Source organism: Cupressus sempervirens, chromosome 2 (assembly GCF_028749045.1).
Source record: "Cupressus sempervirens isolate cs-2001-9-10 chromosome 2, ASM2874904v1, whole genome shotgun sequence".
Lineage (NCBI taxonomy): Eukaryota > Viridiplantae > Streptophyta > Pinopsida > Cupressales > Cupressaceae > Cupressus > Cupressus sempervirens.
Genome location: NC_143119.1, coordinates 187,297,984 through 187,429,763, shown reverse-complemented (window position 1 = coordinate 187,429,763; position 131,780 = coordinate 187,297,984). Strand labels below are relative to the sequence as shown.

The window sequence follows — 131,780 nt, the reverse complement described above, 5'->3', positions numbered from 1 at the left end:
TCTCTGGTACCTTAAAAGTGAATCTCAGTGCCTCAAGTAGTTCACCACTTTATGGAGTGCATGAAATAGCATTCATAGTTTTATCTTTCACTTTAGAAGGCAAAAACCTACTATTATTAGAGCTGTCAAATTCTAAAACATCAGGATTATCAAAATTAGATAGAATAGTAGAATAGTTGTGAGGTCAAACGTGGCATTTTTTGAAACTTCTTTGATAGGGTTAATTCCATGAATACCATTCTCTAAAAAATGCTCAGAAAACATCTATAATCTATTTTTTCCAAGATGACTGATTCAATCCAACTGTGTTTGATACTGAAATAGTTTGATGCACGATAGAAGTTACAAGATCATTGCTTGAATTCTCAAGCATTTTTGTGTTATGACACCCAACTGTGTTAGTCTATTGTACATTACAGGATTCCCTATCATCGGAAATGGTTATCCCCATGTTGGCTGAAGATAATAAAGGAGAGGTGTAATTGATTTTTTCTATATCTACCTTAACCATTGGCATTGCAATTGGCTCCTTTTTTGTCTTGTTGATATTGCTAATGAAGAGTATCTAGACTATCCAACATTATCTTGAAATGATGGAACTAAGGGTTACACATCTACTAGAGTTTCTTGTAACCTATCATTTTTTTGTGTTCCTTTAAAACTGTCTTGGCCAAACCTTTCAGCATTAATTGATTTAGCACCACATATGGAAACTGGTACAAGCATATGAATAGTGATTTTGATTGATTTTAGGACCTTCCTAATCATTGTAAGGTTTTTGTTCAATGCGAATTGTTTCTTGTGCTGCATGATTTGTGATAGAGCATATTTGATGTCATTAAATTACATCTCAAGTTGAAATCCTATTTGACAATAAAGAAACCGCACCCTTAGCAGGGCTAAGTACACTCATTTGTTTTTATCATTGTATTTTCCTATTTAAGCATGCTTGTAGATATCCTATTGTAGATCAATTAACATATCTTTCTTACCAGCTAATTCTATTGGAGGCTTTTGCATGACTTGGTCTCAATATATCTTTCCTTCACTATTTAAGATTCTCAAGATTATCTTTGGACAACATATTTTTTTTCGCAATTAGAAAAGTGTTCTTGCATTTTTGTGATTTTCTATGTATGACATTCAACTAAACGTATTATGTCTCACTACGATATTTATTATGGTTGTGGAGGAAGACAAAGACAATACACACAAATGATATCATATGTACAAATAGATAGAACAGTGTCGAGGAAGACAAAGACAATACACACAGATATCATACACGGATTTTAGAACACTATTTTTTATGTTATTCTATCAGGATTCAACTATGTAGCTTTCAAGTCAAACTTGTTGATCCATGTTTTTTGAGTTGTGTTTCAAATGAGCATGAATGGTCAACCTACCAACTATTGCATCTAGGTGATTCTCACAAGGGTGAAGCATCATTACATATCACAAGGTCTCTTATCCTTGTAAAACTCTAGTGAATATTAGTTAGAGTATTACCAATATAGGTATCCTCCTGGGAAGTCTTGATACTTAGCCCTCACAAAATTACCCAAATTTAAAGAGTGACAAGTGGACCATTCATGCCCACAAGATGGGTTTGCACAACCCACATTCTCAAAGAGAGAGTCGTAGATCAGGGTGTGGACATTAATCAACACATATTGGAAGGGGTATTTTTGTCAAATATTATAGTTGGGAATTCTAAGGTAGACATGCAAGAAAGTTGTTTCACCTCAAAGAAATGTGATATCCTTTAATGATATTAATTGCTAGCAAGAGTTGTAGGAAATAGATTCAATAAAAACACCTTGGAGACTTTTAAATGGATTCGTGAAACAAAATTTTATAATTGTTGAAAGCTTCTTCTACACCAATACCATAATGGGAGTTATCATAGGTTTGGACATATATTGGAGGAGAATGAAAAGAACAATTTTTGTCAGAAGATATTATTCATTACTAACAATAGCCATTTATGCAAAATGTGGAAACTAATGAGGCATACCAACTGGTTGACACATTTGTGCAAGATACAGAGCCTTGAAAAGTCTTTTGGAAATTTCATGTATTTGTGTGGGTTGTTTCTATTACTATTTTTCATTTTTTAATGTCATACATGTCTAGGGTACAAAAGTGAGTTTTTTGTGGAGGCACTAATTAAGAGCTTCAGCAGTTTTGGGATGAAATGTTCAAGGTACCCAAGTAAGGAAGAAAGGGGGCAATAGAAAGAAGAAATTCTTTGGTGGTAAGGTGGAGATCACAATTTTGAGTTTGGACAACATCTAATTTTTTAGTGAAAAATGAACTTCATCATCAGATTCAAATTGTATAAGAGATGCTAACCATCAACAATCAGCAAAAATCTAGAATCAAGATTCGAATGGAAACATATCAACTTTGCAATGATCCCTCACACCCCATTAAACATTGTCAAATCCTTAACATGTTAACTTAAATGTCAAGTGGGCATGGCAATCATCAATGCTAGTCCACAGCAACCATATATACTTAAACAAGAGAGGGCACAATATATCAAATGACTAGGCATATTATTGATCCCATTAGTGACAACAACAACATAGATTTTGCAGCCATACCTAAATTTATCTACATTTTCCAAGCTAGATTATACCCATCAATACTAATTCACTGTAACATTATATAATATTGAAAACTCTAAAAACTTAAATAGTAGAGGACTGAAAATATGAAAACCTACAGATACATAAATCTCACAGTGATGGAAGAAAGCTACATGAAAATAGTCATGCGTAAGTGTGATCCTCATTTGCCCTACCAAAATATACATAAATGTCATGTTTTAGTCAATAGTGAGCTAACTCTAACAAATTAGAGAGAACAAAGTAGCCAAGCCTCTGTTTAAAATCTTCCAAGATATTTTTGTTGAATTTATTTGATGTAACTACTACAAGTCATTAATGTCATTTCATGAGATACCATTTATTCAAGGTTTTTTGTTAAACAATATGCCTACCTGTTTACCAAAACTTTTCCAACTATATTTCTTCTAGTATGAGTTCACGAATATCCCTACCCTTCTGTATAGGTCCCACATTGACATAGGCATGGGAATTACCACCAAATCAGCCAAATTTAGATTCAAATCTGGGAGTATCATCTAATCCAAATATTTCTATACCCTTTCCATGGAATTTTTTTTGCATACATATGTTATGGATGTTTGATTTTGCACTGCAGTGTGCCCTTTGGACATAGCGGAGAAAATTTTCCCTTCAAAATTTAAGACCCAAGCTCGATTCATAGGGCTTGTGTCTACATAATATGTAATTGAACTTTCTTTTATTTTGAGATGTAGGGAGGGTTAAGCTTGGTGAGCACATAGATAATGAAGGTACGTCATGTTGCCCATGGTCATCAGCTGAGGCACTATCTTAGCGATCAAAAGCACAACTCTAATGAAGCAACATAGATTTTTCACTTAAACATTTGAAATTTATCATATTTTTCTTTAAGAAATATCACAATCATCATTCTAGAGTAGTCATTTAAAAATTGACGCAGTGCAAGGCAAGAGAATCCCCAAAGGAGATGTCCTAGCCCCTAGAAAACAACCACATAGTAGAAACACAACAACAAGCAAAAAAAATGCAAGATCTGATACCAAATCACAACTCTTTATTCATAGATATAATTGATTACATGCAATATGCTCAACTGTAAGGCCTTCTTGGTTAGGGCCAATACAAACAAAAATTACAAAACCAGTTCTACAAGATCCAACAAGATCCAACTTATAAAACCAATCTTATCTAGTCCAAATACACAACTAGATAAGAACAACAAGAAGAATCCACACTTATACCCTCAGGTCCACCAAGCAATCCTCTAGTTCTTAACCTATAGCCCTAGCTCTTAAAATTTGCATCCATTTCATCCCCTTCTCCAACCTAGAATGGATTCACTCTACCTCTCCCCCAAAAGACTCTGCAAGACCCCTTACTTATACCCAACTAGGCTACAAGTTGGCTCAGTTCATTACAAACAAAATTAAATCCCTTACATTTAATATAGGTCAAGCCACAAGTCAGCTAGAACACAAATTAAATATCCATACATAAATTAAATGCCACAAGTCAACTCACAAACAACTCAGCACCAATAGAAACCAAGACCATGTCGAGTGTTAACAAAACAAAGTTGAGCACCAATAAATCCCAAGCAATGCTGAGAAACCATAGACCACGCCAAGCTCTAAACCATGTCGAGCAACAAAGACCATGTTGAGCTCTAGACCATGCTGAGCTACAAGACCATGTCAATCTCATGTTGAGCTCCACAATACTTAACCAAAAACCCTCCAAGCATGCAAGATTGCAAGTAAACTAAAAATGCTCCTGCATCAGACACCCCAGGTTCAAAAAGATTTTCTAGTAACTAGAAGAACATCTTTTGGGATTCAACACATAAATCCAAAATTGGTTCTTCACATACATATCCTCCAAGTCTTCAACCTGTACACTCTTTCCCTTGTTCTTCTTCTACCTCTTCACATCCACCTTAGGTGTGTTATAGGTCTTCTTCCCACACTAATCTCCAAACTTCTCAAAATCTACCAACTCAACTCAGCTGCCAATACTCAGGTTCCTCCTGCCAAGCTCCTCATTTTGCAAAGGAATCAGAGAAAACTTCCTACCACCTTTCTCAACAGTAAACACATTCTTGACACAATCATGCACAACCCTGCAATCATACTGCCAAGGTCTATCAAGAAACACATGAAAACTATTCATGTCCATAATATCACACAACACTTCATCCTTACACTACCCAATCTAGAAATCAACAAGGCATTGCTCTGTCACTTCTAAAGCATGCTCACCTTGCAACTACCCAATCCTATAAGGATAAGGATGTCTCACTCTCTTCAAACCAAGTTTTTGAACCATCTCCTTAGCAACAAGGTTATTAGTACTACCACCATCTACAATCACTTTGTAAACTTTACCACCAAACTTACAACAAGTTCTAAACAAGCTAGTTCTCTAACAAGAATCCAATGTCCTTTCACCAACCAGTACTCATCGAGCTAGCAAACTCTCTCAATGTGTAGGCTAATTGTCCTAGACTACATCCTCATTCACAATAGTAGTTGTTCTTGCAATTGGAAATTCAAAAGATCTATTTTCTTCTTGACCACACTTGAAACAATTACCTTGAAACCAACCTCCACCTTTCCTTCTTTTCTGATTAGCAAGTTTTGGTTTACCTTCTACACTTGGCTTAGCTTGTGCCAAGCTATCTAGCTTCTCCTTCCCTCTAGCATTACCTTGACCTTTCGTCTTCAACTTATCCTCTACCTTTAGGGCATACTGATAAGCATCGTCAACTAAAGAAATATTCAGCATACCAACCTCATCCTAAATATTGAATCTCAAACCATTAATATACCGAGCTACCTTTTCCTTTGACAATTCTCTATGATCAAACCAAATAGTTAACTTTTAGAACTCCATAGTATAATCTTTCACTGACATATCCTTCTATTTCAAATTTTGCAAACTTTTAAACAACTAAAGTTCATAATCATTAGGAATGAACTTAGCCACCATCAACCTCCATCTAGTGATCTTCATTTCACCTTCCTCTTCTCTATCTCTTTGTAATTTTTTCCACCAAAAAGTAGCATGTCCTTTCAACTTAGTTTGTGCCAACCTCACTCTGAGTGGATCCACAAAATCCTCAAGCTCAAAGTAGTCTTCCAATTCACTAATCGAATCAATCAAGTCTTCAAGATTCAAAGCACCTAAGAAATTAGAAACCTCTTTCTTATGCTTCAACTTCAACTGAGATTCGGGCCTAGCAAACTAACCAGCCCTAGTTCCAATAGGTCTCTCCACATGATTAGTTCTATCCTCACCACTAGATCTAGCAACTTCCTCATAACTACCTTCAGTACCCACATGCCTAGGCACACCACCTAAAGCACTTAAAATTTCAGCAATCATGTCACTCTTCATCAATGCAATCTCATATCTAAACTCTGCTCTTATCTTCTCTAAGATCCTCTATTCCACAACATCACTAACATCATCAATTGTCCTAGGGTCCAATCTTCTTGGAGGCATCTTCCAAAATTTTAGCAAACCCTAGGCAATAGATCCACAAATCTAGAAGATCAATTAGTCACAAGATCAACCTTCTCTGCAAATCCTAGTGTAAACTACCTCAGCTTCGACGATTTGTCAACACATTTAGGAACAAACTTTCACTCTGATACCACTTGATGTAGTGCAAGGTAGGAGAATCCCCAAAGGAGATATCCTAGACCCCAACAAACAACCACATAGTGGAAACACAAAAACAAGCAACACAAATGCAAGATCTGATACCAAATCACAACTCTTTGTTCATAGATATAATTGATTGCATGCAATATGCCTAGTTGTAAGGCCTTCCAAGTTAGGGCCAATACAAATAGTAATTAAAAAACCAATTATGTAAGATCCAACTTACAAACCCAATCTCAGCTAGTCCAGATACACAACTGGATAAGAACACCAAGATGAATCCACTCTTGTACCCTTAGGTCCACCAAGCAATCCTTTGGTTCTTAAGCCATGGCCCTAGCTCTTCAAATTTGGATCCACTTCATCACCTTCTCCAAGTTGGAATGAATTCAATCTACCTCTCCCCCAAAAGACTCTAAAAGACCCCTTACTTATACCCAACTAAGCCACAAGTCAGCCTAGTTCATTACAAACAAAATTAAATCCCTTACATTTAATATAGGTTGAGCCACAAGTTAACCACAACACAAATTAAATACCCATACATAAATTAAATGCCACAAGTTGGCACCAATAGAAACCAAGACCATGTCAAATGTTAGCAAAACAAATTCGAGCACCAGTAAATCCCAAGCAATGTCGAGCAACCATAGACCATGCCGAGCTCTAAAACATGTCGAGCAACAAAGACCATGCCAAGCTCCAAACCATGTCGAGCTACAAGACCATGCTGAGCTCCATAATACTTAACCAAAAGCCCTCCAAACATGTAGGATTCTGAGTAAACCCAAGATGCTCATGCATAAAAAATAGAATAAATATTTTTCTCCATGATAGCTATGTACACCAATAGGTCTAAAGGTTAGTATGAACTAGCTCTAAAATAACATCAAAAATATAGGTCTTTCCCATAAAGCTAGACTTTGTCATTTTTCCCAACCGACATTGTTTACACATCACATTATCAAGTTTCTTCAATTTTGGTAACCCTCTTACTTTCTTCATCTTCTTAATTCTTACCAAATTATACAATTTCACATGGCATAGCCATATATCATCACATTGTACAAACAAACAAGTATCATCAGATAGGTCTAGATAGAAAAGTTACCTCCAGTTTGGTTTTCACTTCCAATCAATTCTCCTAAACCACTATAGATCTTAGCATTCTTGTTTTTAAATTCAACTTTTTATCCTGATCTATTAAACTATTTCACACTCAAAAAATTATAGTTAATTCCTTCAACTCAATAAGCATTATCACATTTGATCTTATCAGATAATTTTATTGATCCTTTACCTTTCACAAAACATGGTGCATCATTACCAAACTTAACACTACCTCCTTTATAATGTTCTAGGTTTTCAAACTTACTCTTATCACTAGTCATGTGATGTGAGAAATCACTATCAATTATCCATCTATCACCTTTACTCACATATGAAATAATTATAGTTTTCTCATCTTCATCAGAATCATCTTTCATAGAAACATAAACAACTTGTTCACCATTACTATCAAAATCACTAATATTCTCTTCTTCAACAATGTAACAAGACTTCTTATCTTTCCCTTTGTAGTATTTGTATCCTTTCTTTTCTTTTCCATATCTTCTTCCTTTGAACTTTATATCTTTCCTATCATCCCTATCAAGACATCTTGTAGCAATATGACCAACTTTATTGCATGTAAAACATATTATAGGAAGTTTACCTTTGTATTTTCCTCTATCTCTTGGAAGTCTCCTAGCCATTAATGCTTCAAGATCCTGAAGATCATCATTAGAAGATTCACTCTCTCTAGCCTCATACTTTCCTTTATTTTTCATAGACTTATGCAAAATCAATTGTGACTTGAAAGTAGATTCAATAGTAGGGGCATTGAAATTATCAAATTTTGACAATTCAAAAGTAGTGAATTTACAAACTAAACTATCCAAGGTTAGGTCCTTACCAGGAGTACATCTCAATTCTTGTATTGTAGGCAATCTAATAGCATAAATAAGAAGTAAGGTTCTCAATATCTTTCTGATCACAATCTCATCACTAATCTTTCCATAAGCTCCCCTGGTAGTGCATTCATAACTTCTTTGATTCTTCCAACATATTGAACAATGTTTTCACCTTCTACCATTCTCATGTCATCAAACTTTTCTCTTAATTTTTTTGATTAGGCTTTAAGTACATTCTTATCTCCTCTATGGATCTTTGCTAACTTATCCCACATCTTCTTTGTAGTATCACATTCCTTAATATCATCAAACTCTAAATAGCTTAGAGAAGATGCAATCTCCAACATTGTTTGATTGTGCTCTTGTTTCTTTTATCTACTAGGCTATCAAAGGTGCAAGTATAGTTACATAATTATTTTCCAAGTAGAATATTGTTGAATCTCCAATTCCTACAATGTGAAGATTCATCAGATTTTTCCATGTAGGGAAGTTCTCTTTGTTCAACTTGGGTATCTCCTTTCTCTACATCTTGATCTTTAGCATTAAGTCTGTCAAAAAATTTCTTCTACAAAGACCAATGCTTTGATACCAATTGTTAGAATGCTTTAGAATAAATGAGTAGGGGGGGGGGGGGGGGGGGGGTGCCAAATAAGTTATTCTTAGGTCCAAATGTAACATTTAAACACTTCAAATAACTTAATATAATCATTAATTAGCTCTATCCCTAAAGAAACTTATTAGTAACGTAAAACTTGTAGTCCACTATCCCAATAATTTAAAAAAAAATAGAATGTTAAACATTAATAGTAAAACATCTCAAATAATATCCATAGAAGTGTGACACCAGGATTTAAAGTGGATTGGGAAAAACTACCACCAACATGTCACCAATTTCTCACTCTTCTATAGTGTGCTCTATTAGGAGCCAACCCTATTAAAGTTTATAATACACACTGTTATGTGTGATCCAATTAAAGGATTTAATAACCCTATTAGGAGTGGCCTTGTTAGAGGACTTAAGAACATTCAATTAGAATGTCACATTGATTAAAGGATTTACAAATGACAGTTAGGTCAACCTTGATTACATGATTTCAAATTGATACAACGGTTACAAAGTAACAATAGGTTGATCTAAATAAATACAACTCACTTTACAAATATAGATCACAAATTTGATTCACAAGATGACTCATTGATTGGCCTCCATTATTATCTCTGTCACTACTTTTCTTGGCAACCCTTCAAGCAATTACTCTTCACATAAACACTTCACTATTTATCCTTTTGCTCAAATTTTCCAATGAACATAATGAACAACTACTCCATCCTCTTTAGGTTAGACCTTATGCGTCCTTAAATAGGGAGCTTGAACTTTTTCCTCTTAAAAATCACCATTGATCTTAGGGTTAGGTTAGATTAATCTAATCCTTCCATCTTTTTGTCCCTCCTTCCTCTTCTAGAAACTTCTCCAAACTTCTCATTTAATCCATGCATAGAAATTCTCAAACATGGTTTCCCTTGCATTAAATATTCTAGCTCATCGATCCTTAACTTCAACACACTTTCCATATTCTAAGAATTTAACTGTCTACCAAGAAATTTAATTCCTACACAAGCTATAAAATGTAATCACTTAGACAACATTGTGTTTTTTGGCCTCGGTCATCATTAGATAACTCATTCCTCACTACACTAACTTTCTTGGCTTACACTCTCTTCACTTAGTCCATAAATTGGCACTTGGTCCAAATTCTCTAATACACTGACTGTCATTATGTTGATAGTGAATTTTCTCAAATTAGTCAGTCAACACTAGCATAACTCAACTTCAACTAAAAATTCCTTAATCTTCTACTTTAAAGCTTGGTTAAGCCTAAGTATCTATTCTTTACTGATCATCTCTTCTAGTATTTAACTCAACTACTTTCCCCACTTAGTGTTATGATTAAAAAACACATTATTTTACCAAAATTTAACTGATCAAGTGCCTATTCTAATTCCACATTACTCAAAATTTTCACTAGGTTCTCTCTTTATCTCTTCTTCTCAAATTCTCTTCATCAATCATCTTGATATGGTACTCTACTCAGGTAGAAATTGTCTCACTATAAGGTTTGATATTAATGACAACACAACAATTGTTCCAATTATAGTTCCAATAAGGTAATATGACCTCTCATCTTATTTGGTGTGTCCTCTTGCTCACCCTGAACCTTGGTCTACTTGTCAACATAATTCATCATAACTCTTGGATTTTTCTTAGGTCTTAGATCAATAGCCATATTCTTGATTCTATTAGAATTTTCGAGTGTCTCTTTCTCCTTTTTCTCCTCCTTTTCTTTTTTAACAAGAGCTAAAGATATTTATTGAGAACTCCTTTTTGACATCCTAGTCATTGTAGGAGTGCTCTTCTTGGTAATTATTATAGTATCTTCTTCACTAGATTATTTTGATTCTGTTGGTGATGGTATGACACTAATAGGACTTGGTGCTACAAAGGTAGGTACTGTAGGGGTCAATGTTGCATGTAGAAAACTTGGTGAAGCCTCCATAGATAATGGTTGTACAAAAAAATCACTTTGACCACTAGCTTTCATTTCTATGACCGCTTTCTTAGCTTCAACATACTCTTCTTTTGTCATACAATTGCCTTTGACCATTTCCTTTACAACATTATCAACCTTTCTCTTGGATGCTTTAGAGATATGAAATTGTTGTTCATCTTCCAATGTTCTCCTATAGTCACCCATCTTTCATTCTCATCATTCATATCTTTGTTCAAGATTTCCTTAGAATATTCATCTATTTTTTTCTTTGTAACCTCATTTCCTAAGGGTTCCTTAAACAACACTCTTGGATCAATTGCTTCCATACAAGTCTTATTAGTTTCTACCATAAAACATATGTTTTCCTTATACTTTTCCACAATTGTCTTGGGTATTCATACTCTCTTCTTCATCTCAATCTGAAATGTCTTAATCATACTTGTTATGTTCTTGGTAATGTGATCTTCTGATGACTTTATATAATAATAACTAATTGATTCCATGGTGCATTTATCTAAACTCCAATCTAATATTTGTTTTTTAGGAAATATATTCTTTACATGAAAGAATAGGTAGGTTATCAAAGATCCAAATATAAAACTTTCATGATTATTCTTCTTTATCCTCTCAATATTGTCAAAGAGTTGTTATTTCTGTAGACACTTAAATCTCATTACATCACTAAGTAATATTATTTATTCATATTCTAGGACATTGTTGATTAAATATTAAATATTAAATTAATTTATCATCATCCCCTAGTTAATTTATTTATTTGATTAACTATAGTCTAATTGATAAAAACAAATGACAACCCAAAGTCAAATTATCAATTAAATCCCTATTTCTCCTATTAAATTAAATAAATGCATAAATCTATTTAATTTAATCCCACATCCCCATTGATTTAACAAATCATTTAATAAATCAAATCACAAACCCCTAGCATTTCCTAAACCCTATCATTACCCAAATCCAAACTATTCACCCATACTAACCTCACTTAGCCAGCTAATTAATTGACCTCACTAATTCTAAGCCACTTACATCCTAATCCCTTCCTTAGCTAACCCTAAATCCCCTCCTAAACATGTGCACAACTTTAATCAAGGGTTAAGACTTTCTAACCCAAGCCAAAGTCAAAGACTTATCTAATCCTTCTTACATTCCTATCCAAGGACTTTAAGGCTCTTATGTGCCTTAATGGCTCTTTAATGTCTCTTATATCTCTCTTTCACACTCCTCCCTCATAACTCCCTTTGACCTTTAATTTTGACCCTCTTCCCCTATCCAATCCCCTTGTGACACTTGTCACAAAGCTATGGATTTGAAGAAGCACAATCCATGTTCTCTTGTTATCTCTTCTTCTCAAATCCTCTTCATTAATCAATCATATGATAGTAGTTAGACCAAATTAGTAATTGCCTCACTAAAAAGTAGCAGGTTTGACATTAATGACAAAATAATGATTGCTTCATGATATATTTCATCAATCTCCTTCATTCTATACTTCAACAATCTTGTTTTCTCAACAATCTCCCTCTTTGGCATTAATGGAAAACCAATACCAACAACAATACCAAAAAGAATTTTCTCCCTCTATCAGTATGTGACCATCCTCTATTTCTAAAAATCTTCCTCGTTCTAATATCTCTCTATAATTTATGTCAATTTTTTTTCTCTTTTGAGACTTGGTATCATTCTCATATGGTATTTCTTGTATATTTCTCCCTCTTTGACAATAATGTCAAAGACTTTTCATATTATCATGCATGTATCCAAAATTTGGGTTCTCCCTCTGTCACCTTGCATGTGACTGTAGAATCTTTTCTTTCAACTCATTCTTTAATTTAGGCAGTTTCTAAAGTAAGATCTATTGGATCAAGTTGTAAAGTATGTCATTCATCTTAGTTGATGTAGGGCACTACTCTACTTCTTCAAGTAGCTTTGGATAGGGGTATCACCCCTAGTTTACTTCTTAGATATTCATGTGCATCCTTAGTTAAAGCCTTTGTGAATATATCAGCTATATGGTCCTCTGTATTTACATATTCCATTCTCACTTCTTTTTCTTGAACCAACTCTCTCAAGTAATGATACTTGATTGCAATGTGTTTTGTCTTTGTGTGCATCACAGGGTTCTTATATATGTTTATAGAACTTGTATTGTCATAGTAGATTACAATAGGTTTAGTAATTTCTTCCTTCATTCCTTTGAGTAACTGTTTAATCCATACCACATTTGTGAAATTCACTGCAGAAGCCACATATTCAACTTCAGCAGTAGATTGTGAAATACAATTTTGTTTCTTACTAGTACATGAGACTAATCTCTTTCCCAAGAAAAATGCTCCACCACTTGTGTTCTTACTATCATTAATGTTTCTAGCCCAATCAACATCTATATAGGCTCTTATATCAAATTTGTCAATATTCTTATATTGTAAATCATAATCTTTTGTTCCTTTCAAATATCTCATAAACCTTTTGACAGCCATCCAGTGATTTTCCTTAGGATTTGCAAAAAATCTTGCAAAAATATCAATAGCTAGTTTTATATCAGGTCTTCTATGTACTACATATTACAATTTACCAATTATAGACCTATACAATGTTTGGTTTACTTCAACATAATCATCATTCTTTGATAATTTGTGTCCTGTCACCATGGGAGTACTAACTAGTTTTGAATCTTCCATACCAAATGTCTTCAAGATTTCCTTCACATACTTAGATTGAATGATGTAAATACCATATTTCATCTAATATACTTGCAATCAAACAAAGAATTTAATTTTTCCAAAAATATATTGGAAATATAAGATAGGCTAGGTTACTAAGAGTGGAGGGGTGGATCAACAACTAATAAAACTTTAATCTTAATTCACCAATTAATGCTTCATATGTATTCTAATCTACTTGCATACATGAAAAATTAAAAGCATTAAAATATTCATAACACTTTGACAAATAATATGGTGACCCAAAAACCTTCCAAATAGAAAGTAAATTTGGGGTGGGAATGATACCCACAAGCTTTAGTACTACAGTATAAAGTTGGCCTGTTAAGGCTTACAATGATCAAATATGATGATCTGCCCTATTAGGAGCAATAAGGACTGCTAGGTCCACCTTACAAAAGGATTTACAAACATACAATGAAGTGTGCACTTGATAAAGAGATTCACAAAAGACTATTAAGTCTATCTTGTGAAAGGATTTAACTGTTCCACATGTTAGGATAAACTAGTGGCCAATCTTTGATCTGCAACCTCGATTTGTTGAATGAGATTCCTTTGAGTCTAATGATCACCTTACTATGATGGATAAATATTTGATCTCCTTTTACTACTTGTAGTATTCTTACTTCGCACTTTCTACTCTTAGTGTGTCTTCTTAATATTCCATGTCATGTTTATTATCTTCTTTGGATGTGATACAATTCATTACATATATACAAATCCAATTTCCAATTCATCAAAGTCAGCTACAATACAAGTTTCACCAAAATACAAAGTTGGCCCAACTGCAGGTACTAGGGTTTTGAAGACAAACTTAGTGAGGTTCTGACACTTGACAACCATTGTCAATACTCGACATCATCATGCACTCAGTAGACATAAAATCTCAACTCATACTAATCACTTTCAAGTAGTTTGAACTCAATCTACATTGGTGACTCAATGAATATTTGTGAAACTCTACATATAAATTGGATCACTTGATCAACACTGCATAGCTTGGTCAACACTATCACTACAAGCTCAGTACAAACTAAATCACTTGGTTGACACTATATAGCTCGGTCAACACTAGATTCACATTGTTGAAGCTATGAACTCAATAAGCACTAGAAAACTTGGTTTACACTGAGAGACTTAATAAACACTATGAAACTTAGTTTACACTGATAATCACCAACCTAGTAGATACTACTCTATATGAACTGAATATTATTCTTGAAACTTGGTAGCAATTATAGAGCTCAGTATTGTAGACACCTAAATCTGATTACACAAATAGGTAATTATATTTAGTCATCTCCTAGGACATTATTGATTAAATATTTATTTTTTAATTAATTAATCATCATCCCCTAGTTAATTAATTAATTTAATTAACTATAGTCCAATTGATAAAATTAAATAATAACCTGAAATCAAATTATCAATTAAATCCCTATTCCTCTATTAAATTTAGTAAATCCTCAAATCTATTTAATTTAATCCCACATCCCCATTTTATTAAATAAATCATTTATTAAATTATCCAAACCCCTAAAAATATTGCTAAACCCTACCCTTACCCCTAATCCAAGCCATCCACCCATACTAACCTCACTTAGCCACCTAACTAACCCATCCCATCAAAGCTAAGCCACTTGCCCCCTAATCCCCTTTCTAAGCTAAGCCTTATCCCCCTCCTAAACTTGTGCACAACTTTAAGTAAGGGTTAAGACTTGCTAACTCAAGCCAATGTCAACAAGTCTTCCTTGTCCTCTTCCATCCCTATCCAAGAGCATTAATGGCTCTTACATGCCATTAATGTGTCTTACATTCCTCTTACACAATCCTCCTCCTTCATTACTCTGTTTGACCAACCATATTTCTCATCCTCTCACACTTATCCTCCTTGTGACAAGTAGCACTCCATAGTTGGCTACAAACAAGCACAATCCATGTCCTCCCCTTTCGAACCATCCTAGCCCTTCCTCATCACTCTTCCATCGTTGCATCCTGACCCTCCATCTCACTACCCCTTCACCTATAAATAAAGCCCTTCCCTCTCACAATCCATATCATTCACTTTCATGCTAAGGTTATTTGTTAGCTTAAAGAATAAATTTGACAACTGAGTGTCAATACACTTAACCAAGATCAAGAGTAAGTTTCGAGTAAGATAAGGTGTCGAGTGATAACAAGTGCCGAGTGCAACAGGTGTCGAGTGATAACAAGTGCTCAGCGCAACAAGTGTCGAGTGATAACAAGTGTCGAGTGCAACAAGTGCCAAGTGTTAACAAGTGTCGAGTACAACATGTACCGAGTAATACAGTTTTGTTTAGGTGCTGAGCTATCCAAAAAATAGCATGTGCCGAGTATCAAAAATACTTCAAGAGCCAAGTAACTCAGTAGATCAGCATAAAAGTTTGAAATTGCACAAACTATGATGCAAACAGTTTTTGCAGTCGACAGAAGGTAAACTTCGAGGGATTTAATGATAAAATTGAATATTTTATTTTTCCCATGCAATTCACATGCAGCCAATAAGAAAAATGATAATGGCATGTAACCAATCAGTAAAAGACAAGTATTGAGTGGAAAATTGAGAATCAATATGGATCGTAGATCCAAATCAAACCCTAAGTCTTTGAAGTCTTTATAAGGAAGAAAAAATTTCATTGTAAACATATATATTAAATGGTATACAAGGGTGCATAAGCAAATCTATTTTTAGAAGCAAGAGTTATCAGATCACAAAGGATCAAGATCAGGAGAAGGCAAAAAAGGAGCCTACATTCAGCAATCAAGGATTGTAATCTATCAGGTTTATTGTATCTAATACTCTCTGGCAATTGTATTAGAATGAAAATCCTATGGTGATAGGTTAGCTTTACAGCTATTTTGTAAGATCCTTTTGATTAGGTGATTAAAATCCTTTAACAGGGTGAGACTTCATGTTAAGTGTTTGTAAATCCTCTAACCAGGTCACTATTAATACAGTGTAAAGCCTTTAACAGGGAAAACCATCAGAAGTGGTTGAACAATATTGTTGCAGTAAATTTTTGTGGGTATCATCCCCACCCCAGTTTTGCCTTCTTATTTCTGGACGGTTTCTGGGTTACCAAATTCTAGTGTTATGAGTATTTGATGCATGAGTTTTGTTATATGTTTATTTGATGTATTTACATGCATGCAATTTACTTTAAAATAGAAGGTTCTCACAAGGAAAAGCCTAACAGCTTGGAGGAAAAAATCTAAAGATGGAAGCTTTCAAACTTGGAAAGGTCATTGAAAATCAGGTGATCGATGTGCAACTTGCTCTGCATAGCTTGGAGGAATTCAGAAACAAATTGAGAAACTCATTAAAAAAGATAAAGGATCTAGCCATAGCTGAAAATGATATACACTAAAAGGAGATTGATACCACCATAATATTTTCCAGTGGAGACACTAAAGAGTTTGATACAGCAATAGCAGAACTGATTGAGAAAAATAAAATTCAAGCAGATGAAATAAGATCTCTCAAGATGGAACATGAATCATAGGCTATAATGATATGTGAAATTGCTGAACAAAAGAAAAGAGCAGTTGATGATAAGGTCATGATGGAAAATGACAAGAGGAATCTTGCAAACAGACTTGAAGAAAAATGTACTGAATTGACAAGGATCTCAAACATGCAGATGGATACACTTGCTCAAATGATGAATCTTCATCATGAACTCAATATGAAAGATATTGAGATCTCTACTTTGAAGATGCAGAAGGAACAAATGCAAAATGAATTGAACAGAGAAAGAGAGGTGGCAGAAAATCTCAACAAATCAAGTGAAGCCATAAAATATTTTGAGCAAATACTGAAATCTCCAAGATCAACCCATGATACAACAGGGCTTGGATATAACAACACTGAAGTTGGAGAATCATCAAAGAGTGTAGAACAAAGAAGTGAAAAAGGTAAAGATGTTAAACCTACATGTCATTTCTGTGGAAAGAAAGGACATACATCTAATGTCTGTAGAAGCAAGAATGCCCATCAGCATGACAAACCCAAAAGCATAAATCATTGTAATAAATGCAAGAAGCAAGGTCATCAAGCATATGAATGCAGAACCCAAACTATCAAGACATCAACATTTGATGGACATTGTTATAATTGCAAAAAGGATGGACATAGAGCTTTTGAATGTAGATCAAAGTCTATGTGGACAGTAAATCAACCAGCAAAGACATCAAACCATGAATTTTGGGATTACAACACCGGGTACAGCTGTCACTATTGTCAAGAATATGGACATATCCCACAGAACTGCATAAGAACACATTTTAGAGGGAACTACAAAAGATGTTTGAGTCAAACCACATGTTTCAGTTGCTTAAAAACTGGTCATGTCAACAGGAATTGCCCAACAAGGTCAAAGGCATCAAGTTCTGAGTTCAGCAATGGAAAGGCAAAGATAGATGTTGGACATATCAGAAGTGAAATGAATAAGACATGGAGGAAGAAAGATGAGTCTAGCACATCAAGTACAGAGATCACTTCACCTAATAGGTCAAGTGATCACACTTCATCAAATTAAGCAAAGAATGAGTGTGTGGGATTGATAAACCTAGTCACATCATAAATCAGTCCCAAGACATATAAGAACTGCAAAAATGAAATCAGCATAAACAGAGATGCTAAGTCAAAATTGAGAACTTTTTGTGAAAATCTGTCAAAGTTTCCTTTAGGAGCCAAGTTGCTAACAACGATCGATTTGATAGTTGATGTCGAGCTATGAAATATCAATAGGAGCCGAGTAAATTAAAACACAATGGGGGCCGAGTCATGATGAAACTTTTCAAGTGCCGAGTAGACAGTTGGCAATGTACTAAGCATTTATTACTCTATTTTGAAGGGTACATAAATCCTATTTTCGATCATTTTCCCACCATTCAAACGAGAAGCAAAGCCAAAAAAAAGTGGAGAAGATCAAGATCAGCTCAGAAGCCATTCATGAAGATTTCAACAGTGATTCAAGACAAGTTTCATCGATTTAAGGTATTTTACTTAAGTGTCGAGCTACGTAGGACTTATAAACTTGTTTAAATTATAAACCCTAGTTTGGCAAACAATGGCATCTGGGTCAAGAACCACTAAGGGTATAGAGAGTCATGAAGTTCAGTTGGTTAGCAACGAAGTTAAACAACCTGAATTTAAGCCCATTCCAGAAGTAGCATATAAGAATGATCCTGCAGGTGCATTATCAATTATTCTAGATAAAGTTGTTATGGTCCAAGATGTTCACAGATGTTATAATTGCAAAATTGGTGCCATAGGAGACTTAGAAATTCATAATGCATATGATAAACTATGTGAAAACAAAGTACTGAAAAATGAGTTTTCAATAATTGAGAGAAAAGGATTGACCAAAACCCTAGCATTTCTGACTTTTTTCAAAACTGAATGGGTACGGATAGTTTTGAGTTGAATACATGATGGAGCTTTTTGGTTAGAGTCAGGACCAGTAAAATTCACCAAGAAAACTGTTCATAGAGTTACTAGTATTCCAACCCTAGATCAGCCAAAGATCCTGCGAAGTGACAAAAGGGAAGTAATAGAGAAAAATACAGGTGCCAAATGGAACAATAGAGGAATGACTATTGACACAGTCACAGATCCCCTACTAGATTTTTCTATGAGAATCATTTCACATAAATTCTATCAATCAAGCAGGTTAAACAGTGTACCTTGTATAGCAGTTGATGTTGCATACAAGATAATCAAAAGGGATCATACTTATGATTTGGTAGAGCTCATGTTTCAACAGATTAATGAAAATCTAGGAGCTATAAGGAAGAGCAAGGGAGCTTAATGAAAATTTGGATCAGTTTTGATGTATATGTTTTTCTATCTAATGAAAGAATTTCCTTCTATGGGTAAGGTAAGATGGAATCCAAATAAAATAATTGTTGAACAAATTAATGGATACATTGAACAGATGGGTGAAAATTTTGATGCCCAAATGACTGGTTATTTTGAGGACTTCAAAAAGTCCATGAAACAAAGAATGAGAATTCCAGTCTCATTGACTGAGAAATATGAAAAAGATATTTGTTTTCTTGTAGATATAGATTATACCTACATACAAGCAGTTATACCTAGAGTAAGATGGCTTAGGCCACTAGGTTATGAACTTGATGTTGATCAAGCCTCTGCAGCAATAACAGCTCTACTTGCAAAAGAAGCTAATAAAAATGCAAAAAAAATTGGAACTTATGATGTTGTCAAATCAAAGGTGATAACAGATTTGAAGACTGCTTCAGCAGTAAAGAAGAAAGAGAAAATGGTGAGACAAATCAAGAGAAAATTTGGCATGGAAGAAGAAGGAATAGCAGAAGAAGAGGGAGAAGACATTGAAGAAGAAGGAGATAAACTTCAAGGTCAGACTCAAGGGTTAAGAGAAGACAAAGAGGAAAGTGCTGAGGTAGAAGAAGCCAAGGAAGCACCAGTTAAGAAAAAGACCACAACTCCTTCTGCTCCTCAATCCAAGGGAGGAAAGTAGTTGCCCCTACACCAAAGAGACCTACCACAAGGGCTGCAGCACAAAAAGCCCAAGAGGAGGCAAAAGGAAAGAAGAAAGACTCAAAGAAGACTGTTGCTGAGTCAAAGAAAAGGAAATTTATTCCCCAGCCTGAAACAGATGAGGAGAAAACAGAGTCAGAGGACAATAGTCAATTTCAAGTGGTAAGACACAAACCTTAGACTGTTGTTGATAAATTATGTTCAAAAATTAGAAATACTAATTTAAAAGGTCTAAAGAACCTAAATTTTTCTAAGCTCACCAAAGAAGAGAAAAATAAATTAGAGGAATCGGTGTATGCTATGATGGCTGAGTATAAGCACACACCTCTAGAATTAGATGAATCTATGCCAAGAGAATTGTATAAAATTGTAGAGGATAAATGGCATTTTTTTTTACAAATGGAAAAAGAAATAAGGGAGTCAACATTAGCCAGATTTTTGCCTGATTTGACTAAAGATCAAATAATAAATGCAGTAAAAAGGCATAATAACGTATTCACTCCCAAGTATAGAGCATTCAGCATATTGCAGAATAAAATTGAAGAAGTAGTGACTAAATCCACAAGATTGTGGAAAATAGTTTACAAGAAAATAGAAGATGTATATAATGAAGAATATAAGGCAGAGGCAAGTGCCGAGACAAAGGAAAAGAAGGTGTCAGAAACTAAAGAAAAAGAGAAGAAACTAGTGGAGAAGAGTAAAGAAGAAAAGGAAGAAGAGGCACATAATGAGGAGAAAGAGGAAGAGAAAGATATAGTTGAGCCACAAGATCAAAGTATGCAAGACATACAGGTATCTCCTCCTAGTCCTCCTCATGCCACCATCACACCTGTAGATATCATAAAAATAAAGGATGTTATAGACACTTCAAATCTAAACATCAATCCATTAACTACAGAGGATTTGGAAATCCTTGACCAATCATCACTAGTAGCAAAATTAAGTTCAAATCTGGTATTGGTCAATGTTGATGAATTATAGAATCCAAAAGTTAAAACAGAGATAGTCAAGGTAAAAGCACTAGTGCCATCCTCGACCATACAAACTACTGGTATTCTATTCCTTCCACCACCACCTCCACCAAGTATAGTCACTTATACACTCCAAATGTTGAGTACAGCAGCAGGGGAAATAAAAGAAACATCTGAACAACCAACAAGTTCAACTCCACCTAGCAATCAAAAAAGGGATATTCAAGTTGAAGAAAAAGATGAGACAAAGAAAAAGGAGGAGACTACAATACAAACATTGGTTGCATTACCAAAATCTGGTACTCCAACACAGACTCTTCAGCAGCCGAGCACAAATGGATTACAACTAAAAATTAGAACACCAGGCTCAAGCTCATCAAAGGCAGTCAGGAGACTTCACTATGGAGTTCCTGAGCTGGATGAAGAAATAAAGATCCCATATTATGAATCTAGCACTCTTATTGAAGAAAAGATTAATGAAATTCAGAGTGCATTAGACAAAAGGAGACAAGAAGCACTAAGAAAAGAATACAAGCATAAGCTTACCTTGAATGAAATTAAAGACATATTCATGAAAGCCTTTTGCTTACAATCTCCAGATGATTCAAGACCAATTATAGAGCAACTATCTGATATAGTTGACCAGGTGACTAATGAAGACCAGGAAATAAATGCCAGATTGCTTGAATGGTTAGAAAAGAAGTTCCAAGGTAAGGTAAATAGTAAAATATCTGGTGATATAGCACTGTCTAAAGAAGAACTGGAAAAGAAAATTAAAATAGTTAAAATTGTACTAGGAAACATCTTTTCCCTGTACAACAAGTTGTGTGATTTTTCCACATTCACATAGGACACTAGCCAGAAAATACTAAGCTTGGAAAACGATCTGAAAATTTCTAGCATACAACTCCCCACAGATCCAGCTCAGAGTGAGAAGCATTTTGTCCAATCGCTTCACACACAAAGAGAGTTAGTTGTCTTAGCAACAGAGGAGGCAGCCACAAAAGCCAAATTGATACAAATTCAATCGTCAATAACTCCTCATTTGGAACTACTTCACAAGGAGCAGATAAATGCAGAGACAGTCCTCAGGAAACACCCCAATCTTTCTTGATCTGATGGACTTGTACACCTAGCAGCAGAGATTGCCATCCAGCATAAGACATTGGATGCCGCATTAGCAAATTGGGATGCAGCTCTGAAGGTACTCCTTGAAGTAAATAGCACATTTTTGGCTAAGTATGGCATTTCATTGTAAAGACCCTTGACATAAGTGTCAAAAAGGGGGAGAATAAGCAATAAGAGTTAAGTACAGGAATGAAATGATAAGTATGATAAAAGGGGGAGATAGAAAATTTTGAGATAGTAAATTTTGGGAGCAAATTTTGAGATAGCAAATTTTGAATGTAGGATAAATTACTAAGTCACATGGATCTTAATTAAGTGTTTTTGCCACTCATGTCAAAGGGGGAGATTGTTAGCTTAAAGAATAAATTTGACAACTGAGTGTCAATACACTTAACCAAGATCAAGAGTAAGTGCCGAGTAAGATAAGGTGCTGAGTGATAACAAGTGCCAAGTGCAACAAGTGTCGAGTGATAACAAGTGTCGAGTGCAATAGGTGCCAAGTGATAACAACTATCGAGTGCAACAGGTGTCGAGTGTTAACAAGTGCCAAGTACAACATGTACCAAGTAATACAGTTTTGTTTAGGTGCCGAGCTATCCAGAAAATAGCATGTGTCGAGTATCAAAAATACTTCAGGAGCCGAGTAACTCAGTAGATCAGCATAAAAGTTTGAAATTGCACAAAATATGATGCATACAGTTTTTGCAGCCAACAGAAGGTAAACTTCGAGGGATTTAATGATAAAATTGAATCTTTTATTTTTCCCATGCAATTCACATGCAGTCAATAAGAAAAATGATAATGGCATGCAACCAATCAGTAAAAGACAAGTATTGAGCGAGAAATTGAGAATCAATATGGATCGTAGATCCAAACCAAACCCTAAGTCTTTGAAGTCTTTATAAGGAAGACGAAATTTCATTGTAAACATATATGAAAGGATATACAAGGGTGCATAAGCAAATCTATTTTTAGAAGCAAGAGTTATCAGATCACAAAGGATCAAGATTAGGAGAAGGTGGAAAAGGAGCCTGCATTCAGCAATCAAGGATTGTAATCTATCAGGTTTATTGTATCTAATACTCTTTAGCAATTGTATTAGAATGAAAATCCTATGGTGATAGGTTAGCTTTACAGCTATTTTGTAAGATCCTTTTGATTAGGTGATTAAAATCCTTTAACAGGGTGACACTTCATGTTAAGTGTTTGTAAATCCTCTAACCAGGTCACTATTAATACAGTGTAAAGCCTTTAACAGCGCAGGCCTTTAACAGGGAAAACCATCAGAAGTGGTTGAACAATATTGCTGAAGTAAATTTTTGTGGGTATCATCCCCACCCCAGTTTTGCCTTCTTATTTCTGGAGGGTTTTTGGGTTACCAAATTCCAGTGTTATGAGTATTTGATGCATGAGTTTTGTTATATGTTTATTTGATGTATTCACATGCATGCAATTTACTTTAAGATAGAATTTTTATTGACTAAAGTGAGATACTTATGATACACACCCTCCCCCCCCCCCCCCCCTCATAAGTACACTTTCCATATTTGAATATTCCAACATTATCATGCTATTTTGAGAACCTAAAAACTATCAAAATACCATCATAATGGAAAAATTCATCCACAAAGCCACTTTGATCCATATCAAATCCATTAAAGTTTTAAAATACATTTGAGCACACATCTCCATCAAAGGACACATCTACACGATCAAAAGGGAAGATTGCTTTAGTTTAAAGTGGTTTGCATGTTCTTAGGTCATTTGGTATTCTTTCTCTTTTGTCTAATCTCATATGTGAGCATGTCTTTAATTTGTGATTGTTTGCATTTATGCTAATGTTCTTTGCACGCTAACTTCTTGTTCTATAGGTATAGCCTGAATTACTTTGGTTAACTCCAAGATAAGCTCAGTAGCTGCTAACCATATGATTAAGTGTGTGTGTGTGTCACTAATAAATAAACTTGACTGTACTGTCAACAAAATAGACATCTCAAACTCTTTCATCATTTAATTTCCAAATGTCTTACACAATGCATTTTGTCCTCCAAATGTGATATCATAACAAATATTTCAGCTAGTAAGATTCCTTTACCTCCTTCAATCTTCAAATATAAATTGTTATTGTCATCAGTCTTCTCAAAGCCAATATTCACAAGATAATTTTGTAGTCTTTCATACCATGCTCTAGGGGCTTGCTTTAAACCATATAAATCCTTATGTAATCTTCATACCATATTCTTCTTATTTGGATCAACAAATCCTTCAAGTTGTTCAATGTAAACCTCCTCTTCTAGTATATCATTCAAAAATTTAGACTTCACATCCATTTGATAAACCTTGAATTCTTTGTATGCAAAAGATGCAAGCAGAGTTCTTACTCCTTCCAATCTAGCAACTGGGGCAAATGTCTCTTTATAGTTAATTCCCTCTTCTTGTGCATATCATTTGCAGGCTAATATTTCCTCATTCCTTGTTACTTCACCATTTTCATCAAGTTTGTTTCTGTATACCCACTTGGTTCCAATAACATTATTGTTCTGTAGTCTGGGTACCAACATCCAAGTTTTGTTCTTCTCAATCTGATCAATTTCTTCATTCATGGTTTAAATCCAATCTTCATTCTATAAGGCGTCCTTCACTAATCTAGGTTCATGCATGCTTAGAAAACATGTTTCATTTCTCAACATATTCCTTGTAATTGTTCCATCTTCTTTATCCCCAATGATTTTTTCAGTAGGGTGATGTCTTCTAGCATACTTTGATAACCTTGGCTTTGTTCTTCTTTCCATAATAGGTCTCTCGTGAAGTTCAATTGCAGATTCATTATGCACTTCTTTATCAGGTAATTCAACATGTCTTTCTTGCAAATTGATCTCTATATCATAATGTGTCTAGGCTCCTGAATGTAACTTGGTTCCTAATTGCAATTTGACATCCATTGTATGTGACTCGATAGTCATTAATTCTTGTTGATTTACAAATTGTTTCATAGTTTTATCAAAATTCATGTCTTCATAGAAGTATACAAAAGTTTTGTAATCTTCATGTTCCTTCTTTGGTTCTTATTCATGTGTCTTTGTATATCCATAAATCTTTACATTTGCACTTTCCACAACTTTGTTAGTGTTAGTATTTAAACATTTATAAGCTTTACTTCTTGTGGAATATATTAGGAATATACCTTCATCACTTTTTTCATCAAACTTACCTTCTCTGTAAACCTTTAGAATATAACACTTGCTTCAAAATATATTAAAGTATTTAACATTAGGAGAGTATACATACCATAGCTCAAAAGGTGTGAAATTTGTACCTTTCTTAACATGTACTCTGTTCAAGGTATAGACAGTTGTACTAACAACTTCTCTCCAATATTTCAAAGAAACATTCTTCTCCATCATCAGTGTTCTAGCACAATCCATTACTGATCTATTTCTCCTTTTAGCAATCCCATTTTGTGGAGGGGTTCTAGGTGCAGAAGCTTGTCTCTTGAATCCTTTTTCATTGCAAAAGATTTCAAACTCATTTGATGTAAACTCTCCACCTCTATCAGATCTCATACATTTCAAACTTTTCTTTGTTTCCTTTTCAACTCTTTCTAGATACCACTTAAACATTTGGAAAGCATCATATTTTTCTCTTAGAAACATCAATGTCATCATTCTAGAGTAGTCATCAACAAATAAAATAAAATATTTTTCACGTTTGTAGCTTTGCACATTAATTGGTCCACATAGATAGTATGAACTAATTCCAAAATTTCTTTAGAAGCATGAGTCATACTCTTAAAAGTAGAATTTGTCATTTTACCTAACTAACATTGTTTGCAAATCATGTTATCAAGTTTCTTCAACTTTTTCAAACCTCATACTCTTTCTATCTTACTGACACTAACTAGATTTTCAAAATTTACATGACACAACCTTTTGTACCATAGCCACACATCATCAAATTGAACAAAAAGATGGGTAGCCTCATTTATATCAAGGTAGAATAGATTACCTCTAGTCTAATCTCCACTTTAAATAAGTTATCCATCTATGTCATAAATCTTGGCCTTACTATTTCCAAATTCAACCTTACATCCAAAACTATTCAACTGTGACACACTCAACAAATTATAATTAAGTCCTTCCACATAATAAGCATTTCCACACATGATCTTATTTGTTAATCTTATTGATCCTTTTCCTTTTATCAAACAAGGTGCATCATTAACAAATCTAACATGATTTCCTTTATAATGCTCAAGGGTAATGAACTTACTTTTGTCTCCAGACATGTGATATAAACATCCACTGTTAATTATCCATCTATTACTTTTGGTTACATAGGACACCAATGCAATTTCCTCATCTTCATCAGAATCATCCTTCATAGCAACATAGACAACTTCACCATCACAACCATCTGATCCACTAGCAGATTCTTCCTCAGTAATGTAGTAGGCTTCTATACTTGTCTTCATTCCTATTGTTCTTCTTCTCAAGGCATCTTGTTGCACTATGACCAACTTCATTAAAGTTAAAACATGTGATAGGTAACTTACCTCTATATTTTCCTTTTCCTCTATGAAATTTCCTTATCAGTAGTGCTTCAAGTTCCTCAAAGTCTTCATCGTCTATATCACTATCACTTGTAGCAGTTTTAACCTTTTTCTTTTTCTTATCCTTATATTCTTTCAGTGTCAATTCAGCCTTGAAAGCTGAATCAATATTCTCATATTTGAAATTATCAAAATTTGAAAGTTCAAAAGCAGTGAATCTACCAACCAAACCTTCAAGGGTTAGATTACTACCAAGAGCACACCTCGGTTCTTGTATGCAAATACTCTAATAGCATAGATAGGCAATAGGGTTCTCAACAATTTTCTGATCATAGTCTCATCATTAATAATTCCATTTTCTCCTTTGATTGCATTTACAACTTCATTGATTCTTGTGCAATATTTGACTATAATCTCACCTTCTTGCATTCTCATTTCATCAAAATTTCATCTTAATCTTTCTATTTTAGCTCTTAGAACATTTGTATCTCCTCCATAGATCATCTGTATGGCATTGCACATCTTCTTTGTAGTATCACATCCCTTGATGACATCAAACTCTAAATGGCTTAGGGAAGATGCAATCTCCAACATTATTTGATTATGTTCTTTCTTCTATTTCAGTTGTTCAACAACAACTCCAACATCTACATGTTCAATGGTGATAGTTGACTGTGCATAATCTCCAAGTCCTCCTAGATGTAGCTTCATCAAACTTTTCCATGCAGGAAAATTGTCTCTGTTAAGTTTAGGAACCTTATTTATATACATCTTGGTCTTTAGCTTCTAGTACCTTCAAATTGTTCACTCATGAGCACTTAGCTCTTATACCAATTGTTGGAATATTTAGAATAACTGAGGCGGGGGGGGGAATCAGTTATCCAAGGTCCAAATGTACAAATAACACTTTTCATTCCTTCAACAAGTGTATGTATTCATTAGGTCATTCAATATCTTAAACTTATGCATATTGTTGTCATACGTCAAAATAACTTTCCAAAATTGTAAGCAATAAGTTAACACAAAATCATTCAAACATTTTGACACAAGGATTTAACATGTAAACCCAATTTGAGAAAACCACTAGTAACACGGTACCAATTTTCACTCTTTTGAAGTGAGCCCTATTAAAGACCAACCCTGTTAAAGGTTATAATGCACATTGTTAAATGTGATCTGGTTAAAGGATTTCAATCACCCTATTAGGAGTGAACCTTGTTAGAGGAATTTAGAACATTCCATTAGAATGTCACCCGCCTAAGGATTTACAAATGATTGTTAATTCAACCTTAACCCAAAGGATTTATCTAGATTGATACAATTGTTAGAAAGTAACAATAGGACTTGATCTAATAATAATAAAACTCACTTGCAGGTTACAAATTTCATATTCAGTCCTCCATTTTTTTTGATATTCATCCTCTTCATCTCAATAGCTTTTTCACCCTTCAATATTTCATCTCCTTAAGCCTCCTTTCTTAGTTTTCCAAATGCATGTCCATTCCTCCAACCACCATATAAAGAAATATCCTAGACTTCTTATCTTTCTCGGGTTTGCATCCTTCTCCTTCCTTTCTTCTAGCCTGTTATCTCTTTAAATAGAGAATTTTGAATTTTTTGCTTCATCACAATCGTCCATCTTAGGGTTAGGTCAAATTCATTGAATCTACCCATCCTTCCATTTTTTCCCTACTAGAAACTACTCTTTCAATCCTCTTTGAATTTTCCTCAAAATAGTTTATCTTGAATTCTATCCCACCAACTCATCAAGCTTATCTTCCACACGCTTCACACAATTCAATAAATCATCTATGTTGGCTTAGATTCATTAGATCTTTGATCAAACACATTTTATTGTCACTCGGCAAGTGCATGTTGTTGCTCGACAATCATTGTCTTTTGTTACTCAATCACTAATATATTGCTTGGCACATACTAAAGTTTATTGGTGGTCGGCACTCACTAAAATTTACTCAACATATACTAACTTTCACTTGGTCATCACTAGTTTTCTTCTTTTCTCGACTTACACTATTTTTATGCTCGGCCTCCACTATGTGTTTGGTTAAGCTTGGCAGACACATTTCTTCACTTATTCTTCTTCTTGACTTTTTTTGAGTATTCATTCATTATAGCCTTAAGTAGATAAAAAATACACTCTATCATCAATGTCTTACTTGGTCTTAGTGCTCCTTTTATACACCATATAACTCAACCTTTCTCTAGGTACTCTTGTTATCCTTTCTTTTCAAATCCTCTTCGTCAATCAATCAGATGATAGCAGTTAGACCAAATTAGCAATTGCCTCACCACCAAGTAATAGGTTTGACATCAATGAAAAAATAATGATTGTTCCATGATAGGTTTCATCAATCTCCTTCATTCTATACTTCAACAATATTCTTTTCTCAACACCTAGCCCTTCCTCATCAAACTTCCATCTTTGCATCTCGGCCCTCCATCTCACTACCCCTTGGCCTATAAATTGGACCCTTCCCCTCTCACAAATCATCCACTTTTCATGCAAACTTATAATGCTCTATTAAACACCAAAGTTATCCATTACATCCTTACCATGTCAAAATCCATTTAAACCTCCATTGTTGAATCCTTCATTCATTTTTATGCTTGATCAAAAAATCCATCATTTGAAGCTTAAAGCACACTCGAGCACACATCCACCATCATTTAGACACATAGAAATATCAAGGTCACACTTGGGGAGCTCACCATACTTGGTTTGCACTCCTCTACAATGTTTCCTTTGTCTTATCATACATATTGTTGTTTTATTTAGATGTGTGAATATTAGATTAATCTTGATGTTCTTTGTACACTAATTTTATAGCATATACATTTTGGCACGCTCAGTGGAAGCCCACATTCGGGTCACTTTTAGTCATTTTTGCACTTAAATTTTCTAATTAACCAAACTGATATATTGTGGTTACTATTGCTATGTGTTAGGTTTTTAACTTTATTTGCAGGTTTTTTAATCCCAATACAGGCAATGCACTCCCAACCATATCATCCATTTCCTACTAGCTAAACCTAAAAAAAATTCATTTTCATGAACCTGCGGTTCCGATTTTGCATGAAGAACTTCGCAGGAATGGGAACCCTTGAACATGGGATCAAGTCTATCAAAACACTTACCTGCCATGTGGTTATTAAATTCCCTTTCTCCATTCCTGCCCTCTAATAGCTTTGCAAGAATGCTTGTTACTGCTAGCGGGTTGACTTGCAATACCTATGGGATCATTTTGCCATAGCATTCAATCCTAGGAATCATATTTAAATTTATGCCTTCAAACTTGAGGATAAACCTGTTAGCAAGAATGCCTATTGAATTGGCAGGATCGATCTATTATGGGTTCTCTCTATGAGTATATCTTTCACAGCCCATAATTTTCTCTATTTTTCACTAGTTTTTGTACCATGATCCCACTCAGTTTGACTGCATTCCTATGTTGTGGAATCACAAGTTGACTCTTGCGGGTTCGCTAAGATTTTTAATCTGTTATCTTGAATTATTGCAAAAAGAATGACGTGAGGACATTGTTTTCTATTTGGTCCCTTAATTGTTTTCTTGCAGGTTTACTTTAGGTTTTTGTGATCATTAAATTCATTCTTGAATGCCCTAAAGACAAATTAAAATACTTTCAAATAGAATGACTAAGTAGTGAACAAATCTTGAATGCCAAGTGTTAAAAAGAATGGATCTGATAAACCTTTGGTTTGGGTGTTAAAGAACATTATGGATTGAACACTTCAAAATTTAGTACTTAAAAAAAAATCATACTATCTTGAATGCCCTAAAGGAAAAAAATTGTTCTTATTCCCATCCTCTTCCCAAGCTTTCACGCAAATGATTTATTATCTTGACTCGATTTACTATGTTGACTATCACTATTAAGTTGGAATAAATCTTTTATGTTAATCACAAGTGTTTTTGAATAGTCAATAGGAAGGACACATTAAAACCTTTAGAAATAGAATGAATCAAGTGTCTTGCGTATATTGAGATTGTGTCTTTTCACACATCTCTAACTTCTCTATTTTTTGCAAACTAGAGCCATTTAAATACATGACGTATGTACCAAAAAATTTTAGCAAGATCATCCACAACAATCTAGGAGTGCTTCTAGCGAGTTCATCATCCTCTCGAAAGTGTGTCCCCTTTGGATAGAAGCTCAAACCGGTAAAATCCTCTAGCCAGTATATGGGTAAACTTTTTTCTCCATCAGGCAAGTTCAACCAATGTGTTTTTGGGGGTAGCCTAAGGTGGGAAAACTTTTCCATGATTTTAGCATGTCTAGAATAGATTCTTAAGTGGATCACATACATAACAACCGAGTGGTTGACTCCACAGATCTAATTATGAACCAACTTAGTAGCTACCCTTTTATCCTTGGTATGTTATTTGTGGTGCAAGGTAAACAACATCCCTCAAGATTAGTCACCATCGTGCTCCCCTAGTAGAGGTATAAGGCTACTTGGGTTTCATCTCCAAGAGTCATTTTCCTCACAGAAGGGGGACTTCTATTCGTCATGCCTTGGAGATTCTTTGATGTGTATCATTTGTCAATCGACTCTTGTATTGACTCACCTCTTCAATTAGAGGGAAATATTGCACTAGAATAAAGAGACATCAAGTTGTGGGTCGTGGAATAACATATTGAAGCCAAATTTACCTTTGGGATAAAAATGTGCTTGAATTGTCTTATTTGTGAAAAGACCTCGTGAGAAACATTTTGTAAAACATACACATTGCTTACTATCAAATTCTTTTGCTAAAGAGATCATTTTTTTGTCTCTCTCAAAGTTGCTTTGTCCTTTGAGAGATTTTTTTCTCACAAAGCAACATATCAATTATCGAAAGAGTCCTATCCTTGTTTCAAAATGGTTGTTAGCAAGTCTATTTGCAACAACCCTCAATCTAGTTGTTCTTACTTCATCTCTTCTAAACGAAAGTCACTACACCATCCTTTTGATAAAAACCATTTCATATCTACTTAAAACCATCTATTATCAGAAGAAACTTACATTTGTTGTTTCACAATGGTTGTTACCAAGTCTATTTGCAACAACCCTAAGTCTAGTTGGTTTTACTTCACTTGTTTCAAACCAAAAACAGTTATATCATTCCTTGGATAAAAAGTCATTTTATTACCTACTTTGACCTATTTATTATCCTAAAGCTTCATGTTTTCCAACCTAAAGAAAAAGTCATACTTAGTGTATTCACTACCTTCACTTACAATTGAGATAAACCTAGCAAAAATCTTATGTCAGACCAACCAAAACTGAGTTCAAAAAGGTCAAGCTTCTACAAATAGCGGTTTATAGAGAGACAGAAGCAAAACACAAAAAGCACACACCTAATCCAAGACTTTCTAAACTAGATCAAATTGAGAAGGAAGGTTTTGAATTTTCCCTACAAATTAAGTGGGACCATAAAGTTAAAAACTTAACCTTAAGACATGGAGTCAATCATAGCTTTATTGACTACACTAGCTATACCCACTTTGATTAGGTTCTCCTTCTTTCGCACACACTTTGCACTTATCATATCATATATTTAGGTCTTCATATAGGTCCTTATCCTACTTAGGCATTTTATAGATCCATCCTCTTAGATCATGCTTTAGAAATCCAACCCCATCCAAATCAAAATCATAGATCAAAATCCTCCATCATACTCAAGCATTTAGTGTCACTTCATTGAGAATTGTCTATCCTGCATCCGTCACACTATCCTAGTTATCCCTTAAACTAAGCGTTGTTTAGGGTAAACTATCTTTTCCATGTGTGTCCCTCATCACCTTGAGAAAAAGGTTGGGCTCCACACATGATCATCATTTGTCTTCCAAAAGGTCACAAGTCTACCTTAAAGTTGACATCACCATCATAGCTCGAGCTTAACCATCGAGAAAATATCATCTCTATTACTTTGACATCACATCACTCATCCTTAGGGTTCCTAGATATCATATCATTAGAAGTAAGATCCTTCCTGCATATATATCATACATCTTTGTGCATTCTAGAATATCCCTACATCATAGTTATTATATCCTTAGAGCATTTTGCAAAAAATATCCATCCACCTATTCTTGCTCTCATTGTCCTACCACCTTGCACTTCGTCCTTAGGAACATGATCATTGCATGCCACCTACCACTCATCTTGGTAAGAACAAATGGAAGAAGAAACACATGGATCCTAGTCTTAGTAGTAGTTCAGCTAGTGCATAGCCATATCCAATGGTATCTTCAACAACACATGATCCACCACCACAAAATCCAAAAGTTTTGGGTCCTGCACTTGACGTAGAGGCCTTTATGAATCAACCAAGACATGCAACCATCATCAACACCATCATAGATCAAAATAGGGAAACTATCATGGAAAACTTCCTAAGAGATAACATTAGTGTCTTTGATTTTGGGAGACCACCACCTGTTGACATATCAGATCCTACACATCCTTTTTTTGGATGACTAACCCCACCTATAGGCCCATCTGATCCTAATGACCCCCTCTTTATATCAAATAGAGGATATCAATCAACACAAATAGAACTCGCAAATCTAAATATACCATCAACCCAACTCGGTGCTCCTATCCCACAAAGTAATCAACCCACCATAACGCAGTCATTAATCCACACATCCCATCCTACCACTACTATACCATCTGCATCTACAAACATTTCCACCACCATTATTCCAATTTTGCAATACATCTCTTTCCCACCTAGTGGTACTACATCTTCCCTTCCAATTCCAATTCTGCCTAGCAAAACATCCAATCTACACCTTAGTACACTATAGGGATGCCTTCATTAGGGTCTAACATTCCACCTTTTATCGCACCCAACATCAATATCAACCCATTTACTATTAGTCAAAACACTACCACTTTATTTTCACATGGTCCTTGGAGTTTTGGGAAATCACAAGGACCAACCACAAGCTCCCCCCTTAGTACTTCATTTATGCCCATTTTCCAAGCACATCAATTCCTCCCACCACCAATCAATCTGTTACCACCCATCACCAACTACTTTTCTATGCCACCCTTAGGAAGTGGCAAAACAATCCCACAAGCGCAACAACCAGCAATAGGTACCATTCCCTACACCAAATATTTAGCACCCATTAGCACCCAGTTGCCTTCTCAAGCAAGAGCACAACCAACATATGTTGGGCAGAATGTGCAACCTCAAAACATAACCCCAATCTTCCCCCCACCACCACCTCTCCAACAACAACCATCACAAAAATGGTATGTCTAAGCACCCATACAAATTTATTCATCTGGACATCAATCACATACATATCCACCACAGTAGCAATTATAGTATCAACAGTCTACCTAGCAAATGCAGCGATATGTCCAACTACCATTCTAACAACCCATAAATCCCATCCTAATAGTTGCACAATCCATATCCCAACCATCACATTATGCAAGCCAATGTCATCCATATCTACCTGCAATATCCAATCCATACCCCACACCGAGGGCACTGGGATTGGGGGCACCGATCATAACACCTATCAACTCTAAATGGGAAGAGATGAAAAATGTCCTAAAAGCACTCAAAGACAAAACTGAAACCAAAACTTTTAAATTTGAAATTGTCTGTCCATATCTATTTGATAGAGCAATGACAATGACACCTTTTGCCAAACATTTTGACACACCTAAATTTGATAAATTTAGGGGAAAAGGAGATCCAGTCACACATGTCAAATAATTTTACATGCACTGCCAAGAAGTGGCTTATAGTGTTGTGTTTCTCATGTGCCTCTTTCCTAAAAGCTTAGGAGGCCCCACCCTTGAATGGTTCTATTGGATACCCTATGCCACAATTAAAACCTTTGTCGAACTTTCAGAAGCCTTTGTGGCCCAATATACTCACCTGGTTGAGACTAAGTTATCCGTTGTTGATCTAGTTCATACCAAACAAAAATGAGGAGAAAGCCTTGTCAATTACTTGCAAAGATGGAAGACCCTCACCACCCATATCTCTTACACTATCCCAGAGTGTCACCTTGTCAAAATGTTTTTCAATAATGCTCATCCCAATCTAGCTCATCCAATGATAATGAATTGCCTCCAAACATACAAAGATATCAAAGAAAAGGGCATGGGCCTTGAGCAAGGACTTATCAAAGATGGAATTATTAAGATTTACAAGGAGAACACTCAATAATGGGGGCAATATCATGATAAACCATGGCATTGGAACAAGAAAAAACAAATCGTCAATGATGGTTCCACAAACACTTGACATGTTTATGTGGTCAAAGCAACACCTAGCACACCAAATGTTACTTATCAGCAAAGCCCCCAACAACAACAATTGGCCTATCAACAAAATGCATACCAACAATCCTATCAACAACCTTCACCATAGAACAATCAACACAATACACAAGCACCCAACCCTCAAAATCAATACAATGCCATTACTATTGATGTTGGGCCAAGGTTGCACGTCCAAAGATAGTCTCTAGTATACACCCCTTTGGGGGAGCCACTTGATGTCATTTTTGAAAAATTGGCCAAGGAAAATCTTATCCGACATCCACAAATGCAACTATTAGAGCACAAAAAATCAAGGGCATCCTAGTATAAAGAAAATAAATGTTGTGAATTCCTCCATGTTTAAGGACATCCCACCAAGATCTCATTGACCAAAATGAGATCACAGTGGGGGACACAAGCATCTCTGAATGCAGGGTTATTGATATACCAAAATGCGTTTCCCCTACACACCAAAAATACAAGCAAAGCCCCTATAAATAACATCGCTACCAATGCCATCAACAAACCAAATAATGTTTAGAATAAACAAGGTGATAATCATGATAAATCACAAAACTACACATCGACATACTTAGACTATGGTAATTTCATCGGTTGCATATCTCAAATAAAGCCTTCTATAAATATCATAAACATCAAAGGCCCAGACAACCAATGCATAGTCACCACAAGAAGGAATCGACTCAACATAGCCAAACCATCCACACCTACCCCATCAGGACCATAGTATAATTTCTTGGAACACCTTGGAAATACGCTAGCCCAAATTTCTATTTTAGATATTCTACGCACTAGTCCATTTTACAAGGAAATCCTTGACAGGGCCCTTCACGAATCTCATGTTCCCACTAATATCAATGCCGCCGAGTTCCAAAACTTGGTAGGACACCTCTCCGTATCATGTGCCTTTTCCTTCAAAAATCCTACCATCCCACTTGTTGAGCCAGATCATATCCTTCCACTCCACATAGTTGTCATGGTTTTTGACTTTGTTGTCAAAAGGGTCATGATAGATAATGGATTGACATTAAATCTATGTACACTAAAGTTCATCAAACAGGCAGGATACACTGAGGCAGATATCATAAATGAAGTCATTACAATCAAAGCTTATGACAACTTAGAGTGGACCATCGAAGGAACCATCTTGTTGCCAATCAGAGTTGGCCCCACTACACAAGAAACAATCTATTATGTAGTTGATCTTAATCTACCCTTCAACATCCTCCTTGGCCGACCATGGATTCATTCTATGAAGGTTGTCCCCCCCACCTATCATCAATGTGTCAAATTTTCACATCATGGCACTAAGATAACCATCCACAGTGATCCTGAACCCTTTTCTTATTGTAATGTGGTAATGGCCTCATATGATAATCATTTCCCTGGAATCAAGATTGGCAACACCATGACTAGCTCCTCTAACACCTATCATGATCCAAATACCATCTTAGCCTCCACTCTTACAACAGTTAAGATCAATTGCCAAGGTTGTGGCAAATACAGTAGATGCCTTTGTGTCAGTGCCCTACCTCTTGACCCACATACTCAAGGGCATCTGACTTATCAAGGGCCAAAGCCATATACAACACCTCAACTCAACCAACTTGAGCCCACAACATTTGTTGCCAACGAGATTTTCAATGGAGAGGAAACAACCCCAAATATCAATACATGATTGTACAAAGATCTACCTCCCAAAGGAAAAGAGCTCCTTGAATATTTTAAACAAAAATACCCCCGCTCACATCGCCTTGCTACTGAACAATGGGACTATCAAGGGGGTGGCCTAGGCCATGAAGAGTCAAGTATCCAACAACTTGTAGAAGCCTGCAAAGAAGAGAAGAAGAAAGATCTAGGCTACGAACTCCCCATAACTAGGACCACTACTAAGGACGGTCATGCCTTTTTAAACATCCAAAGCACTCTCGTGGAGGTCGAAGACATCCATGAGGAAGTTGAAAAGAAATCCTACGATGATATTTTCCTTGACGAACTTATCTTAGGAGTATATGTTCTCTGTGAATTATCCATTGACCAAATCGACCTACCTCTCACTCATCGACTAGGGCCAACCAAGTGTTATTCATGTGGACGAGTTCTCTACAAAGCATGTACTCCTTAGATTTCTCGGAGCTAAGATACCACATAGAAAGCCACCACCACAATCAGCTTATGTATATAAGTAGGACTCAAAGGGTTACTTTGGGGAAGGTGAAGTATCTAGTCACAAAAATGATCGCAAGAAAGAAAATTAAAATAAAATAAAAATAAAGGACATACCCAATGGTGAAAACCTCTCTGAGGTGCTTAAGGATGTAGATTTGACCCTTCCCCCACAAGATCACAATAAGACACTAGGCTAGTCAACATCAGTCTAACAAAGACACCAAGAATCACATATATTGTAGCATCCTTACCATTAGAACAAGTGGACCTTCTCATATAGGTACTTCAAGAAAACATTAGTTTCTTTGCATGGTCTTATCAAGACATGCTAAGACTAGATCCTAAGTTAGTGGTACATCACTTGGTTGTAGATCCAAAGATTATACCAATCAAGAAAAAACTCCAAAAAATGCATCCCAAAGTTGCTTTACTAGTCAAAACGAAGTTAGAAAAGATGCTCAATGCAAAGATTATTCGCCCAATTGACTATTCAGATTAGATCTCTAACATGGTACCTATCACCAAGCCCTCTGGTGACATCAAAATCTGCACTAATTTTAGGGATCTCAATAAAGCTTGTCCAAAGGATGATTTCTCTTTTCTGAATATTGACATGATTATGGATCTCATAGCAGGCCATGAGTTGTTATTTCTCATGGATGGTTTCTCTGGATACAATAAGATATAGATAGCAATAGAAGACTAACATAAAACAACATTCACCACCCCTTGGGGGACGTTTTGTTATAACATGATGTCATTTGCATTAAAAAATGTAGGGGCAACCTATCAACGAGCTATGACGGTCATCTTCCATGACCTCATCCATAAGACCTTAGAAGATTATGTAGATGATATCTTAGTTAAATTTATTAATGCCTTGGATCACCTCTCTCATCTTGAAGAAGTGTTTGATCAGTTGGCCAAGTATTGTCTCATGCAAAATCCCACGAAATGCATCTTCAATATCACATATGGCAAGCTCTTAGGCTTTATTGTATCACAACATGGCATTGAGATCGACCCCCAGAAGGTCAAAGGCATCATGGAGATGCCTCCTCCCAAGACATTTTGACAGCTCCACTCCCTCTAAGGAAAGTTGCAATTAGTAAGGCATTTTATGTTGCAATTAGTAAGGCATTTTATCTCACTAGCCGATAAATGTCAATGAATCACCCATTTGCTCAAAAAATATCATTTCATATGGGACCCTATATGTTAGTGTAGCTTCAAGAAAATCAAGCAATATTTGGCCAACCCACCCATCCTAGTTTTGCCAGTTGTTGAGAGACCATTGATATTATACATAACAACTACCCCAACAACATTAGGTGCACTTCTAGCCCAACTTGATGACAAAGGGAAAGAAAGGGCTATCTACTATATCGGTTGCACTCTAGTTGGTTATGAGCTTAATTACACGCCTATGGAAAAAGCTTGCTTAGTTGTGGTCTTTGCCACTCAGAAGCTCTGCCACTACACACTGAGTAATATTGTGCAACTTATCTCCAAGATCAATCCTTTGAAATACATGTGATCACGCACAACACTCACAAGTCATCTAGCAAAATGGGTTATGCTTCTTAGTAAGTTTGACATCCAATATGTCGACAGAAAGGCAATCAAAGGACAAGCTATAATAGATCACTTGACTAATGCACCCCTAGTAGAGAATCACCCTCTGGTTATGGAATTTCCAAATGAACATCTCTACATGATCAAAAAGAAACCACTGCGGAAACTATATTTTGATGGATCTTATATTTCCCATGGATACAGAGCAGGCATACTATTTCCCCTCAAGGTGACTACATTCCTAAGTCTTTCAAACTACAGTTCTAGTTTACAAACATCATAGCGGAGTATGAAGCTTTCATTGTAGGGCTCAAAATAACAATTTTGTAAAACACCACAGAGCTATAGGTCTTCGAAGACTCAACTAATCATTAAATGGGTCCTTGATGAATACCAGACAAAGGATGATAAACTCCAACCTTACAAAAAATTGGTTGATTAGTTAAAGCAACATTTCACTCAGATCCAAGTCAAACAGGTGCCTAGATTGCAAAACAAAGTTGCAGATGGCATGGCTACTATCAGTTCTCTCTTGGAAATTTCTCAAAAAGCTACACAATATGAATTCTTAGTTGAGCAGCTACACGAGCCTGCATATGAGAATAATGAATCAACACGGGTATGCATCTTGGTTGGTCCTTAATCCCTGTGGTACCACAAAATTCATGCTTATCTAAAAAAATGATATTATATCTCCCCATCTCACAAGAATCCAATGCTAAAACCTTAGTTGTAGAGCATCTTGCTACAATATGGTAGATAATACCCTATATCGTCAAGGTTATCATGATACTCTCTCTCGATGTTTAGACCAAAACGAGGCCACAATGGCTCTCAAAGAGGTACACGCTAGACTTTGTGGTCCTCACACAAACGGTATAGTCCTTGCTCAACAAATACTCAGAACTAGATACTACTGGCCTACTATAGAATATGATGCTTGTGACTTTGTCAAGAGATGCCTACTTTTTCAGTAGCATGTAAATTTGATATGAGCTCTAGCTCAAGATCTTCAACCTATTGCACGACCATGGTCGTTTGCATGTTGGGGGTTTGACCTTTTTGGTGTTACTGCACCACTCTCCTTAGAAGGCCACAAATGGATCATCACTGCTACGAATTATTTCACCAAGTGGGTAGAAGCAGTCCCATTTGTTACTGCCACAAGAGTTCAAGTATCAAAATTTATCCTCTATCACATTATATGTCGCTTCAATATCCCTACTACCATTTTCACAGACCATGGAGGTAACTTTGAAAACCTCAATATGGAAGAGTTGTGCACCTCCCTCCATATTCATCATTTTTCTAACGCATACTTCCCACAAGGTAACAGTCAAGCTAAAGCAACTAATAAAACCCTACTCAAAATCCTCAAGGAAGTTGTCAATGACTCCAATCATGATGGGCATATGCAAATCAACCCAGCTTTATGGGCTTACGGCACCTCATTCCATACATCCACAAGCACAACTCCATACCCCTTGGTCCATAGTGTCAAAGCAGTCCAACCTATTGAAGTTGAACTCTCATCCTTGCACATATCTTTGCAAGGACAAATATTAGATGAAGATACAGAGTAGCCAAACTCACGCAACTAGATCTACTTGATGAAAAAAGGCAACAAGCTTATGACAACCTCATGGTCTATCAAAATTGCCTTAAGCGCAACTTCAACAAAAAGGTTCACCTAGTGCAGTTTCAAGTAGGTGACATGGTCCTTAAAGAAAACATGAAAGTCCAAGACGATCGAGAAAAGAAGGGCAAGTTTGAGCCCATATGGTGTGGTCCATATATTGTCACCGCATCTTTTGGCTCAAGAGCATATCAGCTATCAACACTTGAAGGTGAAACATTGAACAATCCCACCAACATCATTCACCTCAAGAAGTTCTATGCCTAAGCTCCTCAACATATCTTGCTAAATTTTGCAAAAAGACCAAAAAAATAATTTTAAAAAATGTCTAAAAAAGAAAAAGAAAATAGTAAAAAGAAATAACCATCCAAAAGGTGAAAACTTGGCAATTCAAACACCTTGGATAGGTACCTCGGTGAAAACCTAGCAAATGGGCGCCATGTGTACTTGGCCTAGAAGTCATGAGGAGTTCTATTTGATCATATCTATCCTTATACTTCTTATTGCTTTGCTCCAAAATATCTTGAACTCTTTGTTGCAATTATTTGGTCTTTTCAATGATTTTCTTTATTTTATCTACTACCTCTTTTAGTGTTTCATGGATTACCAAATTGTAAAAAAGTTAGTGTTACATCCACAAGTTCAAATGGTTGATTCCCAAGATAGACCTCAAATTGAATGTATCGTGTAGTGCTATGTAGTTCACGATTGTAGTTGCATTGCACATAAGGAAAGATCGCATCCCATGTACGAGGATTCTTGGAGTGATACATTCACAGGATATGAATAATTATTTGATTTACCACCTCTATTTAAGGAAGGAATATTGTGGACTTTGTCAAAGTTTATGTCCATTCTAGCACATAGTGAAGACCAAAAATTATTGATGAGCCTACTACCCCTATCATCATTTGAAAGATAAGCAGTGTTGCGTACAAGATGAAATTGCCACCAACAAAGATACATCTGTTTTTTCATTTTTCTTGTTTGAAGTAACTAATAGGAAATAGCAATACCTACACAATCCCTATCATTAGAGCTTGATGAAGGAAAGGGGGTTAGATTAGAACCAAAATTCATTCTCTAAACATGTAGGAAGAAGTTGAGGTCTAGAACACCTAGAAAATATCTCATTCAATCAAAGATCTGTCGATTGAAGATGTTACATGGAAAGGTGAAGAGTTTATTTAGAAGAATCCTCAATTAGCATTGAGAACAACGCTTCTCTAAAGTAAAGGGAGAGTGCTTTGCCCTTAAACATAGAATATGCATATGGTTGTGAGTAGTCAATTCATGCTTACCTTAACTCTAAAGTGAATTGTAATATCATTATTGCATTGTTGAGCTAAAGTTATATATTCCTATTTAGTTTGGCCATAGTACTATCTTAGTCATGGAGGGCATATATATGTGTATTGTGGGTTATTTTAACATATTGAGCATTAAATTCTTATTAAAGATAACTGGAAGCATCCCTTTGAAGTGGATAAAGAGTTTGCCTCCTCAAATTGGTATATTATTAAGTAATTAAAGCATATTTCATATTATAGATCTTCTATTGTGCAATTTATTTCAACACAATTTTATTTCCTTGAAAATCATACTTTGACTATACACTAACCCTTTTGTCTCAAGACTCTAAAGCTTATATCCTCTTTTGTCTTAAGACTCTAAAGTTTATATCCTCTAACTCTATCATTGTTCTTGGTGAGAATACATCTCTTCAATTTCAAATATAAATTATCTTTCTTCTCTAATCCATGTACATTTCCTAACACATTGGTATGTTGTAATACAAGCTTCTTACTAATTAAAGGCTTGCTTCTTTCTAGTTAGACTCCTTAGCTTACATTCCCATATTATATCATTGTCGGAAATATGTTAATCAAGCATAAAGTTGTTCTTAGTTTCTTCCCATCTTTTATGAAAGCTAACTCCATTGAACGTGTTCCTACCTATCTCCATCAATTTAACTTCTTAATTCTATTATACTTAAAGGTATATGTAATTGTCTTATGCCTTGAAATTTCATGTTCTTTGGTAGAAGTTGATGAGAACTCTTATTAAACAAAATATCTAACGTACTCTTAAAACATTAATATTTTTTAATTCCTAATTCTCAAAAATAACTTTTCAGATATTTAAAATTTACAAAGGCCCCATATTTTCCTTAATATTTCCATCAATAAAACAAATCTATCATAGTTATTTACATAGTCAAGAAATAGGAAATATTAATGAGATTATATACATCCCAACAAATTAAATCCAAGACCTTAAACATGTAGAGCCCAAGAAAGAGTTAAAACAAATTTTCCTTCTTAATATCAAGGAAAAAATTAGTTAGATAGTCAATGAGTTTTTAGAATCAAAACCTCGGCATTTACCAATAATGTTTACTAATATAATCATGCAATAGAGCACTCTTTGCTAGAAAGCTTATAATTTGCTTAAGTTGGGAACTATTACTATCAAGATAAAATAGATAAAATGAAGTTCCAAATATAATTCCCTTAAAAAATACCACTGCTTTAAATGCACTATCCTTTCGCACTAAATAACATATCACCTGGGCCATGTTGACAGCTCACTAAGGGTCCATTTGGTTGCAGGCATAGGAATGAAGAATAGGAATGTATATTAAGAATAGGAATGGCTATTCCAATAACAAGTATTTTTTGGAATGGATATAAGTTTATTTTAAAGGCAAAATGAGAATATGTATTCCTATTCCCTATTCCAATTGACGAACCAAACAGAAAATAGAAAATGTATTCCAAAATTGCTATCCCACACTAGCCTTAAAGATATTTAGGGATAAATGTTTCAAGCATAGTTGCAGAATTCTGCCCAGGAAACGTGATTTATCAACCAATTCTCAGACTATGTACTGTCATTTTCATTAAAATTTTGCGATTTTTATGGAATAAAAATTTAGGAATCGGATGTACTTTTTCCTGACCTGATTTATGGGGTGATTCTTTCCAAGTTATTCCCAATTGTTTTTTTCCTTCTTTTTCGTCAGTTTAATACCAAGAGATTGCTATTATGATCTCAGATTCTCAAATTAATAGAGCAAACTTGGAACATCCAAAAGTGTTAGATTGCGTTCGTGTGTAGACTTACCTATTTGCAAAGTTATAAGGGACATCATTCCTTATTTTTCTGTAGAAACACAAATATAATATTCACTTCTTCAACGTTACCTGCAATATCAATTGAGATTTCAGGAGCACATCACACAAACAAAACCAATAGAATCAAATTGCAGGTCAAATGTTCTGCCATGTAGTTTGGGGTCTTGCTTAATAAGTCATCAATTATACTGTCAACTCAATCCTCTGCTCTTGAAAAGTAGTAAACTGTATTATTTACATTTTGTGGAAGACCAAATTCAATACCTTCAAAACATGTAATTAGCCTTTATTTAGAGTTTACTAGCTACATACGTCTGCTTTGCAGATTTGTCAAGAGGAATCACTCTGATAAATTGTAAATCTCCGTGCAAATAAAATATCGGAAATGAGTTTGGCTAACTGAATGAAATTTAAGAGCAAAATAATAATACAATTTTAAGATTTTTATGCACCATCTTAAACTGCCTTTACAAGAATCCTACCACACGCAAGTAACATCTTCAGAGCTGATCTGAGTATAAATGGATGTCTGTAAAACCTGTAGACAGCAGTAAACAGTTGTATTAAATATATTAAAAACTTAACAGAATCGGTAAAAAAATGTATATTGATATTTGACTAATTTCTGAGAGATAATTTGACAACTGACCCAATAGCTGTGACTCCCCATGTTGTTGCACTGTACATAAACTTGCCCGCATTCCACAATTTCTTGATTTTATTTCTTCTATTCATGCTTTCAAGGGCAGTTGAAATGACTGCAAAAAGTAAATAGATCAGTTGAGACTGAAAAGGAGATGTCTAATACTGCTGCTTTGCATAAAGATAACCAAGTTGGAGGATACGGTAGCAAAAAGGTGAAACCCAAAACAACTTTTAAACTTACATTTCTGTAGCTGCTCTGGTGTCATTTTCTGTGAATTTACACATAAATTGAGTTAAAAAGGCTGGAAAAAAATACTTAAATATGATATTCCAAATCATGTGTGCTTCCTTCGAGTTTGAAAATAACAATGTACTTTGATGATATACACAAGCTATTTTGGTAACAGATCCAAACCTTTCCATGTGGATCAGAAAGAATACAATTCGCAATGAAAACGGAAATTGCATCCATTATATCTTCCTCTGTAACAACAATGAACCCTTCATTGTCTAAACTGCACTTCTCCACCACATTGCTTGGGACCATATCATCTGTAACCCAGAGCCACCAACTTGGGTCTTCTAGGCTTACATTAACCATTGTATCCCCTGAGAGCATAAACATTATAAACATCCTATTTAGTCTCTCACTAACCATCATAAATATTTTATAGATAAGGTAAAATGCTTCAGAGCATCTATACAAACTCCAAACACATAAACAGCATTGTTTACATTTGGAAGACGAGCAGTTACATGAAGAAGCATATTACTAACCTTCAACCTCCTCAATTAATCCTGGGTCATCAACTGTGACTTCTCCACTTTCAGTTAACGTATTTAGTTTGGTCAAAAAACTTGAAGATTCCACAGTATTTCTTACTCGTTCATACAACTGCAACAACAAAACTTTGCTCTAATCACAAGTACAAGAATATTGCATTTATCCCTGAAACTACAATGAAGAAATACAATAGCTTTTAGTTTTTTGCAACCTATATAGTACGAGATATATAATTATGTTTATAATGGATTTTGTAGAAACATATACATTTGATTTCAATGTCTTGTAAATTAGGCCCACTTCCCTCAAGCTCGTATCCTATACTTAATAATGATAATATCATCTGGCAAATTAAGATAAAAAATGCAAGTGCCTGGTACGATTTCAAATGAATATCTGCTATATCTTACTCCTACCAGAATCACCACAAATGCCCATGAAAATAGCAATAAATTAAATCCCAATTGACATAGCATTCTCAACAAAAAATTGTGAGATAAATTGAAGATACAACATGAGAGAATATATCTGGTAGAGTGAAATGCATGTAAGTCACAAATATATTCAGGTGATGAGGTGTTATGCTGAACCCTGGCAAATGCAGGCTTACCCAATGCTGTAGGCATCCAAAAAATGGCCCCACACTAAAAGGAAAAAAAACAATATATAACTTACAAAGACCCTCCCCAACCCTGATTTCAACCTGCCTTCCTTATTGTGGTCATTTCACCTCATTTCTCCATAAAACACTTGCATATCACCATTTTTTTTCTCCCAACTGGTTTTGAAAGTTGCTACATTTTTCTTAAAGGTGAAGGCTACAGACGAGTAAGATGCGCACCAAAGGCTTATAGTTATAAATCATTGTAGAACGATGATTTAGCCATCACAGGCAAGTAAATTTTCATTCTTTCAAGGTTTCAATAATATTTTTAAGCTTTTATTTCTTTAATTTTTAAAGTAGTTTTGAGACAAATTCAAAACTTCTTTTGCATTATGAGGGGTATAATGCCAAACTTTTTTCAAAATTTTCCGCTAATATTTTCCATTGTAAGTTCATTATTCATACATATTGGCCATACATATAAGTTCTAGTTCACTACCAAAGAAGTTATAATAGCTCTTTTTAAATTGATCCAGCTTCACCACTTAAGGTTATAAACAATGATTAAGCAAATGCCTAGTGATGAGAGCTTTCTTTGGTAGTATAAATATTCCAGCATTAGAGTATACAAGCTCATACCATTGTGAAGGTGCAAGAGGCCTTGAGTGCTACAGTCATCAACACCTTGTGGAGTGTATTAAGGCGGTTAAACATAGAAAGAGCCCAAAAAGTAAGAGCATGGATCTTTGATGATGCATGGTGGGAATGCATGGATATGTTTTTTGTTAAAATTCTCAACCAGAAGAGATAGAAAAATGAACACTCAAATAACCACACAACACAATCCAACTATCCTGGGAAAAACCCTCCTCAGCAAGGAAACAACCCAGCCCACAAAAATTGATCCCTTTTATTGAAATTCTCAGAAACCAAATACAATTTCTCAGCTTCTCATAAACCAGAGAAACTTAATTATATATGAATCAATAAACTTCTAGCAAGATGAATAGCATTGCTATTATTATCCAGAATATAACTTAAATGATCAGTCTTGTAGCAAAGATAAATTATCAAAACTCATACGCTACCCAAAATGAGGAGGATTACAAAATGGTATCAAAGCATATACACTGCTGCAATAACCTGATTATACGCTATCCAAAATGAGAAACAAAGAATTCCTAATCAACACCCGTGTGTTCCAATCAAGAAAACTAGATGAAGCTGCATGTATGTCTCTCTGAATACCCGGACTAGACAATGTATGCAGAGAAAAGAATTCCCAAGATGATGCTTCAGCCACTCCACTACTCAGAGACAAGATGCTTTTATTATTTGATGTTTTGGCGTAAAACGCCTGACAATGAAATAACTTGCCGTCACCAAAGATGTGTGTGCCACGAAATGTTACCATGAGATTGATGCAACGTTTGCAGCCACAATAACATATTGGAGTTGAGTAGACCAAATAAGACAACATTATAACATGGCACTGTCCATCTGGAAATAATGCAATATGCATGGTATAGCCGACACCGACCAGGAGAATAAAATCAAAGGAATGCAACTCGAACGCTTATAAAACTGCTCATGAAGACTCCTGAAGAATAACACAGACTGAAATAGAATATATATGAACAGCAACAAGTCCAGAATATTATTACCATGTATCATCGTGGAGAAGAGAACTTATTAAATTTAATGGTAGAATAGATTAGGACCAATCGAACACAAAATTGCAGGACTGGAGAATAAAAGATCTGTCTCGCAGCTACCAATTCAACGGTTTTCAGATTCACTGAGCTCATCATGAGCATGATTAGGTATATTGATATTGATTGCCCATGTTTGGGTTAAATTTATAATGTCATGATTAAGTATGCTAATATTGATTGCCCATGTTTGGGTGAAATTTATGATAGCATTATTAGGAATGCTAATATTGATCTCCCATGTTTGGGTGAAATTTATGGTTACATTAACTCCATGGTGTAAAAGATAAGAACAATAACAGAGGCCAAGGAACATACTGAAACTGTGCAACAAATTATTGTTTAGTATTGGAACAAAATAAACATCCTACATCTTTCAAAATTTGCTGTGTCGTCAAGGTATTATAGCAAAGAGATACTTGCATTGCGAAGGAGGATAGAGATATATTGATATTGATTGCCCATGTTTGGGTTAAATTTATAATGTCATGATTAGGTATGCTAATATTGATTGCCCATGTTTGGGTGAAATTTATGACAGCATTATTAGGAATGCTAATATTGATCTCCCGTGTTAGGGCAAAATTTATGGTGACATTACCTCCATGGTGGAAAAGATAAGAACAATAACAGAGGCCAAGGAACATACTGAAACTGTGCAACAAATTATTGTCGAGTATTGGAACAAAATAAATATCCTACATCTTTTAAAATTTGCAGTGTCGTCAAGGTATTATAGCAAAGAGATACTTGCATTGCGAAGGAGGATGGCACCATATAGACATGCAGAGTTTGCTACTGGCTATAAGGCCCCATTTAGAAAGATATATTCAGATGACAACTCAAAATATCATCTGAGAAAAATTGGACAACTCATGTCTTCAAGAAATCATGCTACCACCACTCTTCATGCCAAATAAGATGAGAGCTCATGAGTGGTGGTATGTACCCAATCAAGGTTCCACTTTCTTGCAACCTCTTGAAATTAAAAGAAAAAATTGTGATTTAAAATGGCCACATACATGTCACTGTTGATTTTCTCTAAAGGAAAGCCCTAGAAAAATGTTGGTAAAAGCTTTCAATGGCGAGTTTCATAAGGGTCCGCTTCAGGGTTTCATATCTGATGTGGATCTACTTGTTCTCCATGTTCCTTCTCACAGTCCAGCTCTTTTACATCATTTTTTTTGCAATTGTGCTCACAGATAAAGCAGCAGGAATGGCCTCAGGAAAAGGCTGTAAAGAATTCTGACTGGAGGAATACTCCAATTGATTTTAGAAATGGCTGCAAAATACGAACAACCAGCAAAAGATTAACTATTTGCGAGTGCAATGCCAAGATCTGTAAGGCTCTAAACCTTCTAATGACAGAATATTAGCAACGAAATTTGCCTCCTGTTCAGTCAGTCGGTGCAGAAAAATGTTTACTTTTGATTTAGGTCTTAGGGTTTCTATCTGTTTTGTCGCAGTTTCGAATCCCATGGGAACCGAGCCTTTTTAATAGCTAACTTTTTAATTGCTGCTGGGCTTTCAGGAATGATTTAAGAATTCCCGGTATTATTCCAAGACTCGGGAAATCTGCTGTGAAGAATTGCTCCAATTGTTTTTTGTTTCTCTTTTACAATCTTATTAAAAAAATTGAAGTTTGGTTTTTTAGTACTTGCTTCCATCTTCCCTAATCACGGAGAAAGGAATCACAGTAAAAGCCATCAAAGTACCCAAGAATGTATCTTTTCATTTTTAATATTTATCATTTTCCAATTGATGTTATCATATTAATATACATTTATTTTTTAATTTAAGTTTTGATTCTTGAATTACAAACTTAAATACCAAGTGTTGTATGCAAACTCAACTAGTTACAAGTTCTTCGGATAATCAGAATTGAACAGCATACTCCTTCATCCACTCAATCAAGCACAATCATTTGAGTGCAATAAAGCAGAAGACTTGGTCTACATACACTCCAACCTTTGTCTAGTGTCACATAAAAAACTTGAATACAATGAGTGTGAGACAAGGAATTGGGTGTTGGCAATATGGCTAAGTAGGACAAGTTGATGTAATGATGGAGTTGTCATTTATGGTAACATATATCTCAGGAAAAGAAGGCACAATGTACAGACAAGTATTTCATAGTTATACTTAGAAAATTGTCTAAGTGTCAGATAATTATCCAGCGGAACAGGAACAGTTTTGTTATGTATGGGTGACAGAGTAATATTTGACACGTGCACGGTTAAGGACAGATATAACAGTGTGTCGTGATGACGCGTGCAAGTCTGCAAGTCTGTACGGACTGTACGGAAGAAGTTATGAAATAAACAACAGTAAGGGTAGTGAACAAAACATAATAGTAAGTGGCGAATTACAGGTTAAGGAATTATTTTGGATACAAAATAATTACTTAACTAATTAGGGACAACATCCTAGATGTTAACCCTAAGAGAGCAAAGGTTAATTTTGTATTTTGCTAAGTTTGTAAAGCAATGAAAGCCGACTGGACAGAATTTTGTAAAATGTTATGATATAAAGGAAAGATCGAATTATGCGAAGTAGTGTGGGTGTGAGATATGATATGTGAAGTGTTATGCAAATGATATGATGCGAATTTTGATGTATAATCAAAAGTATGCGAAGAGCTGCAAATAGCAGCGAAAGCAGGATCAGATACTGAAGATATCAGCAGTGAGAGATTTTTGTATCTATATGATTTTGCATAAAAGAACTGCATTGTATAATTGCATGTTTGGGCAATGGGCTCATCTTGCATACATATTGTAATTGTAATATCAACTCCTAACAGGGTTGAGGCTTTTAACAAGGCCTAGTCCTCTAACAAGGACTGAGACACTATATGTACTTAATAGACTCCAAACAAGGTCAACATCGTTAATAGGATACTTTTGTTTAGTGGATCATTTTGTGGGTACCATCTCCACCGAGGTTTTCCCTTGGCCAGGGTTTCCCTAGTTAACAAAATATGGTGTTATGAGTTCTCTTTGTGTATGGTTATCTTTATTGTTTAGCATTGTTGGTTTACTTTCATATGCATGTTATAAAGTAATTAGCAATATTTAGTTGTGGGCAAAAGTTTGTAAAATATTGATTCAGCACCACCACCCCCCCCCCCCCCCCCCCCCCCCCCGCCCTCTCAGTTTTACTTATTTCTAACAATTGGTATCAAAGCTCAATTACTCTGAAGAGGTTTAACAGCTTCAGTAAGATCCCTATGACTATGGAACAGCTGCAGAGGAATCTTGAAGAAGCCCTTGAGCAAATTGATCTTCTTACTAAAGAAAGAGACAACCTAAAAAGGTATGAAGATGCAAAAGATTACATTGGGAAATTGTAAGATAAGATTGATCATTTCAAATCTAGAAAAGAACCTAGAGAGCAAACAAAAGATAGTGATGAGGTAGCAACCTTGAAGAAATAAAATGAGATTTTGAAACATGAGTTGAAGATTGTTGAACTAAAGTTAAGTCTGAAGAAAGATGATAGCAAGATTGAATCACATCTGAAATCTGAAAATGTAGATCTAAGATCCCATCTTACAAAAGTGACATTTGAACTTGATTCTATCAAAATAAAGCATGAAGAACTCGAGAAGTACAATACTATTGTGAAAGGAGAATTAATCCAAGCTAAACAACAATTAGAGAAGCTATATTCCAATAATCAAAAAATTGATGAGCAACTATATTATCAGAGACCTTCCTATGATAAGACCATAGTAACATGGGGATGCATCCCCACTGTTTTTGGGTGCCGCATCCAAGATGGGGACGCATCCAGGATGAGGGGACGGCATTCCCACATCCCCAGCAGCACCACCAAGTCGCCGTCGGGAGGGGGACGTCCCTGCATCCCCGTTTGGGTACACGGGAACAGGGACGCGTCCCTCGACCAAGTAGGGGACGGCCGGACATCTCCCTTTACGGCATTTAAAAAGTGCAAAAAAAATTGTTTAAAAAGGTTTTTTTTTTTTTTTTTTTTTTTGTTGCTAACCCTAAGGTATGTGGGGCCCATTTAGAGGTTGAAAGCCCATTAAATCTCTATGTTTTCTCATTTCTATTCATCTCATGGTTTTCTAATTTTTGCAACAGCAACAAGAAGAAGAGTTAAGAGCTCATAGTAGGGTGATTTTTTGAGTAAAGAGAGTGTGTGGAAGGCAAAGAGGAGTAAGGAGCAAGAAGAAATGGAGAAGCAAGATATTTCACCTTGTTCAAGAGATTTGTGAAGCAAGAGGTAGGGTTTTTGTTGATTTTTTTTTTTTAAATATTGTGCAAGTCAAAATCATTTTTTTTTGTTTCTAGTTTGTAGCTTTTTGTTCTTAGTTGAATTTCATTTCTAGATTTTAGTTAGATGTTTCTTGTTTCATTTCCAAATTTTTGTTGCTTTAATTTTACTTCAAAAAATTATGATTTTGAAGAAAGGCATAGGCTGAAAGCATTTATTTATTTATTTTATATTTTTTTCATTTTGTGAAATGCAGAGTCAAAATGAGCTCCCACGGTCATGATTCAAGTGGGTCAAATCACAGTGATGATGAGATGGATTTAGAGGAGCCAAGAAAACTATAACCCTGAGGCTGGGCATGACGAAGTGAATGAAGAAACTAATTCAGATTCAACATATAATTGGCCACCTGGTCCCCCAGCTACAAACTGCCCCTCCAATCTTTTGGCAAAGTGGGCTATGGGTAGTTATAACCCTAAATCTCCTCCTAGACAGTTTGCAACAAGGATAACTACACGGATAGCTATAGGTGGTGGTACAAGGAAGTGGAAATGTAACATTTGTAAGACAGAATCGTTTGTAAGCATCACTAGAACAAATGCACATTTCCTCTTTTGGATAGCAAAAGGTGTGGGTCCATGCAAATTTTTGACGAAATCCACAAATTTGCATTACAAAATTGAGTTCACCAATCTTTGGGGTGTTCCAAATGACTTGGGAGTTGAGGTACCTACCACCTTGAGTGGTACAGGTTCATTGTCTTGAGCAGGGGCAACAACGTTATTCTACTCCTACTCCTAGGGGTAGACTACAGCAGAGAGCTACAACTACATCATTTGTAGGGGCAGCCTTAGGTGCTTCTCCATCTAGTGCTATGGCTGAAGCACAGTCCAGCAAGGGTAAAAGAAAAGTGTCATCTGAAAGTACCCCCATTGTTGATTTATTTAATTCTTGCTTGAGAGATGAGATAGAGGAGGGCATTGGTAGATTTCTTTTTTCCAATGGCATACCTCTTCATGTGAGGATCTTTAAGGAGATGGTGCAGCTGGTGGCAAGGGGAGGAGGACCATCATTTTTGCCACTAGGTGAGCACAAATTGCGGACTACAATCTTGGATAAAGAGTATGCCAAGATTGCTTTAGAGAAGGAGAACTTGAGGCATGTCTAGGAGGAGTATGGTTGCAGCATCATCATGGATGGGTGGACGGACATTAGGAACCGCCCACTCATCAATATAATCATTACATGCACACAAGGGTCATTTTTTCTCAGGGCTATTGATTATTTAGGGCATTGAGAGGATGTTGATTTTCAGTTTCATATACTTTGGGATGTTATTGAGGAGGTGGTCCAAGTAGTGACAAATGCAGCACCTGTGTGTAGAGCACTTGTTGAGACAGCTTACACACATATTTGGTGGACTCCATGTTGTGTGCATGCCATAAACAATGCACTAAAGGACATGGGGAAGATTCCCTAGATTAAGAGAGTAGTGAGCGATGCTAGAGATGTGCAGATGTTTGTCTGCAATCACCACACATCATATGTCCTTTTCAGGAGCTTCGCAAGGAAGGGGTTCTTGAAACCAGTTGAGACTTGATATGCATCCTATTTCATTCTTTTGGAGAGAATGATTTGAGTTGTAGGAGCCATTGCAACTCATGGTTATGACAAATGAGTGGAATAGGTGGGATGGATCCAAGACAGAACAGGGGTTGAGGGTGAAGGAGATAGTAAAGAGTGATGTATTTTGGAGTGATGCAAAATACATCGTCTCTTTCATCACTCCATTTTTTCCAGGTCATCAAATATGGGGATGTTGATGCAGCCACTCTTGGAGAGGTGTACAAGTGCATTGATGCTATGCTTGGCCAAATGAGGGCAATTGTGCAGGAGAGGGCCTTGAGTTTAGCATTTTACACTGAGCATATTCAGCCTTATATTATTCAACATAGATGAGACAACCTCAACACTCCCTTACATATGGTTGCTTATGCATTGAATCTGAAGTGGTACATGCCTAGGCCTGGGAGAGTTACATCACTGAATGATGATAAGGTAATCTAATATCATTTTCAAATTTAGTACACTTGCACTTGAAAGTTAGACAAATATTTAATTTGTTAATTTACTGATTTTAAAATTTGAATTTCAGGTGAAGGAAGGATTCTTCAAGTGCATTAATAAGATGTATGACATCGAGACAGCAGGGAAGGTTCGCATAGAGTGGATCAAATTTGCTACTCTTAGGGGCTATCCAAGTAGAGCTAAGGCCAACATAAAAAGAATGTCACAAGAGGATCCTATTTTGTGGTGGAATTGTCATGGACCCAAATCAACAACTACCACACCTAGCCATCCATCTCCTATCTCAAGTTTCATGTTCTCCTACTTTGAAACCTTTACTTTTCACTGAAATTTCAATTTCACTTTTAATTTAGTCTTTTAGTCATGTATTTCAATTTCAATTTTCTGATTCTCATACTAGACATTTGATTGTTATGATATTATCTTAGTTATCTAGTTCTTCAACTTTTGAGGGGAACTGGTCTAATTATAGCTTCATCCACTCTCTTAAGAGGAACAAACTTACCTTTGAAAAAGCAGAGAAGCTAGTGGTTTTACATTGTGCCTTGTGTATTAAAGATCGCAAGACACGTGTACAAGGAGAGACCTGCAGCACAATGGGATGTAGAGCCAGAGGAGCCCTCACAAGTTGATGAGGATGCAGAGACTTTTGATGCGGATTTGGTTGGTATTCCTCTCACGGCTCTCACCCTTGAAGAGGTTGAGAGTTCAAATGATGAGTTTGTTGAGCCTGACCCTCAAGTTGACATGGTTGATTAGAGGCCTCTAGGTAGCCTCTACTGCATTTTGGTGGCCCTTGGGTCTTTAGTACTTGACATTTTGTCTTCTAATTTTGTAGTTTGTACTTAAGACTTGGATATTATATTATTATGATTATCATATTTGTCATTTGAAGTTTGAAACATTGAACATTGTGATCATACCATGGTTGTTGTTACGTGACGTAATTAAGTTTATGATGTCGCTTAATGATTGATGAGATAATGATTCTCATACTTAGATGCCATTTGAATCTTCAATCTTTGATTATTTTAATTTAAGTTATTTCAATTTGATAGAAGTTAGAAGTTAGAACTTAGATCTCTTTCATTGTTCATTTTTTCAATACTAAATGCAATGCAAATAGTAAATACTAAAACTAAACTAGCAATAGCGGTCTTGATGAACATATACTTCATATTTATGTCTTATATTGTTACACATATTTTCATAATTAGCATTTTAAGTATCATATGTATAGTATATACAATATAAAACTCATTCCCCCCTGCCATACTATGTCATCATCCCTCTGTCATCCCCAAATTGAGGCCCATTTGTCCCCCCATGGTGGAAACTTGTCCCCCCGTCCCCCAAGCTGGTGTAACTATGGATAGACTGGTCTTGGATATTTCATTGGAGAAAAATCGGCAAAGAAATTTGAAGCTAGAAAGGAACCAAATTTAGTTGTTGAAACCCCTGAACCTAAGAAGAATGATCAGAATGAGATTGAACTAAGCCAATCTAAAGAAACACATAAAGAGATTAAGCAAGTAAGTCAGCCTGAGAAATGTGATGAACACAAGCAAACTGTGCAAGTTGAACCACCTAAAGAGGTGAGGTATGAATTCAACGGTAGATGGTTTATATGTAATGATGTCAATCATATGAAGAGAGATTGGACAAGTAAGTCATTCAAACCTATTACTAATTTCTATTGTTATAATTGTCATGGTTTTGATCATAAAGCAGCTGATTGTAGGAAACCTAAGTTTGATAGTAATGATAGCAATAGTAGAATGTTTAGGGATACTAACCTTGCAGGAAATGAAAGGAGATCCGCAAGCAAATCTAATGAAGGAGAGAGAGCTAATGGAACAAGAAGTAACATTGTATGTTACAAGTGTAACAACTTCGGACACATTTCTAGAAATTGTAGAGCACTAGTTAAACAGAACAGACCTGATTAGAGGAGTAGACCTGTATGTCAGTTATGCAACAATTTTGGACACATTGCAAGATTTTGCAGAATGGATATGAGGAACAACAACAGGAATTCAAATTTCAGAAGGAATAATAACAGAAACATCAAAAAGAATGATAGCAGTAACAACGGTCAAAGAACATTTGCTTCCAAAAACTTTGAAATACTTTACATTAGATGCACGTCCATACCATAACTCAAAAGGTGTAAGGTTTGTACCTTTCTTGACTTGTACTCTGTTCAAGGTATATAAACAGTTGTACTCAGAGCTTCTCTCTAGTACTTAGGTACAACATTCGTCTCCATCATCAATGTCCTAGAAAAGTCCATGATCAATCTATTCCTCCTTTTAGCTATACCATTATGTGGAGGAGTCCTGGATGCATACATCTATCTTTTGATTCCTCTATCATTGCAGAATGTGTTGAATTCCCTAGATATGAATTAACCTCCTCTATCATATATAAGATACTTCAAGATTTTACCTATTTCTTTTTCAACTCTAGCCAAATAGCACTTAAACATTTGAAATTCATCATATTTTTCTTTAAGAAATATCACAATCATCATTCTAGAGTAGTCATTTAAAAACAGAATAAATATTTGTCACCATGATAGCTTTGTACACCAATAGGTCCAAAGGTCAGTATGAACTAGCTCTAAAATAAAATCAGAAATATAGGTCTTTCTCTTGAAGCTAGACTGTCATTTTTCCCAACTGACATTGTTTACACATCACATTATCGAGTTTCTTCAATTTTGGTAACCCTCTTACTTTCTTCATCTTACTAATTCTTACCAAATTATACAATTTCAAATGACATAGCTATATATCATCACATTATGCAAACAAACATCATAAAATAGATCTAGATAGAAAAAGTTACCTTTGGTTTGGTCTCCACTTCCAATCGATTCTCCTAAACCATTGTAGATCTTAGCATTCTTGCTTTGAAATTCAACTTTTTAGCCTGAATTGTTCAACTATTCCACACTCAACAAAGTATAGTTAAGTCCTTCAACCCAATAAGCATTATCACATCTGATCTTGTCGTTCAATTTTATTGATCCTTTACCTTTCACAAGACATGGTACATCGTTACCAAACTTAACACTACCTCCTTTATAATGTTCTAGGTTTTCAAACTTACTCTTATCACCAATCATGTGATGTGAGCAACCACTATCAATTATCCATCTATCGCCTTTACTCACATATGAAATAATTATAGTTTTCTCATCTTCATCACAATCATCTTTTCTAGAAACATAAACAACTTGTTCACCATTACTATCAGAATCACTATCACTCTCTTCTTCAACAATGTAACAAGACTTCTTACCCTTCCCTTTGTAGTATTTGTATCCTTTCTTTTCTTTTCCATATCTTCTTCCTTTGAACTTTCTATCTTTCCTATCATCCCTACCATCCCTATCAGGACATCTTGCAGCAATATGACCAACTTTATAGCATGAAAAACATATTAAAGGAAGTTTACCTTTGTATTTTCCTCTACCTCTTGGAAGTCTCCTAGCCATTAATGCTTCAAGATCCTCAAGATCATCATCAAAAGATTCACTCTCACTAGCCTCATACTTTCCTTTATTTTTCTTAGACTTATGCAAAATCAATTGTGACTTGAAAGCAGATTCAATAGTAGGAGCATTGAAATTATCAAAATTTGACAATTCAAAAGCAGTGAGTCTACAAACTAGACTATCCAAGGTTAGGTCCTTACCAGGAGTACATCTCAATTCTTGTATTGCACACACTCTAATAGCATAAATAAGAAGTAAGGTTCTCAATACGGATTCAAGGTTGAAGGTAGGCTTGATGGTGCGTCGAATTTCACCTTTTGGAAATTCAGAATTCTTGCTACATTGGAAGAAAATGAGCTTCTAGACTACGTGGAGAATGATGAGCCCAAGCGATTAAATGAGGCTGAGAAAATTCAATGGAAAAAGAATGGCATTGTCTAGAAAGTTCTTGAAAGATTTTATGAATGTAAGACCCCTCCTCTTATGCACTTAATAAAACTTTAACTTTATAAAAGTGTCCCTTGTTAGAGGGCTAGAAAGGTTAAGTATACAAGATGATATGTTTCATAAGTGATGGCTTTCCTTGAAAATATTGTTATGAATCACATATTGTTCTCCATGTGGAAAATTAATGCATTGCACTTTATGAAGTTATTAAGAGGATCTAAGATTCTTGTATCTTGATCCCTTCATCAATCGAAAATTTTTGGGAACCTATTCAGGGGCAGATATAGCTTTTATTGATTACCATGATTAGATCTCCTATTTGGTTATATTAGACTGATATATTTAGATTTTAATGATCAAAGACTTGATATGTCCTTGTAGCAGTGCAGAACCCTTGTTGATAACTTTATGATATATCATGTTTCATCAGGGATGATAGATTCAGATAGATTATTCTGATAAAATTATTTGGTATTTACCTTCATAGAATCATTACGAACTATAGATGGAATTTGAATTAGAGTAAGAAGTCTTTGCATGGTAAGATTATTGTATAATGTTGAATTACGATGCTAGTGTTTATGATTTGGACTAAATTGGCAACATAGGATGTAGTGCTTTCATCTGATGATTGATTATCAAACTTATGTTGACATCATTATGTATGCATCCTGACTAGTTAATTATTTTTATTAATTATGCCCCTGGTTCTATTATGCTTTACCTCCCGACAGTAATTGAATATTTGAAGTAATTCCATGACGGTTAATTGATCTAAAAGGCTATTATGTGGTGTGAGGCCCCACCCCGAGCCTGTCATAGCATTTGATACATTTTCATATTAGACTCATTTTGCTGATATATCATGTTGATGTTTTATGGATTGGACTAAATTGACATGGATGGATAGCATTTAGCCTGATGCATTTCATGTTATGTTTGCTTACTGAAAATTATGTTGACATAATTATGTATGCATCTTGATTAGCTGACTTAATTGATTTTAAGGTCATGCTCCTTATTTTATTATGTTTCATCTCATAATGATAATTGAACATTTAGTGTTACATTATGGATTTGCATATATATTACAATGTGATGACTATGCTCTATATGAAAGAATTTTGTAAATGGTGGTTTCATTATGTGAATATGGTTTTAAATGTCAATTATTTATGTTGTATTTTGTAAGTTGAAAAGTATTGAATTATATTGAATTGGTTGAATGGTGAATGGAATTATGTGAATGTTGTGATTTTTGCACATTGTGTGTGTGTGTGTGTGTGTGCAATTTCTTAAACAATTGATATTTGAAGTGAGATAAGCAGGAAATTTCATGGAATTAATTCGGAAAACTAAGACCAAACTTATGTGAAACAATGAAGCCAAGGTTGGGTCTATTGAAGAAAAAATACCTCGTTGTATTGTGTTTTATTTGTAAATGTGATTGCTTGAATGTTTGTTTAATGCAAATTTGTAAATTTGTAATTTCCCTATGGGCATGTCAAGTGTAATTTGTGATTTATACTTTTGTGTAGTGTCACTTGACACGTGTGTTGTGAGTTGGCAAATGACATGTCCTAATGTGGGGAATTGTGAGTAATGCAAGAATCTTGTAGCATCTCCATGTGGGCCACCTGTTTAAAGAGTCTTAGGTTGGGTCAAATCACTTGGAACAAGTTTGTAAACTTTAGGTAGGTTTTTGAGGGGTCAAATAAGCATCTAGGGTTTAATTTATGCCACTTTTAGCAAGTCCACTTGGTATACCTATGGGTAAGGGTCATTTTAACCCTAGGACAACTCATAGTCGACTTGGGAGGCCTTCCAAAAGTTAGTTTTCCAATATGGACGAAAATCAACTTTTGGAAGCATGACATTGGGTAGGCAACCTTCCAACTAGATGTAGTAAACCTTTTTGCCTTTTCCAAAGCCACCATTTTAGTTCCAGTTCTAATAGTCTATAAGAGATTGGAAAGACCAACCAATGTGAACTCATCCTCTTCTCAAGTGAGTTGTGGGAAGTGTGTAGAGCCCTTTTAGGGGATTCCTCTATTGTTGGTGGATTGTTCACCCACTCTCCAACTTTAGAGATAACTAAGTGTTTGCATTTTTTGGGAGGAATTTGGGGAGAAGGAAGTTCTTCTACAACCCTCTTGACATAAGTTTGGATCTATATTGGTAATCCTTCCTTCTTCTTCTTCTTCTTGTTTTGTATCATGAATCTGAAGAAGAATGTAGATGTAATATTGTGTTTCTTAGATAGTGTATGTGTTATGTTATTGCATACATGTGGATCTCCTTTCCTTTGTGTTCTTGCTTTTGTATGTGTTATGGGTGTGCAAGGCTAAACTCACCCTTGGGAGGGAAGAGTAGCCTTAGTTTGACAGCCATGGGTGTAGTGTCTCTCTTTTTGGAGAAGAGAAGGAAGAAGACATGGATTATGGGGTCCATGTTGTTGGTTGGTATTTCTTACATTGAGGGTCATAAGGGGAGTTATGGGTAGCAAGCCATTTTGGGGGGTATAAGGGATATGTGGATAGCAAGGAAAAGCTTTGTTGCCTTGTGAAGGTATGTGTAAAACAAAAGGAATGGTGGAATAAGCCTGGAATAAGCCTTGAGAAGGCATGTAAATTTGTTGTCAAGGCATTTGCATTTTGTCCAAACCAGCTTCTCCCCATGGTACTTGGTACACCTTCGCCCCCTTGGAAGGCCTTTTTATGGCCTGTTGTGTAAGCCTTGGGATGAGTATGTTTGTGTGGTGAAATGTTGAATTTGTGGTTGTTATATGTGCTATGCGTGTAAAGAAAAATGTAAATTTGTAAATGTTATTTTGTGGCTTGGTTGTACCCATTAGGTCCCTAGTTCTCCTATTTCAGGGGTGGCCTTGCAAAAGGCCTATGTCTGGGAGGTGAGCTTCCATTGAAAAGGTTATTTTGTTGCAGGATACTTTTGGAGTTTTCTGAGCTGAAAGTGAAGATTTGCTGATGTTAATGTGTTTCCCTTGTACAAGCTAAACTTTCTTGGTGTAGCAATGTGTGGGAGAATCTCCCATTGAGTTATAACTTCTATTTATTGTTATGTAACTCAAAGGGCAATTCAGAATATAAAAGTAGTAGCAAGAGGATAGATAGTGTGTTGTTATGTTTAGTTTGTTGAAAGTCTTATGTACTAGTCATTGAGAACACCTCATTATGTCCTATTCTACTATAAGTTGTAAGTAATATAGAGAAAAAGAAAGATTTGATTCAGTTTTATTATTGCAGATTTTTTGGGAAACAGAGAATGTAATATGGTTTCCATTGATATTTGTTAAGAGCATAGTAGTTGCAGAACTTCTGTTTAATGTTCCAAACTGTAAACCTTAAAATATTTCTTTTAACAAATGGAAGAAAGAAGGAAGATTCTCCTTATAGTGTTAGTAATAGTTTTCTGTTAAACTATATTAAAAATATGTATGATAAATTTTAAGGTTCTCATTTGTGCATCTTATAAAAGTAGATAAACCTCTAACCAAATAAAAAGTTTTTTTGGGTATGTTTCTGGCACAAAAATCTGGGCATAACAGTGAAGAATCATCTTGTGCCACTTTTATCCAAGATGAAATCAGCCAAGGTCATGTCAAAGACTGTTCAAGATCTGTATGAGATCAACAACACCAGCAGAGCTGTTGCCTTAAGACTACTATGTTAAAAGATCAGATATATGCCATTGGAGATATAGTTGAAGATAGAGACCTAGCTATGTTGGCAATGAATAGTCTTCATCAAACTTGGGAGTCCTTTATGGAAGATTTGAAATTCTGAAGTTTGATCTTCTCAGAGCTGATTGCATTGAAAAGGAATCTAGGTTGGCAGCAAGCAGAAATGGACGAAGCTCTCATAATGAAGAAAATCATGTTCTTGCTGCTCAAACACCCACAAGGAAAGGAATAGAAGGAAGAAAAGGAAATTTCAAGGAATAAAGATAGAAATTCTGAATCAGCTTCTGAACCAAAGAAGAAGGATCTCTCTCACGTTCAAAGTTTCGGATATAACAAGTATGGTCACTATGCTTGAGATTGTGTAACAAGAACAAAACATCATGTTGCTGCTGTGAATGTTGACGAAGTAACATCTCAGAAGGAATCTAGTGACAACTAAAGGGGATTTCTTTTCATCTCACCTCTTTCAAGCAACATTCCAACTGACAGCAGCACTTGGTTGATTGATAGAGGTGCTTCATGTCACATTACAAGATATCAAGAGCATCATTCTTACTTGGTAGAAAGAGAAGCCAACTTACAAGTAAAAATCGGATATGATGTCTGTTATTCAGTGAAAGGTGTTGGGGCCATCTCTCTTTGTCTGCATTCCAGCATTCCTCTCCATTTGAGAGATGTATTGTTTGTTCCGAGAATCAAAAGAAATCTTGTCTTAATTTCAGCATTGGAGGACAAGGGGTACCAAGTTGTACTCTATAAAGGAAAAGTTCTTGTTTGGCCAAAGAACTCCAGCATCAAATCTACCCGTGTGATTGGTATTCATCAAGAGAGTTCGTACAAACTTTCAATTCATCCAATTAAAGCGTTAGTGCATGACTCCATCAATCCAAATCAGCTATGGCATGGGACATTTGCTCACTTACACTTTAGAGCTCTTTCATCAATGGAGAAGATGGTTACTACTTCACCAAAACTCAGTTAGAGAAAAATGGCATTTGCAAAAGATGTACAATGGGTAGGAATGTTAAAGATTATTTTCTCAATAGTGAAAGTAGATCAAAAGGAACTTTTAGATCTGATTTATGTGGACCAATATCTGTGGCATCTCTGAGTGGATTTTGGTATTATCTGATTTTCATTGATGTCTATTCTTGAAAGACTTGAATTTAATTCTTTAAATCTAAGGAGTCTCAAGAAGTACTTTATAGATTCAAAGAATTCAAACTCAAATTGAAAACATTCTAGGAAAAGGATCAAGGTTTTTAGATCTGATAATGGAAGAGAACTCACTTCTGGAGGCTTTGGAAATTTCTGCATTGAGGTAGGGACCAAGAAGGAGTTTTGTGTTCCCTCCAACCCTCAACAAAATGGAGTCGTAGAAAGGAAAAATAGATACATAGTTGAGGCATCCAAAGCTACGATTCATGATCAAAATCTACAAACTTTTCTTTGGGCAAAAGCTTCCAGAACTGTTGTGTATATTATAGAACAGAAGCCCTTATCAAATATTGGAAAATATGACTCCTAAAGAGGCCTTCAAAGGCGTCAAATCTGAGGTTAGTCATTTTAGATGTTTTGGATATCCTATCTATATTCATGAGTCTAAAGATAAAGATCTAAATTAGAACCATCGAGCAAGAAAGGAATATTTGCAGGTTACAACGAGTCTTAAAAGGCCTACAAGATCTACATTTCAGAGGAAAACAAATTAGATCAGCAGGGATGTATTTTTGATGAGGAAGTAGACTTCAAGAGATCAAAAGGGGTCTTCCATGGAGATAGGCAGTGAAGAATAAGAGACACCTAAGGATATGGGCATTTATCCTAATCACTCTCCTAAGATTCAAAGGGAGTCTACTGAACCGGAAGAGACTTTTGATCCCGCTGATTCCATAGAACCAACTAATGGGCCAATATTAGTATAGTTAGAACAAGACCTCTGTGGGCTAGACAAGCTGTGCAAGAGACAGAAAATTTGCAGCTCCTCCTAGCAATTTTGGAGAAAGCAAGACACCTCAGCAATTTTCAATACATGTGGCGGTAATGAGTCACATCATTGAGTCTGAGCCTTCTTGCTTTAAGAAACCATCCAAAGGCCTAAGGAAAAATTTCTTGTGTCTTCCAAATGACTTTTCAAGATCAAGGATGCAATTGATGGACGTATCAAGAAGTAAAAATCAAGATTTGTGTCAAAAAGGATTCTCTCAAAGAGAGGGGATAGATTATGAGGAGACATTTGCCCCTGTTGCTTGTTACACATCTATCAAGACCATAATTGCTATCGCATTAGCTAAGGGCTGGTAACTACATCAAATGGATGTAAAGACTACATTTCTTAATGGTGAAATTGAAGAAGTGTTCATTAGACAACCAAAAGTTTTTGTGATTCATGGGGAGGAGTCTCATGTATGCAGATTAAAAAAGGTTTGGACGGCCTTAAGCAAGCACCTCGTGCATGGTATGAAAGGATGGATCAATACTTGATGAAGTTGGAAACCTCCAAGAACGATGCAGATTCAACTTTTTACTTCAAGATAGTTAATGGTAAGGCCTAAATATTGGTTCTTTACGTTGATGATTTGTTTTTCACTGCAGAAGACCGTCTCATCGTAAAATGCAAGAAAGATTTAGCCTTTGAGTTTGAGATGAAGGATATTGTTCTTATGCATTCCTAAAGCCCCTATGAGATTATTCTAGACACTATGAGATTATTCTTAGTCAAGGGAAATACACCATAGTTATCTTGAAGAGCTTTGGGAGTCTACACCTGTCAAGACAAATTTGAAGAAGTTGAGTGATTCTACAGATAGCTCAGATTTGGTAAATGTATAGACAACTAATTTGATCTTTTTTGCATCGCGTGAATACTAGACCAGATATTTGTTATCTGGTGAGCACTATCAGTCAATTCATGTGGAGGCCAAGAAACATCTAGTCATAGCAAAGCATATCTTGAGATACGTGTGTAGCACAGTAGGATATAGCTGAAATATACTACTTGTGAAGCTCTAAAATTACAAGGTTGCTTTGAATCTAACTGGGCAGGGAGTGTAACGAACAGAAAGAGTATCACTAGATGTTGCTTCACTTTAAGGTTTGCCATGATTTCCCAGTGTAGCAAGAAGTAGACCTCTATGGCACAAAGCAGTGCTGAATTTGAATACATTGCAGCATGTGTAGTAGCTCGAGAAGCAGCGTGGCTTCGAACGCTTCTTGCAGGATTGTTTCGTCAAATAGTAGAACCAACTGTGATTCATTATGATAATCAAAGTTGTGCAAAGCTCTTTGTGTCTCATGATAGAACAAAACATGTAGAAATCAAATATCATTACATCAGAGATATAGTGCTGAGAAAAGCAATTCAACTCAACTGTATTTGCATTGATGAACAGACAGGTCACATTCTCACTACGTCTTCTCTTGAGTGAAATTGACATATTTTTGAGACAAGATTGGTGTTGTGAAGAATGTTGCCCTGGCTAAGAGGGAGTTTCAGCATCAGTGATCCTTGCCATGTGCTAAAACGCATATTTCATTGAAACGGAGAAATATGAGGTGCAAGCCCTCTGAGAGATGTTGCTTTGTCCACTCATGGGAGTAGCCATAGTGGACATCATGTTGAAAGACATCATGACGACATCATGTTGAGTGACTCCGTGATGAGCACTTGTGTATATATTTCTTTCCATGCATGGGAGTAGCCATAGTGAACATAATGTTAAGTAAATCCATGACATTATCACATTGAGAGATTTCGTGATTAAAATATTTTCCAAAAAAGGGTGTAGCCATGTAGGTGTCGTGTAGAGAGACTTCATAACATGAATATCTGGAAATATACCTCCATAGCTAAGAGGAAGTGTCAATGATAAAGCTGCAAGCGATATCATTCTCTCCAAAATTCAAATCAAATAAATGTTTGTTGAAGTTGACTCTGTAATCTGTCATTGTTTCATATGCTATTGAAGTCAAATCAAGACAGTTGTCACGGCAAGAATTCATATATTGTTGTTTCTCTATTATAATATCAACAGTTATCTTCGTATCAGAAAACACTTCAAGACAATGAAGAGTGGTTACCTTTGTAATGGCAGTTGCCTCAAAAATATGAAGATTCTGACTCTTCACCAGGAAGAAAAAGAGCATACATTTAACGGGGATTCGCAATTTTCATATCGCTGTTTTGTTTCTTTCCTTGGGCGATTGTGTGTGTGTAGTATTCCATATTTGTTGCAGACACATAGAAGCTGTGATCATTGCTTCATTTGGGCTAGTTTTTGTGTGAACCATAACTTAGACTTCTACTTAATAATGTAATATTTTCGTGGCCGGGTTTTTCTTCCCAAGTTGGAATGTTTCTCCAGGGTTTTTGCTGTGTCTTGTGTTCATTATTTTTTGTTTTTTGCTGCTTGTCTACATTTCTGGTATGAAAATTAGCAAATGCCACCACTGCAAATCTTCTGGCCCCACAGTGAAAGGATGCATCCAAAAGGTCCCCAGTTATCCACAAACCAAATAAAATGCTGAAATCACGCAAGCAATTAGATTCCTTATGCTCATATACAAAAATATTATAATTTGTTAAAGATAATATTATGATTGGACATCATTTCTGTATAATTTTGAATTTTTATGCGATATCTCTCAATGAATAGTGGCGAATCCTTTACATTGTTTCGTATTGATATACACTCTAGAGTATGCCAACAGCAGTTTATATGGAAAAATAGAGAGAGACACAAAGGCATGCAAACTTGCTAAGTAAAAATAATGATTAACTGTCAAGTGTTTCCTGAAGTTTAATTCATCAAGCTATGTTGTTTTCAAGTACAAGACTGCAATTTCCATACAAACACACAAATAAGCAATATCTGAATCAATTTTCTTTAATTCTTGCATACTCTAAAGCAAAACACTTAAAGAATTTTTCAAATAATATGAGTGAGTGTGTTCTATATACTTAGTACTATGTTAGTATGTACTGATCTGACATAACACAGAAATATCAGTCACTAGGCCAAATTCCTCTGGTATTAATTTTTCTGATAAGTAGGAGATATTTTCCACAACAAGTCAAATTGTGATATTGCTATCAGGATTCAGCCGTGTCAGAAACTACACAGTTGAATCTTGATAGCAATATCACAATTGAATTTTCTGGTTTAGATTAAGCCATGCATATTTAGATCATTGAGACAGCCATACAAGAGTAAGCTTTGTCAGAAAACACTTTCTCCAAAATGTATAAAGCATATCTTAAATACCTAACATGTTAATGTTTTGACCAGAAATGAAGATAAGCAGTAAAAATAAAATAATGAACACTAAGACAACAATTTATCCTGAAAAAACCCTCCTTTTCAAGGGAAAACCCCAGCCACACCATGAAATATTACTTTACATTAATGAGGTATCAAAAAATCCAATTTACAATTTTGTCAAATTCTGGACTATACTGAAGCGACAATCCTCACTCTTGTGAATCCATCAAGATGTATTTATGCTCGTCTTCAGTCTTCATCATCTTGATTATGAAGGGTCAGGCAGTTGCAACAAAGAATGACCTTTCAGATTACAAATGAAATAAAGAGACACCGACAAAAAGATAACTCTTGACACTAAGACATCAACACCAACACTTGCTCTTAGCTAGGAAGGTGCACTTTCAAATAATTGTGTCATGGAATCTCTCAAAATGATGCCCACAATGGCTACACCAGTTTGTGAGGAAAACAAAATTTATCATGAAGTCTCTCAACGTGATAACATCATGGAGTCAATTGACATGATGTTCACCATGGCTACTCCCATGTGTGAAATAAATGTAAACACGAGCTTTTATCATGGAATCACTCAACATGATGTTATGAAGTCTCTCAACATGATATCCACTATGACTACTCCCATGAGTAGAAAGAATGATGTGTCTCAAGGGTTTTCACCTCGTGTTTCTCCCTCTCATAGAAATATGCATTATAAAGGCTTTTGCCTCGAATTTCTCTTGCAAAGAAAAATGCATTACAAGGGCTTTCACGTCAAATTTCAGCCTCTCAAAGAAAACTGCATTATAAGGGCTTTCACCACAAATTTATCCCTCTTAGAGAAAAATGCATTGCAAGGGATTTCAACTCAAATTTCTCCATCTTAGAGAAAAATGCATTGCAAGGGCTTTCACCAAAAATTTCTCTATCTTAGAGAAAAATGCATTATAGGGGCTTTCACCTCAAATTTCTCCCTCAGAGAAAAATGCATTGCAAGAAATCTTCGGGAGGAAGTGACTTCCTGTGAAGTTCTAAGCACCTATATCAACACAAATCTTCATATCTTTCCCTGCTACCAGCACCATCAGCTGCAAGCAATCTTCCAAAAGCATCACAAGTCATGTCTCCCAATGACTACAATTTACAAATGCCTTGAGCTCATTTAGAACTCTATTAGCTCTCATTCCAGTGCTCAGTCTGCAAAAATGAAGATTACTTTCTAGCAGATAAAATAAGAATTACTGAAAAATTCCTTATACAGAAAATGTTCAAACTTATGCCAATTAACAACAATCAAACATGTCTTCCCCAAATATTTGCAGGCTCCTTTATATTTCATGGCAAATATATTTCATCTATAATTCACGATAATGCCCAGATTTTCTCAAGGAATTATAAAAGTCCTTTTCAGATATTCACATTCACAAACTCCTCAAACCCATACTCCTCAAACCCAAACCCGTATGGCTATGTAGAGTCTACCCATGTAACCTGTAAAAAGATCTTTGTAATTTATGTTTCGACTGGGAAATGCCTGTGGAGTCTATGTATTGACTTGCATAAGGTGGTAACTCTCAGAACAATCATGGCTTATCCCAGTAGTGTTGTTTGGTCTCCAACAGACATGCACAACATACACTAATAGCTCATCTTCTCCAAACACCTTCAGCATATAATTAGAGATGCACACAGCTCCAATAGCATCCGTCTTCAGACTAAATGACTTACTCCAAATAATACCAAAGACTCGACACAAAGAGACTTCTCATTGTCGGTTTTCCAGGATTTCTGCAAATGTATTAAGCACTACCAAGTATTTGGTATGTGCTTTCCAAATGGCAGTGACCTCTTATTTAAATTGAGAATAAGCCATAAACAGATGTCTATTCGTTAATTAGATAATTAATATAATAAACATTTAATCATTGTGTTATATATATATATAACAATAAACTTATATATAAATTATATCTCATATATAATTATATATAGGTTTATCCGACAGAAGCTACCAAACAACACCACTCCCTCATAACTAGGGAGGATAAACACGTGTTACCTCAAAGTAATATCAATTTAGCAAGATTAAGGATACCTTTGATCAAAAGACATCCATCCTTTAGATATCACATTTGATATCAAGAGTATTGGTCTCCCAGAATATCAACATATGACATTAACCAAATACTCAATAAGGAAGGTCTGATATCACATCTGATATCATGAGTATTGGCCTCCAAGAATATCAATGATATTCACCAAATACTCTTTGAGTAATGCCCTTCCAGAATGATGAGATGCAAGCTATTCACCAAATACTGTGAGTAATGGCCTTCCAAAACATCAAGTCACGTGATATTCACCGAGTACTCTGTGAGTAACAGCCTTCCAGAACATCAAGATGCATGATATTCACCAAGTCCTCTGCGAAATGGCCTTCCAAAATATCAATATGCATAACATTCACCATGTACTCAAAATGTTTATAAGGTATGTGCACACGCATTCTCATAATGCTTACCATATAAACATCCACCATGCAAAGTATAATCTATTATGATCAGCATAGACATCATAAGATATCCATTATATTAGAAAATTAAGTTATTGTAAGATTGTCACCTTTCAATAATTTCTACAAATACAAGTGACATCATTTGGAAGTGGTCACTTCCTCATGCTGTACACATGGGGTAGGTCCATTAAAATCACATAGTCACAAAGTATATTCATGGATCACAGTCCTCTTGACTGCTACAATATATTGATCACTAGAGAATCCTTCTCAACATGGTTTACTCCCTCTAAAATCAATATGACCAAGATCTCCAAAGGTTGACTGAATCATATCCTCTACTCCTTCAAACGAATGTGTCAAACTCCCTCTGAACATCTATCTTCTAAGCTCCTTTACCTTTGAAGAAGTGTCACTCCCTCTAAATACAAATCATCTAAGCTCTTCATCCAAAATTGTCGGGCTCCTTCTCAATCTCCCTTTTTCTTAATACTTGGTGCCTAAGGCTTCTACCTCTTATATCCATATGTCTCATCCACATTTGATATATATCAACGATCCATATAAGAAATGGTCTTAATATTAACTTTTCATGTTTATGTGCTTATTTGTCAATAATAATTCACCTCCGTTTTCTTGTCTTAGTAAGAATAATTCACCAAAAATATTTTATATTACTTTGGCTCACCAATGTTCCCAACACTCCTTACCATGCAAGGGCTTACACTTCTTTGACCCCCGATTTCCCATCGACAAGAATACATTCACATCTTCCCACATTGTTCTCTGCCATGTGGATGAGTGACTAGGCTGAGCCTTGTTTATTCATCCCTTAATATACTTAGCTCCTTACACAATGATCGTGAGGATAGTGGTTACCGAGGAAGTTTTATTTGTGCGCTGCCTTATCCTTCATATTGTGAAGAACCTCCTTATACAAATATCGTGAGAATGCTCGAAATAACAGAATACAAAGTGATAGCAGAACTCAGAATGAATCTACTGATCGCAGGCCACTTCGAGGGGGTAACCTCCTTTGAGCAAGCTCAATACAATAAATTCGTCCGTGCCCATCAAGGGCCTCAACCTATTCTTATATACTAAGTACGATCTAGAAAAGTAATACTACCTATGCATGTGGGATAATAAAATATACTCACGGGACGACTTACAAAGCATATGCGTCCAACAACACTACTCTGACAAAATAAACAGAAGGAACACACAGGTTCCTAACATCCCCTCTCCCTTAGAAAAAAGCTTTGTCCTCAAAGCTTAAGGTGTGGAAATTGTTGTTGAATCTGAAGAAGGGGTTCCCAAGTAGCATCCTCTGGTTGCATGCCATGCCACTGAATCAAGACCTCAGAGATGGAGCGAGAGCGAAGCTGGCGAGTGCGCTGGTCAATGATTGCCACCGGCTCCAGGATAATAGATCCTTCCGTATCCATTTCAGGGAGAGTAGTTTGTGCTCTGACAGTGGTACCCAGAACTTTCTTTAGACAAGAAACATGAAAGACTGGATGAATGCGGGAAGAAGGAGGAAGTTCCAGTTTATAAGCAACTGAACCAATCTTCTGCAGAACCTTATAAGGCCCATAAAATTTTGGGGCCAGCTTATGACGCCCTTTCAGCTTTAGGGAGGATTGTTTGTATGGCTGTAGACGAAGAAAAACCATATCCCCAACTTGAAATGAGCGCTCAGAACGGTGTTGATCTGCTTGCTGTTTCATCCGATTACGGGCCATGTGAAGATTATCCTGTAAGGTACGAAGAATCTGATCCCTGCTGCGGAGAACTATGTCAACTGCCTGGACTGGTGAGCTGTTGGGAGTGTAGGGAAGGAGCACTGGAGGTGCCTGACCATAGACTGCTTCATATGGAGTCATTTTAGAGGCAGTGTGGTAAGAGGTATTGTACCACCATTCAGCTAAAGGGAGCCACTTGGCCCACTGATGTTGCTGTTCGGAAGTGAAGCAACGAAGATAAGTTTCCAAGCATTTATTGACAATTTCAGTTTGACCATCAGTTTGTGGGTGATAGCCCGAACTCATCTTCAGTTTGGTGCCAGTTTTCTGAAACAGTTCAGTCCAAAAATGACTGGTAAAAGTTGCATCACGATCAGAGACAATGGAAGAAGGGAGTCCATGAAGACGAAATATCTGGTCCATGAAGATTTGTGCAACAGAGGAGGCAGTATAGGGGTGGCTGAGGGCACAAAAATGACTATATTTCGAGAGACGATCAACCACAACCAAGATCACTGTCTTGCCACCGGATTTAGGAAGCCCTTCAATGAAATCCATAGAAATATCAGTCCAAATCCGTGTAGGGATGGGCAATGGTTCGAGCAAGCCAGGAAGGAGGGTCGTTTCACCCTTGTGGCGTTGGCAAGTATCACATTCAGCCACCATCTGTTGAATCGTCTGTTTCATCCCTTTCCAAAAGAAGTTTCTCCGGGCTCGCTCATAAGTTTTGAGGAAGCCTGAGTGCCCTGCTGAAGGAGAAGCATGGAGTTCATAAAAAATAGCCTGATGTAGAGCTGGGTTCTGAGGAAGCACTAGCCGACCCTTGTATCGAAGAGAAGCACCATCCCAAGAGTAATGTGGTAGAGCAGAAGGATTATTGGCTAGCTGGTGAATGATTTGAGATAAAGAAGAGTCACTGTCATAGCCCTGCTGAACAGACGCTAACCAATTGGGAATGGGCATAGAAATAGCGAAAAGGGAAGCTTGATTATCAAATGTGCGAGAAAGAGCATCTGCCACAATATTCTCCTTACCCTTCTTGTAGGTGATCTCATAATCATACCCCATGAGTTTGCTGACCCATTTCTGTTGTGTAGGAGAGGATACCCGTTGTTCCAGGAAGTATTTCAGACTTTGGTGATCGGTTCTGATGCAAAAATGACTCCCTAAGAGGTATGGCCGCCACGTCTGTACAGCATGCAAAATAGCCATCATTTCTTTTTCATAAGTAGAGAGGGCTAGATTCTTACCAGAGAGGGCTTTGCTAGTGAACGCAATAGGATGGTCATCTTGCAGGAGAACAGCACCCAATCCATTGCCGCAAGCATCACTCTCAATAGTGAAGGGTTTGGAAAAATCTGGCATCACGAGAACAGGTGTACTGCACATAGCCTGTTTCAGTTGTTCAAATGCAGTCTCAGCAACAGGGGTCCAGGAGAAGGCATCCTTTTTTAACAGAGCTGTCAATGGTGTTGCAATTTTCCCGTAATCTTTGACAAACTTGCGGTAGTAGCCAGTCAACCCCAAAAAACCCCGAAGGCTCTTGAGAGTTTTAGGATGCGGCCAAGTTTTCATGGCATCTATTTTTGTAGGATCCACCCGCACTCCATGGTGTGCAACAATATGCCCGAGATACTCCACTTCCTCCTGGCCAAACACACATTTAGATAGTTTTGCACAGAGTTGATGATCAGAGAGAAGTTGCAAGACAAGCTCCAGATGATGGAGATGCTCAGCCCAAGTTTTGCTATATATGAGGATATCATCAAAGAAGACCAGAATGAATTTCCGGAGGTATGGTCGAAATATGTTATTCATCACTGCCTGAAATGTTGAAGGAGCATTCGTGAGGCCAAAGGGCATGACTAAAAATTCATAGTGACCATCATGTGTGCGGAAGGCAGTTTTAGGTATATCCTCCTCATTAACCCGAATTTGATGATACCCAGAACGAAGATCTAACTTGGAGAAAAAATGAGCCCCATGAAGTTCATCAACAACTGGAATGGGGAACTTGTCCTTTATAGTGAGATGATTAAGTGCTCGGAAATCAATGCAGAGTCGCCATGACCCATCTTTTTTGCGAACAAGCAGAACTGGAGAAGAAAAGGAACTGGTACTAGGGCGAATAATACCTTGCTTCAGTAAGTCACGGACAAGTATCTCGATTTCGGTCTTCTGATGAAATGGGTAGCGGTAGGGCCTGATGTTGGGCGGAACACTGCCAAGAAGGAGCTGAATACGGTGGTCCGCTGGACGAGAAGGAGGTAATCCCACAGGTTCAGCAAATACACCAGAATACTTGTCCAAAATGTGTTGGAGATCGGCAGGAGTGCTAGAGACTGCTGATGGCTGCATCTGAATGGAATGGAGCTGAGCGATGACACCATGTGAATTCTTCTTAAGAAGTTTTTCCATACGGTGTGAACTGATGATGCTGAGAGACCCTGGTTGTAAGCCTTTCAAAGTGTGTTGGTGCCCCTCGGCTGAAAACTGCATCCAAAGTTCAGCAAAATCCCAGAGAATGGGGCCAAGAGTGCGTAACCATTGGGCACCCAAAACCACATCACAGCCACCTAAGGGTAAGGCAAACATGTCAGAGCGCATGTTATAATCTCCAATAGAGAGACGCACATTGCGACATTTCCCTTTACAAGGTAAAGTGCCCCCATTGGCAATCATGACTTCAAAGCTAGAGCAGGGATGGATAAAGCAATCAGCCTGTTTGGCTATTCGTGGATCAATGAAGTTATGAGTGCTACCAGAATCAATGAGTATAGTAAGAGGGATCTTCTTGAAGAAACCCTGGACCCGCATGGTTTGTGGAGTAGTGACTCCTGCCAAAGCATGGACAGATATCTCTGGTGGAGCTTCTGGTGAAGGAGGTTCAGGCTGGTGAGGCTCAACCGCATCATCCACTGTTTCCTGAGCATCTACATATTCTTCCAGTTCCGGTGGAGAATCCACATCCAAGAGATAGAGCTTTTGCTGAACACATCTATGGCCCCAAGACCAGTTCTCATCACAATTATAACAAAGCCCTTTGTCTCGCCTGACTCGCATCTCTGTTTCAGACAAGTGCTTGATCGGAGTAGTTCTGGGAGCTGGTATGACTGGAGGGTTGTGAGAACCTGTATTTCTGAATGGAACAAAATTAGATCTGGAGCGTTGTAGAGCACTAATCTTGTCTTCCGCTAACTTAGCCAACCCAAGGGCTTCCATCATTGTAGTAGGTCGAAACATTTTGACTTCTGAGCGAAGTGCATCCTTCAGACCACTGACAAAACAACTACGGAAGAATTCATCAGACAAGCCCTCTGTGTGATTAGCTAATTTTTCAAACTCTGTCTGGTATTCTCTTACAGTGCCTGTTTGACGCAGTTTAGTAAGTGCTCCTGTGAAATCATCAAAGGAACTAGGGCCAAAGCGCTCCAAAATGAGGGTGCACAATTCTGTCCATGTAGGGCCTACATTAGCCTTGATGTACCAACGGAACCATTGAAGAGCTTCATGTTCCAAATGAAAAGATGCAAGGGGGACTTTGTGGTTATCCAAAGTATTATGCAAGCTGAAATACTGCTCTGCCCTATAGATCCATCCAGTCGGATCAGAACCATCGAAGCGTGGAAAATCAAGCTTTGGTCCACGGAAATTGCCAGAAGAGGACCCAGTATCTCCTGAATGGTTTCGGCTCATGGCTGACTGCTGAAAGTTAAGACCCAGAATTTTGTCATCTAGATCTTGAAGTTTGGTTTTGAGGGATGCCATTTCTTCTTCCATGATTTTTGCTCCTGTACGCGTAACAACCATAAAGCAAGGTTTTTTTTTTTTTTTTTTTTTTTTTTGAATGGGTAGAAGATGAGAAACAAAAACTTTTTTAGTTACGGCAAACTTGGATTTGGGTAAAACTCAGATAGGAAATGGGTGTTCGACGGGTGGTGGGATACTATCTGGGGACAAGGGAAACAGAAAAATGAGGGTTTCAAGGGTAGGGAGGCGAAATGAGGCGAACAGTCCAAGAGGGATAAGGGAGCAAAATGAGGAATTGAATCTTGTGGCTCAGTTTGGTGGCGATTGGATGAGAGGTGAAAAAGATAGGGCAAACCCTAAAATTAGATAAATGAGGGATTTAGGGCTTTGATATGTAAAATTTGGAGTTGGGTCACCAAGGAAGGAAGTATGCGAAATGATATTGCAGACGTTCTGCGGAAGTATGAGCAGAAACAGAAAGCAAACAAGGAAGCTACGACTAAAAAACAGAAAAAATTTTACTCTTTTTTCTTTTTTTTTTTTTTTTTTTTTTTTTTTTTTTTTTTTTTGAACAATCGACTTAGAAAAATTCACTCACAAACAGAACAACTGAAAAGAGTTATTGCAATAACAAGAGCTATTGGAAGTGAGAGGAACCTGAAGGCCACGACAGAAAAAAAAATTTGATGTAATTTCCACCCAGCGAGCCCAAGAGAGTGCTCTGATACCAGATGTGAAGAACCTCCTTATACAAATATCGTGAGAATGCTCGAAATAACAGAATACAAAGTGATAGCAGAACTCAGAATGAATCTACTGATCGCAGGCCACTTCGAGGGGGTAACCTCCTTTGAGCAAGCTCAATACAATAAATTCGTCCGTGCCCATCAAGGGCCTCAACCTATTCTTATATACTAAGTACGATCTAGAAAAGTAATACTACCTATGCATGTGGGATAATAAAATATACTCACGGGACGACTTACAAAGCATATGCGTCCAACAACACTACTCTGACAAAATAAACAGAAGGAACACACAGGTTCCTAACACATATTAACCACTTTACCTTTTATGTCTCTTCTATTAAAGATAGACTCTGTTCAAATGCATGCAGAATCTGCCCATACTCCATAAAATTCTAGGCTAGGGATCAATAATATTGGCCCTGCCCCACTCCGCCCTGCCCCACCCCTAAAATTGATTGATTATTGTAGGGTAGGGGCATACAAGCCACCTTGCCTCCCTCAAAATATGGCTTGCCCATAAAAGGGGTCCTTTTAGGTGATTATTTATTATTGCAGATTATTCAGAGAAAGCAACATTGTGCATGCAGAAGGGCCGCATGCAGAGTCGTGATGTCTTCCACCCGTCTCTAGATCAGATGCCAGCCCATCTCCCTTGTCTCTACTATTAAAGATGGGTATAAGGATTGTGTTTGCATTTCCTCGCACTCTGCTTTGTTTATATCTTCCAGACTCGAAAGATACTTCCTCATATTTGTGAACTCGTGATCTGCATGTGTCTGGAATGACCGGTATCTCTTTTTCAGATTTCTGTCTCTCCTCAGTTAGAAACCTTTAAAACAAATTTGGCTACAACTCTTTTCCAATACCCACAAGAAAGCCATCAACGCCAATACTAAACTCACTATATAAATCTCAATTTTTTAACAAAACCATGCAGAGCTATCATCTCCAATGTGTATGTTATTCTCAGATTGTATCTCATTTTCAAAGAAATGACAACCAATAATTTCTACATGCCCAATTTTAAGAAAATTGTTCAGCTTATTCATGAAATGAGAAACTTCAGAAAAGGTATTAGTGATTCCTTCATTATATTCTACTTGTTTTCTTTTGTGATATCTTCATCCAAACAAACTTCAAACTAAAGCATTTAACTGCAACGATAATGATACGCTTCATGTCGTGTATATTTCCTATCATATTCATCCAATCAGCAGTGTTGGGAAGAAAACAAAAAACTCCACATTTCTCTGTGTGTTCTCTGCAAACAAAACAACACATACACAAAATAAAAGTCTTCAAAGAGTGATTGTAGGTGATACAAATTTTGAAGACTCATTCCTCATCTACATATCGACACACCTAGATGATAAAGATTCAACTCGAGAATGAGTTTGGTCTCTGCGACAACAAGGGACCCTTATTTCCTCATTTCTTGGTTCTGTACCCATGTCATGTCCTATTTCGATGACAGTGACCTTTTCTCACATTTGATGTCAATTCCCATATTTGGCAGTTCTAAATTTTGAATATTCAATCTCTTCTTACATCTGCAACCTACTCTGATACCATGTTGGTTTTTCAGAATTTCTGCAAATGTACAAAGCACTGCCATGTGTTTGGTATGTGTTTTCCATATAGCAGTGACCTCTTATTTAAATTGAGAATAAGCCATGACGAGACATGTCCCATGGGACATGTCTATTCGTTAATTAGATAATTAATATAATAAACATTTAATCATTGTTATATATATAAATTTCTCTCATATAACAATAAACTTATATATAAATTATATCTCATATATAATTATATGTAGGTTTATCCGACAAAAGCTACCAAACATCAACACATTAGTCAAGAAACATGACACCTCCATAGCACAATACTTTCTTTAGCTTCTGATTCTCACAATGATCTCAAAAATTAAAAACTGATAACAATAATAATCAAGAACATTGTGGATGCTCATGCTAACAAAACACCCACCAATTGTATCATACCAAACACCTCCCGTCAAAAGAAAAGAAGAATCAGCTGCCGAGAATAATAATATCATATACTGAAAAGACAATCAAGGAAACCCCTGAAATGTCAAGTAAATACTAAATGCAAATAGCAAGATGTTTGTCCTCTACGGTGGTCGATACAAATATTTCTGCCATGAGGCTTTATATCATTGCTGAAAAACACTGTTGTGACTCTTTGGAATTTTTGAATCATTCATCTTCATACAGAAGGCTCTTCAAATCCTCAACAATCATCACCAAAAGACGTGACTCTTAAATTTATGAACCAATCAGCATAGGAGACACTTTGCAGTCTTATTATACCCAAAATTTGATGCTTTCATTCACATTGCATGGACAGCGCCGACAAATGAAAATGAACTGCAATAAAAATTTGATGCCAAATACTGATTATATTATCTGTGTCAGCCCCAATGTTTTATCTTCTTGGGAGGGCTACAACGGAATACAAGAAAACATTGTCAATTTATCATATTATTGAGAGAAGAAAACATTTGATATAAGTTAATTTAATCCAGGTGCAAATTAAACAAGTTCTAATAGACATGGTTTTAACAGGTAATACTTTAGTTAGGAAACTATATCAAGAGCAAATCTATATACTTCAAGAGTGCTTATACTTATCTCTCAAATTCACCATTTACCCTTGCATGATGCTCCACTTGATCAGTGCCAACCAGCGGCTAAAGATTTGACCTCTTATTTTCTGTTATCCAACCCGCTCTGATACCATCTTAATGTTTTGACCAGAAATGAAGATAAGCAGCAAAAACAAAATAATGAACACTGAGACACAACAATTTATACTAGGAAAACCTTCCTTCTCGAGAGAGAAATCCAGCACACCAAGAAATATTATATTATATTAATGAAGGATCAGAAAAGTCTGATTTCCAATATTGTCAAACGCTGGATGCACTGAAGCAATAATCCCCCCTTGCATGAATCCATCAAGACATATATATACTTGTCTTGACTCTTCATTGTCTTGATAATGAAAGGTCAAGCAGTTACAAGAAAGAATGACCTTTCAGATTACAAATGAAATGAAGAGACACCCATGGAAAGATAACTCCAGATGATTAAACATCAACATGACCACTCCTGGTTTACCAAGGTTGTTCACATGCACAATGTTCATACTAATTTTTGCCACAGATGAGTCCATTTTATGGGATTCAACATAAACACAAGAGGTTATCACCAAAAAAACATCGGGGCTCACAACTTGTTGGGCGAGCATATAGGAAACATAGAAAAAAGATGACTTCTCCTTGCATCATGAGATAACGCACCCGTGTGTGCACATTATGCACAAAACTTAGAAGATGACTTTAAATAGAATGGAATAGTTTGTTCAACTGCCTCCCTTTACCTCCTATGAGCACTTTAGTGCAAGGTAATATAGCATAACCAAGGAAAGAACATGGAAGATGTTATATATTTATTGTGGATGTTGCCCATAGTCTGTTCAATTCGTTGTAGTCTGAGAAGTAGAAAATAAGAACATTTGCTGTTATAGCAAATTCATCAACCAGAATCTGCCTTCTCAACATCATCATAAAATACCTCAAAAACATCATCCAAAATAATGGCATGTCAGTGTCGTCATAACAGTCCTCCCTTGGAACACAAATAATGGTCCTGAAAGTTCAACTGAATCCATTTGTCCACTCCTGAAGGTACAGCTTCCAGGGAACTAATTGAGGAAGAAAACATTCCTTACATTTTGTCTGTTGACAAGTGAGTTGCTAGGATGTAACATTCAATGATGGAAGGAAGGCGTTAATTTTGGAATCTGTCACCCAAGGAAAAGAATGCTTCGTCTAACATCAGCTCTATTGTAAAACTGGGAGATGCAAATGGCCAAAATAAACTTGGGAAGAAATGATGTCTCTTTTGCACTTCTGGGGCAGTTGAATCTGAAAGACACTTCATTTGGATTGCGATGCTTATTGCGACATCAGGAACAAATATATGCTAATGTCAGCTGAGCCATAGCATAATCTTTTTAGCGAGATTGCTGTTGAAAAATCGGAGGAGCTCATTTCTGCATAGAAAAAGAACTGAACTGCTTAAGACTAAGTTTGCAAGGCTGATTGTCTCTTGGGCTACTTATGTTTAGCATTTTTAACATTAAACGTTCTTCATCTTCTAAATACCTATGGGGGAAGAAAAAGTTCCTCGACTAGATAGCCTGTTTTAAAGAGAGAAGATTGACTAAGATTACTCAGAGGGTTTCTGCAGCTGATCCAACCAGAACGACAATCCCATCAGATAAGACAACATCGCACCGGCAGTCCAATATATACATAGGTAATACTATTACCCCATGTCCCCATGCTGCTGCTAAATTCCAATTTCGCTATAGTCTTCCCATGAATATTTTAAATGACAGGAAAGAAAAAATACAATCTCCTCCTATTTTAGTGGAGCAGCGGCTGCTTACAAAATGAAAATAACCATTCAAAAACAATAATTACAAACAGAAACTTTCAGTACAATATCAATAACTAAAATCCAGAAAAACTCCACAAATTTGAGACCAAATTTTTAGGGTTTGTAAATAAATAATTTTCCCCAAAAAGTAAATTCGATAGAGTGAAGAAAAAGAACAATTACAAACGAAATTTATGATTCAAATTTTTCCTCAACCAAAATGACTTTTAGCATTTCCATTTTTAATGCTGAAATTTAAAAAATGGTTAGCAGAAAACTCGGAAAGGCTTGCAACTGTAAATTTGCACAATCAAAAAGAAGGCAACGGATCAAACAAAGAACTTACATCTGAAGGACAATCGTCTTGTCGGGTGTCGCGAACTCCGCATACACCGGGATCCTCATATTTATTTAGACAACCATTATGCAAGAGTTGGAATTTGTGTACTGCCTTGCAAACATTCTCCAATTCTGCCCTAAGTCTCTGATTTTCGGACAATTGCTTATCCAGTTCATATCGAAGTTGATGGGATGACTCCTCCTTGTGTTGAAAAGCTTTAAAAGCCAAGTCTGCAACCTCCGCCGCAGTTTCAATTACTTCAAGTCGGGGAATGTGTGTAACTACTGTCATCCTTCCCGCTTCGTTTATCCCTGTTTTATTTTATATTCTCCTTTGCAATTTCGAAGCAATTTGTTGCAGAAGATTGAAATGCCTATACGACATGGCGCTTGCTTCTTTCTAATGGCTGCCGTGATGCTTTCGTTTCCGGGAGTACCTCCCAAACATTAAAATTAAAAGCAAATCTAGATGCACGTTTTTCCGATGGTTTAGTATTTAGAATGGGCAAAGGCTACTATCCATACGAAATATACGAAGCTGTGATATTAAGGGATGTTATATTTCCATGGAATAGAAAATTAGAATAGAAAAATAGAATGGGAATGGAAATGAGGAATGGGAATAGAAATAGACAATTTCAATCATGTTTGATGCATTTGGAATTCGATATGGAAATATGTTAATTTATTGTTTGGTTGTACAAAAATAAAATAGGAATAAGATTAAGTTTTGTATTTTTAAAAACATTTTTTCTAATTTTTTTTTTAATTTATTATTTTTTTAGTTAATTCATTTTCATTTTCATTTTTTTAAACAAATAGATATAATTTTTTAAAATGTTATTAAAAAAATTTAACAAAAAAAATTGAAAAAGTAAAAGTAAAAAAAAAAATTCAAAAAAAAAAATAATTCAAAAAAAAATAATTTTAAAAAAATTTTGAAAAAAAAAAAATTAAAAAATATTTTTTAATGGAAAATCGGAATGGGAATGGAAATGGCCTATTCCAATAACATATATTTTTTGGCATAGACATATGCTCATTTTAGGGGCAAAATTGGAATATGTCTTCCTATTCCCAATTCCGATTGAGCTTACCAAACAGCGAATATAAAACATATTCTAATTTCATTTTCTTATTCCACTCATATTCCAGCAACCAAACGGGGCTTTAACTTGTTTTCTCGGAGCAAATAATTTGCAATTTAGCATTACACTTAAAGCTGTGATATTGTTATCAGGATTTAACGTGTGATTTTGAGTCAAACTCAGTGATCCATATTTCATGAGTAGTGATTCAATGTGAATCCATCTCTCATGAGAATAAATGGAACATTTAGCACTCATTGGATCTAGGTGATGCTCACAGCGGTGAAGCACCAGGACTTCCCAAAAAGTCACCCATCTCAATACTACTCCAGCCTAAGCGCGCTTAACTACAGAGTTTCCTCCATGGTTAAACCCAAAGCTTGCAACCCCATTTGCAAAACTTTCACCAAGTGTTGTGCCTTATGAACCATTCATTAGAAAGCCCCTTAAGCTCATCAATTGATAAATAGGATGAGGGTTGCTACATATATGTTTTATTAATGTTAGATATGTTTTATTAATGTTAGAAGATGTTAATGATTGATTTGAAAATGGACCATGTATATATAAAAAATAAATAAAATATAGTTGTGAACTATTTATTTCAATGGGATTGGAATATTTATTAGTTCTTAGGGATAAGAATTTTTATTTATTTTTTTATTTTAATAAAAATGTAAAATATATGTCATGTTGTGTCAAATGATACTTAATGTCATTCAAATTTATCTTTTTACAATTACCACATGCTAATGCTAATGAGATTATCTCACAACATATGAAAAGATGTTATGTTATTAATGACAACTTTATGTCATTCATTAGTTTAACAATGTTATCTTTTTATAATTGAGTGAGTTAAAAAGATTGAATTTTTTTTTGACTTGTGCATTTTTAAATGTAATTAATTTAATAAATATCATTTATTCTATACTTTTTGACAATTTTATTAATTAGTAGAAAATAAATTATATTAATAATAATCAATTGTTTTTGCCGATCAAAAAATAATAATCAATTGCTTTTTTTTTAAAGAATATAGATGATATTGTCAATTTTACACTAAATAGTCTTACATATTTTTCACATTTAAGTTATTTTTAGAATTTATTTTATTTTTTAATTGTTAAAAATGTTTTAAAATAATGACGTTAGTATTAATATGTTACTTATTGTAACAATAAGATGATTCTTTAAAAACTTACTCAAAACAATGTGAAAAGATTTACACATTTGTCATACAAAATTACCAGAAACCAACTCACACATAATAATCAAGACATAGACTCAAAAAAAAAAATTGAAGACAGGAGAATAATTTCAAGAATAGCGCATGTACAACTTATTTAAATAATATTTTTCAAAGAAACCTCCTCTATAAGATTGTAGTCTAAGCGTTCAAAATTTTCCCCCATCAAATCGCAAAGCCCTATAGATTTTTCAATATCTAAATGCATTGTGTTATTGACAGTAAACCAACTCACACATAATATTCAAGACATAAACTCAAAAAAAAAATTTGAAGACAAGGGAATAATTTTAATAATAACGCATGTACGACTTATTTAAATAGTATTTCTCTAAGAAACCTCCTTTATAAGATTGCAATCTAAGCGTTCAAAACTTCCCCCCATCAAATCACAAAGCCCTATAGATTTTTGAATATCTAAATGCATTGCATTATTGACAATAATATGGTTGTAAGGGTCAACCCCCTTGTTTTTGGTTGCTTTTTATTTCAAAAACTGTGACTGTGTCACTTGTCTATATTTAGAATTGAGGACTATTTTTTGGTTTGATTTACTCTTATAAGTTTTTTTTAAGTTTCTCTTCGTACTAAAATAGGTGCTTAATATTATTGAAGTAAAACATTGTTCTAATGAGATGCAAGTATGATACAACATTGTTAATTTTATTTAGTTTTTTTCTTATATCTCTTTTTATATATAAAAGAAAGGGAAATTCCTTTGTAGTCTCTATTTTGTAATTAACTTAGATGTTTATTTATCTTAACTCAAAATATATTATTTCTAGATTATAGCCTATTTATGATACTATTGGGTTGATAATCACTATCTATGACACTTAATTTCAATAGATGTGTATTGATGCATCCATATATAAAAGAGAGATTTATATAGCCTTAAAATAAACTACTCTAATATAATCACTTCTTTGCAACCTATTTCTTATTGTCTATCCAAAAATCATGCACAAAAGAAAATGGGTGCAATCTTCATTAAATTAATTAGATGTATATAATACCCCTAATATTCATGTTATATGATTTTCCATTACATGTGTCCATATATAATCTTAATTTCTTATAGTTGACCACTTTTCAAGATGCACACCGTCAAACAAAAAGAGATGTACTTTGGATGATCCATGAGTCTAATTGTAGACACCTATATTTTATCATTACCGTTTAATCAAATTATGTCTTATTTTATTTTTCTATTTGCATCACATTATTAATTAAATAATTTATTATTTAATTAATTAATGTTTATTCTTCCATATTCTTAGATAAATTATTTTACTTAATTCATCTATACTAATTATAGCAATTCCTTTTTATTTAGTTGAATAAACCCTCATACAGATTAATTAGATTAAATTCTCATTTTCCTACCTCATCTATTAAATAAAATAAATCCTATTATTTATTTAATTTAGTATAATTAATCTTTACAGTATTCCTACTTGAAATTTAAAAGATTTGTTAATTCATCAACTCATTCTCTCTCCAAATATCTCAACCTCCTATATTTTCCATTTGCCTACTAATCATCATTCATTAATTGAATCCCTTCCTCTAAGCATGTGTCTTCCCCTGATTATAAAGATTAGGAAGAATGCTAGCTCATACCTTAAATCATATTCATCCTAAATCCCACCTAGCCTCATTAGCTACCCAGTTTTGGAAAGTACCCACATTAGCACAATTCCCTCTTGTCACTCCAAATAGTTTTAAATTTCTTTTCCTCTTTTGTGTGTCCTTTGGACAAGAAGTGTCTTCATGGAGAACAAGAGCATGAGGACAAGAAGTGTCTTCATGGAGAACATCCCTTACACTTCACCACATTCCTATTCCGAACACTTGGTGCTCTCAAGCTCTCCCAGTTTGATACTTGTCAACCTCTCAAGAAATGTGAGAACCCTAATGTTTATAAACCCTTGATTGGGTATCTCTTTGTCTTATCCCTCCACTGCATTTTCTCCAACACCTGACCAAAAGATCCTCTCACTCTTTCATTATGCAAAATAAATCATGCAAATTTCATTGTATAATACAACATTAATCACTTGGTTCTTAGACTTTTATGTTTATTCTCCCAATGCATGAGCTATTTTTCTAGTGAGTTCATTGGCCCACCTTACAAAACCCTATTGATTTCCCCCTCCCCATGGGGATAGAAAGGACCCTCTCTAAGGACAAGGGCCAATTTAAGTTTGTATCATGTCTACCTATTCCCATAATTAAGCAATTTTGAGCACCATCATAAAGCCAAAATTGTGAGCAAAAATACATTGTGCAATTAGAGGATGCACTAGTTCATCAAGGAGGCCTACACTTTGAATTTTCTTTTGTGTTTATTTTCAATTATCCTTTTTTTCTATTAGGATATGATTATTTTCTTCATGTTATTGAGTTATTATTCATAGTTTCATCAATTTTGTTGAAAGCCCATTTTGGTGCACACATTTTACTACATCTAGTGGGACTCACATCATAGATTCATACTAATCATTTTGCATCTACAAGTCACAGATTTGTAATGCATACATATTTTGTTGATCTCAGTTTTATTTTAGTGAGATTAGTCAAGATACATCTAAGTTTATTGCCTACAACATTGGTAGGATTTCTCAATCGAATAGTGGGTTAGTTCAATAGAATAGTGGGCTAGCCTAATAGAACAACAATAGTTACCAGTGAATTTGAAAATATCATAAACTCGCACTTCCATAAGATTTCTAGCAATGGTAAAAATTCTCAGAGTTAAATTATTATAGCAAGAATACATTGTTATTTAGAAAAAAAGAAGTTCTATGTAATACCGATCCCTTTTTCATCACTATGAATTTTGTTGTTAAACCCTGCCATGCCCTTTTGTGAACATGTTACTTCTTAGTAATATTTGGGATGCAGTACTTTAATGTATAGAGTAATTAATTTTATCGTGTGAGCTGATAGTAATGACATTTTTCTTACAATGACAATATTTCATATGCTCTTAGTTAGTGATTATCGTCACTTTCATGATGATGAGATTCATAAGTTACAAGATGAGATTATTTATATTTATAGTTTATTAGTTTACTTATCTCATACTTCCATGTGTATGGTGTGTGCATTTATTTTATATTTTTTATGTGCTTGATATGATCGAGGGAGGGAGTTGATATATTTGTGCGTGCTCATTTTTTACACAAGTTTGTAGGTACCAAATATCTACTTCCTTGAATTGCTAGGATGAGTGTGTTGTATCACAATATTTCAATGGTACTCTATTACAATATTTGAATGGTAAGAGAGGGGAGATAATGTTGAAGTCTAAATCTCATTATAAGCCTAACTATTGTCTTGAGAAGGAGGACAACTATTTGACTAACTACCCATCAAAATATGTGTTTATCCTTGTGCATGTTGTTTGATTTTGAATTTGGTGCATTTTTCTTATGTTGTATTTATGTGGATTGGGTGATGTATTTTATTGAGTAAATATTTAGTAAATAATTAAATTATGGTATTTGAATAACTATATGATAATTAGATTATTGAATAGTAGTTTATTTTAGAAGAAAAATATTAAAATACAATAGTATTTTATTAATTTTACATATTTATTTGATTTGGAGACTTAAAATTTAAAAGTTAGATTGGAAAAGTTGGAGAATTTAATAGAATAGTAAGTTAAATCACAATTTAGTACATAATTAATTTAATAATAATCAATTTTATAAGTTGTGTAAGATGGTTACAATAATTATATTAGATTACAATTAAATTTTAATATTAGTGTTGCATATTTTATGCATAATCAATTAAAAGAATGTTGAATCTTAACTTCTTACTTAAAGTTTAAACTTGAAACTCAACTAAAGAGTAGTTATTAAAAGATTATTTTAAAAAGTGCATGCCAAGTTAACATGGGAGTTATTTACACTAATATGAAGAATAATTGGTGAAATCTCATCAATCCTCCAATGATGTACTCTAAACCTAATAAACTAGCTAGAGCTAATTGTAAATGGTTTCCACCACCAAAAGGATGGGCCAAAATAAAGTTTGATGGAGCATCCTGAGGTAACCCTAGAAATGTAGGCCTAGGGTGTATCATTCATACTGAAAATCAAGAATGGTTAGTCAAGTGTGCCAAATAATTAGGTAAGGTTACTAATAATTTTGCATAAAAAATTAAAGCACCGATAGAAGGGTTAAACCTGAGCTTGGAACTTGATATCAAGAAATTGGTTATTGAAGGAGATCCAGGGGTTATTTTGAATGCAATTAGGAAAAAAGAAACTTTGAATTGACAACTTAACTCTAAATTAGAATAGGCTCTAGATTTAATGTACAAACTAGAATCAGTTTAGATTATGCATATATATAAGGAAGGCAACCAAAAAGAAGATATTTTAGAAAATTTAGAAGCTGACGGTAGCAATATACTCACTAAAAATATTAATCAAATAGAATAAAATAAATACACTAACTAAATCATAAATATGAAAAATTAAGCTTTTGATAGACATATAATTAAACTACCAAGTATTAAATCAGTTACAAATGCAATCAAGATCCATGCGGTTATGAAACACAAATGATTTGGTTTATCCTTTGAGTAGTTACACATATTTTATATTTATTAGTCCTTAGGCTTCTCCAACTCATATCTATTTTGGTTGAAGCTATGTCTACCCCTATTATGATCAAGGGCTATGCACAATAGATAACCTTTGATGGCATAATAGAAGATCGAAGAATCATAAGTATCATGTTGGTTGTTGGAATTACAAATGGTAAACATATACTTCCAAGAGGGGGGTGAATCAGAAATCCTAATCTTTAGCTAATAAAACTTTTAATTTGAAACATCACGTGCATTAACATATTGAAATAACATGTAAAGTAAATGCATCCACATAAATACTTGACACCAGATATGATTACCTAGAAACCCTCCAATGAGAAGGTAAAATTGGGGTGGGGATGACCCCCACAATTCTTCACTACTGCAGCAATAAAGTGTTACATGTTAAGGTTACAAAGTGTTGACCATGAAACATGTTCTACCCTATGAAAGGCCTGCCATGTTAAAGGCTACAAGAGACTATTAAGTCTCACCCTATTAAAGGATTTCACACCTTGTTAGAAGTGTACCTGTTTAAAGGATTTTTGAACATTCAACTGGAATGTCACCCTTTTAAAGGATTTCACAATGATTATTAAGTCAACCTTAGTCCAAGGGATTTCACCCTGCTAATACAATTGTTAGAAAGTAACAATAGAATGTTTGATCTGATAACTTACAACTTTGTTCTTTCTGATTTCAAATCTCTATTCTATCATCCTTGATCCTTTCTAATCTGATATGAAAATTTTGTATCTTCGATCCTCTGTTATGCAAACTAATTTTGTAATTCTTTTACTCTGCTAAGTCACCTTGAATTATTTCTGATCAATTCACCCCTTTTATTCCTTCTACTCTTCACTCGCATATTATATGAATTATGAGGCTTTGTCTTTCTTATAAAGACTTTGGTGGCTTAGGGTTAGGTATGAATCTATGGCTGAGATTCATGCATTTTGTCACTTAACCTTTCCAATTTCCTGATTGGTTGCATGTTGATTGCATAGGGAATCCAAATAGATTTTTCCTTATCTTCAAAGCTTTGATATCTATCCATAAGTTGGCATAAGAATGGTTTACATTTTTTTTATGTCATCAAAAACAACTAGGTCCTTTCTGTGTTACTCAACACTTAATAATATTGATGCTCGACACTTACTGTAATTATGTCTAGCTTGGCACCTAAACTTGCTCGGCATTTACTAGTATGCTTGGCACTTGAATTACTTAGCATGGTCTATCTGCTTGACACTTGAGTGACTCGGCACATAAGTGACTCGACACTCATTGTAACTCAGCATCTATACATATTATGCTCAACATGTATTACTAGCTCAACATGAACTTAGTAAATATCTTAAGTATGTTGACACTCAATTGTCAAAACCAATTTGAGATCAACAATCTCCCCTTTTGACATGAGTGTCAAAAATAATTAACTATACATAACACATCCAATCTCCTCAAGTATAATACATTTACAGTTCGACATATATACAAAACTTCAAAATTTTCAAAATTCTATAATAAACTTATATATCTCAAAATTTTGTAACTCCCCTTGAGTTAATGTGCCTATTCTATATCCAAATTTGTTGTCCATATATTTGTCTCTTGCTGATACTCTTTGGTTTCAAAAATAATGATATTCTTTATCTTATATATACTTTTTTATGTTGTTTTTCTCCCCCTTTGTGTGCTCTCCCCCTTTGGGTTAACTCCCCCCTATTTTATTTATCTCCCCCTTGCATATTTGTCTCCCATACTTTTTATTATCTCTCCGTTTCTGATACTAATGTCAAAGGGTCTATATACTGATTTTGTATTTGTCCAAAAAGTTCTTGTGGACTTCCATGATGATCTTTAGAGTAGCATCCTAGTTGTCTAATGCAACATCTAATGACTTAATTTGGATGGCTATCTTTGCTGCAAGGTGAACTAGTCCATCTAATGTTGAAAGATTAGGATCTTTCTTTAACATTGTTTTTGCATATCCTAGTTCCTTGTAGAGTATCTCCATATGAGTGGTAAGGGAGGCTTGAATATTAATAAACTTGGCTCCTATATTAGCCTCTTCTGTTGTTAACACAACTAGTTGATTTTGTGTTTGAAGCAATGAATGGAAATGCTTCTCACTTTGAGCTGGGTTCTTAGATAATTGCATACCTGAAAGTTTCAAGTTGTTCTCCAGACTCAAAATTTTATGGCTATTATCTTGTGTGAAGAGTGTAGGATTACATAGTTTTGTGTACACTAAGAATATGTTCTCAAGTACCTTCTTCACTTTCTCAATTTTAGTAGCCAATTCAACTTGTGATAGTGCTATATCACCGGATATCTTCTCATTGACTTTTCCTTGAAATTTTCCCTCAAACCATTCCATAATTTTGACATTGGTTTCCTGGTCTTCATTATTCACATGTTCCATAATTTTTGATAATTGCTCTAACATTGGTTTTGACTCATTAGGTGTCTGCAATCTAAAAGAATCTAAAAAGATGCCTTTAATATCTTGTAATGGTTTCCTTTGTTTATACTCGTTTCTAAGTATCTCTTGATTCTTCTTTCTCTCCTTGCATTATACCTATTTGCTTTAGTGTCATAGTTGCATAGTCATATTTAAGTATCATTATTTCTTCATTTAAAATTACATCTCCATAGTGAAATACCTTAGCAACCTTGGATGAGCTGGAGCCTGGTACTGAAATTTGTAGTGGTATTACATCAGTGCTCAATCTCTGAAGGACTTTTGTTGGAGAGCCAGATGTTGGTAGATTTACCAATGTTTGTATGGTTTCTTGCTTCTTCTCTTTTGGTATGTCCTTTTCTTCAGTTCTGCCTTGGTCAATTATTATTATCTGACCTGCTTCTTGTGTATTAGGTATAGAAACCTCTATCTGTCCTAGGTCAATTATTATTATCTGACCTGCTTCTTGTGTATTAGGTATAGAAACCTCTATCTGTCCTATTTGTGCTTCTACAATCTTCTCCTTTTGAGCAGTTTAATTTTGTTGTTCAACCATGACAACTTTGACAGTTGTGTCAACCTTTATAGATGTATCATTTGATGTTTTCCCTAGAGGTTGAGCACTAGTAGCTAGAGGGATGGTATAAGGTGGTTCTTGCATATTCACCTTATCCCTTGTTATATCAGCTACTACTTTTGGAAGTTCATCCACATTGACCAACACAGGGTTCTCACACAATCTGGCTTATAGTGTGGATTGGTCAAGGATCTTCTTTAGGTCCTCTGCAGTTAATGGATTGATGTTTTGAGGTGAGATATCAAGAACATCCTTTACTGTTATGGTTTCTATAGGTGTTCTTGTGTCATGTGGAGGGCTCATGGCTGGCATTTGTGTGTCTTGCAAACTCTGATCTACTTGCCACTCTTCAACTATATCCATTTCCTCTATTTTCTCTTGAGTCTTATCCACAGTGCTATCCTCTTTTTCTTTTTTTTTCTCTACTTCTGTTTCTTCCTCTTCTTCTCCATCATTTCTTCCCTCAAAGGGATCCTCTTCTCCTACTTTGACAGTAGTCGAGCCATATATCAATTTCCACATTTGAGTGGATTTGTTGACAACACCTTCAATATTATTCTGAAGAATGTTGAATGCCTTGTACTTGGGTGCAAATTGATTACCATATTTCTTATTTACCTTGGCAATTTGCCCTCTTGTCAGTTTTGGCATCACCTAGGCCAATGTTGATTCCCTTATTTGTTTTTCCAAGTTTAAGTAATAATACCACTTAATTTCTACAATTGTGTATAGCTCCTTGGGCATTGTATTATCTAATTCAAGTGAAGTACTCTTGAACTTAGACATCATGGCATACATTGATTCTTCTACTTGGTTTTTCTTTTCTTTACTAAGTTTTCCAAAATCAATGTTCTTAAAACTTGTCATATTTGCATTATTTTTAACATTATCACAAATATTTTCAAGATCAGATTTAGGTGCATGACTCACCACTCTAAACTAACTTGTATCCTCAGATTTTGTCTTTTCATCATCTATTTCAGGTTGTGTAATATATTTCCTCCTCTATTTCTTTTGCATTGGGCCCTTCTATTTAGTTGCTTTTGTTTTCTCCTTTACGTACTCTGTGGCCTTTTGTGTAGTGGCCCTTGTACTAGACCTTGTTATTGGAGCATTTGGCTTTGTTATGCTTGGCTTGGTAGTGCTCTTTGCTTTTGGTTTGGTTGCAGGTTGTGCCTTAGCCTTCCTCTTCTTGGGTTCTGGCTTTTGTTGGTGCTTCTTAGGCTTCTTCTTCCTTAGCACCTTCTTCTTCATGATCCTCACCCATGCCTTGGGTTAAAGCTAAAGGTTCTTGACCTTGCACCTCTTCTTCCTCTTCATCTTCTTCATCATCATCTTCTTCTTCCTCACCTGCAACTTCTCCAAACTTGGCTTTTAGTTTCCTCACCATTTTATCCTTCTTTTTTAAAGTTGAGGCTGTCTTTAGTTCCATTTCAACCTTTGACTTCACAACATCATAATTACCAAAAATCTTGGCACTCTTGTCAATTGCTTCAGCAAGGAGTGTAGTGATAGCAGTTGGGGCTTCATCAACATTAATTTCATAGCCTAGGGGCCTTAGCCATCTAACCCCAAGTACAATAGCTTGGATGTAAGTGTAATCAATATCTACAAGGAAACAAATGTCATTGTAGTATTGCTCAACTAGGGAAACAAGGATCCTTAACCTCTATTTTATAGACTTCTTGAAGTCTTCAATGTCATTACCGATTCAAAATTTTCTCCCATTTGCTCAATATACTCATTAATTTGAACGACAATTGACCTATTGATCTTCCATTCTATTTTGCCAAAAGATGGGAACTCATTCTGTACATAGAAGAACATACATACAACTATTGATCCAAACTTATATTGAGCACTCTTTGACTTTCTAATTGCTCCAAGATTCTCCATTATCTGCTGCATTTGGAGTTCTACAAGATCATAAGTATGATCCTTTTCAACAATCTTATAACCTACATCAACAGCTATGCAGGGAACACTATTTAGCTTGCTTGACTGATAGAATTTATGTGATATGACCTTTATAGAAAAATCAAGAAGTGGATCTGTAATAGTATCAATGGTCATTCCATGCTTGTTCTGCTTAGCACCTATATTTTTCTCAATTACTTCTTTGGAGTCGCTTCTCAAGATCTTGGGCCGAACTAGGGTTGGATAACCTATAACCAATGAATAATTCTCTTTGAGATTTTAATAAGTTCTCCCTCTAACCATAGACATCCATCATGAATTATGCTTAGAACTATTTTGATCCACTCCGTTTTGAAACTATAGGGAATTCTAGGGCACGTGTTAAGCCCTTCCTTTCTACGATCTTGAATTCATCCTTCAATACATTGTTATCGCACAACTTGTCATACATTTTTCTTATATCCATGTCCCCAGTGCCTCCTACTTTGCAGCTATAGCACTTTCTTACATCTTGTACCATTATAATCTTAGGTGGAATCATAGATAATGCACCTAACGGGTCTTGCTTGTAAGCAATGTCTGGTATAGCCTTTAAATTGGGTTGTTGAACTTCATTGGTAACTAATTAGACTTCAAAATTCCCTTTCTCCTTCACATTCTTTGAACTTGAGGCCATTATGCAGGCTAGGGTTTGACAAATGTAAAACTATGTAACTCAGCAAATGAAGAATACCTTTAAAATCGATGAACTGGTGCTTGATCTTTGCTATGATCTGTGCAAATGCTTCAAAGTATCTTGTGAATTGCTTCTTTGCTCTGCTTGTTCTTGCTCTAAATTTGTAATGACAAATAATAATTTAAATTTGACCTTATACTCTTCAAAACATAACATTTATTGCATGGTACATGTACAGTTGTAAACTCAGCACTAACACATTTCTATTTCACTCGGCATCCATAGAAATTTCCCTCACTCAGCAGCTATTGGTATTTCCTTTACTTGACAACTACTACTCATTAGAATTACAAATGGGAAATATACTTCTAAGAGGTGGGGGGGTGAATTGGAAGTACTAAACTTTAACCAATAAAACCTTTAACTTCAAAGAATATATGCATGAAACATATTGAAATAACATGTAAAGTAAATGCATGCACATAAACACTTGACACCATATATGATCACCTAGAAACCCTCCAAATGAGAAGGTAAAATTGGGGTGGGAATGACACCCACAATCCTTCACTACTACAACAATAAAGTGTCATCTGTTAATGTTACAAAGTGTTGACCATTCTCATGATCTGCCCTATGAAAGGCCTGCCCTGTTAAAGGCTTGCAAAGGATTGTTAGATCCTACCTTGTTAAAGGATTTTAACACCCTGTTAGAAGTGTGTCTAGTTAAAGGACTTACAGAATATTCACTTGGAATGTCACCCTATTAAAGGATTTTACAATGTCTGTTAAGTCAACCTTAGTCTAAAGGATTTCATCCTGCTGATACAATTGTTAGAGAGTAACAGTAGAATGTTTGATTTGATAAATTACAATCTTGTGTTGTTGACTTCAAATCTCAATTTTGTCCATCTTGATCCTCTTTGATCTAGTATAACAATATTGTATTGTTGATCCTTTGTTTTGTAAATAGATTCTACAATTCTTTCACTCTTCCTAGTCACCTTGAATGCTTTATGATCAACTCACCCCTTATCTTACTTTTTTTCTTCACTCACATCTATTCTTATGAATTATGGGGCTTTGTCTTCCTTATAAAGACTTTGGTGGCTTAGCGTTAGGTATGAATCTATGGTTAAGATTCATCATTTTTGCTACTTAACCTTTCCAATTTTCTGATTGGTTGCATGTTGATTGCATAGGGAATCCAAATAGATTTGATCGTATCTTCAAAGCTTTGAGATCTATCCATTGGGCAGCATAAAAATGGTTTACATAGTTGTTTATGCCATCACAAACAACTATGTCCATTATGTGTTACTTGGCACTTGATAATACTGATACTCGACACTTACTATAATTTTTTCTAACTTGACACTTGACCTTGCTTGGCATCAACTGTTCACTTAGCACTCAAATCACTTAGCATGGTCTATTTGCTTGACACTTGAGTGACTCAGCACTCATTGCAACTTAGCATCTATACATATTATACTCAACATGTATTACTAGCTCGACATGAACTTAGTAAATATATTAAGTGTGTTGACACTGAATTGTCAAAACCAATCTGAGATCAACAATCTCCCCCTTTGACATGAGCATCAAAAACACTTTAACTTTACATAACAAATCTAATCTTCTTGAGTATAATATATTTACAGTTTGACATGTATTCAAAACTTCAAAATGTTTCAAAATTTTGTAATAGACTATATATCTCAAAATTTTGTAACTCCCCCTAAGTTAATGTGCCTTTTCTATATCCAAAATCTCTTCTCTTTTCTGATTAGATTTGCCTCTTATTGATACTCTTTGTCTTCAAGAATATTGATACTCTTTATCTGCTATATACTCTATTTCTACTTTGTTTGTTGTTTTTGTTGTATGCTTTCCCTTTTGGTTATTCCCCCTTACTCTTTATTTGTCTTCCCTTTATTCTTTTATCCCCCCCTTGCATTTTATCTCTCCCTTTCATGTTATGTCCCCTTTTTGACATTGATGTCAAAGGGTTTATACACTAATTGTGTGTTTGTACAAAAATGTCTTGTGGACTCCCATTATTATTTTCAAAGCAGCATCCCAATTGTCACATGCTACTTCTAGTGTCTTTATTTGGATGGCTATCTCTACTGCAAGGTGAATTAGGCCATCTAATGTTGAAAGATTAGGATCTTTCTTTAGCAATGTTTCAGCAAATCCTAGTTCCTTATGGAGTATTTTCATATGAGGGGTAAGGGAAGCTTGAACGTTAATCAACTTGGCTCTTATGTTAGCCTCTTCTACTGTTAATACAACTAGTTGACTTTGGGAGTGTAGCAAAGAATTGAAATGTTGTTCACTCTGAGCTAGATTCTTAGGTAGTTGCATACTTGACACTCTTATATTTCTCTCTAAGTTCATAATTCTTTGGCTTGTGTCTTTTGTGAAGAGTGTAGGATCATGCAATTTAGTGTACAATGAGAATATGTTCTCAAGTACCTTCTTTACTTTCTCAATTGTTGTGGCCAATTCAACTTGTGCAAGTGCTATATCACCAGATATTTTTGCATTGACTTTGCCTTCAAATTTCTTTTCAGACCATTCCATGAGTTTAACATTGGCTTCTTGGTCTTCATTATTCACTTGTTTAACAATGTCTAATAATTGTTCTGATATAGGCTTAGATTCATCAGGTGTTTGCAAGTTGAAAGCATCTAAGAAGATGTCTTTGATCTCATGTAGTGCTTGCCTTTATTTGTACTCTTTCTTGAGTATTTCTTGATTCTTCTTTCTCTCCAATGCTTCTTGCATTATATTTATCTATTATAATGTCATGGTTGCATAGTTGTATTTAGGTATCACTATTTCATCATCCAAAAGTGCATCACCATAGTGAAATACCTTAGCAACCTTTGTTGAGCTTGAGCTTGGTGTAGAAATTTGCAATGGAATTGCATCAATTCTCGGTCTCTGAAGGACTTTTGTTGGAGAGCTAGATGTTGGTAGATTTACTAATTTTTGTATGGCTTCTTGCTCCTTCTCCTTTGGAGTGTCCTTGTTTTCATCAGATTTGTCTTGATCAATAGCAATTATTTGCGATTGACCCTTGTGTTTGTGCATTAGGTACAAAAACATCTGTTTGTCCTATTTGATCATCTGTAGTCTCCTTTACTTCTATAGTCTAAGTTTGCTCAATTGTATCATCTTTCACAATATTGTCAACCTATGTAGATGTATCATCTGTTATTTGCACTAAAGGTTGAGCACTAGTAGCTGTAGGGATGGAAAAAGGTTGTTCTTGTGTGCTCACCTATCTCTTGTTATGTTGGCTATTGCTTTTTGAAACTCATCCATACTGACCATCACAAGGTTCTGACACAATCTTGCTTGTATTGTGGATTGGTCAATTATTTTCTTCAGGTCTTCTATAGTAAGAGGATTGATGTTTTGATATGAGCTATTAGAAACATCCTTAACTATTATAGTTTCTACAGGCCTATCTATGCTTGTATCATGAGGAAGGCTCATTGCTAGTAGTTGTGTGTCTTGCACACTCTATTCTATTTATTGCTCATTAGTTGTTGCCATTTCATCTTTCTTTGGTATCTCCTCTACAATGTTGTCTTCCTTTTCTTTTCCTCTTTCTTCTTCCTTGTCCTCATCTACTTCCTCATTATTTCTTCCCTCAAAGGGATCTTCTTCTCCTTCTTTAACTATTGTCAATCCATATATCAACTTCCACATTTGGGTGGATTTCCTAACAACATCCTCAATCTTGTTTTCTAGAATGCTAAAAGCTCTATATTTGGGTGCAAATTGATTACCGTACTTCTTCTTTGCCTTGGTAATTTTCCCTCTTGACAACTTTGGCATCACTTGTGCTAAGGTTGATTCCCTTATTTTTTTTCAAGGTTCAAACAATAATGCCACTTATTCTCAACTATTGTATACAATTCCTTTGACATTGTATTGTCTAGTTCAAGAGGTGTATTCTTGAATTTAGACATCATGGCATATATTGATTCTTCTATTTGATTATGTTCTTCTCTACTGAGTTTGCCAACCTCAATATTTTTCCACACTATTAAGTCTACATTATCCCTAACATCATCAAAAATGTTTTCAAGATTAGATTTAGGTGTATGACTTGCCACTCTAAATTGACTTGTGTCTTTAGACTCTATCTTCTCATCATTTCTCTCAAGTTGTGCTATGTATTTTCTTCTTGGTTTCTTGTGCACTTGACCCTGCTATTTAGTAGCCTTCTTCTTCTCTCTTGCTTGCTCCTTAGCCTTTTGAGTAGTAGCCCTTATGTTGGCTCTTGCTATTGGGGTTGTGGGCTTTGTTGTGCTTGTCTTGGCAATCTTCATTGCCTTAGATTATGTTATAGGTTGTGCCTTGGCCTTTCTCTTCTTAGGCTCTGGCTTTTTTGGTGCTTCCTCAGCTTGTTCTTCCTTTGCACTTTCTTCTTCTTGATCTTCACCCATGCCTTGGGTTAAAGTTAAATGTTCTTGTGCTTGTTCCTCCTCTTCTTCTTCATCTTCTTCATCATCTTCTTCTTCAGCATCTCCAACAACCTCTCTAAATTTTGCTTTAAGTTTCTTCACCATTTTGTCTTTCTTCTTCAATACAATGGTTGTCTTTAGGTTTATTTCAACCTTTGATTTTACAACATCATAATTTCCAAAAAAAATTGGCACTTTTGTCAATTTCCTCTGATAAGAGTGTAGTGATGGTGGCTGAGGCTTCATCAAAATTTATTTCATATCTTAGAGGCCTCAACCATCTAACTCTAGGTACAACAGCCTAGATATAAGTGAAATCAATATCTACAAGGAAAAAAATGTCATTGTAGTTTTGTTCAACTAAGGAAACATGAACTCTCAGCCTCTATTTCATGGAGTTCTTAAAGTCTTCAAAGTAGCTAGTCATCACCGACTCAAAATTCTCTCCCATTTGTTCAATGTATTCATTGATTTGCACAGCTATGGGTCTATTTGCTTTCCATCCTATCTTACCAAAAGATGGGAACTCATTTTGCACATAGAAAAATATATAAGCTAATATTGAACCAAACTTACATTGAGCACTCTTTGACTTCCTTATTGCTCCTAGGCTCTCCATTATCTATTGCATTTGGAGTTCTACAAGATCATAGGTATGATCTTTCTTGACAATCTTGTAGCCTACATCAATTGTCATGCATGGAACATTGTTCAATGTGCTTGATTGATAGAATTTGTGTGATATGACCCTGATGGAAAAATCAAGAAGTGGATCTGTGATTGTATTAATAGTCATTCCTTGTTTGTTCCACTTTGCTCCTGTGTTTTTCTCAATCACCTCTTTAGAGTCACTCCTCAATGTCTTAAGATGTTCTAGGGTTGGATATCCAGTAACCCTATGAACAATTCTCTTTGAGATTTTAATAGGCCCACCCTCTAACCATAGACATCCATCGTGAATTTGACTTAGAAGCATCTTAATCAATTTCATTTTGAATATAGTGGGGAATTCTAGGGCACTAGTTAAACCCTTTTTCTCTACAATTTTGAATTCCTCCTTCAACACTCTATTTTCACATAGTTTTTCATATGCCTTTATGATTTCCATGTCTCCAATACCTCCTACTTTGCAATTATAGCACTTCCTCACATCTTGAACCATTACAACCTTAGGCAGAATCATAGATAGTGTGCTTGACGGATCTTGCTTGTAAGAAATCTCTGGTATGGCCTTGAAATTAGGTTGTTTAACCTCTTTGTTAACTAGTTGGACTTCAAATGTTTCTTTCTCCTTAACATTCTTTGAACTAGAGGTCATTTTGTGAACTAGATTTTTAACAAAATGAAACTACGTAACTCAGCAATTAAAGAATACCTTTATAAATCAATGAACTGGTGCTAGATCTTTATTGGAAATCTTGCAAATGCTTCACACTAGCTTTTGAATCACTTCTTTTCTCTTCTCGCTCTTGCTTTGGATTCGTTATAACAAAAAATGAGTGAAATTCGCCCTTATACCTTTCAAAATATTGCATTTATTGTTGGGTGCTTGTACACCTATTAACTCAGCTTCAATACAATTTATTCTTTACTCAACATCCATAGAAATTTCCTTCACTCGATAGTTATTGATTTTTTTCTTACTCAGCTACTATCACTTACTCGACTCCTACTGACTTTGGCTGACAACTCGGCACTAACTAGTAGTTTACTCAGCATTTGAAGAGGACTACTCGCACTCAACAGTAATGTGAAAACTTGAAGATTTGACTTTGAATTTTCCTCATTATTTTGCATCTTTATTCATACTAATCTATCCTTTTTAGTACTAACTTCTTTTGGAACTAATGTATGATAAAGCAGTTAAAATATTAGTCCCACATACCTCTTTTTGCTTAGTTTGATGAGGTGTGACCACTTGACCTATTAGGTGAAGTTATCCCTCCATTTGATGTGCTACAATCTTCGCTTTTCTTCCATGTTTTATTCATCTCTCCTCTAGTGTGTTCAACATCTAATTTGCTTTTTCCTTTCTTGAACTCGGAATTAGGTGCCTTTGACCTTGTTGGGCAGTACTTGCTGATGTGACTTGTCTTCAAACAGCTAAAACAAGTGGTTTGACTTAACCATCTACTATAGTTACCATTGAAATGTGTTCTAATGCAGTTCTTAGGAATGTGTCCATACTCTTGACAATAGTGACAACTTTGCCTAGTATTGTAGTCCCAATTATAGAAGTGTCCATGAATTCTTTGTTTTGTTGACTTGTTTGGTGACCACATAGGCTTGGATCTACACTCAAAAGATTTATGTCCATATTTCTAACAATTGTAGTAGTAACCTTCAAATCTTAGTGTTTTGATGGTTCTAGTCCTATAGTCATGTGCTTGGTGGCCTTGCTTATTGCACTTATGGCAGTGAGTCATGTTCTTGGGTTTGTCATGCTGAATCACATTCTTGCTCCTACACACATTAGCAATATGTCCCTTTTTACCACAAAAATGACAAGTTAGTTTGGAATTCTTACATTTGTCATTCCTCTTTTAGTAGTCTTGGATGATTCTCCTTCTTCAGTGCTAGTATAGCCTAGTCTAGTAGTATCATTATTGGATCTTGGAGATTTCAGTAGTTGCTCAAAGTATTTGATGGCTTCATTGGGCTTGTTGAAGCTTTCAGTAATCTCTCTTTCTCTTCTCAGATCATTTTGCAGTTGTTCATTCTGCAATTTCAGTGTGGCGATCTCAATGTCTTTGACATTCAACTCATGATGAGTATTCATCATCTGACTTAGGGTATCCAATTGCATGTTGGATATTCTTGCAAGCTCAACTAACTTCTCTTATAGTCTATTGGCTAGGTTTCTCTTTTCTTCTTCAATCATGACCTTATCCTCTATGGCTCTTTTCTTTTGTTTCAGTCACTTTACACAACATCATGGCTAGTGATTCTTGTTCCATCTTGAGATTTCTGATCTCTTCTACCTGTGCTCTATTCTTCTTCATTAGGTCTGCAATTTCTGCATCGAACTCTTTTGAGTCTCCATTGGCAAATACTTTTGTGGTGTCAATCTCCTTGTATTGTGTATCATTTTCACCTATGGCTATCTCTTTTCTTCTCTTTAAGGATTTTGTCAATTCCTCCCTAGCTTCTTCTAGTGAATGGAGAATGAGATGTATTTCAATCTCTTGGTTTTCAATGATCTTCCCAAGCTTGTAGACTTCCATGTTCAAATCTTTTCTCTAAGTTGTAAGACTTCTCCTAATGAGAACTCAACTCTGATACCAATTGTTGGAATTACAAATGGGAAACATACTTTTGAGGGGGGAGGGGGTGGTGAATCATACGTATTTAACTTTAACCAATAAAACTTTTAACTTCAAATAATACATGCATGAAACATATTGAAGTAACATGTAAAGTAAATGCATGCACATAAACACTTAACACCAAATATGATCACCCAAAAACCCTTCGAATGAGAAGGTAAAATTGGGGTGGGGATGACACCCACAATCCTTCACCACTGCAGTAATAAAGTGTCACTTGTTAGGGTTACAAAGTGTTGGCCATTCTCATGATCTTCCATGTGAAAGGCCTACCCTATTAAAGGCTTACAAAGGACTGTTAGATCGTAACCTGTTAAAGGATTTTAACACCATGTTAGAAGTCTGCTTATTTAAAGGACTTACAAAAAATTCACTTGGAATGTCACCCTATTAAAGGATTTTACAATGATTGTTAAGTCAGCCTTAGTCCAAAGGATTTCATCATACTGATACAATTTTTAGAGAGAAATAGTATAATATTTGATCTGATAACTTACAATCTTGTATTATTGACTTTAGATCTTGATTTTGTCCATCTTGATCCTCTTTGATCTAGTATAACAACATTGTATCATTGATCCTTTGTTCTATAAACCAATTTTGCAATTCTTTCACTCTTCTAAGTCACCTTGAATGCTTTCTGATCAATTCACTGCTTATCTTACTTCTGTTCTTCATTCACATCTATTCTTATGAATTATAGGGCTTTGTCTTCCTTATAAAGACTATGGTGGGGTTAGGTATGAATCTATGACTAAGATTCATCTTTTGTCACTTAACCTTTCCAATTTTCTTATCGGTTGCATGTTGATTGCATAAGGAATCCAAATAGATTTAATCTTATCTTCAAAGCTTTGAGATCTATCCATTAGGTGGCATAAAAATGGTTTACATAGTTTTTTGTGCCATCACAAACATCTATGTCCATTCTGTGTTACTTGGCACTTGATAATACTAATACTCAACACTTACTATAATTTTGTATTACTTGGCACTTGAACTTGCTTAGCATCAACTGTTCAATCAACACTTAAATCACTCAGCATGGTCTATCTACTCAACACTTGAGTGACTGGGAACTCATTGTAACTTAACATCTATACATATTATACTCGACATGTATTACTAGATCTACATGAACTTAGTAAATATCTTAAGTGTGTTGACACTCAATTGTCAAAACCAATTTGAGATCATCACTATTGACTTGGCTCCAACTGATTTTGGCTAACAACTTGATACTCACTAGTATTTACTCGACATCTAAAGAGGACTTTTCACACTCGATAGTAATATGAAAACTAAAGATTTGACCTTGGGCTTTCCTTATTGTCTTGCATCTTTAATCGTGCTAAGATATCCTTTTTAGCACTAACTTATCTTGGAACTAATGTATGATAAAACATTTTAAATATTAGTCCCGCATACCTATTTTTGCTTAATTTGTTGAGATGTGACCACTTGACCTATTAGGTGAAGTGATCCCTCCATTTGGTGTGCTGCTTCCATCTATTTTCTTCCATGTCTTGTTCATCTCTCCTTTGGTGTGTTCAACATCTACCTTGCCTTTTCCTTTGTTGACCTCAGAATTAGGTGCCTTTGATCTTGTTGGGCAATGCTTGCTAATATGACTAGTCTTCAAATAGCTAAAGCATGTAGTTTGACTCAACCATCTATTGTAGTTACCACTGAAGTGTGTTCTAATGCAATTCTCAAGGATATGTCCATACTCTTGACAGTAGTGATAGCTTTGCCTTGTATTGTAATCTCAATTATAGAAGCGTCCATGACTTCTTTGTGTTGCTGACTTGCTTGGTGACCACATGGATTTGGATCTACATTCAAAAGCTCTATGTCCATACTTCTAATAGTTGTTGTAGTATCCTTCAAATATTGGTGCATGCATGGTTTTGATTTTGCATTCATGTTCTTGATGACCTTGCTTGTTGCACTTATGATAGTGACTCTTATTCTTAGGTTTGGCATGCTGATTTGCATTTTTGTTCCTGCACATATTAGCAGTATGTCCCTTCTTACCACAAAAATGACAAGTGGGTTTGGAGTTCTTACCTTTGTCAATCCTTTCTTCAGTAGTCTTGGATGATTCTCCTTCTTTAGTGCTTGTACAACCTAGTCCTGTAGTATCATTGTTGGATCTAGGAAACTTTAGTAGCTACTCAAAATATTTGATGGCTTCATTTGGCTTGATGAAGCTTTCAACAATCTCTCTTTCTCTTCTTAGATCATTTTGCAATTGTTCATTCTGCAACTTTAATGTAGTTATCTCAATGTCTTTGAAATTCAACTCATGATGAGCATTCATCATCTGACTTAGGGTATCTAATTGCATGTTGGAGATTCTAGTAAGCTCGGTTGACTTCTCTTCTAGTCTGTTTGCTAGGTTTATCTTATCTTCTTCAATCACAACCTTGTCTTCTATGGCTCTTTTCTTTTGTTTAGTCACTTCACATAGCATCATGGCTTGTGTTTCTTGCTCAATCTTTAGATTTTTGATCTTCTCAGCTTGTGCTTTATTATTTTCCATTAGATATACAATTGTTGTATCAAACTCATTTAAGTCTCCATTAGCATAGAACTTGGTGGTGTCAATCTCTTTGTATTGTGTGTCATTCTTTGTAATGAAAATCTCTTTACTTCTCTTTAAGGATTTCCTCAATTCCTCTATGGCTTCATCTAAAGAGTGTAGAATGAGCTCAATCTCAATCCCTTGGTTCTCTATAATCTTTCCCATTTTGTAAACCTCCATCTCAAGATCTTTTCTCCAAGCTATAAGGCTTCTCCTGATGAGAACTTAGCTCTTATACCAATTGTTGGAATTACAAATGAGAAACATATACTTTGAGAGGGGGGGTGAATCATAAGTCCTAATCTTTAGCCAACCAACTTTTAATTTCAAACACCAACATGTAAAGTAAATGCATCCATATAAATACTTGACACTAGATATGATTACTTAGAAACCCTCCGATTAGAAGGTAAAACTTGGATGGGGATGACACCCACAATTCTTCACTACTATAGTAATAAAGTGTCACTTGTTAAGGTTACAAAGTGTTGACCATGAAACATGATCTACCCAATGAAAGGCCTGCCTAGTTAAAGGCTACAAGAGACTATTAAGTCCTACCCTATTAAAGGATTTCACACCCTATTAAAAGTGTACCTATTTAAAGGATTTCTAAACATTCACTTGGAATATCACCCTATTAAATAATTTCACAATGACTGTTAAGTCAACCTTAGTCCAAAGGATTTCACCCTACTAATACAGTTGTTAGAAAGTAACAATAGAATATTTGATCTGATAACTTACAACTTTGTTCTTGCTGATCTTAGATCTAAATTCTACCCTCCTCGATCCTTTCTGATATGATATGAAAATGTTGTATCTTCGATCCTCTGTTCTACAAACTAATTTTGCAATTCTTTTACTTTGCTAAGTCACCTTGAATGCTTTATGATCAATTCAACCCTTTTCTTCCTTCTACTCTTCACTTGCATACTATATGAATTATGGGGCTTCATCTTCTTTATAAAGACTTTGGTGGCTTAGGGTTAGGTATGAATCCATAGTTGAGATTCATGCATTTTTCTGTTTAACCTTTCCAATTTTATATTTGGCTGCATGTTGATTGCATAAGGAATCCAAATGGATTCATCCTTATCTTCAAAGCTTCGAGATCTATCCATAAGTCAACATAAAAATGGTTTACATAGTTGTTTGTGCCATCACAAACAACTAGGTCCTTTTTGTGTTACTCAGCACTTGATAATACTGATGCTCAACACTTACTGTAATTTTGTATAGCTCGACACTTGAACTTTCTCGGCATCTACTATATGCTCGAAACTTGAATCACTCGGCATGGTCTATCTGCTTGACACTTGAGTGACTTGAAATATAAGTGACTCGACACTCATTGTAACTCGACATCTATACATATTATACTCAACATGTATTACTAGCTCGGCACGAACTTAGTAAATATCTTAAGTGTGTTGACACTCAATTGTCAAAATCAATCTGAGATCAACAGTTGGCTACTCACTTTTTAGTAGTTTGTGCATTGTATAGAATTCTAGGTTAAGAATTCATTAATAGTAGGGATAAATATAGAGTTAATTTAGATATCCCTATGAAATTCATTGCTTCAGCATTACAAGTAGATACAAATAAAGTTATAATTGAATTATTATGTAGAAGAATTTTTAAAGCATCTTACATTCAAAATCTTGCTTTAGTCATTTCAAACATCAAGGAAGATTTAAGCATTCCCAAACCTAGATTTTATCTTCAAAGGATGATAGGTAAAAGGAATACTCCTTCGTATCCCATATTGGCAATCAAATATATTGATAGTTTTGGAGGTGCACTATTTAAAGAAATTTGGATTTCTTATTTCATTTTCTCCAAGTTCAGCCCTCTCCATGTCCAAACTAGATTAAAGTGTTCATTGCAAAAGACCAACTAGATGTATGGGAGTGGAATATAAATATGAATCAATTAGAGGAATCCAATAGCATGTCAAAAGATGATATTTCAAATGAAATTAGGGCTTTCTTATCCTAGAAAGTTTGTATTTGTCTTAAAGTTTTATTCATCAAAACATGTTGATATTTTGTATGATCTAACAATGATCTTGGCCAAACATCAAATTTTTTTGTAGGACATAGCGAATAAATCAATATAAAAAGCACAATGACTCAAAAGCACAAAATTCACAGTAAGGATGGAAGTTGTAAATCAATTAACTAGGAAGGTATTCATAATGCAACATTTATTATAATTTCTTAGAAGGAAATGAATCCTTCAAAAATGAAGATGATCCCTTGCTAAGGACATGTTGTAAATCTTGTTGTTATTTATTAGATTATCAGGGCCTTGGCCTTTTATCGGTAAACAAAAAAAACATGGGAGTTCTTTAATTAGGAAAAACCTAATAGGTTTCTATATGTAAATTTTTTAGAACTGTATTTGGGGATGATGTGTTTGGATTTTATGGGGATTGCGTTTCAGTCTTCAATTTTGAATGATCACATTGGGGGATTGTTTCAAACTTGGTTTTAAATTGAGGATTTGTCTTCTTCTTTCAATTTCACATGTTTCCAAGCAGGGTTTGAAAACCTCTAGTTTCTTTTCTTTTAAAAAGATTGTCTTCTTCGTGTATGGAGTGGGTGTTGTTCATTTTTTTGGTGTTATTATTTAAAGTGCATTTTAAAATAAATTTTACTATTATGTATATGATCATAGGTATTTTTATTGGATATAAGCATAAATTTGTGTGGTATTATAAAAAAAAAAAAAAGAATTACACAGTTGACCCTTGAGTTTGACTAGAAAACTTTGTTATTAAAACTATGAGATTGTTAAAATAATTTGTTGTCAATATGTGAATTACAAAATACTCTCTCACTTAGAATCCTTCTAAATTTCCTCAAGATCTAGGGAAATGGTTTTTTTTTTTTTGTAAACAAATGCATATGACATTTGAAAGCTAAATAATCTACTTTGAGATCCTACAATCAGGAATCAATTAGGTTTAGCAGATATTTTAGAACCCTATCTTGATATGGATCCCTAGGAAATTTGAAAGAAAACCTAGATTATTCTAGTTATGAATCTCATCGAAATAGGGCAACCTATTTTTCTCTTCCTCTAGAAGACCTAAGCTTTATGGTGGAATGTGGGTCATTCCACTTACCTCCTTTGTTCCTTCTTTCAAATTAGGGATGAACTACCAAAAATTAGGATCAAGATTCTTCCTCTTCCTCTAGAAGACCTAAGTGTCATGGTGGAATGCAGGTCATTCCACTGACCTCCTTCGTTCCTTCTTTCACATTAGGGATGAACTACCAAATATTAGGCTCAAGAGAGAATATGATCATTCTAGACCTTTGACAACCTCATCCCAACATCCACATGGAAAATGCAGTCCACAAGGGGATAGAAAAGTTTTCTTCTAAAGCTCAACCCTTTCATGAACCTAGGGATCACATGGAGAAAGTTGTGGATAGCTCATCAATCAAGCTACACAAGGCTTCAGCCATGATAGAGCCCTCCTCTAATCCTTACAATTGAACCTTGAAGAAATTAGGTCTTATGGAAATGTGGAATGCTCTAATCTCATGCATGGAATGCATGAAAAAATGGTGGAATGATACCTTTTGTGACAAGGTAAGTATAACTTATACAACTAGGAAATTACTTTTAATTGAATATAAGATAGATAATCTTAAGGAATTTATGTTATCTAAGGTCATGTTACATTTTAATGGTTATCCTATTCTCTTCTTTGATTGGGTTCCAAAATTTGATATGCAATTTTTTTCCTCGATAACTTGCCCTTCTTGGTTTAGTGTGGGTCACCTCCCCATTGAGATTATCAAATGGGGTTCATTAGAAAAAATAGGGAATAGCCTCAACTCTTTTTAGTATTCAAAAAAACCTTTTTTTGAATAAAGGGAAGTTAAAATATTAATTAATGTCAACTCTCTTTGGAAAAATAAATGTGTCATTATTGCTACTAGTTTTGGAGATTGTGACATTTATCCTTAGATCATATCTAGGACCCATTTAGAACGATAGATTTATTTGGTTAGTGGCCTTTTTTAACCCATCATGTAGGATTTGAGCAAAAGCACACAACAAATCCATGAAGCCCAAGAAAACTTGCATGCAGAAAACCTATCACGGAGAAGAAAAAGACAAGAAGAGGCAAGGGTTTGATCTGAAAAACTCAGATGAAGAAAATATTATTCAACGGATCTTCATAATAAAAAATACAAAGAGATCAATCCTTATAAAAGGAGATCAAAACCTGAAAAGGGTAACCTAAAGCCTAAAAAAGCTAGGTTGCACAATATAATTAATAAAATATTAATTATATGCACCTACAAGATAGCTTAAACAAACTAGAGTAATAGGCAACTTAATTAATTAAATGAAAGTGATTTAATTAATAAGTGAAAAAAAAAATTACTCTAACACCCCACCTTAAGAAAAGCTGAAGAGGTAAGATAACCTAGCACAACTAAGAAAGCAGGAAAAAATGGGTCCCGACAACAAGGCTTGATTAGGTACCCAAAACAAGGAAATCTTTGTAAACCAGAGACAAAGGAGAAAACCCAATGGAAAAAACCCCTCTCCAAAAAGAGATAGCGAAGAATATTCTAGAAGATAGGAAGAAAGAGAAGATCATGAAGAAAACCACTGAAGCAAAATAAGCCACAAACTCTGTCAGAAAGAAATTGCTGATCTGAAGATCCTCCACGGAAATAGAAGGCATGAACCAAGAGTGTCTTTATGGTAGGTGATCCATCTCACCGAAATGCATAGGTAGCCAGCCACTACAATCGCCTAGTATATAGGATCAAAATACTAAATACAGAGCTCACTCCAACAAAAAATCAAACCAAGGAAGCATTAGAAACAACAAAATAACCCCCCCTTAATACATACGGGGTGAAGTGACAGGCAACTGAAAAGATGGGCCAAAAATCTCCTACAACATAAGAACCAAACACATCAAGAGTGAGGTACAGACACCTATAAAGGCACGTGTCATCGACACAACATGGGGCTAATGTCGTGGAAGGGACACTCACTTGACAAAGGAAGAGGGCCTAAATGGCAATCAACTATCCCCCAATGGCAATTTATAAAATAGTGCGAGTACAACAAACCACAATGATGAAAAGGATCTCAAAACGCAAGAGTGGCACTTTATCTCAGTGCATTTGCATAAATATGCTTACAAATGATATCAACTATGATAAAAAAGGGAAAAAGCTAATACAAAAGATAGTACAACCCAAAACAAAAGATCCCATGCCAAGAAAACGATCCTCGGACCTGAAACACCCAAGATATCCACCATAGAGCAAAAATGCCAAAAACATGATAGAAAGAGCATGGGGTAGAATTTGAAAGAAATTAAATAATTTCTAAAAAGTAGACAAAACCAACTTTCCAAATATATCATGTTTTCAAAAAATGGAGATGGGACGCACAAGAAATGCTCGCGAGAGTCAAAAATAGAACTTTGGACTTTAACTACAAAAAAAAGAAACTAAACTACATCAAAACCAAAAAAATCCTATACCACTATCTCTGTCTCGGAACTAGCTTTTTGGCACTTTTTTTGGATTGAAAAAAGACATCCTTATGCTCAAGTTACGTCCAAAAAAGCACAAGTAGGTCAAAAAGGGACCTTGGAGAGCCTACAAGTGTGTTGATGCAGTGTTGATGTCATGCTAACATAAAAAAACTAGAGCTTAAATTTGATGGCCTAGGGGTCGTCACAGCAAAAAAGGGCCACATGGCATCCATGTGGCAGGGGGCTGACGTGTGGTGGTGACGTGGCTGGGTCCACGTGGTAGATGCGATGTGGCACCTGAAAATTGTGCCAACTGTCTAAAAAAGCCATGTGGGCTACTGAGTAGGCAGGGCCACAAGAGGGTGGCTTCCACTAGTGGCAGTGGCCGTAGGGGCAGAAGACGTCGGTGGCAATGGTGGGTGGGTGGCCTATCGGCAACGGTAGAGCTGTGGTGGTTCTGCTGCAGTGCAGCTAGCTGCGGTGGCTCCTAGGCTACACAATGGTGGTGTGGTGGTGGCTTCCTATGCTACGCGAATTTTTTTTAAAAAATGCAATTTAAAAAAAAAATTGTGTCTCAATCTACATGCTAAGGGCTGTAAGGCCCTACCGGGCAAAATTGTTTTGCCTCCTAGATCAACGTTGTCCAAATCAGATAAACTTTATATCAAAATGGGGGTTTTGACGCCTTCTAAATCCATCTATGATGTTCGTTTGGCCTCAAATTGCTCTAAAAATTGGTGGCCCCCCTATTTTCTCAAAAAAACCCAAAAAAACACCAGATCTGATTCGCCAAACCCTTGTTCTCCCTTTTTCTTGAAACATCGAACAAGCTACAATAGATCTGGCTCTGATACCATGTAGGATTTGAGAAAAAGTGTACAACAAATCCATGAAGCCCAAGAAAACCTGCATGCGGAAAACCTGTCATGGAGAAGAAAAAGACAAGAAGAGGCAAGGGTTTGATTTAAAAAACTTAGACGAAGAAAATATTATTCAATGAATCTTCATAATGAAAAATACAAAGAGACCAATCCTTAAAAAAGGAGATTGAAACCTGAAAAGGGTAACCTAAAGCCTAAAAAAGCTAGGTTGCACAATACAATTAATAAAATATTAATTATATGCACCTACAAGATAGCTTAAGAAAACTAGAGTAATAGGCAACTTAATTAATTAAGTCAAAGTGATTTAATTAATAAGTGCAAACAAATAATTACTCTAACACATCCAAGGTCCTCAAAATGTCAGGATTTGTTATTCTTCCTAGCAACCAGAGAAAAGTATTGTTATTGTGATCAAGTTTGAAGAGTAGGGGGTGGTTGTGAAGTTTTATCCCCTCTACCCTCTCAAAATCATCAGGTAAAAAATAGTAAGGAAACTAAACAAGGTTTTGAACTAGAGATCCCAACACAAGAAAATGACATCCTCTCCCTGAATAAGGAAGTGGTTATGAATGTAAAAATTAGGAAGAGATCATCTCCGAACTAGAAGCTAACCTCAAATCTTTATTAAATCTTATAGAGGAAGTGGGTAAAGACATTGGCACATGGTATAGACTAAGGAAGCAAGACAATATTAAATCTACAAGGTTGAAGGAGGTTATTATGATAGAAATTAATAATAATCCATATCAGAACATGGAGAATATTGCCAATGAATTAAAAAACTCAAAGATAGGTTAATAAACTCTCAACCAAAATAATATGTCAATGGATTTGGAAGTTGTATACGATATTTGAATATCAATGAAACCAATGAGGAAGATATTGTATTAGAAAAGGAAACCAAGGAGCATGATCAAATCAAACACTTGCAGATAGTTGAGCATATTACATCAAGGGATGAACATGACTTCGACACATAGAAAATCACTAACAATGAAGAAGTGGATCTTACAGTAAAAGAGAATCTTCTTGGATTAGATAAAACTTGTAAAGGCGTGAGAAATCCAAACCTTGGTAAAGTAAACAAGAAAAGAGGTATGAAATCCTTAGCTAGATTGAGATTACAAGAATGTCTAGCAAAATGGAAAAGCTTAAATCCATAGTTCTAAATGGGAAGGGGAAGTGCCTTCCCATAGAGTCATAGAGTTAACATATTGGAATTTTAGGGGCCTAAATACCCCTAAAAAATAATGACTACTCAAATGTACCTTAAAATCCATGGAATCATAAATTATTTTAATTTAGGAGACTCAACTATCAAAAGAGGAATCTAACATTTTTAGGAAGACGTTAGGAATTTGCTAGGGAAAGGCCTTTGAGGCTCATGGTGCATTAGAAGGTTGTCTAATATTATGAGATTCCAGGAAAATTACATTTGAGATTCATGCTAAAAAAAAAAAATTAGATGGGGGGTTGGATAGGTAGTATCAGTAGTAACCTAAAGTTGTTTCTTATAAAAATATTATGGTATGATATCCACAATAGGTAGAAATGATGTTTTGAAGGATTTGGATCTCTTATTTGACAAATAAAATGTTATAATTGTATTATTGGAGGAGACTTTAATGCAATTTTACATAGGGATGAAAAAAATGAGGAATTTCTTATCAACCTCAATCGATAAAGGATTTTAATAATTGGGTCAATAGAAATAATATAATATACATCTAGATGCAGAATGAATGATTCATTTGGAATAAAAAAAGGGAAGACATGAATTTTATGGTAGAAAAAACTTGACATATTTTTATTTGAAGGAGATATTACTAATTTCAACCATACTCTCTTAGAAACCAACCTTAATATTGGTGGTTTAGATCATCTTCTTGTAAGGTTTGAAATAATAGAGGAAAAAGCCTATATATTGCTGATTTAAATTTGACAAGATGTGGTTTCAAGATGAAAAATTTATGAACTTGTTAGAACAATGGTGGAATTATTGTGTCTTTGCAGGCTCAAAATTTTTCTATTTTATATTGAAATTGGAATACATTAAGCAGAAAGTACTACAACATAATATAATATACGTTTATTTTATTTTTGAAGAAAAACTAGAAATATAAGGTGAGAGAGCTGAACTAGAAGAAAAAAATGAGAAAAGGAATGGATAACAAGTCATATTTCAAAGAGAAGTCTAATTCAGGGGAATCTATAATTAATGCATGATATGAGGTGATTAACATTTCAAGATCCATCTCCAAATCAAAATCACCCCTTCAATTATGTTGAGATAAAAAATGCCTACGTAAGGCGTGTATGTTTTTATGGGCAGCTTTGTAAGACATGATACTCACAAGTAGTTGAGTTAGAAAAATAGGTTTTGAAGGGCCCTCTATATGCTTATTATGTGAACAAAATGAGGAAACAATAAATTGCCTCCTATAGGAATGTTAATATGCACACGAGTGTTAGTAATGACTAGCAAGTAAATTAGGATGGATGTCAACCTCAACTCAAAACCTTTAAAACCATCTTAATTCTTTGTTTGTTAGCCATTTTAAAAATGTATATGGGGAATTATGGTAGCTTTCTCCCTCAATATTAGTATGAGGAATTAATAAGGAAAGAAATAGGAGAATCTTTCAAGGAATAAAAGGGGATGTGGGTAATCTCCTCAATAAAATAGAAAGTAGTATTGTCGAAGTCAAAAATAATAAAATTTGTAGTGAGGATTCATTTAGTCATTGGGATGCCGAGGTTAGGAGATATCTCTAGGTCTCATTACTCCTTCTTGTATTAGGAAGAGAGGGAAGTATAGCAATAGAGAACAAGCCAATTGAATGTTCTCCTTATAGGCAGAGTAGTATAAGCTTAATTTTGATGGAGCATCTAGAGGGAGTCCAGGTCTTGTTGGTATATGTGGTATAGTCCATGATCAAAATGGTGCAATCATTTTAAAATTCACTAAACTAATAGGAATCATGGCTAATTATATAGAAGAAACAAAAGCATTAGTAAAAGGGCTAAGGATGTGCTCTAGTAATGACATTTAAAACTTAAAAATTGAAGAAGATTCATTAAATGTAGTTAATGTTGTGAGAAGAGGCCTAACCCCAAATTGGAAAACCAATTTTAGATTAGGTATTGTATTTTTTTTTCTCTAGATTATAAAGTTTCTCATACATACAAGGAAGGCAACTTGCTAGTGGATGGGCTAGCGAATAAAGGGGCAAACGATGCAATTATTCAAGAAGTACTTTCCAATTAAATGTTTGATTGACACATTCCCTATTCCTCAATTTCATAATTTATGAAATCATTGATAAAAATTATTATTTTGGCACCTTCCCATTATTTTAAATTATTTCTTTGTTGATCTTAGATTGGTTTTGACTAATGAGTGTCTACACACTTAAGTCATTTACTTAGTTTATGCCAAATAAGTAGTACATGCTAAGCACAACATGTATAAGATAGAGCATGTTGAGTCATTCATGTGCCAAGTCACTCAAGTGTCGAGCATACAATTTATATGTTTATATCAAGTGATTTAGGAGCTGAGTAAACAGTGGATGCCGAGTTATTCAAATGTCAAGTCATAGTATAGAAATCAGTATATGCCAAGCATTAGAGACTTCAGTTGCTATGTAAGACAATTTTGTCATAGTTATTTGTAATGGCACAAACTACTATGCAAACCATTTTTGAGTCGACTTACAGATTGAATTATGATATTTTGAAGATATGGACAAATCTTAATTTGGAATCCCTATGAATTGCATGCATCCAATCAGAAAAAGGGAAGGTTTAAGTAGAAAAATGGATGAATCTCATCTATTGATTCATACCTAACCCTAAGTCACCAAGATCTTCTTAAGGAGGACAAACCCTAAACTTTCTAAGGAATGTGGAAGGAGCAGAGAGAAAAGTTTGCATGCGTAAATAGAGTATTCATGGTAGCTAAGGAATTGTGAATTGTAATTGCATTGTAGAATCAGTTAAAGGAGAATAGAGGAAAGGAATAATATACAACAACGAGACATCTAATCAAGAAGGATAAAAAATACATCATTTTAGAGGTGATATGTCATCAACCAACCAAGTGCTAACCACAAGATCAATGCTGAGACATTCTAGTAGGTGAATCAGTTAAATCTCTTAACAGAGTAGTCCTAGTAGGCTATATTGAAATCCTCTAACAAGGTGCTTACTTAATTGTGAGTTAAAGTCCTTTAACAAGACACACTTTTAACAAGGTGTTGAAATCCTTTAACAGGGTAAGACCTAACAGTCTTTGTAAGCCTTTAATAGGGAAAACCTTTTACAGGGTAGATCGTGTTTCATGATCAACCATTTTAACCTTCATTGGATTCACTTTATTACTATAGTAGTGAAGATTTATGGGTGTCATCCCCACCCCACTTTTAACTTCTAATTGGAGGGTTTCTGGGTAATCATATCTGGTGTCATATATGTGTGAAATGCTTACTTGCTTACATGATTTAGATGTACATGATTTACATGGTATTTCAATTTACTTAGTGAATGTAAGAGATGGATGTCTGGCGAATGTTTTAAGGGTAAAAATTCAAACTATTGATTCACCCCCCCTAGAAGTTTACCTTTCCTATTGCAATTCCAACAATTAGTATTAGGGCAAGGTTCTCTAAAAGAGAATATTTGTAGCTTTGAAGAAAGATCTTGAAAATGGAAGTCTACAAGTTGGGAAAGATCATTAAGAACCTAGGAATTGAAATACAACTCATTCTACATCAACTGAATGAAGCAAGAGAAGACTTAAAAAAATCTTTGAAGAGAAGGAAGGAAATTTCTACTGAGGAGAATAACACACAATACAAAGAGATGGACACTACTAAGTTATTTGCTAATGGATACTCCAATGAATTTGATACAACAATTACAAATCTAATGAAAAAGTGCAGAGCCCAAACTAAAGAAATTAGATATGTCAAGTTAGAGCAAGAATCACAAGCCATACTACTATGTGAGGTGACCGAACAAAAAAAGAAAGCTATCGAAGATAAAGCCATTATTGAAGATGACAAAAGAATTTTGACCAACAGATTGGAAGAGAAAACATCAAAGCTAACTAAGATTGCTAACATGCAATTGGATACTTTGAGTCAAATGATGAATGCCGACTATGAATTAGATGTCAAAGACATTGAGATAACAACATTGAAGCTATAGAATGAGCAATTACATAATGACCTAAAAGGGGAAAATGCATTTGCTAAAAGTTTCAACAAACCAAATGAAGCAATCAAATACTTTGAGAAATTATTGAGATCCCCTAGATCTAATAATGATACATCTAGACTAGGATACGCAAGTATTGAAGAAGGAGATTCATCCAAAAGTGTTGAAGAAAGGAACAACAAAGGTAAGAATTCCAAATGTACTTGTCATAATTGTAGTAAGAAAGGACATACTGCTAATGTGCACATGAGAAAAACTACAAATCATAATGTCAAGCATAAGAGCATAGTTCACTACTATAAGTGAAACAAATAAGGTCATCAAGCAAATGAATGCAGAACTAAGACCATGCATACACAAAGATTTGAAGGATATTTTTACAACTGTCAGAAGTATGGACATAGAGCTTTTGAGTGCAAATCCAAAACCATGTGGTCATCAAACAGGCAAACAAAGGTAAAGAACAATGGAAACTCTTACAAATGGGATTATAATACAAGATATAGCTATCACTATTATCAAGAGTATGAACATGTGTTACAAGCTAGAGTTTTTGTTGCACCAAAAGATTGACCTGCTAATGCCCAATACAACCACTAGACTTATAGAACATAGGAGGCTGTTAAGTCATGTCATGAATCCTAAAGGGGAAGGCTGGTGCTTAGTCAATAATTCCCCCCTCATCATTACCCAAGGAGATTCAAACCTATGACCAAGCTCTGATACCACTTGTTACAAGCTAGAGTTATCGTTGCACCAAAAGATCAACTTGTTAATGCCCGATACAACCACTAAACTTATAAAACATAGGAGGTGATGAAGCAATGTCATGAATCTTGAAGGGAAAGGCTGGCAGTTAGTCCAACCACATGCTCTTGAGAATTATCTTAGAACACACTTCAGAAATGACTACAAGAGGTGGCTAAGTCCCACATGTTTTAGCTATTTTAAGATTGGTCACATCAATCGATATTGTCCAATAGGATCAAAGGCACCAAGTTGTGAGTTTAATAAAGGCAAAGGAGAGGTAGATGTTGAAAATGTCATAAATGAAAATAAACAAGACATGGAAGAAAAAGGAGGATTGCAAAACATCAAGTGGAGAAGGGATTACTTCACCCAATGGGTCATGTGATCACACTTCATCAAACTAAGCAATCAATAGGTATGTTGGACTAATATTCAAAAATTTATATCATACATCAGTTCCAAAGAATTTATTCCTTAAGTGTTTGCATAAGCATGAACAAAGATGCAAGACGTTATTAGGAATCAAAGAAAAATCTTCAAGTTTTTCATGTTATTGTCGAGCATGAAAGGTTTCCTATGAGTGCAAAGTGATATGCTAGTTGATGTCAAGCTCGTAATGGTTGCCAAATGAATGAAATAATAGTGGATGTCAAGTGAGCCTAAAATTAGTTGATGCCAAGCTTACAACTATATAAGTACTCATCATTAATTTTAGTACTCCAAAAGGGTATTTGATCGATTTCAACTCATTTTTACATTATTTCAAAATTGAGAAAGAGCAAGAAGAGCAAGAGGTGATCTAAAAATTCCATCCAAAGCAATTGTAGAAGATTCAAATAATGATTCAACATCACTTCATTAGATTTTGCAAGGTATTTAATGTGTGTCAAGCTACACTATTTTAAATTTCATAAACCCTAGTTTCATATAATGGGTCTTAGTTCTTCTAAGGAAAAAAGAAGTAGAGGGTAAAGAGGTTTTGAATGTTCAATTAGTTAGCAATGAGGTCAAACAACCAATTTTCAAAGCCATACTGGACATTTCATATAAACAAGACCCCTTCGTTGTGTTATCCATGATACCACTGAAAGTTTTAATGGTTCAAGATGTCATAAAATATTACAACTATAAAATTGGGAGTATTGGAGATATGGAGATCAGACACACATATGATAAACTATGTGAAAACAATGTGTTAAGGAAAGAATTTAAAATTTTAGAGAAGAAAGGGTTAACTCGTGCCCTAGATTTCCTAAATGTTTTCAAAACTTAATGGAATTGGATTGTATTGAGTAGGATTCATGATAATTCGCTATGGTTAGAGAATGGGCTATCAAAATGACTAAAAGAATAATCCATAGTGTAACATGATATCCAACCCTAGATCAGCCTAAGATTTTGAGGAGTGATTGAAAAGAAGTTATTGAGAAAAACATAGGGGCTATGTGGAATAAGAGAGAAATGATAATAGACACTATCACAGAACCATTGGTAGATTTTGCAATAAGGGTAATTGCACACAAGTTTTACCAATCTAATAGATTGAACAATATGCCTTGTATTGTAATGGATGTGGATTACAAATTGTTAAGAAAGATCACACATATGATCTTGCCGAGCTACAACTACAATAATTGATTGAAAACCTAGGAGCAATAAGGAAAACAAAGAGTGCTCAATGAAAATTTGGATCTATCTTGATATGTATCTTCTTCTATGTTCAGAACACATTTTCTACATTTGACACTATGTCATGGAAAATAAATAGGTCTATGGTAGTACAAATAGGTGAGTTCATACAATAATTGGGTGAGAACTTTGAGTCAGTTATGACCTTTTACTTTGAGGGCTTCAAGCAATCTATGAAGAAAATATTGAGGATTCCAGTATCATTAGTGTAAAAACATTATGATGATGTTTGTTTCCTAGTTGATGTTGATTATACATTTGTTCAAGAAAAAACTCCAAGGGTAATATGGCTAAGGCTATTAGGCTATGAAATAATGTAGATGAGCCTCTGCACCAATAAATGCATTACTTATAAAAGAAATAGATAAAAATGCCAAAGCATTTGGTAATTATGAGATGGCTAAACCTAAAATTACCATGGAACTAAAGATTGCCCCTATCATAAAGAAGAAAGAGAAGTTGGTAAAGAAATTAAAAGCTAAATTTGGTGAAGGTGCTGAGTGGCAAGAGGATGAAGAGGAAGAATACATTTAGACCCAAGCACCACTTGCATTAACACAAGGAATGGGAGAAGATCAACAAGAGGAAGAGATAGAATTTACAAAAGGTTTTGAGGAAGAAGAAGCTAAGGAAGCACCTACTCCTACTAATAAGAAGAAAATAAAGGCTAAGGGAAAAACAGTGACAAAACCCGAAAAGGTTGCCAAACCAAGTCAACCCAAACCTACAACACCTACTACAAGGACTAGTGTACATGTCATTGCACTAAAGGCTAAAGAGAAAGCCAAACCTATAGAGGAGGGAGGAGGAGCTTAGAAAAGACCAAGGAGAAAGTACATTGCACTAGCTAACTTAGATGAGGAAAGAATAGAATCAGATGACAATAGCCAATTCCAAGTGATGAGTCATAATCAAGCTTCAGATCTAGTAAAACCAATGTGAGAATGTTAGGAATAATGTAAATTTATTAGGATTTTCTCACATTGATTTTGATAATCTTGGTAAAATTGAAAAGAATCGATTGGAGGAGTAAATATATGCCATGACAATTTTTTTTAAGAAAGCCCCACTAGAAATTGCTAACTCTATGCCTAAAAGTTTGTATGAAAGAGTGGAGCAAAAATGGCATTATTGTTTGAACCTAGATAGGCAAATCAGAGAGACATCCTTGCTCAAGTCATGCCTGAAATTAGTAAGGCACAAATCGCTAAAGCCATAAATAAATATGCTGTTAGATTTGTCCCAAAATATAGAGCCTTCAACATATTGTAGAACAATATTGAAGATATTGTAAAGAAGACAACATAAATGTGGAAAATTACATATGGGCTAGCTATAGTAAAATAAGGAGAATGAGAGCCTATTGAGGTTAAAGATGATGAAGAAGATGATAACAATGAGGACATAGTTGAGGGAGGTACATAAAGGAATGTGGATGAACATACAACAACTGAGGAAGACTAGTAACAAGAACAGAGTGTACAAGATACACAATTGCTAGATGTCAACCTTCAACAAATATCAAGTGTAAATACTGAAACAGTTATAGTAAAGGATGTTTTTGGTCTCACTGCTTAGAATATCAACCCCTAATAGAGGAAGATTTGAAAAAGATACTTGATCAATCTACACTACAGGTTAAATTATGTGATAATCCTATATTAGTGAGTGTAGATGAAATTCAGAAATTAGTGACTGACACTATTGTTGGTGTTTTGAAATGACATAGGTTTCAAATTACCCTGACAAGAATAAGACACATCTAGGGGCAACTAACTCCCATCCTTAACATATCCTTTTAGACACTAGGGAAACTATAAGGCTAGAGCCTTCTTCTACTTTAGGCTCTACAAAACCTAGGTAGGTGAACCTCAGATTCAATTAATACTGTACCAATGCTAAACATATTCCTGAATCTAACAACTTAGATTTAACCCTTATATCTCCTAATACTTATGCAATAACATAGATATGTAGTAGCGAGTTGCAACTCTATGGAATTCACAAGCTGAGTGAGGGCATCCTTTTTAGCTCTTCAACATGAAAGGGAAATACATCTGATTAATGATGTTGATTTCAACAAAACCCCAAATATGCAACAATAAGAACTAATTAATCCTACAACTAATTAGTGCCTTATCCATTGAGAAATTCTATGAATCAAATACATACATATGGGTACTTGAAACATTCTCATATATTCAAATATTTGATCTATCCATTCACCTTGTAAATAGCCATCTATCTTCATAAGAATTCTCACTACTTACTGAATATCCTCCTAATGAAAACTACAACCCTGACAAGGTAAATAAGCATTTACTTGGCTCTTTGTTCCAATAGAAAACTTATCCAGACATACAACCTTAAGGGATTGCAAATGAGTTTAAGCTCTTTGTTCTTAAACACAAAACATTACAAATAATAGAGGAAGGAGACAAGAATTAGAATGAAACTAAAGAGGTTTCTGCTCAATTGTATTCATTTCCTTGAAATTATACATTCATATGCATGAAATTAAAACACAAAAATGCCTAACAAATTAGAACTAGCTGTATTATCTTCATTACTGCTATTCATACAAGAGAAATTGATGAAGAACATGTGGTGTCACAGTAATGAAAACACATCAAAACTAGAACCATTGGTCTTATAGATCTGAGAAAAATCAAGATTAGAACCCCTATGGTATCACAACAGTGAGTCACTTTTTTTCAAAACTAGAACCCCTAACAATGGATGAAAGAAAGAAAGATATAGAAGCGAGTGAATTCCTAGATCTAATCTGAAGATGACATGTGTCCACTTGAAATTCCATCCCTTGCAGTTGCAAAACCTATTTCATCTTTCTACCCATTTGATCCTATTTAGTTCTCATCAATATTCTATAACTGACTTGAAATATCTCCTATTCAATGATGAAAACCATTATATTTGCCAAAAATTTGAAAGCCTCATGAAATGCTGGTAAAAATTTGAGTTTAAACTGATTGAAGGTAACCAAATTTGACCCTAACTGCATCTTTACCAAGATTTACCAAGCCTATAACTGTATTTTCAATTTTCAGCCATTTTACTAAGAAGGCCCAAAATTTACATTTCTACTTATAACTTGAACTAGTGACTTCCTATGTGAAAACAAACTACATAATCGAAAAGTTTGTCTTCTCCCAATTTCGGCGATATATAATATGCCTATATTCACTTAACAAAAACCCCCTGAATCTCAGTTTGAAAAATATGCCCTTGACATGGCTTCTGGTTTGCACTTTTGAATTTTTCAAAAATTTAAAATATACTAAAGTGCAAACTTTAGAGAATAACCCTTTTTTGCTTTAAAATTTTTTGAACGTGAGCATATTTGAAAAAAGATTAAAAAAATGACATTTTCAAACATTTTATTTTTCCTTTCTAGCTTCCATTTCAGGTCAAACCCCCTTTGATCGGGTTGCCATGTTGCAACACCTAATTAGTCAACCTCTGCCACCTAGCACCATGTGGCATCATTTCATTTATCCTCTGCTTTTCCATGTCATCAAGCCACTTCATTAGTTGCTATATCGCTATCCTAGTCAACATTCTACCATGTCATTAACGACATAGCGACCTTGCAACATGTGCCACCTATGCCACCTCAACATTTGGTCATAAACCCACCTCATCATGCCATATTAGTGCCACCTCACTACTAGCTTATTGATACGTGTTAGTTTCTAATTGAGTCACCATGTTGCTATGTTAATGGTCGAGCAACTTCGTGTTGGCAACATGGTGACCACCATTGGAACTGCCACTTGTCACCATTTGGTGCATCCTAAAATCTGGATTGCCATGTTTCTTTCCCATTTCATCAGTCTGCTCACCACATGTTGCCACTTGTCAAATTTTGGTCATCGTCACCACTACCACCAGGTCCCACAATCCTTACAATCTCTCATCAAAATTTTAACTTTCTAGGAGGTCACTAGCCAAAATTTCAACTTTCTATGAGGTCATCATGTCGCTATTGGTGAAACCATCCCATTTTCTAGTGGTGACATGATGACCACCAAAATCCTCAACTTTTCCAGCAAACTTCTTTGCTTTTTCGGTCAAAACATTTTAATATTCACCCGCCTGCCAAGTGGGCCCCTCTACCGGCCACGACTTTCAAAAGCTTTTATCTTGTTGACATTATGGTGTGTGAGCACTTTGGAATTTAAATAAGTGAAAATGCTCTCTCCCAACGAATGTGGGATAATAGAACTACTTTGTTCTTCTTCAGTGTGTGGCTTCCTCTCCTTTTGTTCGTTGGTCCATGCCACTGCTCCTCTCTATTTTCTTTTGATGTCTTCCTTTTCCACCACGGCTTGGCCTGAGGGGATTCCTTTTGCTTAAAAAAATGATAGCTATCCTCTACATACTTCCCCTACTACATAAGCTACTACTTAGAACTGATATAACTTGCCAAATAATGTTTGGTTGGCTGATTGAAGGTGAAGGAATTGCAGTGTCCATGGATGACCAATCCTGGAACATTTATAAATCATATCCATTTTTCTTTGCATCAAAGTGTAATTAAGGATGAAAATGGCCAATCATATTGTTCATCTTTATTTCCTTTTACTCTTTGTTTCAATGCTTATGCCGTGGTTTTTCCTAGTCTTAAATGGAAATGCAATGGCATTATTGCTAATGTTCTCTCCCTATAGATTTGGGTGTCTCCTCTCTGACTGCATGAGCACTCCTCTGCCCATTTTGTTGGGCTGCCCTACCTTTTCACATGAATTTCCTCTACAATTCCCTCAATGTACTCCTCCATTCTTCACACACCTAAAATAACTTCCTCCTTATGTGGCTGTGGGTTGCTATAGGTTGCAACTTACACTATGTATTTGCTTTTAATCTCTAATCCCCTTTTGTCTTTGCCTCTACAACATAGAGGTCCTTTGCTTGTCGTCATTTTTCTAGCTCTACATGGACCAGCCCCTGCTTACATGGTCTTTTTCTCTCTACATTTTCCTCCTCAATGTGTGGATATTCTTTCTTTGATAGTGGATTCCTTGCATGGTCTTCCATCATGCTGGTTTCCTTTGATGAGCTTTGCAACCAGTTGACTTCAAAATTTTAGTAGAAATAATGCTTGCCTTTTCAATCTTGCTACTTTTTAGATGTCCCAAATGTTTTAAAAAGGTAGTCAACAAGATATTTTAATAGTATTGAGATAAGCAAAAATTCAAAGGAATTTACAAGGGTAAGGTCATAATTCCTTTACAAAAACATAGAACTTGGGAACTTGATAAACCATTTGCCTCCAAACCTTTCTATGATTTTCTAAAAAAGGGCATAGTGTCCCTCCTAATATGTTTGGCATATGGTGGATTTTTTGTCTCACATGAAAGCTTGAATACTTTTTTGAGGTCAATTGGTTGATCTTCCAAAAGCAGCCATTGGAAATGGTGTAGCATTCTAGCCAACCATGCGTGTATATTCTGTAAACCCAAGGCTTTTCCAAGGCATACCCTTCTACCTAATCCAAAGGGTGCTAATCTTAAATCACTTACCATGATATTTACATCCTCCCCTCCAGTTGATGGTAGGAATCTATCTAGGTTGAAGCTTAGAGGATCTGTCCATATGTCTTCATCATGTACTTTGACTAGTCCTTTTGCCTTTCACTTATCCCACACTTTTCTTGAATGCAACCCATTTATCATCAAGTATATATTTTAATAATTCATTTGATTCTCAATGATAATGCATCAAAATGAGTTTGAAACATTGTAATATCCTTTGGACACCCCCAAATCCTAACATCCTACTAATTTGACGGAATTAGTTAGGCCCAAAATGGGTCCGGCTAATTTTTTTTTGCCTTTCAGACATCTAACTTCTCAAAATGCTTTGATGAACACCTGGTACTGATCAATTCTAAACTTGACCATTGAACCATTTTTTTTAAACTCAATTTACATTATCTACAAACTGTAGCTTTTTTGCTAACAGGGCCTGTCGGCTGGCTTTAAAAATTAACCCGAACATATAACTGGGCTCTGAAATGAACAACACTAATTCTTTGTTCCACATTATCTTCCCCTATGGAATCTCATCTCATGATGAATTCTCAGTCAAAAGATATTGACTGCAAAGTTTCCCTCTTAGAATTGTCTGCAAGAAAACATGTCAGAAAACCATAAATCGTGTTCGGATTTGGCTTTGAAAACTGGGTAAACTAACACTTGGGGGCACAAAAATTGGGGCATTGGTTCACTATCATGAGGAGAGTATAAATCTATAATAAGGACTCATGATGAATAACTGGATGCATTTGGTGTATTGTCAAAGTGGGCTAGTTAGAATTCGTTGACTGGAAATAATGTTAGAAAAGCGATTTTTGCAAATGGAATTGATGTAGGAAAGTGTGTAGATGGAATTTTCAAGACTTGAAAATTGGCATACTTAAAGTATTTTTAGAGGAGAACATAGTGGTACAATCCATTTGATCTCACCTATCATGGATTTCAAGATATTACATCACAAATAGGGGTACTGATCAATTTGCCTTCCTTGGCACCAGTAAAAAGTTAGAAATTGCATTTGGAATCACATTCGAAAACTAACCAAACAGATTCGTCATATGCTCAAAATTGAAACATAGCAAGTCTTTGTCCTCTAAAATGCAACACGAAAGGAATTTTCTCAATTCAGTCAACTGGGTCAAAATTATAACAAGTCAAATAGGGCTTCCTAGAATTTAGAACAATTCATATCAGCACGACATCAACAAACAACCAACTTTGAGGGATTCAAAACCTAGTCAAACACACTCAAAATGACTCAAAATCTAAAACATAGGCTCTCTGGTATGGACACTAAATACTTCCAAAGTATAAAATCATGAAACATTACTAGGTGCAAGATATTTAATTGCAAACATGGCCTCCTGTCACTGTTTGACACTTAGGCAAAAATGTAGAATTAGACATTGCTCAAAACGAGACATCACAAAATAGCTCGAAATGGTAGTTCATCATCATAGGATGTATAAACATACTAAATGCAAGGTGTTAGAAACATTAAACACCTCATGGGCCTCAAATGGACAGCTGGGTACATATGCATAAAAAATGCTTAAGGGCCTAATTTTTTCAATGGTACTCAAAATCGAGGCTTCACTTTTGAGTTCCAACAACTACAAGGGAAAAATGTAACCTTTAGTCAAAATACTAGAAGTTATGTAAACAAAGGTTGATATAGTTAGAAAGGACATAGTGGAAACCCAAGGCACTATTGATATATAGAGTCAAATAGGTCAGATAGATTAATCTACACCTCTAACACAAGTTCAAGGTGCAATTCAAGGAATTATGGTAGATAAGGACAAGCTTAAAGAGATCGAGTTGACACCAAGCTGAAGGAGCAAGAAACAATTGAAGCCTTAGTAACTTTACTAGAATCTGGAACTCCTTCTAGTCACACTCTTCAAAACTTGAGCATAGATGCAACACCTTTGTAAATCTTAGTGCCAAGTCCAAGTTCATCAAAAGTAGAAGAGGTAATGCAATACTCAGATGTAAGCCTAAATGAAGAAACTATGTTGCCAAAATATGATTATGACATGATGATGATAGAGTAGATGGGCATACTTCAAGAAGCCTTGGCTAGAAAGAAGCATCAAGAACTACTCAGAAGGGAACATGGGCAAAAGTAAGATTTTCATGACATTAAAGACATCTTTCTAGATGCATTTAATCTATCAACTCTAGATGAAACAAAGCCACTCATTGAACAACTGACAACTATAGTGGAAAATTTAAGTGATGCAAACCTTGATACATCATTAGAGGAGCCTGTACAATCTCAACCTATACAGGAGTCCATTCAAAAAATTAGGGAGCCTAATAAATCTGGTGACGAAATTGTAGAACCTGATATCTCTAATGAAGATGAACTTGAAGAAGAATATCCAGTAAATAACTAGTACAAGGACGAATCAATCAACTTTGATGATGATGATGGTGCAATTAATAGTAACACTAAAGGGGGAGGAAAATTGAAAGAAAAAATTGATCGTCACTAGGAGATGGCTTGGAGATTTAAATTTGATTGGGCAGCAAAGTATCCATTCATTGAGCCCGTGGACAATCCAATTGTAGGTGAGCCACCAGTAGAATGCAGATGTGCAATTTGTAGTTGGAAGTATAAAAAGGAAAAGCAGTTGCAGCTTAAACTAGACACCATAGAGAAACATGTTGGTAAGATTTACGAAACCTCAACTGTAGATGGTAAGGAAATAAAAGTGGTAAGATATAAAACAAAGGAGCAATGTCAACATAAAAGAAATGATGAAGAATATTATATGTTTCATAAATTTTAGATGAAGCCTGGTGAAGTTCAAGGTTCTATTAATGCTATTTTTGCAAAAGCAAGTGAAGTAGAAGAATGTGGAAAAGCTGTTCAATTAAGTAATGTTTTCTATATTTTGAGCAGAGGGCGTCCAATGAAAGACTATCCAAAAATGAGTGGATTTTTATGCTTTTTGAAAGTTCCTAATTATCTTGTCAGTCATTGGTTGATAAAAAATGGATGGGAATGCACAAGTTGTATTGCGCAGGTTGAAATAGAGGATGTACAAAGAAAAATAAAAGAATCAACCTTTATTGCATTGTCCTTAGACGAAGTTACGACAATAGATAATACATCGTGGGTATGCATGCATGTTTATATTGTACACAATAATGTCCACCAACCACATCTACTATTTGTTGCTAAATTGAGAGACAATGCGATAGCAAAAACTTTATTTCAGTTAGTAAAGAGCAATTTAATTGAATGTGGAGCTATGGATGAATTGACAATAGCGAAAAAGTTGGTCTGTGTTGGAGCAGATGGAGCTTTAGTAATGCAAGGTCAAAGGAATGGTCTTTGCACAAAGATGCAGGCTTCTTGTTCACCATATGTTGTTGTCATTCACTATATGGCCCATAGGATGAATCTTGCTTTTAGAGTTGTGAAGAAGTTTCCTTCAGTAAACAAGGTTGAAGATTTAGTAAGAGAGTTGTATGCATATTTTTGTCGAAGTCCCAAGCATTTTAGAGAATTTCAACACTTTGCTAATGGAATTACCGATGGAAAAAAGCTTCTAAAAGATGTTGATACCAGATGGATCTCTTTGGATGGACTAGCGCATCGAGTATTTTTTGAATATCAATCTTTGATTGGACTGATGTACGAAAATCAGGACAATGCAGAAAATCAAAGATGTGGCGACCTACTTCAGAGGTTAAGCAATATAGAGACACTTTTGACTTTGGCATCTCTTCTTCCCATGCTAGAAGAAATGAGGTTAATTATGAAAAAAGCCGAGCAAAGAGCCATGTATATTGTAGAATATGCTCAGTTGTGTAAAATGTCATGCTGAGCCCTCGATAGTCTCTATCATACTAACCTAAATTTATCTGATGATAGATTTAATTAGTGGTAGAAACTAATAGATTTGGATGATCCTGATAGTTATTTAAAGATCGTTGAAAATGGAGATTTATGTGTTTGTGTAAGGGGATTTTAGATACCAATGTACTACAGTGCCCCAAAGAAGCGAGCTACAAGAGTTACAAGGGAAGAGTTTACCAAGATCGTCGAGTCTATAACATCTACTGCAAGGGACATAGCCTATAGAGTTTCCTCTGAAATAATATCATGATTCCCATATGATCAACTACTTAAGGCCGTGGCAATTGTGTTTCCTCAATATTGGTCCTTCAACAATAAGGAAGATTATCGTAGAAGGCTGTTGATTTTGATAAAGGAATTTTGTAAATCTATATAATTCAATGGAGTGACTATCAACAGAATATTAGATAAGGGTCTTCTTAGATAGAAATCGGGCACCTTTGCAAGGACCATGAAGCATCAATATCAATTAATGCGTAACCCACATGAAGAGGGCTCGGCAACAAAGCTTTGGACAGAACTAAAACAGAGCACACTATTGCATGAAGAAATTTTAGAGTATTTCAAGCTTGCTGATCTATGTCAAACCATGATATTGGGTTCAGTGGAGGATGAGAGAGTTTTCAGTGCTTTGGGCTTCCTAAAATCAAAGCTAAGAAACAAACTAGACAAGAATTTGGAATCATGCTTGAAGGTATACGCATCTAGGTATAATGTCAATACTTTTCCTTTTCAAAAAGCAATAGAAATTTGGAAGAAAAGATGCAAAGGAAGAGCGGTGGGACTGGGCAACACCATTAACCAATCTCCTACAACGACTCCAAGTGGGACAAGTACAATTGGCACTGGCTATGGGACTGGGAGTCATAGAAGCAGAGGTCAGAGTGAACTTGAAGTTGAAGAAGACACAAACGAAAATGAAGAGAACAATGAAGCAACTGGACTACCAGAATTGGATGATGATGACGACATAGAGATGAATTGGAAAATTTAGAAATTTTTTGCTTAATTAGTAGTGGCAACCAATAGGTATTTTTTGAACTTATTAATTACTATATGATATCCTATCATTCAATGTTCATTTTAGAAAAGCAAGAAATTAGAATGTATTATGTTTCATCATTAGAATTTGAGAACAAAGAGTATTATTATTGTAAAGTGTAGTTTATATCATGTCATCAATGATCATTCATATTTGAATTTGAAATTCTTGAATGAAATTTTGTTTTCTATTTTATTCATTTATTCAACATAAATTGAATTGGAAAACATGAAAATTAGATAGAATCATAGATTCAATTCCACAATTAATAATTATTAATGGTTTTCATTTGCAATATTCAACTAATATGGTACAATTCCACACCTCCCTGCAATGATAATGAAACCCTCTGGTGCAAACCGGATAATCTCATGGATTTTTTCCATCAGTGGAAAGGTCTTTGTAAGATTGCTGGTCGGCAGGATCACTCGGACTGGATTTTACCCCATTTTTGCTGGGGAATTTGGAAGGAAAGGAATAATAGAATATTTAGAGACAGAGAGGAGCTGGCTATAATCCTTGGTAGGAAGGTCTCAAATAATATAAAGGAAAATCTCCAAGTGCTGAAGGAGGAAGAAGAAGAAGTAGGCAGAAAGATAGCTAAAGAAAAGGATAGGAACCTCAAAAGGCAGGATGCTAGCTGGCTTCTCCCCCGAGATGGTTGGTCAAAAGCCAACTTTGATGGGGCTTCTAAGGGTAACCCAGGCCCTTCAGGTTGCGGTGGAATCATAAGAAATAGCTATGGGGAGGGAATAGCTGCCTTTGCTTCCCCGCTGGGAATCTAGACTATTCATCTGGCTGAAGCAAGAGCTGCGAGTAAGGTGGTCAAGTTGGCTTTTGAAGCCAGGATTACTAAACTCTGGCTTGAGGGGGACTCCAAAAACATTATTAATACCATTAATGGTATTTCCCCTCCCTCGTGGATGATTGCGAACATAATTGCTGAGACTTGCGCCACTCTCACAAAGTTCGATAAGGTCCACGTCACTCATGTTTACAGAGAGGCAAACCCATTCGCTGATTGGTTTGCTAATAAAGGGGTTAACGCCACCAATAATCTGACCTGGTATGCCGGAAAAGATTTTCCGGCAGAGGCAAAGTTGCTTATCGACCAAGATAAAATCTTGGGAAGGACGGCTCAAATCCAATGCAATTATGGATAATAAAGATTGCCCAGATCATGCTCGAGATGGAGAAGTAGTCTGCTAGGTTGGGTCTCTGTCCTTTGGTTTTTGTTTCTCCTGGCTTTGGCTTTTTGTCTGGTCTCTATTTTTTTGGTTGGTTCTCTGGCCTTTTTAGTGGGCAGTTGTTTCGGGCTGGGCCTTTGGGCTTATTTTCAGCCGTAAGGCTTATGTTTTGGCTGGGCATTTTTTCGCTTATTTTCAGCCTTTCTTGTTGTTAAACTTATGGGTTTCAGGACCCCTTAAAACCTGTTTACCTTATCAAAAACTAATATGGTACAATTCTTGTAAGCCAATGACCCTGAATTCCCTTTTATAGAAACAAGGGAGCAACAATAGCTTCAGGTCAATTTTCCTAATGCGAAGTCTCAAAATCTAAATCAATAAGACATCTACAAGTCTACAACATCTCTACAACTTTAGTTGTACATTTCTGCATTAGACAGGCCAGTTTAGTAAATTAGCAATTTTAGCATAAGCAATAGCATCTGCAAGATTGCAACATTGAACCTATTCAAAAAACAAAGTTCAAACTTGTTACTTTAAACTCAATTCTAGAGTCTAGACTATAGTATGTAGGATAATATGAAAGATATTCATATATAGTAAAGATATAAAGATGATTGAAACTGAAATTACTTTCACATACAGACTATAAGTTTTTGTAGCATGCTCCATTCTTCTTCGGTTGGAAGGGAGATTTTTTTGATGTTATGGTAAATGACCTGCATTCTTATCAGCATTCCATACTTGGAAGAGCGAGTTTCAAGCAATGTTCATTCTAGTAGTGCATGCAAATTTGTGAATGTTTTGATGCACTTTGCAATGCCTTCATGAGTTTTGTCCTGAGGAAGGTTGCCTAAATTAGAGGTTATTTGGTCCTCCAACTTTTGTTTTTAAACTTCTCTTCCAACAAAACCTATTGTTGAGAAATCAGGTCTAGGACTCGGTAAACCAAGAGATATCAATTTTGTTGTTTTATTGTTCATCTTGGTGAGCTTTGGCCAAAATAAAGCAAGAAATTCTTCTGCTTCTGTTAGTTTTTGACATTTATGAAATACAAAGGTTGCCTTTTTTATTGAACCAATGCGGTCCTAAATTCCCTTGCTTGCCAAATGCCTGTTAGTAGTGCTATTGATTTCTTCCATAATCCACTTTGTAGTTTTCTGTCTCTAACCAAAATTTTTGTTCTCCTCAAGTTGCTCTTTCAGCTTCCCAAAAACATCTGTAAGAGCTTTGTAGAGTTTGAACCAATCACACAACCTATCAGCAGAAGTCTTTATTTACCCCTAGAAGTAATTTTTTATTTGCTTTACTGTATTATTTACATGGTCATTCAAGCTATTTTCATATTTTTTAATAGTATCATTTGCCTTCTTTAGGTCTTCTTTCATTTTTGAGTACTAGTGTTCACTATGTTTTCTTATTTGCTCTGCTTTATTTTCCCACCCTTTTGCTTTCTCTTCCCACTCTTTTCTTTTTACCCTCTCATTTTCCAATTCTTTATTTAACTTATTGTTTACATTTGCAACATTCTCCAAGTTTCTGTATAACTTTGTTGAAGAGTCTTTTTCATCCTGAATTTTTTTTTCCATTTTTTCCAAATTTTCCCTTAGAGTTTTCTGTTCTGCATCCATTTTTTCTTGCTATTCAATTGCTTCTTTAGAGCCAGAGGATGAATTTTTTATCCTTTTCTCTAATTCTTTGCACCTATTTACTGCTGCTTTCTCACTTGCCTTTACATTTCCTAGGTCTGCCTTTAACTTATCTATTGTGCCCTGAAACTTTCCTCTCTCTCTCTCTCTCTCTCTCTCTCTCTCTCTCTCTCTCTCTCTCTCTCTCTAACTTCATCACTGAACTATAGACCACTTGGTTGGTCATTTTGGACACATTTATCTTGTCCACATTTTTAATTTTGGATAAATCCATTTGGAGCGTGCTAACTTGAAATTCAGATGGATCTAATTGACTCTCTAGTGGATTGTTATCTCTAGTTGGGGGCATAACAACCATGAATTCCATCATATCTTTATCTGGGTCATATGTGGGAAATAACCTGTTGGTCTACATCATGAGCTACAACAATTGCTTCCATCTTCATTGTCTTACTATTTTGTCTATTCTTGTTTTTTGATTTTTTATAGTTAGTTACAAATTCATTGTAACAAAAATTAGGATTTTGTGAGACAATTGAATGTTTGAATGGTGAAATAGAAATAGCACTTGCTCTGATGTATGAGCTTCCATCAATACCATGAGGATAACCAACACTTAGACCTATTAGTGGGGTTTGTGGACTGTTCTAAGGGTTTTGTCCTGAAGGATAGGCAATTGTTGGACTCACAGTCACCATTGGCATTGTTGTACTAGTAGTACCACTAATACTTGTCATAACCTTCTACTTTACACTTTCTTGATCTCTGGGACCAATTTTTTTTGCATCTATATACAATGTCCTTTTCAAACCACTACTTGTAGTTGTATCCATGATATCTACAGCTATGGGAGTGACAGTTGATTCAAATTGAATCTGAGTGCTTGGAAGTGGAACTGTAAATGAAGTAGGAACAAATTTAATTAACTGAGATGAATCCAATGTGGATGGAATTGACTGAGTTGATGATTGATCTCCATGCCCAAGGCCTAGTTTTTGACCATGTTTTGGTGCTACATTTGGTAGTTGATGTAGTAACCAAACCCCTTCTCCAGTGGGACCCAGACCACCAGAACCTTGGTAGCCCATTTTTCCTACAATTTTTGCCCCTTTGCTATATAGAAGTTTGGTGGATGCATCAACTCCTCTTTGAATTTGTGTACTGGATGAGGGATTCAAAGAATCCTGGTCATCGTAATCATCATTAGTATCACTATGATGTGCTTCAGGTGGATGCTCCTTATTCCACAATTTGTCAAACATTGTATCCTCTTCAACCTCATCATGA

The 131,780-nt window shown here is 35.4% G+C and overlaps 1 protein-coding gene across 1 annotated transcript; it reads right to left on the bottom strand.

The window, feature by feature from the left end:
* Positions 1-43,675: 43,675 nt before the first annotated feature.
* LOC149571702 (uncharacterized) lies at positions 43,676-80,595 on the bottom strand. The gene is made up of 6 exons (XM_089813120.1): positions 80,132-80,595; positions 44,998-45,115; positions 44,636-44,829; positions 44,462-44,489; positions 44,225-44,333; positions 43,676-44,113 (listed from the first exon to the last, which is right to left on the bottom strand). The coding sequence occupies exons 1-6, from the start codon at positions 80,414-80,416 to the stop codon at positions 44,032-44,034; spliced, it is 816 nt and encodes a 271-aa protein (XP_089669246.1). The 5' UTR covers positions 80,417-80,595; the 3' UTR covers positions 43,676-44,031.
* Positions 80,596-131,780: the final 51,185 nt, after the last annotated feature.

Bases quoted from the DNA above. Each gene is read 5' to 3' on its own strand.
- LOC149571702 (XM_089813120.1), bottom strand. From the start codon at position 80,416: ATGACAGTAGTTACACACATTCCCCGACTTGAAGTAATTGAAACTGCG. The intron at 44,830-44,997 runs GTTAGTAATATG...TTATGCTCTCAG, and splicing joins ATTAATTGAGGAGGTTGAAG to GGGATACAATGGTTAATGTA. The intron at 44,114-44,224 runs GTCAGTTGTCAA...TGCTGTCTACAG, and splicing joins TGGGGAGTCACAGCTATTGG to GTTTTACAGACATCCATTTA.